Source organism: Columba livia, chromosome 7, assembly GCF_036013475.1.
Source record: "Columba livia isolate bColLiv1 breed racing homer chromosome 7, bColLiv1.pat.W.v2, whole genome shotgun sequence".
Lineage (NCBI taxonomy): Eukaryota > Metazoa > Chordata > Aves > Columbiformes > Columbidae > Columba > Columba livia.
Genome location: NC_088608.1, coordinates 906,751 through 1,050,929, shown reverse-complemented (window position 1 = coordinate 1,050,929; position 144,179 = coordinate 906,751). Strand labels below are relative to the sequence as shown.

The 144,179-nt window shown below is 44.9% G+C and overlaps 2 long non-coding RNA genes across 2 annotated transcripts; both read right to left on the bottom strand.

Annotated features, from left to right (window-relative positions):
• Positions 1-28,128: 28,128 nt before the first annotated feature.
• On the bottom strand, positions 28,129-102,339 carry LOC110364404 (uncharacterized). The gene is made up of 5 exons (XR_010473935.1): positions 102,227-102,339; positions 46,345-46,432; positions 38,213-42,582; positions 37,587-37,701; positions 28,129-37,386 (listed from the first exon to the last, which is right to left on the bottom strand). It is a non-coding gene; the product is annotated as an uncharacterized LOC110364404 (long non-coding RNA).
• Positions 102,340-136,910: 34,571 nt separating this feature from the next.
• Positions 136,911-141,321, bottom strand: LOC135579995 (uncharacterized). Its single transcript, XR_010473934.1, has 3 exons — positions 141,255-141,321; positions 137,910-138,065; positions 136,911-137,500 (listed from the first exon to the last, which is right to left on the bottom strand). It is a non-coding gene; the product is annotated as an uncharacterized LOC135579995 (long non-coding RNA).
• Between the last annotated feature and the right edge of the window lie 2,858 nt (positions 141,322-144,179).

Genomic DNA, 144,179 nt, shown 5'->3' with positions numbered 1-144,179 from the left:
CTGGCCGAGGGTCCGCGGCAGGAGCAGGAGGGGCAGCTGGTCCCTGCTGCTCCCTCCCGGGCTCGCAGAGCCAGCCCTGGGGATCAGGACAGGTTTCGCTGCGGCGGGAGCGATGCGGGGAGCAACGGCGCACGGCTGCTCACATTCCTCATCCCCGCGTCAGATCGCATCACTCTCACCACAGCCTATTTCTACCCAGTGCAAGGGGACTTAATTGACCACAATGTCACCTTACAGATATTTATGAAGTACAGCCACCAGGTATAACCACGCATTTGTAAGGGTCTGAATCTGACAAAAGTATAAAAGGAAAAAAAACTTCTATTTCTTTTTTTCAGCGTTCATGTCTTTCAGATCCTATTTTGGTTTTAATTCCTCAGGTTCATCATTTTATTTTTTGGCTTTATTTAGAATATAGAACATTTTAAAATGCCAACTTGCAATTCCATGCATTTACTTCATTGATTCATTAAACTGTGCCTGGCAGAAGTAAGAGGCGTCAAGGCTGGTTCTGCATTAACAGTGTTATGCTACCGGTACATGCCGTTGCCACTTTTTGCCTTAATCACAAGAAAAAATCCTGGTTGCTCGAGCTATTAACGGCATTTCCGTGGCTGATGCTGTGGAGGAGGAGGCTGGATGTCTGCAAACGGCCGCGGCGCGGGGTGCCTGTCGGACACCAACCCAAACCCGCTGCTCGGCTCCTCATTCCGCCTAAAACACAGAATCCTTAATTGGCGTGTGCTTCTCCAACACGTTTGTAACGAAAACGCGGCGCATAACTCTCGGTTTGTTGGCTGGCAGAGCCCAATTTACAAAAGTGGGAGTGCAAGATAAGAAAAAGAGTACATCTGCAAAGCAGGCTGTGCAATGAATCACGCGGTGCCAGAGTTGAGCAGAATATAATTGAGTCCAACATCTCTGAGCACTTTCACCATAATTAATGATAATCTGTAACAGAGGAATCTGAGATTCCAGTTCAGAGAACTGTTTAATTAGGCCAAGTAATGAAAGCAGAAGCAGTACAAGAATATGGCCTGCCTCATGATTAATGATTCATGCTACTGAACACAAAAGTGCCGCACCGTTAACTCTAACGGATGCTGCATCTCTCTGGCATTTACAAAATAGTGAAATGCATGCATTTTTGTATTTTAAAGATGTAACTGGCAGTATCCTTTTCTGAGCTATTTACATGATAAATATGGTTGCAAAGGTAACCATCTTCCTCTGGGCTTCTTTGCTCTGGGGTACCTCAAGATAAATACGGTATCTGCCTGAACATCAGTATTAAGGTAAGATCTCCTCCACTGCTCAATAATTAACATCTTCACTTTTAAAGTTAGTCAAACACTGATGTTTTTCTTTTGTACTTCGATGCCATAGACAAGCTCTGGTGAAATGACGTGCTCCTGCTGCAGCTACAGGGGTACATTGAGCTCTCTGGGAGGAAAAAATAGTTCAGTTCATAAAGTACAGAATGTAAAAGAAAGAAAAAAGAGATGGTGAGATGCTAAGTTTTTTGCAGGCTTCCACTTTTGCTGGGTCAGAGTGCAGAATGTAGAGCAATTTGACACGGAATTGCCCTAGAAGTGTAAGGGACATGACAAAAGAAGTGATAAGACTGCCTGGGGCTTTAACTTACAAGCCAGCAAATTATATGGGTTTTATGTGACTATTTACTCCACCATTCAATGAAACAAGGAGTACTACTTATCATGGGCACTGCAGAAGCCCCTGGTACATATGCAAGGTCTGAGATAAGAACACTTTTCCAAAGAAGCATGTTCACTAATGTCTCCATTCTCCACCAGATTAGGTCTCCTTGGGTGCCGGCTTCAGAACCCGCCACGGTTCAGCACCCACCGAGACTAATACCCGCGCAGGAGACATTATCTGCTCTCCGGCATAATGGACCAACATTTCCACCCTTCCCCTGGCGGGGAGGACCCCCTGCCCCGCAGCCTCTCCTTCCCCTCTCCTCGTGGGAACGCGAGCCCGTCGGCGTGCCGGAGCTCAGCATCCTTCCCCCGACAGCCTTGCACACCCGCGTGTCCCCTCCCTGTCCCTCTGCTCAGCATCCTTCCCCCGACAGCCTTGCACACCCGCGTGTCCCCAACCTGTCACTCTGCTCAGCATCCTTCCCACGACAACCTTGCATACCCGCGTGTCCCCAACCTGTCCCTCTGCCTGCTTGGGGACACCAGCAGTGAGAAACCAGCAAGTTTTCATAAGCACACTTCCATGAAGAAGCTTAAAAAAAACCCCAAACATTAAAACAATAGAAGGATGGATGTGCTTAAATTATAATGTCAAATAATGAGCAGGCCAACTTGTGAATCTTTAAGGGATGCTTTAAAGAGCTCATAAACTTTTGGGTGAGACTACAGAGGCTCTGAACCTGTCAAACAGAGCTCAGTTATTTTAAAAGGACAAACTGGTGACTGTGGAGCAGAGGGTTTCACATCTTTGGAAGGGAAAGGATGGGAACCCCCAGTGGGAGGCAAGTGAGGAGGAGGAGGGGGTGAGGAAGGCCAGCAGCATGGCTCTCGGCATGCTGGATCCCACTTAACTAATCCCCTCCTTCTTTGAAGATGTTAGTGCCACGGTAGATAAGGGAAATTCAGTAGAGGGAGTATACTTAAATTTTAAAAAGACATTCAACAGGGTTTCACTGTGCAGATTAATGCCCAAGATAAAGGTGCACAACTGCGTTAGGAACAGAAGAATTCACAGCCCACCAGGTCCCGCTCAGTGGGCTGGGGTGTATTTACAGTCACACTGTTCACAGTTTAAGAGGTGGATCCAGACTTGCTTAGACCTTGACCAGAGACAGAACACAGTAACGGTGGCCTAAGGACTTTTTAAGGAGTGCATCTCATTGCTAGTTAGATACTTCAGACGACAGATAATTCGCCCCATCTGTTTGTAAGAGGCACCAGCAGCTTACGCTCCCCTATTGTTAATTAAAACTGTGATCACAGCATCACGGTAAAATCTCAGAAATTAAGCAGTATCATCCCAAAATCTTCAAAGCCACTATGATCTACTTCATCCTATAATTTCTCCTGCATTTCATTAGTGAGTGATTTTAGTATTGAAATTTCAGAGGATTTTTCCCCCCACCAAAGGATCTAGCTGACCATGCTCATTGTTGTCAGCGGCAATCTCTCCACTATCTGCAAATCTGTAATGAGCGTTTTTGCAAATGAATCTCAGCTGCTCAAGAGTTTAGAAAGGAAATGCAGAAATGACAGAGCTGAAGAAATATCCTTAAACTAAAGTTAGCATCCTTAATTTTTTCCCATCGTCAACCCAAGAAAAATTAGCATGGTGACGTCTGGCCTCGCTGAGAAAATAAGCAGAAAAGGAAGTGTTGAAGTCAGCCAGTGCTTTCCACTTTCTGATGCCAAACACTGACTTATTTTTGGTTTCTTAAAAAGTATTAAACGGAGTCGAAGGCTTACGCCGCTGGGAGATGAACACAGCGAGCCCGGCTTGGCCTTGTGTGAGAATCACTCTGCAAACACAGCCGCGCTGTTTTCCTTGGAATTTATCCCCGTAGAAGTTACTCAGGGAGGAAAAAGCTCCAACTGACCAAAACCTCAGTGCTGGAATCGTTTTCCCAAAGCCCTGTTACGCGGAGGAGGGAGGGGACAAGACTCCTGTCTCTCTAAATACCAGCAAGGACCGCTCCAGAAATGAGGATTAGAGCGAGGAGGCCAGGCAGAGGCTGAGGAGCATCTCTGTGCATAAAACTGCAGAGAAAAAGCGATTGCAGCCGCTGTACAGCACGTGGAGCCTGGTCAAGCCAGAGGAGAAGGGTTGGGAGAAACCGCAGCCACTACAAACTAAACTCATCCCTTGGACTGCCTAATACCATCATTGGAACAGCTGGATTTATTGACTTTGCAAAATCAATAGCTATTTTTATTAATCATCTTTAGATAGCATGATGCTCCTACTATATCTCTTTCAGTGACTAATACAATGAATTTCCTCTTTTGATGTTCCCTGACATTTGAGCAAATTAAATGGAGCATTAAATATGATCCTCTTTGGGACAAAAGTGGGCAGAATCATTTGTGACTACTTTATTAACTGCTATGAGAATGCTGGCAGCACCTTCAAAAATGTTGTTCGGCATGCAGTATTTATTATTATTTAAATTTTCCAGAGCAGTGCTATATTATCATGGATCAAATGGTTTTAGTTTTGCGAAATGGAAATATTTCCATATTTCCTTTTATTTTGAACGCGATACCAGCTGAGGAACCAGAGACCATCTTTGCCATGTGTATTACAGGAAATATCTATAAATTATGTTTCGCTCTTAAAATGGATGATATCCCTTAAAAAGTTCACGTGTAATTTCGCTATGAAACAGTTAAACTGATCTTTTTAAAAATATAATTGCACAATTAGGGTTTTTTTAATTCTGAAAAACTGACACCAATTTATGTGCTTTGTCAAAAAAGGGAGAAATGGTTGATTAAATCCTAAGGCTTGGAAAACTGCATTAGGGCAACTGGCTGGAGTGGAGCTCCCTGAGCCAGATCCTGGTGTTGCACTTCCAATGTACAGTCACAATGAGCCTCGATATGTTTTATATCAGCTATTCCTGGTATTCACATTTGAATTTCCAAATCACAGTAAAAAAAAAAGAGAACCATTAACAAAATACACCACTTAGACATTGACTTTATCACCATCTTACGGGGAGGTATCTCAGAAGGAAGGAGGCAAGAAGGAAATTACGGAGCCCCCGCTGCGGGTCAGAGCAGCAGAAGATTCGGCCACTTCTGTCGATCAACTGTTTATCAATTTTTGCACAAAACACCCATTCAGCACCTCGATGTGCCTAGATTATGTCTTGACAGGAGATTAATGTTACGCAGCTTTCTTCTCCTTCCACCAAAATTGAAAGTAAAATTCCCATCATCTCCCCCAGAAGCACAAGCCCTTTATGGCAGGTAACTGCTTCTGCCGGGCAAACATTGAAGTTTCAGATTAAGAAGATAAGAACCAATTGACATAAAATAAGAACTGTCCTGAATTTTATTCCCAGGCTCAGAATGAACCCAGACGTGAACTTCGATTGAATCTGGAGTATAAAAAGAAATTACAGCTGACCTCCCCCCAGACAAACTGCCTCTGTCGTGGAAGCAATACAGGTGTGTTAGCACAGCGCTCAGCTTGAGCTAATTAGCCCTGCGAAGAAACTAATTAACCCAAGATGAGCATTGTCTTAATACAACTATGCTATTTTCAATGTCCGAGAGGTACAAAATTACAGCGGGCAGCCACGTAGGGTGATTTCTGCCTCTGAAAGGCTGAGGTGGGACAGGAGCGGGCATCTCGCGGGGTGGCACAGGTCACTGGTGGCACAAGGTCACTGGTGGCACTGCCTCGGCCCCCGCCACCCCAGGGCTGGGAACTGCCAGCAAAAAGGCTACAGCATGTGTATTTATTGGGTTGTGGGGGTCCACAAACCCCCAAATTTTCTGTATATTCCCTATCAGCTTGCATGGTGGCTTCCTCCGTCTCACTGATGTTCTCAGCAGCCTGGTCTCCTCCCAAGAGCCGCGCATTCTCTGCATCCAACCTTCTCCATCTGACCGTCTCCTCCATCCACCCTTGTTCTCCATCCACCCTTCCCCCTGCACCTCAGGTGTCCCCCGCTCAAGGGCAGCCCCCCAGCCCCTGGCTTCGAGGGCCACCCAGCTGCGCTTCTGGGCAGCGATGTCCCAGCAGCCCCACATTTCTTCGCATGCATCCTTCCCACAACCCTGGGTCTTCTTCCAATACGCAGCCTCTTTTACCCCAAACTGCGATTATTTTTTCTGCCTCCTTTCTTTACGTGGAAACCTCCTCTCCATCCACTTAAGTCAGCACCTGAACTTTTAAATCTCACCTTCCCAGTGGCCTCCCCTCAACCTGGAAATGATTTCTCCTGATTGTCACAGAAGTGACAGCAACAGCCCTAACACATAACTAGCTGGTCTCAGGCAGCTGTGACATGTACTATTAGCAAGATTTACTGTTTCATTTTATTTACCTGTTAAAACAAACAAACTAACAAACCCCACCCTCACGCATTTTGCTGCTAAATAAATTGGTCTACAAAAATGCAAAATGGCAGCAGTGGTGCCACCCCCCTCCCAAGAGCATCGCTCTGAAAAGCAGCCCCACAAAGCCACAGACAGGAGCTGCCACCTGCGGGAGCTCGCAGACAGGGCGCGGATCAAAACACCCTGCCCTGACCAGGTAAAAAAAGAGTCTCTTTTACACCAAGTCAGTAGCCTTCCTGCAACGCCCAGAACTTCGATTGCCCCATCCGAGGCGGCTTCAGCCAGGCCAGCGAGGCCGGGGGGGGACGAGCAGCCACACAGGGGGACGCATGTACCTCGGATGCAAATCCACAAGGGTTCACACCACACCAGAAACCAGGTTTCCTATATATTCCCACCCGATGAAATATTATTTCAAGAAACAGCAATAATAAGTTATTTGCCAAGTTTTATTACTTATTGAGAAAAATAGCGAAATGAAAACTGTCCCGAGTTAGTGTGCGTTAGGTAGGCAGGTCCCATCCATTTTTAATAAGAGCAAAGTTACTGTTCTGAGTCTTTGCTTTACTGTTTTGCTTCCTCCATAATGTCATTTAAAGTAAAATATTCAGATTCCAATATTAAGATAATAAAATAACGTATTAGAATCTCTGCTCTCGCCTGTTGCCGGGCAGGGAGCCACGCTCTCCTGCCGGCCCAGCTCTGAGGGGTGTTAAACCGGCAGCAGAGGGACCTCACTTTCCAGCAGACAACAAAAGGGATATAGTACCCAAAATAACCTTGGTCTGAGCCGAGCGGTGCCAGGGATGCTCTGAACCAGCCCTTGCCCTGGGTGAGGGGAAACAACAGCCATGGCAGCACTTCAGAAAGGCCAAAAGCGCTTGGGCATGCCCAAGTATTTCTCATTTCTTTCTAATTTCTAGTATTTCAGCATTAAAAAAAAAAGTAATGAGCAAGAACCTGTTTCTGCCTCTTAGAAGAGGATGGGGCGAAGGACTTGAGGATCTTCACAATATCACAAGAGTCACTGAAATTAGCTTTCTGCAATAAGCCAAGTCATGTCACCGGGCTCCTTTTAGACGGTCTAAAGATTAAAGGCTCTATTCCTGGAGGGTTCCTGTGGCATTTACTCAGGGATTTTTATCAAGCTTTATGTGATGGGCTACCTAACACACCTCTTCCAACCTTAACAGCTAACAGGAATTTGGTATCTCTCAACATGGATTTCTTGCTGTACTGTAGAATATTTGGCAAACATCTTGAGACTGTAACCAGTCAAAGGCAGGAGATGAAATGAAAGAAGGGCAGAAAAGTGGCCAAAGATCCAGAGCAAACATTTAGATTCGAAAGCAAAGTATATATGTATAGAAAGCAAGTATGTATGTCAAATCCACAGGCTTAACTATGGCGGTATACATAATTTCCCATGCCAGAACAACAGCCAAGGTGGTGGTTTGACCGTGGTCCATGGGATGGCCCAGGCAGCCAGACCCCAGCACTGACACCAACACCACAGACACAACCTGCAGCCCTGGGATTCACACAAAATGTGGGATATGGTGCAGCCAGGTTAAACACAGGACTGCATTCAGAGATCTCCAATGCTACAAAATTTTGTATAAAATTAACAGGAAATAGAGAGGTTAGTTTACTAGAAAGTACAGTATTTCCTATAGGGTTCTAGTAGCCATATGGGATTGTACAGAGGATGATCTTTTGGCAATTCTCTGTTGAACACACCAAAATTCTGTTATTCTCTACAAAATGCTAAGGACATGCAGCACTAGTCCTGGCTCCCACAAGGTTCATCTTCGCAAACAACCAAGAGCTGTTCCACAAGCAGAGAGCAAATACTGTGTTTTCCCAGGACCAGTCCAGCCCCTGCCTGCAAGGGATTCTCATGGGCTTCTCTCCATGGACACCAGTGCTGAGCCCCTGCATCTCTGGGGAGATCAGTCCCGCCTGCTGAAGGCTGTAAGATGAACCTCCATGTGCAACCATGATGCTGGGCACTGGTGCACAAGCAAAAGCAGCCAAACGATGCTGAATAAACGATGGACAGCATCAGCATCACCAGCAGGAGAAGACATCTTCTGGCAGCGCTGCTTCTGTGCAAGAAGTTGTCTGGCTCCTCTGCACTGCTGGGGATGCTGTTTGCAGCAAATACCATGTTTTTATTGGGCTTCTCACCATGGTAGTGAAACACGAGTAAGCCTGTAAACTGGTCTGATTTACAATCCCCTTCCAAACAGGACAGCAAGCCACCAGAGCAAACAGGTAGCCCTTCTAAAGGGTCTGGAAAGGACTGCTTTGCAAAATCATCACAACAGGGTTAAGATGTTTGCTGTTAGGAGCAAAATGCTAACGAACGTGCCGCACAACTACTTAAACACTATTGGACAATGTACCATGCACGTGCTTTTCTCCGGCAGTCTGCAGTTATCTGTCTTCTGCTCTGCTGTGGGAATTCCTTATACAAGTTTTCTCCACTGCTCTGAAAAGATCTAAAGTCTTTACCCCACTGCCTGCCTGTTTTCAGTCTTTGTTCCCTGAGGCATCAGCTGGAGCTCCTACAGGTGAGCAGATTTGTACAACTCAGGGCGTAAGAGCATCCAGCAAAACAGGAGAGAAAGGGCAGGGGAAGGAAGGGCTCTCCCAGCAACATTTGCCACCGGGTACGCTGGCTCTCTGGATGCAATGGAAACACACAGGGCTAAAGAACTGGGAGGAGTGGCTGACACGCCAGAAGGCTGTGCTGCCATCCAGAGACCTGGACAGGCTGGAGAGTTGGGCGGGGAATAACCTGATGAAATTTAACAAGGCAAAGTGTAGAGTCCTGAATCTGGGCAGGAACAACCCCAGGTTCCAGTATAGGTTGGGAAATTACATATTAGAGAGCAGTGTAGGGGAAAGGGACCTGGGGGTCCTGGTGGACAACAGGATGACCATGAGCCAGCACTGGGCCCTTGTGGCCAGGAAGGCCAGTAGCATCCTGGGGTGTATTACGAGGGGAGTGGTTAGTAGATCGAGAGAGGTTCTCCTTCCCCTCTACTCCACCCTGGTGAGACCCCATCCGGAATATTGTGTCCAGTTGTGGCCCCTCAGTTCCAGCAGGACAGGGAACTGCTGGAGAGAGTCCAGCGTAGGGCAACAAAGATGCTGAAGGGAGTGGAGCACCTCCCTTAAGAAGAAAGGCTGAGGGAGCTGGGTCTCTTTAGTTTGGGGAAGAGGAGACCGAGGGGTGACCTTATTAATGTTTATAAATATATGAAGGGTGAGTGCCACAAGGACGGAGCCAGGCTCTTCTCGGTGGCAAACAATGATAAGACAAGGGGTAATGGAATCAAGCTGGAACACAAGAGGTTCCACTTAAATTTGAGAAAAAACTTCTTCTCAGTGAGGGTGGCAGAGCCTGGCCCAGGCTGCCCAGGGGGTTGTGGAGTCTCCTTCTGTGCAGACATTCCAACCCGCCTGGACACCTTCCTGTGTAACCTCATCTGGGTGTTCCTGCTCCATGGGGGGATTGCACTGCATGAGCTTTTGAGGTCCCTTCCAATCCCAAACATACTGTGATACTGTGAACACCCTGCGGATACCCCCCAGCCCTGCAGAGCCCCCTCCGTCACCCACAAGCCCAAGCCGCGGGCTGGCCACCCTTTAATTCTTCACCCTGCATTTCTGAAACTCCCATTATAAAACGGTACAATTATCGCAGGTCATGAACATCAAATGCCACTGGCACTTCCAGCTGTGCCTCTGCAATAGCCTCCCGACAGAAGTACTGCAACACGGTAATAATAATATCCCAGCTGTAGCCACAATCACTGAAATCACTGACAGTGTCAATAATGTATAAAACCCCATGGAAACTCGACCACACTTGCCAAAAGGCATTCATCAATTACACCACATTTTATCTACCATTCAGAACAGACTGGTTTTATTGTTACACTTTTAAAGAAATGGGTAGGGTAAATAGGCCCCGGCTGAATTGCTCTATCTCCAGTAAAAGGTATTAGATGAAGTTTTACCTTAATATGTCAAACATGCTCAGGAACCACAGCAGAGGGCACATCAGCCAGGAGCTGCACTGGTGTGATTGAACCTGGCCAGCTCAAGGGATAAAGGGCTGGAGCAGCTTCTGCTGGTGGAGGAGACCTGGGAAGGGAAACACCAACACATCAGCCACCAGCCAATGACCCAAAAGGGTGGGGAGGGGCCAGGGGGGAGAAAATAAGGGATAATCAGAAGGAATGCAAGGGCAGGCGGTCCCAGTTAGGGTGGAGAGCCAGAGAAACGCTTCTCCAACTTGTGATGGAGAAATGCTGGGGAACCCAGCAGTGTAGGGAAAAGGGACCTGGGGGTCCTGGGCACAGCAGGGTGACCATGAGCCAGCACTGGGCCCTTGTGGCCAGGAAGCCAATGGTACCTGGGGTGGGTTAGAAGGGGGTGGTCAGTAGGTCAGAGAGGTTCTCCTGCCCCTCTGCTCTGCCCTGGGGAGACCACACCTGGAATATTGTGTCCAGCTGTGGCCCCTCAGTTCCAGCAGGACAGGGAACTGCTGCAGAGAGTCCAGCGCAGCCACCAAGATGCTGGAGGGAGTGGAGCATCTCCCGTGTGAGGAAAGGCTGAGGGAGCTGGGGCTCTGGAGCTGGACAAGAGGAGACTGAGGGGTGACTCATTCATGGGGATCAATATGGAAAGGGGGAGTGTCAGGAGGATGGAGCCAGGCTCGGTGACAACCAATGATAGGACAAGGGGCGATGAGTACAAACTGGAACACAGGAGGTTCCACTTAAATTTGAGAAGCAACTTGTTTGGGGTGAGGGTGGCAGAGCCTGGCCCAGGCTGCCCAGGGGGGTTGTGGAGTCTCCTTCTGTGCAGACATTCCAACCCGCCTGGACACCTTCCTGTGTAACCTCATCTGGGTGTTCCTGCTCCATGGGGGGATTGCACTGGATGAGCTTTCCAGGGCCCTTCCAGTCCCTGACACTCTGGGGTTGTGTGACCCTCCCAGCTGCAGTGGGACAAGCAGCAACATGATGGGTGCAAAGGGTTACGGGAGAGGGGCTGGCAGGGAAAAAGTGGCAGGGAGAGGGGAGACAGGCGTGATAAAGCATGGGAGAGAGCAGCGGAAGAGCTCGCCCAGATCAAAGAGAACCACCAGCCCCTGGGGATGCGTGTGGGGTTTTATTTAAGTCCATGCTAAAAAGGAAAAAATCAATTAAATTAACAAAATGGTTTGCATTAGAATTCATCAACAATGCCCTTCAAAGAATTAAAAAAAAAAAGCTTTAACCAGTGTGATATTTTTATAAATATCATAAATATCACCACCGTTATCTGGCACGTCCTCACGACTCGGTGAACGTGGTGAGGAACTATTTCACCGGTTCGGCTCCGGCCCCGCGTGGCGAGGGCTGAGCAGGAGCTCGCTCTCAACGCTGCCTCCAGTTCACCCCCAGACCCATGGAAAATGAAAGGGGATATTCCATGGGCTCCTCCCCTCCATACTCACACACTTAAGGAAGCTGGTCTAAATTTTTATTTATTTATTTACTTTTTTAACCTCCACAGAGGAAATTTAAGCCCTACCCAGCATTCTCTAAAACTCGGATTCGTTAGTGCAACGCGGGTTTTCACTGCAAAAGATCTTAGTGCTTTTTCTCTCAGAAATTGTCAGCTTCAATATAGACTTAAATTGAGGGACAGTTTCCCAAAATTTGTGTCCTTGCAACAATCTGGATTATGACTGGAGACACACAGAGACAGAAACAACCAAAAAAAACAGTGATAGCTGTTTCCAGGCTCTTTTTATTAATGCAAGTGCTAAACGAGACTATACATTACTGACAATTTACATTAGCCTTCTTAAACAGTGTGGGCAGGTGTACGGGGGAACAGTGAATTAAAAGCAGAAGAGGCTGTGGTTTAACATGCAGTACCATTTACGTCCACGTATGCCTAAAATAAAGGACTTGAAGCTAAAAATATCTACAAAAAGAGTGTTTCCTCACATTTCAGGTTGGTGTTTCATGGCGGAAATGTGAAAAAAAATAGGTATTTTTTATTGAATTGAAAGAAACTTGCCTATTTAAAAATCTATGTGAATAAGGAATGACACAATCTGTCCAGAACTGCCATTATCTCTACCATTTGTAATCACCTTTCAGGACACAAGCACTGCACAGCCCACATGGCATTCATGGGCTTATCTTAATGTTAATAAATGATTTTAAGGGCCTCTTCCAACCAAAATGACCCTCTGCTCTGCAGCCAGGAGAAGGCTGACCCAAGCGGGCGAGGAACAGCCGGTACGTACCCGCTCCTCTCATGTTGATCTTTTACTCATGAGCCCCATACGAGGAGCAGGAGCATTGAGGCAAAAAGGCTGAGAAATGATGGCCAATCATTTTCTGTGGCCAGGTGCCATAATAGCTGCAAAGACCGGTTGATGCTGAAACCCGCACAGAAGGAAACCCTCTTTGGGAATTAACGGGGATGCTGGAAAGCGGCAACTTCCTTCAAACACCTTAAATAAATCCTCCTTTATTCTTTCCTGACCTGGATCTGGCTGCCAGCACACATGAAAGAAATTGCGAAAGCTTCTCAGTCACCGCTACTCGGGTTCCTTTTGCACTACAGCATTTGTCATTGCCAAAACAGCAGAGTTTAATTAAGTGTTGTGAGCAGCCTAGTGAGAAACACACTTTAAATTAAACCTCTGTACATGCGGCTATTGGTTCTTTACCTCCTGAACAATCAGCGGGGTGTTCGGCATAAATTCCTCCTCTCGAGGGAAAGGCAGCTGAATGCACCTCTAGCAATTCATAAATGATCCTGCTTCCCCACAACCATATCTTATTAAAGCACATTTAATTATTTCTTAGTTTTAAACACCAGTAGATGAAGGCGATAATTAATGTGCCTACCACTAAACATTTTATTTACTCTTGATATATTAATGGTATTATGAAGAAAATATGCTACAGTTTCAGGTTTAACAAAATTACATGGCAAATTATCTTTTGATGCATCAAGCAATCGTTAATATAATGGAATAAATTATTTTAACACCTCAGTAGTAACGAATGGGTACAAGTGCGTAAGCTTTTTAATTTTTCAGAATGGTTTTACAATTACAGATTACGGAGGATACTTAAATCAACGACACAGGAGTTCAGAATAAGACGGAACCCCCCCAACCTTACAAGGTATTGGCTTGTGGGTTTTCCTACAGGAGAGAAATCTTTCAGTATAGCTGGTGTTTCCAGCAGAAAGTGCCCTACTGCATAATGATCACACTAAAAATAATAATTGCTAGTAGCAGGTAAGAAATATTTCAGTGACATTTAGGCATTTTTCCTGCCAACCGCAAACATGCATTTTTCTCATGGAAATTCAGACTGTGATTGATACATATATGTACAAATATATGTACACTTGCATACACATAAATGTCATCTTCTGGATGTATAAATGCAGCGTGCGGGTAAAACATTTGACCCGGTGGGTACCACAGAGGGATGTACGGCAGATGTAGATGGGGGATCCCTTTGGGTGCTCCCTCCCCTGCCCCACCGGCCATGGATTTTCGCTGCCTTTGTGCTCCAGCCCGCCCTTCAGAGAAAGAAAAAGCAACGCCTTTTCTTTAGCCTACACAGTACTTTCAGAGATATTTTCATCAATCCCTACAACGCTTTCTTCTGGAATTGACGTACGTTTTAAGGCTGAAATTAGTTTTCCTTAACAAAAATATTTTGGAAGTTATTCCAGCAAACAAATCTATTTCGTAGAAATATTGAAATAGGGAAACTAAAATAAACCTGTCGTCATTTCTGAGCGCAGTTAACCTTGTGCCTGGGGAAGAGGTTCAAACCTGAACACCCACGTGTGCCGGACTCAGGGGCAGAAAGAGGCACCGAGAAGCTATTTACAGCGCTCGCACCACAGTTGTCCTCCAAAAGATGGGACAATTAAGTTAAATTGCCATGTCAGAGCTTTGACTCCTGAATTCTCATTTCCCGGTGATGTCCAGAGCTTGAGGTTGGATGGCAGGAGCTCCGGCTTCTCCTCTGCTTAGGAAACCACTGGGAACAAAGCTAGAAGTATTTCTGTTCACATTTATTTTCTGGATGTTCTGAGTACAGGACTCGAGCTGCCTGGAGACGATGGTAACACTTCACCATTAACAGGCTCCACTCATTTTAAAGCCCGCTGGTACCTGGGGATGGGAAATGCTCAACTTATTTGGGTGCAAAGGTCCCAGACATTATGGTACAGAAGAAACAAGAGCTCTATAGGTGCTCTGACCCCGGCTCCAGCACTGGTTTGGTGAAGTCCTTCTTGCTGTGTTTTCTGCCAGTTTTAGGTACCACGACATCCTGACAACCACCCCCCCTCAACTCAGACCGTGTCTTCCTTGGTGCTACAGGGAAATTGGAGGTAGAATAATTATAAACCAATATAATTAGCCTTTTACGGGGTTTAGTTTGTCTAACAGGTAACGGCCACTGCAAGGAAAACACAGAGACTAAAATTGCTCTTACCAAGGAGCAAGGGGCAGCGCGTGGCGCAATGGGAGGACGTGGAGGCAGCGCCGCGCGGGCAGGATCCACCCTCGCACCCCCTACGTTAATTAATGTATCACTATATAACTAAATATATACGGTCTGCAGAATGAGCCAAGCCACCATTCAAGCAAAACACTATTTTTAAAAGCACTGAAGCATTTTCTAACTTATCCCCAGGGATTTACACTTTAAAAAAACCCACAAAAAACCCCAAACACCATAAATTTGCAGAGGCTTCCTTCAAAGGCCAAGAGCAGATCAGGACTCCGCAAATGGGAGGGGACAGACCCACCTCTGCCTCCTGCAGCCGCAAAGGCATCGCCATTTATAGGGTTTAACAGCATTCGCCTGGCTTTAAGGGGAAAGTAGTTAAAATAATTGGAGAAAATAAAAGTGATAATTTGTTTTTTTGAGCACATTCATGAAGAGGAGGCGATTTACATGGCTGTTCAACTGTTGACCACTTTGTTTAGGCACTTATATCTATATTTCCTCTTATTGTGGCTCTCTCAAGTGTTTGATAGACTAAGATGGAGGCATTAATTGAATTCAAGTGTAGAAATCTGAAGTATTTTTATTATTATTTTTAGTTCCCTCACCTTTTATTTCCATTAGCAAAGAAACGTAATCACTGTGGGGATTTATGGCTAAAGGACGCAGAGCTGGTTACAGTTATTAAAATTAAACTACTTTACCTGAAAAAAAATAAAACCCCCCAAACATTTAAGCTGAAAACAACATAATGGAACAAGCCCTCAATAGTCTCCCACCCTGTGCAGCTCCCCTGGGAACCGGGGGGATGAAGATGCATCTCTGGGGTCCAGCCCAGACAAACCCGCAGTCCCATCAAGTTTGGCCCTAGTAAAGCAAATACTTCATGAAACGCAATATTTGGTGTGCCCTTAATCGTGCTATTAAAATAGACAAGGCGGGCGGAGAACCTATGTATATACATATGTATAGACACACTCTATACGTTTCTGCACATTTCTCCTCATTGGGTTATTTCTCCCTCGCTCACGGCATTGCCTCCAAAATCAGCTGCCTGCACATTTTTATTAAGTTGGTGTTGGAAGAAAAGCAAAAAACCACCCCAAATCCCCAAACTAAAACACCCCTTCTATATTAAGAAAACCAAGCAAATAGTTTAAGCACTTTATCAAAACCGATGTTTTCTGGACGATTTTAATGAGTTTCTGCCAGGTTTCGGAACGGGAGTTGAAATTTCAGTGCCGTCAGTAAAACGCAGTGATGGAAACTGTGAAGAATTGCTGCATCTCATGCCGCACACATTGCATCATTAGAGCCTGGAGTTTGAATACGAGCCATTAGAAAGGATTTCATATTAAAATGCATAAACATATGTTGTGCGTATATATACATGAAATCCTCTAGCATAATTTTAAGAATTCGGATACCATAAGATCACTAAGAAAAAGTATGAAGGGCGCACACTTTTCAGTCTAATCCTGCGTTGCATCCTATTGGTATTGATTTCAGTTAAAGTATTCAAGGATCAGACAGGTGCCTCCTGAGGGCAGTTCTGAGAATCTAAACCAGAAAGCCCCAGTTGGGCTGTTTAAGGAACAGGTATCTATGGCATGTAAGGGGAAAGCTCCCGCACCTGGGCGGATATAAATATTCCTTAGCTGTAAAATGCTACATTCTGCTGCTATCTTTCTATTCTTTAGCACTAATAATTCCTCTCAGCCTTTCTTTTTCTGTAAGAAATTAATTAGATTTAGAATTTAATATAGAAGTTGTTTGTTTGTTTGTTTCTAATGAGAATTTTTTGACCTCCTGGGATGAGCTTTGAACCCTTTCCTGGGCCAAATAAGTGGATGATATAAGACTAATTCAAGCGTAATGCTGTTACCAAAAAAACCAGTGGATAAGCAGCTGAATTGCTAGGTATTTTCAGATATATTTCCCGAAAGGTGGTTGCTTTGAAGAGGGTTTCTCAAAAGGAGAAGATAAAAATGGTTTGGGGAAGGAGCCAGGGCAGAGGTGGAGGGAGAACAGCATGAAAAGTGGCCAAATTATGGCTGGCCACATCCCAACAACAAAGATCTAGAAGATACTTGTGGTTATAGTACAGCCCTAAGGAACTTCCACACAAAAAGAATCTTCTGAAAAATGGCCACAAAACACTTTTGCAACCCACGCTGTGATTAATGGGCAACGTAAGGACAGAGGAAAAACTGGCGCATGTTTCTGTGCATCCTCCCGCAATGACGACATCGGAACCTGAGCTCACACGGGCGATAAAACAACATCATTCATCTCCACCAAATGGCAACTACGGCCACGCAGGAACAATTTCACTCATCGGAAGGAGACAAATTTTGTCGGACAGAAATGAAAATACCCCCAAGCCCGCGGTGGCTCTGGCTGGGGAGAGGAACAGTAGAGAGCTTTGGGGACTAAATACGAAGGAATTTGGAGTAAAAGCAACAAATCCACCATTTGTAACTCCTGCCCCGTGTCGCCTCCTCTTGCCCGCTGCGTGGTGATGCTGCTGACTGCACACCCAAAGGTCCAAACCCATTTTCTGCGCTCTACAGTTCTCTGGACATTTTGAGGGACATTTCCAACCCTTCCCGCTTCCCCTGTAGAGACTGGTGGTTTCAAACACAACAATATTCCCAATTATTTGCTGCACGCTCAGGCCGGTGTCAGCAGGAGCTGGTTCAGCCCAGACTGAGCAGAACTGTCCTGCTCCGTGTAGCTCGTGCTCCAGCAGCTGCTCTGACCCATGGCAGCAACTAACAGGGTTTAAAATATATAAGTAAACGACCGCCACATAAGCACAGCACACGTTACATTTAGGGGCACACAATACATATTTTTGTCAAATTCTTACTTCTTTGATTTGATTTTTTTTTTTTCCAGATTTCTGCTTGTCTCGGACTTTTAAATATAAATGCAAATATTTCAAAACCAGCAATAAAATCGTCCTGTTGTGGCAGAGAAGTGTTACTGTTGTCATAAATAAAGCACCGGTATTTGACTGCTGTGCAAAAAGAAAACCCCAAAATGAAGCCAAGCGGCCTGCAGGGGTTTCTGTGTTGCAGGGGCAGCTCTTACTGAAATAAGCCTAGAACAGCCCCAGTCTGCCATGACACAAGCGCCGTCACCGTGACGTTGTTCTTCAAACTGTACCTCAGTGGGGAGGCTGCAACCTGTGCCACCAACAATCAGACTTTCCAGCTTGAGCTTTTCAAAGCGGCGCCACATTTCCGGCAAACTCCGTGCTACAGTCACTTGGGCAAATTAAAGTAGTTCTAAAATGATTATCTACATGATACTAAACCATCTGGAAATGAGTTATCAATTCTCGAATTGGGGCAGGCCCTGTTATAAAGAGAAGCCTCTGAAACTGGTGTCTCATGGGCAGATGTCACCACCGAGGATCCCAGCTACGGTTTCAGCATGGGCAAGGGAATGACTGCAAAAGTGTCTTATCTCCAAACACAAACATATGCACAAAATTCAAGTAACCTAAAAAAACCATCGATTTCCTGGTACAAAAGTGCCTCAAGGCCATGGATGTATTTTTTACGCACGTTTATCTTTCCAGTGCCTGAGCCCCTTCCGAGCAGCAAGCAGCTGTGTAGCTTTTACACAGCAGATCTGTATACACATATATATAATTTTAATTTGCCAGCAGCATTAATTACCGCTCCTCCAGTCCAGTCCATATTGCCAGCTTGATTATTCTGGCTTACTTCAACTCCCTGAAATGAAATATGCCATGGCACTTAAAAAGTCGCGAACACTCATCCTTTTTAGTGGTGTTAGGCTCACGCATCGCAAATGGAAACTGACACAAGGACTTTGCTCGCTGTGAAATGAGAAGACAAGGCCACCACGACGGGAGGAGATGGCCAAAGCCTTTATCGCAGCTGACAAACCTCTACTTGATCTAAAATGGAGTTTCAGCCCCAGCTTGCATCCAGATCCGCGTTTAGCTTGACAGCCCAGTCTTTGGGAGGCGCGGGGTTAAATAAAAAAGCACAGCCGTTTACATGAACCTTAAACAAACTTACAGCAGCATTTTTCTTCTCGCCGACTGACATTTTTCTTTATGTTTCGTCAGTCATATCTGAGCGATCAGACAGCCACTACACGTGGTACACCCACCAGGATTATTATCTAGACCAAAGGCCCAGAGCTCATTGTAGCAGGCATGTAATTCTTTACAATGTATGCCACGTTAACTGTGTTGGGTTATCTATTCAACAGCTGACTGAGCTGGGCTCTCAAGCTCTTCTCAACAACCATGTAAGAAGCGATGACAATTGTACTACTTCATAACGGCTGCATGCAACTCTGACACACACTTCACAGCAACCAGTCATCTATATAAACCAATTTCAAGAGCAAAATTGCATGGTGCCTCCACTCTGTTATAAACACAATGATATCCACTCAAAGCTGATAAATGCACTGCATTTCTCCAGAGCTTTAGAGAACAAGTTCCCTGCTCCCGCGAGCTCTCGGTGGCAGATTCGGGCTCTCCGTGTGCCGGCCGGGCACTGGGGGGACCACGGCACCAAGGCGATGCTGCTCCCCAGCACGACGCTGCTCCCCGCTTCAAAGGCGCTGGATCGGAGGAGCGGCAAGAGAAAACAAGGCTATACGTAATTCAGGTTTTAAATACTTATCGACTCCTTAGCAATTTCCAAATTAATTACTGTTTCTTTTCATAGGATTACACGCAACGTAATGCTCATTATGGAATAAAATATCTATAGCAACCACAAAGCGCTTGAAAAAAATACTTCAACACCAAGCACTCTAACAAAAGGGTAGATTAAAGACTGTCAAACAAATTAAAAACACTTGTACCAGCTATTATAGCTGTGTACCACGGAGCTCCTGAAGCAGCCCACCTCATTGACAAACGGAATGGCAACACCTGAGGCTCTTGCTTTGAAAACACTGAAACTGTCCCCCAATTTGAGGTGGCAGATGTTATTTCTCAACCATAGGCACCAACATAGCCTCTTAGCATTTGTCTCATGCACTGTGTACGAATTATACACCACAACATCACATTGCAAAGAAAAGATGAAATATAGCTATAGAGATCTTTATTTAATGAACCCTGTAATTGAATACCGAAACAAATAGACATCCTGATAAAACACAAAAATGATTTTTTCTTTTTAATTCAGATAAAGGGTATGATCAATCCCTGTTTGTTTGTATTGTTTAATTACACTACCTGAGAGTTAAAAAAGCAATAGAACAATCCCTAGGTAATACTGTCTCACTGCATACTGTATAATAATTTAAATATGTTAACATTTATACATTGCTGTCACACTGCCATTTTTTTCAGTCTTGGCCACTAAAAACACACCCCAGCTCGGGCCATCCAAAACACCTGTGCTGACTCAACGTGACGCCTGTGGTGACTCACGGCTGCGGTTGTCCCTCGGTGCTGTGACGCTCTGGGACAACACCCCGTGTGTCACGCTGGTGGCAGGGGCGATTTGGGCCCAGAGGACCTCCTGAGGTTAAGCAAAGGGGTGTAGAGTCCTGCATGGGGGTGCAGAGAGGAGCGAGGTGGGAGGGGACACGCCAAGAGGACATGGACGGGCTGGAGTCAAGGGGAGTCCACGGGGTGGAGACCGTGGAGAGCATCCCTGGGGACACATAGAATTCTAATGGACCAGACCCTGGGCAACCAGCCCCAAGGTCCCCACGTTGGCTGAACTGCAAGAAGGGGGTTGGCCAGAGCCCCTCCAGGTTCCTGCCAACCCCAGCACCCCAACAGAATCATAGAATGTCCTGAGTTGGAACGGAACCACGAGGATCGTTGTGTCCAACTCCTGTCCCTGCACAGGACACCCCACAGGTCACCCCGTGTGTCTGAGGACGCTGTCCCGTCTCTTGTTGAACACTGTCAGGTTGGGGCCGTGACACCTCCCTGGGAGCTTGTTCAGTGTCCAGCACCTCTGGGTGAAGAACCTTTTCCTCATGTCCCACTGACCCCCTCTGGCACATCTTCTGCCGTTCCCTGGGCTCTGTCGTTGCTCACCAGAGAGATCAGCACCCACCACCCCGAGCCCCAGTCCCTCACAGCCTGCTCTCCCCACCGTGTCCCAAGAGCTAAGCTGGATATATAAAGCACAGGACACATTTTGGCCCTGTTTTGAGTCCCTGAGGGAGGAGGACAAGGACACACTGGACTGTGCACATGGGCTGAAGGTCACAGAAGCGCACCCCGCTCTCCTTGCTTCCTCTGCTCCTCACCCCATGGAAACCTTCACAAGCATTTGTCAGCTTTGCTTTGCTTTTGACACAAAGCATCACACAGCTTTAAAACCAAAGTTTTGCACAAGAGGCGCACTTTCCACCCCTGATAGTTCACAACCTTAACTCATTCTTCCACTTCAGGATTTATTTTTAAAGAAACAATCAATGATGATCCATGTGGAAAAGCTTCCTAATCCCAAGCCGTCTGCGCAGCTGTGACCAAACACAGAGGACAGAACGAGGCACTGGCTCAGAATTAACTTTGCTTCATAGATTGGTCTGCAATCCTCATTTTACTCTAATTTAACCTTTCCTAGTTAATTTATATCGGTTCAGCCTGCCAGCCTGTACCTGCCAAAGTGATCATCTTCCATCAAGTGTCTGGGCGTGGAAAGGGTTGCTCTCTGTCGTCTCCGTAACCAGTATACCTAATTAAAGTCCTTAAAAACCTTTAATATGACAAGATGAGACAGGAATGGGAAAGAAAAATAAGAGAGGAACTTTCAATTACTTTAATCACGCCGGCTTTCAAATTCGTATCAAAACCCAGCGTGGGCTGAAACTTGGTGCAGTTGTCCCTTTCCCGCGTGGCTCCCGCCCCGGCACAGGCTCGACGCCCCGTCCTGCCGCCGCGGGTAACGAGCGCGGCTCTTCCGACGGGAAGGGAAAGTAAATATAGAAAGTGCTTGTAATAAATGATTAAATTGTCCTCCAGGCACATTTTGCATATGAATATAAAAGTTGTGATTAATAGGTTATCTAACACATTAACAAAGGCCTTAGCAAACACTGTCCAGCGTTATAGTATTTGCCAGCCCTTTCCATTTTAAATAGAGCTGCAGCAAACTGTTTGCTGGAGTCCCAAATTCTGGCCAACAAGGCCATCAAAGCTGGGGAGATTGCCGCTTTTTCACCCAGTAGGCTTTTTCTTCTTTGTGAGCCTAAATGCCCCCACTAGGCTCACGATTAAGAGCAATTTAAAAAAAGAAAATATGCGGAAAACAATGTCGTGTGCCAATGAGAAATGGAAATTGCTCCGCGCGGGGGAAACAAAGGTGCTGAAACAAAGGGGACATCTGGAGCGCGGCACCGCGCTCAGCTCGCGCGGCCGAAGGAAGGGGAGCTGCTCCAAAGGGAGCCCTGTGCCTTTTAATCGCACCATTTCCGAATGCATTTTATCCCCAAACACCCAGCGGCACAGCTGCCCCCTCCCCATCGCTCGCAGGATGGGGGTCCCACCACCAGGCACCCCAGTTTGGGACCGGGGGGATCATTCCTCCAGCAGTGACCCCATTGAGGCTGCACAGCTCGGGGTATTCACCATCTCATTCATGCTTTGAGTAGCAGACGAGAGAAAGGAAAGGTTAGTAGAGACTTTCCCCAACCATCCGCTGAAGCGCTACCGAGAAAATGAAGAGAAAATAGGCTTTTGGCCACCAAAAAAATCCTACTGCAACAACAAACAATTCACATACATCCTATTTTTTCCTGATCGCAGATTTTTAATCCTCTCTTAAGCACTTTTAAAGTGCCCAATTTTGGTCTCATTTGAATTTAAATCAGCTTGCACGGAGAACTTGGAGAACTTTTTTTTTTAAGCAAGCTCGTTTGGCAGGCACATTTTCCCAAGATCACCCAGCTTTAATTTTAAATTTCAAAAGCCTTGCGTTTAATCCCTTGAGCTGGCCTGGTACCTTGCACCATCTGTTCTGGGGTTTTGTTATAACAGAGAGCACCTGCAGAGTTTTGCAACATTTCAAGCTGTCTGTGGACAAAAATCAAAATAATTATAATTTTCATAAACTAAGGACTGCGATTCAGGCGCTGCAGCCTCACCTAACACCGATTTTTCACAAGTATCGGCAACAGGAGCATTTCTCATGCAGGAGGGTGTTTTGTTCTTTCTGCCACCAGACGGCTGGGCAGCCACAAGGACCATGGGCAGCAGGTCACCAGCTCTGTCCCCAGGATGCTCTGCCAGCCCTTGGGCCAGGAGAAGCTCTACTCGATGCTACCACAGGTGGGACAGTCACAGAAGAACATGAAAATGGCCTTTTCCAGCAGCCAAACCTCTCAGAGATGTGGTGGCAAGCGGGTATGGCCATACCTGCCCACGCCTGCCCACATTCAAAAGGTGCCCCCATCACATTCTTGGGTGGGTATAAAAGATTTTCTGCCATATTAGAATCTGTTAGGAAGATGGTGTTTGTTTAGCCTTCATTACCCACAGCTCTTTATTACTGATAAATCCTTCCTTAGGGCAAGCCAGCTAATTATAGAGTACGTATATCTCGCCATAAGCCAGGTGAACGTCTACCCCAAACTGTACGCAACCCAATGAATGGTGGGTCTGCAGCATCACCACAGGCAGGCGCTGAACAGCATCTCATAAAAGTGGCCGAGCAGCCACAATTAACGCTGGACGTGCCCCTCAAGACCTCTGGTGCACGTCCAGAATTGAGGGGAGCTGTGAGCTCCTCCGCCGGGCTCCCAAAAGGGAAAATCTCAGTTGAAACTGGGGGTTGTCAGGATTTGGGCCCTGCTAAGCAGTGGATGAAAAAAAGAGTGGAAAGCGGTTTTAATAACTTCGCAAATGCTGTCATCGCAGGGCTGACTCAGAAGAGCGGGTGCCTGTGCGTGGCACTGAGCGATGGTGAGTCAAAGGGGCTCCAGCAGAGACGCTTTAAGAGAAACCAAACGTCTGCCACGTATTCTAGCTGACTGCTTAACATTTTTGCTGGTTTCCCAGCTTTACCAGGCAAAACCATCCCTTATCTCTTTCCCCAACCACTAAACTTTGACCAACCTTTCCTTCCCATCTGTAACAGCCGGGCAGTGCAAGGGTCACTCAGACATCGGCTTTTGTTCTGGTTCACCCACCTGGCTCAGAAAATGTCATTCAAATAACAATTCCTCCACTTGCACTGATGTCTGAAACCTCTTCCCCTATTGCAAGTGCATTTGTTCAGGATAGAATCACAGAATCATGGCATAATTTTGGTTGGAAAAGACACTCAGGATCATCGAGTCCAGCTGTCACCCACCCCTGTCCCTGCCCCATGTCCTGAGAACCTCATGTCTGTCTGTCCAGCCCTCCAGGGATGGTGACTCCAGCACTGCCCTGGGCAGCCTGTTCCAATGCCCCACAGCCCTTTGGGGAAGAAACCGTTCCTCATATCCAATGTAAAGGATGGCCCAGGTGGGACCTGGAGGAACAGCTGGTTCTTATGGAACAGCAGCACCTCTTGCCCTGACCCGTCTGGTTTGCAGCAGCGCTCGGCAGAGCCCCTGCCCTTCCCAGCGGCTTGGGCACACATCGTCACCTTCCTACCAGCCACGAAATTAAAATAAAATAGCAAACAATCGCAAAGCTTAAAATAGCACAAAATAAAAAAAGAATAATAAAAATAAAATTAAACCTCTTGCTGCTCCAGCAAGCTGAGCTTTATTCTCCAACGAGCTGCTGAAGCAGGAGTGATGCACTCCAGGCAGTGTTTAGCTCCCCAGCAAGGATCTGCTCTGTCTCCATGGAGGAGTCAGAGCTCCGCTGCAGGAAACTCCCCCCGTTAGCCAACCCTCATTTCACAAACCCTGTATTAGGAAGCACAAGTCCCATAGCTGTGCCTGCACCAGAAATAGTTTGAAAAGGCAGATTATGTGGGGATGTGAATGAAATCAATGAAATCAAACAGATAGTTGGAAAGACCGGTATTTTCCCAGGACCTGGAGTGTTCCCACTTAGGTCCACGGTTACCTGAGCTGGAGCTGCTCACAGGTGCTCTTAAAGCTATTTTGAATTTTCCAGGAAACAAGCTCGATTCCTAAAAGTGACCTTGTAAATAGTTCTCAATGGATACACCTAAACAAAAAAATGTATTAGTAACATTTAGCTACTAAATCCTGCTGAAAAATGAAATCAAACAATGTCCAAATATCTTACCCAAAAACCCAGAGATGTTTTGCAGTTTTCTGCTGCAGAGTCAAGGCTTCACCTTTCGTTTTTATCCCCCCAGAAAATAAACTACTATTTTCTTTATTACACTTTTATTCCTTAATTCCTTCAGCTCTGAATAGAAGGAAGAGATTCCAAAACTCTGAAGATTAGAATCTGTGAGTGGTTTATTTCTAGTTAACTCTCTAAGCTTATGGTGCACAAAACTGGATTATTTTTTTAAATCAATTGCCAAATATTGAAAAATGAAGATCAAAGAATCTCATTTTTAAGTTTTCTTGGAAGAGACTAAATGTTGTATTATCCCTCTTGCGATTTTGTCATTTTTATAGTCACATTGGGGAATGTTAGGAAATATAACCAAATAGGATTATGATATCAAATGTTGGGGATGCTTTATGCATTTTATCTCTCTTGCAATGGGCCAGTAACGACGAGGGGCTAATGGGGACTGCAGACCCCAAATTCATAACGCTTCCTTCAAAGGGAAATTCTTTTGCTCCGTGGATCGTATTTGTGTGGGAAAACCCAATTACTCTTGGATTCTTGTACCTTACTATTTTCTTTTATGATGCTTTTTGCTATAAGTGCTTATTCTGATTCGATAACCCAGTTACAAATAAACTGTGACCCTCCGCTCTTATCTCCAAATTCGCAGCTTTCCAATTTGTCACAGTTAGTCGAGAACTTGACTTCTTATTAATTACTGCAGGGGGGTCCTGGAGGGAGTTGCTACAGCATCATCTTCACTCCGGTGAGGGACCACTGAGGATCTCTGAAATCTAAATCTGGGGCAAAAAGAAGGTGAAAACGGGCATCTCAATCAGATATTCAGTGATGAAGTTGTCCTGACTTTCCAAACGCCTAAAGACCACGTTAACATATGAAACTTTGCTATACTGGAACAGCAGAGAGCTAAAAACTCCCGCTCCTGTTCCGCAGCATCGGCCTCCCTCACAGCTCACACAGAAAGTACCAAATACACTGGTCTGGAAACATTATCATTATTATTTTCCATGAAATACACAATTACTTACAACCGTTTAACAAAACAAAAATAATTGAGGCAAAGTAAAAATTGCTTAAAGCCTCCTAATCACAAAGGCTCGGCAAAGAAATAGATATGATTATTCCCACCATCCATTAATTATTAGCAGCATTTCTACAGTTAAGTGGGAGATGATAAATACTCGACTGCCGTCTAATATGACTTGCAAAGCTCCAATTTCTAAGTTAAATAAAATCTGATTTGCAAAGTACACTGTTAAATATTTTATCCATTAGCCACTGCTAAAATAATTCAACTATTCAATTTGAGCACCCTTTATTTGGATTATCTCAACATCAATTAATGACCAGTTCTCAACACGAACTTCCAACACGCATTTGTGATGTCTGAAACACATTCTCCCTGCACTCTGAATGACAGATGAACTCAAACCCAAGCTAGGTGGAGGTAGCTGCTTATTTTGGTGATGTCTTAATATTTTAATTAACGTAATCAACAAGGATATGTTGATTTGGTAAACTGTTTTTTAATGTATTATCATACCTGAACCCTGTGGCTTTTAAAAAGTCTTTACTAGTGTGTGCAGAAAGACTTCACCTTGACAGAAAAAAAATAATAATAAAAAGAAATAAAAGAAAACAGAAAGAGAAACGAATGTTTCAATCAGTTCTAATGCTACCGAAATCCACGGTACTTAATTTATCGAAGCTCCTGTTAGTGAATGAACAAAGGTAAAAATAACAGGCTAGTTATAAACTAGTTCTATGATGATGACATTGTGAATTATTTAAAAAGGGCATATTCAGTGTGACCATAGAGCCATCAATCATAATAGACATTGATGAGAAAAAGAGGTTTCAGTCACTTCCTATCTGCCAGGAGAACAATTCTATCTCGCAGGTAGCTGTGAAGTGCCGCTGACCCGATGTCACTCGCATTGTTGCTCTACCCTTTGAACGGGGAGAGCAGATTCTCTCAATATTAGAATCGAATGAGTAAATAAATTCTCAGTTCACCGCCGCACTCCTTCAGAGTGCACACTTCAATTTGTCTAACAATGGGGAGGACAGAGAAGCAGAAATCTCTTAAAGCAGGGATGAATTTTTTATGGCTGCTCAAATCCAGCTGCAAAGAATGGGGCTTTAAATGGGAGCAGCGCTGCTTTTAGCAGGAGCCCCCAGAGACAAAGTCCTGGGAAGGGTTTTGTGCTGAATTCAGCCCTTCCCCAGCCAGCGCCCTTTGCTCCCCCGGCCTCCCGACGCCGCTTCCACCGAACCGCTCCATCCTGGTGCCCACCTTGATCTCTCCGATAGGAAACGCAACACCCCCTCACCTCCCAGCACCTCCAGACTCTTCAGTTTTGCAAACAGCCCGCCAGAAACCCGTCTTAATCAACCTGAATACTCGGGTGGCTTTAAAAGGCGGCAAATATTGCAGCTGAAAAGATGACTGTTGGGTGAGAAGGGAGAGAAAAAAGCACTCCAACTTTTAATTTGTGCTGGATTAATCTAGGAGAGACTCTTTCACCTGATGCCCCACATAATTATATCCTAAACTTTCACTCAGATCACATGTTTCATCATTGTTGGTTACTCTAATTAGCCCACAGATTCCTGCAGCTGCAAAGATGACACAGAAGAAGGAATAAATTGCTCATAGCTCCAGCTTTACACAACAAACACTCTCCCCAGCGTCACAGGGATGCTGCCCCCAGCCTAGTGATGCCTTGCCAAATTCTGCCAGCCTCCACCACCGAGCACCAGGATACACGGACGAAGGATGCGGGGATAGAGGGGATGTGGAGATGTGGGATGAAGGGACATGGGGATGAATGGATGAAGTGATGATATGGAGGTGAGGGGATGCAGGGATGAGAGGATGTGAGGACGAAGGGACGAGAGGGATCAAAGGATGTGAGGACAAAGTGTTGCAGGGATGAGGGGATACAGGGATGCAAGGTTGTGGGGATACAGGGATGCGAAGATACAGGGAGGCAGGGATATGGGGGTGCAGGGATAGGGGGGTGCAGGGATGCTTCCCCGCCTGCCTCAGCCCCAAGCCCACGGTGTCTGCACACGGTCCCCAGTGCTTCTCCTACTCTTCATCTTCATCCCCCCGCCCCCAGCACCAGCAGCACATCCCGGGAGTCTATTCATCTCTGTGTAACCTCACACCGCTCCAAAACTGTACATTGCCACTTAATTGTTACTAACAGGTAAATCAAAGCTAAAAGAGAAGTAATTAATTTTCCGGCTCGGTTTTATTTTACTGTTACTGTTTTGAGAAAATATAACTAAACCCCATTAGTGTTAAGGTAAGACCATGAAACAACATAATATAATGCAAGACAGACATTTAATAGCGTAGAGGAATGTTAAATTACTAATTAACTCCAAGTTACTGTATAAAAAAGCATAGTAATTTACAGGATTATTGCAATATGCAGCTTAGATTGCCACAAGGGTCAGCTAGGGAGCATTTCCTTCTATTTCTTTCAGTGTGGTGGTTATTGTAAAAATTCTTCTCACATTAAAATGTACTGTCCTTACCCACAGTTCATTGCTGCTAATTAGCAGCAGTTGAGATTTCCCTAGCAGTCATTTTTCCTGCGTTAAGCTGCCAAATGTTCCCAACTGCTCACGATGCTCCGTGCGCCGCGGGTCCGGCCGCCCACCCCGCTCCGGCCCCGCGGCCCCGGCGCGGCCCCAGCACCTGGGCCACCAGGACACCAGCAAAGCGTTTGTCCCGCTCTTTGTTGCGGCGAGGCAGGTCCTTCTGCTGCCTTGGGCTGAGCGACGCGACTCAGAAACGGCTGGCTTCTGCCTCTTATTTTTTTTCCTGAACATACAATATACTGCTCAAACGCTTGAAACTGGAAGCTCTCCAATATGGTTGTTTTTTTTTTTTTTTTCAAAAGCAAGTATTTCCACATTCCATTTAAACAAGAAAGCAAGAAAAGGCATCTTTTAGTTTTTACCTAAATATATAAGAAGAATGCCATAACTTTGATTAATAATTGATTAAATAAACCATCCCCACATCAAAGGCAGGAAGAAGAGCTGTTCCACAGAAAGGCTAGACTATCAAATAGCACTTTGTTGTCTTAAACGCTGCTCAGATCTGCGGCATTACATAGCTCGTTGCACATTAATGTTTGAGGTTATAAATGGCAGTGTTTTCCAAAGCATTTTTTATTATTATTATTCTAAAGAGCAAAAGAATTTAGCACTTCTTTTTTTCCTAATTAAACACTAGCAGTTTGAAAACACAGAAATTTGGACGATAATCGTACAGCCTCATGTCTTCCTCTCTCTTTTGTTGGCTTTATGACTAATTTATGTTTAACCTTCTTGAGAATCCATGGTGGCAATACACTTTCTAAAAAAATTCAAAGCAACTTTCGCTGGCGTCCAATATCAGGGCAAAAGGTCTCGGGAGCTGTGAAACGGTTCGGAATTGAAAGAGGCGGCACGATCTTCACCTCCTCTTCACGGGAGTAAGAGCAATCAGGAAACAACCACTAATTGCTTCATCAAAATTAAGCTTCTCCATCTTCATACCAATTATTTCGCCATTGCTGCTTAGAGCTTCGTGTGCCTACCATCCACATGAAAGGGAAAAAAAAATCCATCGGGCCTCTGAATTGCAATGCGCTTCCCAGAGCCGCGGAATCAAAGCGGGATTCGGATCGCAGCATCCATCTCTCCTGTCTGCTGGTACTCCTTTTTCACATTTCCAAAGGTGTTGAAAACACAAAGCACCTGAATATTGTGCTTCATTTAGACATGAGAAAGGATTGTAAAATTCACTTACGACAAGAGTGGAAAATTCATTGTGCTGACAAGAATAAATCCGTTCAGTCGATGATCAAAACAGTAGCCCAAGGGTAACAAAGAACAAGTGTCAACCACATTTGCTCTGAAGTTCCACAAAAATCCCTCCTGGGAATTCCAATCATGATGCTCTATATCTATATTTACATAAGATTTTTTTTAAAAGGAGGGAATATAAAGGGCAAAGAAACTGCATTATGAGGATCTTCATTGGATCAAGAACTTTTTAAGCTATTTAATTTTTCCTTCAAAATATGATGGCCACAGTATTTCAAAATGAAGCGCGTTACCCAGTGCTCAAAGACACCTTTTTTCTCCGTGATGTCAGGGATCTGCATCTAACACCTATTAGTATATATATATATATATGTATTTATGTGTTATATATCCGTGCTTCTCAAACACCAGGCAGATGCTGAAGCACATTTTGATCTGACAAAACCAGAGGCTGGAGCCAGGGGACTATGGGCCGGGGATGGCAGTTAAGCCCGGGTTTCTGCTCCCTTGGTTTTTGGTGTTTTGGGGGATTTTTCCTTCTCTTTATTGTGCTCTCAGCATTTCTTTCAATGCTCTGACCGTCCACTGATTACTACAGCATCATTTTTCTGGCTAGTATCCTGGAAAACAGGGAGTCTGACAAGTGATGGGAGCACAACACAAAAATACTCAGATACAGTTTAATATAAGCATTATATTTGTGCGTCAATAGGGAAGTTTAAATGCATATAGGCAGAGGAGGCAACTCTTCTCTGTGAGACCCCAAAAATTCCTGGATGCAGTTGATAATCTTTGATTATTATTCCAAAAATGAGATTTTTTCCTCCTATCTAGCCAGCAGACAGAGCCAATGACAAGCCTATTTCCATACTGGCAAGGTCTCATATTACTCTGAATTATTAAATCCAGCCCACAGTTACAGATACTGTATGTGCTCATAGAAAGTACACATACCCTCATGCACAAACTTTACATGGAGATTGAAAAGCAAGGGAGAAGAATAAATAGACGAGGGGGGAAAAATAAAATATTTAGTACCTGCTTTTCATTTATAGATAGTACAATATAGATAGCACAATAGGTCACAGTTCTCCACTTTTTCCGCACTTAAAAATAAAAACATTTTAAAAAGACACCAACGCAGTGGTTCCCGGAATTTTGCAAGGCTTCACATACTTGTCCACTTTTATGAACTCGGATCATCCCAAAGCATCCTATAGGTGCTGCCACCACGGCGCTATGAGCCAGAAAATGTAGAAAATAACCAATTATATGGGCTTTTTCTTAAACTTTTATTTTTAAAAAATAGTTTGTTAATATTTTTAGCCCCATGCCCATTCCACTGTCTGAAACCCCGCATTTCCACAGATCTTCAACCACGCAGCCGGGGTCCATCCACCACGCCTCCGGCAGGGGGTGCAGGTCCCACTGGCAGCTGCGGGGGGACAGCGGCGGCCCCAGCCCGGACCCCTCCCTGTCACCGCATCCCCGCGGCCGCGCTCCCGCCGAGCATCCTCAGGCCTGGTCCCCGCTGCCGCCACCGAGCCGGGTACCGGCCGTAATTGAAGTGGCAGCGACGTCAGCGCCCATCTATAGCATCCGCGCTCGCCGCGGCGCGATAACTCCCCAAACCATCACGCTGATGCCGCGCAGCGTTACCAGTCAATTAGATCTGGCGATTCCAGCCCAAGCCGCCCGTAAACAAGGTCGGGAAAACACCTCGGACTAGAACACTTATCTGCTTCTACACATTTTGAGTCATTTTCCAGCACCCATATGGGAAAGCGATAAAGTATGAAGATGATGTTCCGGGGTGAATCTGCACGAGCGGCGTGGTTATTCGTAACGCTCGTCATTAACGTTCGCATCGGGAATGACGAGCCGTCCCCGAGGGCAGCGACCCCGCCTGCCCCGGCACAAAGCGGGAGTCCTGCCCCGGCCCCGGCCCCGGCAGGAGCCGCTGGAAGATCATCCGGTTAACCCAGGCTGATTAACCAGCACCTGCCAGAATTAGACACGCGGCACTGAAGAAATTACCTGAAGAAAGGAAAAGTCAACAAAGGGAGTTAAAGCAGCACTGCCGATGAAACTGGTAGCAATATAGGAACGCATATTTACAGCAATGCAAAAATGAGGTTGTAAAATTCTTTTTCTACTAAAATGCTGGATCTAGACAATACCAAGAACTTCAAAGCGTCAATTTCCATATTTCATTCACTGAGTTTGACTTAGTTTATTTACTTGCTCTGAAATGAATTTACACACCAGCCACAATAGGACCAAAACATTTCCTCCCAATAATGGCAATTCAGATCAGCAAAATTCTTTGAATTGCAAAACCTCCACGTGAGAGTGAAGCCTGTGCATTATTGGAAGGGCCTATCTAACCCAATGCGCAAGTTATGTTGATTTTTAAAAATGTTCAAATAATGGATCCCACCGCCGTAACTCACAGTGCGCTCTTACTGAAAGGACAACTTTTAAAGAGTGCATGTCCTGAATGGGGATTCTTTATGCAAAACTACCCCATGAGTGTGTTCCTGGGGCTTCTCATTGCATGAACGTGAAGATCTACGCTTTCAGGAAATACACTTCCACAATTACATGGTTCAGAATTACACGATTAAATAAAAAAAACGTGGTAATTGCATTTTAAACAAACAACCTGTCATGTCTTTGGAAACTTGAAAAAATGAATTGCTTGTGTGATTGAACATACTGAGATAATACTAACACTAAAAAACTGATTTCTGATACTTCGTGCCTTAACTACAACTTGAAACGTGCAGGAATCACAAGCTGATAAGTTTGAGGATACCGATCTCCAACCAGCAGCTGGTACATTCCGGTTGCTGACGGATTTTAATTTCACTGTTGAATCAGAGAATGCAACGTCTGCACTAGTCTTACTGCTAATTAGCACACTAGTTGATCTGCGCTAGCTAAACCAGGACAACATATTTTTTGGGTTGCCTGGGTTGTTTGTATTTCAGAAATTATCATCACGGAATTTTTATAATTATTTTGCCCAGATCCTTTGCTTATTGAGAACATAATTCCTTCTGCCAACCTTGTAGAGAGCAAAGTTAACTTCATTGCAGCATTATAACCACGAGCAATAACGGGTTCTTTCTCCTGCCCAGGCTCGAGGTCTGTTGGTCCGGTCTGTCCACGCCGCTCTTGCACGAGGCCACGGAAAATTCTCACCGATGGTTTCAGCAATTTCCACTTCGAGCTTCAATGAGTTTCTGCTTTGATGCTCTGGGATGCCACCATAGTTACTACAATCACCCACCACTTCTTACAGAACCTGCTACTTGGTTAAAAACTTCAGTATCCTGACGCAGGTCAAATTTCTTCTTGATTCTAAATTTCTTCTACACATGGTTAACACCCTCCTCCTTCCTTCCTTCCTCCCTCCCTTACAAAGGATTTAAATAACAGGTTTTTCTCTTGTTGTGCCTCAAGATGAGGTCTTTTTGGTCACTGCTATCTTCATAAATGTATTTGTTTATTAATGAATTGCCAGCTCATTCTCTGTACTGGTGGTAAACTTGAATATTCAGCATTACTTTCCTTCCAGCTCAGCTTCACTGTTCTTGTCAGCTTGCATGGGAGATGCTCAAATAAAATGTGGTTTAGATTTCTACCAACTATTGTAGCTACTTTGTTCACGAAGGTGGCCTTGGGGCATGTCGCAGATGTAGCACAGCCCTTTTCATCAGATCGCTCTTTTTTTTGCGTTGTGTAAAATGGAAATTCCGGTATTTTTAGCAAACATTGTTGCTCTTTAACAACTGAGGAGAAGGAGTCTTCGTCAAGGCATGAGGAGGATCGTTATTACCTTCCTGAGTAATGATATCAATATGTCTGAATATCTCTATCTAATGGCGCTCCAAAACTATGTTGACATTTTTGCTGACATATTAGAGTTTTAGCAGTGCTATATATAAATTATCTAACCGCAGCCAAATATTAGGCCTTCCAAAGCCATTCTGGATCACAGAGTGATATAGGTGCGTATCCCTCATTATTGTTAATGAGGCCTCCTCTGTAACACTGCGAATATGGATGTTTAAAATCTCATTAAAATTTTAAACTATCATACCTCACCTTTTGAGGATTACACTGTTTCTTTGAAGAACAACACATGGCACATACATGGTATAACTTTGTGAAGTGGTTTTTAGCCAAGCTTTCACCTGAAATCCTGACAGGTGCAAATCATGCAATATTTCTCCTGCCCCATCGTGTGCCTTGTCACCAGCACCACCAGAACCAGAACCATCACGTTCAGCTCTTGACACTTCATTTTCTGCTCCAACTCTCTTGCAACAACACACAGAACCACAGAACACCAGGGTGGCAGGGACCAAGGGATCATCTGCTCCAACCTGTCTTGGCACAAGCCCAGTCTAGACAAGGACCCCCCAGTCCTGCTGGTTCTACACCCACCAGCCGGTGCCAGAAGCCGTAACGAATCCTTCCCCAAAACATTTGAAAAATGTAAAGTCTTGGATTTATTCTTCCAAACAGGAGAGCAGGGAAGGAGCTGGATTTTACAGCTCAGTTTATCTGCGGTCGGGTGTTCTACAGCTCTGCTCCAGAAAACCTCTCCTGAATTCCCAGTAAAGCTGCACAGCCCAGGTAGATTTCCTGCCTCTCCACCCCCAACAGACATTGATTGCATTTTCTGCACTGGGGTTTAAACGGATAAATCTTGCAACATCCTTCTGCATAGTTTCACAAATAGAAGGGAAAAAAAGGAAGGAAAAAGCCCAGCAAAGCCCCAGAGGCCACCCCCCATCGTGTCCCCGCGTGCCTCAGCTGCACATCATACATGCGGAACATTGAACCATCCTCTTAAATATTATGACATGGAGAAAATCACATTGTGCTTTAACCTATCAACAAAGGAGCAAAGCAATTACAGAGCTAAACACAGTCGAGGAAGACCCAATAAAGAGAAATCCAAGAAAATTTGGTGAAAATTCTTAAGGGGCCTTACAATGTTTAATCATGCTTCAGGCCTAAATTAATATTCTGCTTCTAATTCAAAAGACTGAACCACAAAGGTACATCTTTTGGGTATTTTTAATAACCATAGTACAACACTGTGTGAATTAGCAGCTGGTCTGACTGGTATTTTACTTTTTCTTTGCTTACTCAAGTAAAGCAGTTAATATTAGTATAATCATCAAACTAACATTACTCAGACAGAAGGACAGATTTTTTTTTTCTGCATTGTAATGCAGAATATATATAAAAAAAATTTAAACCAAGGTTTAGAAATCCCTTTGTGTATCAGTCTAAATAATTTTTCTCAGGCAACTTCAATAAAACAAAAAAATCTTTGTTATATTCATCTATTTTATAAAAGAAACAATAGATTAAGGAGTACATAAGCACCTGGAAGACGGTAGCCTGGCACCCAGAGGGGAAAAAAAAGAGCCCATCCCGGTACTGCCCACTGCTTGCCAAGTGACATGAGACATTTTAATGGAAATAAATCCATACTGATCAAAATGAGTAGAAAAATACACTCCAGCAAGCTGAATGTGCCGGTCAGCAAATTAGCTTCTGATTTTGAAAACGGAGATAAACTTCTGGGCACCGGGCTTCCTACTGCCGGCCCACGTATTGGTTAACGTGGCACTGGATGAGACGGTTGCTTTCACGTCTGGTTTGTGGAATAACTCATCTAACTAGTATTTATTTACCCAAGTTGTAGATGGACTTTGAGTAATCACATACAGTTGACAAAGAAGAAGATAATTTTCCTTTAAATAAATAAAAAGCAGAGATTGGAAAGCTCGAAAATGTTCCACAAAAGTCCATTGCAACTCACTAATTTGTTGCTGCTGTTTTGCTGTTGAAGGATACCCCCAGACACCACATGGACACTACAGAGGTGGCCTCACCTGGACCTTACACCATGGACGGGCTTCTAGCCTGGACACCAGCAAAGAGACCCGCAATTCCATACAATTCCTTCTATAAACTGCAGCCAAAGGAGTCTGAAGGCATGTTGACCATATGCAACATGATTTAACCCCTGTTTCTGCCCATCTTGTGTTGCAGTTGTTGTACAAAGAGGAAAATAACAAACCTATGTAGATAGCAATGAAGGCAGGCAGGAAAGGATGAGAAGGAAGGTTTTTATCTGAGTGCATATGAATCCCCTCCTGGTAGCATTTTCATTTAATACTTGTGTGTATCTGTACCTCTGCAGCCTTGTGTTAATTACGCCACTCTATGTTAGGAAGCGGTACAAGATATTTATTCCAGATAAAGGTGGCTTTAAACTACAAGAGGGGAGATTCAGGCTGGACATGAGGAGGAATTTGTTGCCCTGAGGGTGGTGAGAGCCTGGCCCAGGCTGGCCAGAGAGGTGGTGGATGAACCATCCCTGGAGACATCCCAGGCCAGGCTGGACGGGGCTCTGAGCACCCTGAGCTGCTGAAGATGTCCCTGTCATGGCAGGGGGGCACTGGGGGAGCTGGGAATGTCCCTTCAACCCAAACTACTCTATGAAAAAGCTGCATGTTCTAACGCTGTTGCTTTTTCTGAGACCTCTGCAACGTGATGCAGGTAACATTTTTAATATCTTCATGGATTAGCACCCCGTAAAGCACAGCTTATGACAGTGTTTACACACGGTCTTAGCTGGAGTCCCACGCTCCACGCTGCAGCGAGTCCCTCTGCGTGTGGCCACCTGCTCCACCGACGGGGCAACACAGAGACACGGCCCCTGCCCGGCTGCAGTCCAGCGAGGAACCTCCTGCCATCACTATCAGCCATCCGCAGAGCGACTTCAAGGAAATGCTCTCTCCTTCTCAAGGGAAAAAAGTACATTTCCAGGCAGTCTCATATCCCACACGCTGCTCAGCGACGAGCACGCTGCCTGCCTCGCCAGCACGGGGACAGAACGGAAACCTACGCAATACATAAATCCCACCTCACAGTGAGTAAGCTTTCTTGTTGCCCTCTCACCAACATCTATGGGAAGAGCTGAATGCAAAGAAAGATAGGCTTGGCAGAGCAGAGACTGCCTTATACAAGCGGTGATGAAAAGAGACCCACATAGTGCTGAGAAAACTCAGAAAACATCTAATGTTACATGTAGCGCTGCAATGAGCCCTTTTGTGCACCAGCGTGCACAGAAACATCCAGCCACGTTAGCCATCGCGGGCTCACTCACCAATATTCCCAGTAAAAATTAAGCTAAATTTAAAAACCATATTGCTTTGCCACATTTGTTTTACATCTACATGAAAATATGGTACAAAAGGAAGAGCCAGAAAAATCAAACTTAGTTAAACTGTTAAACTTAGCTAAACTGTATCTGTGGGGGAATCAACGTATCTGTGGGGAAAGATTGTATGAAATACTTTGTAAACAGCTAAAATCTGAGAGAATCCCAAGGGGAGCTTAATTAAGAAGGGAAACATATTTGGTATCAAAGCACCAGCTCAGAAGCAGGTGGTAAAGAACATATAAGTACCCTGCTTAAGGACACGGGGTGCTCACGGCGTGTTGGGAGAGCAGGTCCCTGTTTGGTGTCACCGCTGGCGCAGGAGGTCAGACGCTGCGGTGAGGGACGCGAGGAGGGGGCTCCGTGTCCTGGTCACCGCCGGTGAGATCGATGAGCGCTCTGATCCGGAATGGCAAATCCCGTCCTTCCCTGTAATATTGGAAGACAACGTAATTTAAGGTGTCCCTTCCATTATTCACACGCAAAAATCGCTACAGGGTGAGAAGACAGCGCATACGGCGTGAGGCAGAAACACAGGGGCACCAGCGAAATAAAAAGCAGTTTGTCTGGGTCTGAGAAAGCAGCTGCTGGGAGGATAACGGGTATGAAACGATGTCGTATTTACTGACCTGTTCAGGGAGCGAAGCGTGTGGGTATCCGAGCTGCGCAGGATGTGGTGGCCCCTGCTCCAGGATGGGGTCCTCCCCAGGATGTAATTCACTGCCATTCATGCTCACATCAGCTCTAAAAAAAACAAATAATCAAACTGTTCAATAAAGAGTGGAAAAAAATGGAGGAGGAAAAGAGAACACGCAGGTGAGGTTACCTATGGAAACTAAATCCAGTTCTCCCAAATCCCAAGCCAACAGCATGCAAAGTCAAAGCCTAATGTCACTGAACATCTCTTTTGGCGTGAAGCGCCCAAGCTCAGCCCGTCCCACACTCACACTGTTCCATGACACTTCACCTATTATTCTTCCACATCGTTCTGGACAAAAGACATTGGTCACTGTGTGTCCAACTTTCCCTGCCTACCATTTTATGGGAAAAGGAACCATTTCACTGAAAATCGTGACATGTTTGACTGGCTTCTCAAATATTTCCCATTTCTTATGCAAGAAAAAGGCTCAACACGAGCCTCCCCAGGTCTCCCCCACCTGCACACACAGGATCTATCACAATGGGGTCGCAGCCCCTGGTATCACCGCTGTCCAGACAAATACATTGTGATGACTACAAAGACGCAGAGACTTACTTAGTGCTACGAGATATCCAGAGAAAATGAAAGGAAAACACTTTGCTGGTCCCAGCCGAGGGAGGACGGCCAGCCCGTCAGCCCAAGCGCGCTCATCTCTCTCCACTGCAAATATTGGAAGGGATTTGGAACAGAGATAGTTATTAAATAGTGCTTTTTAAAAAGCCCACTGCACTTAGACCACAGGTCTCCCCCCTCATCCTGAAGATTTTTGTCACAGCAGAGGAAACCCGGAGCCATTTAACTCTCTCTTGAATTTATCTTCAAAAACTTCAAAGTAATGCTTATCACCTACTCGTAGATTTGAAGCATTTTTAGTAGAGTTTTAATGCCTTTAATTCTTTATCTACAAATTGCTCCTTTGCTAGACGCAGAAAGGAGAAGAAACCGTCGCATCTGGCACCGCTGGACCACAGGCCAGCCCACAGGTCACCTCCCCGTGGGTGTCACCGAGGGGGGAGAACACGCGGGACTTTGGGCCGAGCACTGCTTGGTACAAACACCCATTTAAAACAAGAACTTCATCTGCGGAAAGATTAACGGTAGCTGGCACAGGAGCAGGTGAAAGTGCAGCACTAGGTCGGGTCCTAGAGCCGGCTGGCTGGATGGGCAGGAGAGACGTGGCGTGGGCTGCGTGGAGACGGAGCTCATACAACGTGCTTCTTAGTGGAGCTTTAAAGATGCTTCTTGAGACTTGAAGACTTATTTTTCTTACGGACATAGTTGGCCATCATGGAACAGTTTCACCACATCACGTGCTTAATCTGTATTGTCTATATTTATTAAAGTTTATTTAATCTATGAAGCTGCCGATCTGCAAAAATTAGCTGGATATATAACAAAAATTCTCATTGATAATATTTGAAGAACTCTCTAGTTGTGCAAAACCGCTTTCTCTGGCGTTCTGCGATTTCCACCTCCAGTCCCAACACCGCAAATTAATTTGAATATGTAAGAAAAACAGCTACTCGTATTTGATGTAACATCCCAAATATTTGAGGTTTAAAAGCCACACACTCCCAACACTGCCAACACCTTGAACATTGTGCTGGTATAAATACTTTGAACTATTTAAAGGGATTTTTAACACATACACATACGATGTTGTTATACTTAGTTTCCTATCTTCAAGCGTAATTTTATTTGTTTTGCTGTTATACAAAACAGAAATGCGTGTAAAATAAAATCCCCTCCATTTTATAGCACATCTTCAGACTGACGAGCCCAGCTTGTGCGTACATGTCCCGCTCTGCCAGCCCAGCCCAATGAAAACGCCATGCTACATCTATCATCCCGCTGGATTCACGCACAGTTTGCGATACATACATCTACTGATACCTAGCATTTCACTTTGTGCTCATTAAAAGATTAAAAATGATTCATAAGATTTACCATAAAAGAATGTAAGTTGCAGTGGATGACAGTGAGGGTTTTTTCCTAGAACTTCATTCAAAATCCAGCAAAATAAAATCTTCAAGCAATATTTCCAAGCATATTTTGGGTCTACTTTTTACAGTTGGTGAAATAAAAATAAAAGGAGACTTTGTAATATTGATAATGCGGCTGTTTTCAAGGTGAACTCATTACTGTCTTTCATTAGGTCCATGAAGAGTTACTGCCTGAATGCAGCGAATGGGCTGTAAATCATTGACACTGCGCTTAATAACGGGTAAAAGTGTTTAGAAAAATATCCTCGAATGCCTTCCCGCTCCCGTTTCTGCAAACCCCGAAATGGAAAACTGAAAAACCTTATTCTTTTCTTGCATTCTGTTTCTCAGGTGGTTTGGAATCGCCCCCTTTTGTTCCCAGTGCCGGTGGTGCTGGAGCATCGCAGCACAGCCCACCCCACACACTTCTCACCTACGCAAAGAACAGAGACATCATTTAAAGAACTCCAGCACGAGACAGTTCTCACAGCAACTTCAGCCCACTTTGCCTACGTTACATCAGAGCAACGGGTTGGAAAGAACGTTTTAAGTAAAGAACTAGAAATATTTCTCCTTTTTTCTTTTTTACCAAATTTCTACCCAATTTTCCTTCTTTTTCTTCACCAAAGCAGAGGCAGCCGCGCCGTGATGCCGTGATGCCGTGATGCTGTGACGGATGCTGCGGCAGCCCAGCCTCTGCCGGGTCTGACTTCACCAAGTGCTCACCCGCATTCTTCATTCGATACAGCATTTGTCAAATGTTCAGACCTCGCATATAATGCAGAATGCCGTTAAGTAGAATATCTAAAGTACTTAAACTAATTATGCCTATTTTGTAAGATTAATTATAATTAATAATTTAACATATTTTATCATTTAAGTCAGTATCCGTTCTGATCTTTAACTTTAGAGAGCACACTGTATACGTACCACATAATTAGGGCTTATGTATCACATAATTAGGGCTAAATACTAGGAAATCAGGCTAATTAGACCAAATCAAACTGAATTATTTAAGCTCTTCTTTTTTTTTATTTTAGATGTAGAATATTTAGTAATTAAACACTGATTTCATTTTCTTGTACTCGCACATCTCACTTGTCTCTCCGCCGTCTGTTATAATGCAGCATTATCCAAGTGTTTGTCCCGGGGATGGTTCAGCGCGAAGCAGCACCACAGCCTCAAAGAGTTAAGCACAGTTGAGCTGCGCCTAGAGATTAAAACCGGTTTTTTGCAATGGTTCAAAGCTTCTCCAGTGGAAAGTGTTTAAGACAGTAGCTATTGGCCTTAAACCTTGTTTGCCTTGCCTTAAATCTTGACACCGTATTACATAGGCATACAGCATCATATAATAAAGTCTTTCAAATAAAGCATGTTACACCAAAAAGAAATCAGAGGATGCCACCAAACAACAACGGGATGGAGCCCAAATCCTGAGTGTGAGAAGGCACCTGCCCTAAGCCAGGCTCAGCAAATGCGCAGCGCGTTTCAGATATATGTTTACAGCTATAAAAACTTCTGCTTTTCTGTGGAGATTAATTAATTTCATTAAAATTCATCAAAAAAAACACAAAGCTTAATTATGGCTTGTCATCCTGCTCTGCAGGATGATGTCAATCACCTGTTTCTCGTACCATGGGCCGGTGTTGCACGCAGCCCAGAAGCCCATGTGTGGGCATCAGAATGTCCAGCTATGTTTTGGCATCGCTCTCAAAAGATCGGCTTCTAAATGATCTTTTCCGGCAGGGCTTGAATGATAGGTGGGATTGGCTAACAGCTTGGGGAAAGACAGAAAACGTGTTGGTTTCTGCTAGTGCATTTATCAATTTTAACCAACTACGGGATTGATTTCAAAAGAAAATGCATCGATAGGCTGGAAAACCAGAAAAATCTTAATGTGGCTGTGGGGTAAATGAGGAATTTACTGCAAGGTAAGCAGGGTTTGGGGCTGGCAGAGGTAATCACGCACCCCAAATCGCGCCAGCGCCAGCAGGGATCTGCTGCAGCCCCCTCACCTGCCCCAGGTTTGTCCCCACCATCCCCGGCAGGTTCTGCGGGTACCTGCGCTCCAAATAGAAATACGGAAAGATTAACACGAGCAACTGAAAGTATTTCTTTTATATCAAGGTCAATGTTAAGGGAATCCATAGGAGATCAAAGGGCTGTGAAATGGAAAACAAGCGGCGGGTCCCCACGTGGGGACATCGGCTGCGCCTGATCCCGCGCTCAGCCGAGTCAACACACCGATCCCCGCCACTTCGGGGGCTTCGACGGAGCCCGCTGCTTCCTCCTGGTTTGTTTTGAGAAAAGAAATCAGCGTTCCTCTTGTTTAAAATGCTTAAGATGAGGTTTGTGCGCTTTGACTTTTTCAAGTGCTGGCTCTCCAATCGAAGGAACTTGGTTTCTGGTGCTTTTTAAAAATCTCACGGAGTGATGCGCGTATGGAAGTGAGGAACGTGCACATGCAGCAGAACCGAAGAAGACAGGACAGGGGGAAATTGTCACCAGGGACATGTCAGATGGGGACATTCTTGTGGGAAAGTAGCAAATGAAAATTAAGCTTTAAAGAAAGACCCAGGACACATGGTCCAGCCCATCGTTGTGTGGGCACAGTATCCCCAGCAGCATCCCCAGCAGCATCCCCAGCAGCATCCCCGGAGCAGATGCCACCCACTTTGTCCATCTGTCCGTCCTGCCCACAGCTAATCATCGGCATTCCCAGATCACCTGTTTTTATGGGCATCACATACGGGGCTGCCGCGGGGCTGCTGGGACACTCTGAGCTTTGTTCTCCTGGTGTCATTTGGGGTGCTGGCGAAGGAGGTTTTTCCTCTGACCTCGTTTGCACAACTGGAATTCCGCATTCACAGCGACTCTGCGTTTCGCTCGTCTCAGCACAAAGGCGCCCGCTCGGCTCCGTTTTCTCCGGGCTGCAACCTCGTCCTGCGGAGGGAAAATAAATGGAGCTCCCAGTACAAGTAAACAATTAATAAACATTGATTTTATGGATTTACGTTTCTCTCATAGGCCTGTAAACAATATCTGCACCGTACAATTCATGAAATTATGCTATTTTGATTTCTTTTAAATAGCGTTTTCTAAATCATTACTTTAGTTGTAATTTATTACACATTTCAAATTGGCCTGGAGACATCTCTCTCAGGATCAGCTATGCAAAAGGGGTTTTTTAAAGTCAATTTTCATTTACTCATGCAAAAGGAAGAGAGCTTTTCTAATCGCTTTCTTAATACTCACTTTGATCTGACACAGATCTGGGCAGAAGTGCATAATTTCATCTTAAAACAGGAATTATTTTGTAAATCTCAAACACAAAAACAGGCAACGATCACTGAAATTGCAACATATGAGTCGCATTTTTGGCTGCAAAATTAACTTGATAAATCAGTATCACATGGGGATGCTTTACATGGAAATACACTGTGTCCATACACTAGTAGGCAAAAATTTAAACTCACCTGGTTAAAAAATATCCCACAATTAATTAACACTGAAGGACTGTGAAATGCCAACACAACTTCTAGTTTTTAATTAAACAGGCCCATATCCACGGTTCAGAAAAAATAATAAATGTTTTCATATTTAACACATTTTGCAGTGATTCCCACACCGATAGCAGCTCCGCAACGTCGTGTGCAGCATCGCCACAAAGAGCCATTTAACACCCATTAATAAAGGAATTTTCAGAGGAACTCAAGCTCAAATTATATCAATCTTCCACTGTTCCAAAATAAACGCATCAGGTGGCATTTAAATGCAGGTGGCTAACCATTTTATCAGTGCACATATTTAAGCTATTAGAAATATAATTAGAAAAATTAAATTAAACACACTTAATGCGGATTCTAATTCTAGCAACACCGTCCTTATCATTATGCCATTTTTATAGCAAATTATAGAGTATGTCTAAATTGTCCGGGTTTGTTTCTGACTGATAGCTGAACTCAGATAATTAAGTTGTTAACCGTGTACTTGAGCGGTCAACACGGTTATATATCTTTGTCTTATCGCTCCCCCCGCCCGCGGTCCCGGGGGACGCGGCTGAATGGCACTTGACACCACCCACCTCCACGGCGCTGATTGCACAGCGCCCGGCCACAGGTACACTCCATTATCCGCTTTGCTGAGGTTCGAGCACCTCCCGAGCCTTGAAAACTGGTTATTCCACGCGTTTTGCAGCCAAGGAAAACTGCGGCAAAACGGGCTGGGAACTTCCAGTGCTGTTTCATCACCCTGGGCCCTTCAGGGGGGTGGGCTGGGAAGGGATTTATTTCATTAAGGAGCAAAAGAATCAATCTCCTCTAGCACATATAATTGCTCGAGAGCTTGCCCATGGTCAAAGCACGTGCCTTGAAACCCCGCACAAGCGGTTCAGCCGCCCAGGGAAGTCTTATTCCAGCATTTTGTGCCAGTGGGTGCTGGGTGATGTGCGGGGACACCCCTGTGTCCCCAGGACACGGCCCCGCATCCCCAGGCTCTCCGGAAGGGTTTACCCCCTGAATAATTAACACCACTTCAGGGACATAAAAATACAGCTCATTTACCAGAGGGTTCAATCAATGAACAGCGAAATATACACACAGGTGTGTATATATATTTATATAAAAGAAAAATGTGGATTGCAATTCTTCTAGGAAAACAATCAATATCCAGATGCAGCACACACTGAGGATTGGAGTCATAATATCAGAAATTATTTGTAATATATTTGAAATTTAAAAAATCGGGCTAGCTTGAAGGGTTTGGCTAGATCTATATGTGTGTCATTTTATGCGTATAAGCTTCCCCTTGAAGTTAAGGGAAATCACGTGGGTCTTATGGTCTCTAGAACTCATGGTGCCCTGTTTTCATCAAAATAACACAGAAAATGAATTCAGTAACTTCCTGAATTTTATACGTCTTATTCCAAACTGACTTTTTGACAGTTCCCGTCATGCCATTTGAAACACCTGGTTTCACCACGTTGTTTGATGCTCTTTCAACATTTAAAAAGCAATGTAAACACATGGAAACATTATAGAGAGACTTAACCAAGCAGCTTGCTTTATCTGTGGCCGTTAGAGTGATCGTTATGAATGTGAGAGCTGGCTTAATGACACCAAACAGACTGTTTTATAAGACACTTGCAGTCATTTCTCTTTCCGCTGAAGCCGCCTCTGCACCGAGCACCAGCTCGGCTGCCTCGAAATGGCCACGGACCTAATGCAGTTCCACCCCGGCGCTCCCAGATGATTACAAACTAAACACCCTTCCTTTAGAAGAAGAATACATGGGGTTTTTTTCCCCATTTGCACATGAAAGAGTAACACACAGGGTTATTTTTGCAGTATGTCATCAATAAAGATTTTGACATTGTAACTTGGTTAAAATAAAACATTATTTTGTTGGAAATTTAGTCTTTTTCCTTTTCCTCCTCCCACTGTAGATCATTTCATGGAGGGAAAAAAAAAATCCACCCTCTTCTCCATAATTATTAACGAATTCAAGAGGATCTGATGTCTCTCTTTTAAAGTTCTGAGAGCAGGAAATATTTCAAAAGGCGCCTCCTGAAAGGCAAAGGAAGCTCCTCGGCATGGGGGGGGCACCGCGGGCTCCCCAGAGACCCTGCTGGGAGAGCAAACCCACACACAGCCCATAGCGCACAGCCCATAGCGCACAGCCCACAGCCCATAGCGGACTGCGCACAGCCCACAGCGCACAGCCCACAGCGCACAGCGCACAACCCATAGACCATAGCGCACAGCCCACAGCGCACAGCCCACAACCCATAGACCATAGCGCACAGCCCATAGACCACAGCCCACAGCGCACAGCCCATAGACCATAGCGCACAGCCCACAGTGCACAGTGCACAGCCCAGGTGGCAGGATTACAGACAATCCTCTTCACAATGCGTTTTACCGCTTCGCGTTCTCTGTGACCAGACTGATTGGAACTACTCTTTCTAATAAATTCGTAATTACCAGCATATAAATTTAACATCTAGCTGTGCTATAATGACAAAAAATTCTTTACTTCTTTTCCTTACTTAATATGGACATTTTTTTTTCTCTGGCATTATTTTTTTCTGGGTTTTGTTGTTTTTCATTGTTTAATGTTGTTTATTTTCCAAAATATGTTTAGCTTTCACATACTTGCAGATTTTCATTCTTGTTATTTTATAGTAATTTTATCAGATTAAGGAAAATAATTCAAATATTGTAGTTTTTTCATTTTTCATTTTTTTTTTTTAAATACCTTTCCCTCGAGCATTTAGACCCATATTCCTTCTCTTTTGCTCCCTGTAGGGCAGAGCAGCGTTGGATGCACCACGGTCTGTCATGAGGCCGTGTGTCCCGGCCGAGCTCCAGCGTGAGAAGAACTGCATTTTAACCCAGAGCGAATGTCGCTTGGGTAAAAATTCTGTATCTTCCCTAATGATTAATTTTTGGGGACACAAATTCTGTTTGCCCACCACAGGAACATCCTGACTGCGCTCAGATATTGCAGCCGCTGGTGTGGTACAAACAGATACAAGAGGAGGCTCGCTTGGGAACTGGGAAGAGAACTTCTGTAGACATTACGTGTTTATAGGCTTAAATTCAAGATAACAAAGCTTGAGTTTATGAATCTTGTAATAAGCAACAGGTGGAAGAATACAGAGCAAGGTAACTGTATGTCTTGTATTGCTGTTGCTATGCAGCGTACCTTGTTTTCCTCATTTCGATTCTGTGTCGTGCGTGGATCCTGTTGTTGCACAGGCTTCGGGGTCCGTTTGTCATTTACGTGATAACTCCTTTCCAAAAATAAACAAATTGACTAGACACACAAATATTATTCTTGACGCTTATTTACAAAGAAATAGTACAAACCTACATGTAGATTTGGCAACAAATTATTTGCTTTGGGTAAAGAACTTTTTAGCGACTATTTCAGCGTTAAAGAAGTCAGCAGTAGCAGCTGGACAACCAGGTCCAAATCAAACTCAGACACCCAAATTGGAAGATCGGAGGGACATAGAATCATAGAATTTTGGTTGGAAGAGACTCTTGAGATCATTGAGTCCAACCATAACTCTGGCACTAACCCGTGTCCCCAAGAGCCTCATCTGTACATCTGTCCAACCCTCCAGGGCTGGTGACTCCAGCACTGCCCCGGGCAGCCTGTTCCAATGCCCCACAGCCCTTTGGGGAAGAAATTGTTCCTAATATCTAATCTGAATGGCTGAACATTATGATACTCTTTTGGAAGGTATAAATGAAGGGATTAGTTCTACCGAATCTCAATTTCCTATTGTAGCTAGAGTAACAGCTCATAGCTATATTCATGCAAAAGTTCAACAGAATTCAATAGATAAAGCAGAAAGATGTTTGTGGTGGCATGTTAATGGTTTAACCTGGGGAGAATCTGTGGTATCAAACCCTGCGTTTGGGTGTCCAAACGCTGCCCGGGAGCTCCCGTACCCGTTTCGGATCGCGATGCTCTGTGTGCAGACCAAACAGCTGGGCACCTCTGTCTGCACCTGCCTGGAAGACACATCCCTCAGAGGCTTCGGGCTGGTCTACAAATCTGTGAAGACGTGCTCGGCTGGGGGCTGGAAGGCCGTCCTGCCCCGCGGGAGGGCATGGAAGGGAAGAGGAGCAGCAGCTGGGATGCAGCACATGATGCATCATCACTCTCGTGCCTGTGGGCAGGGACCTGCAACCCACCAGAACAGCCCTTGCCCGGGAGCAGCAGAGGACCCTGGCCCGTACCTCCAGAGAGACAGAGAGGAAAAAAATAGCAGCTTTCCCTCCTCTATTCTATTCTATTCTATTCTATTCTATTCTATTCTATTCTATTCTATTCTATTCTTCTTCCAGGCATTACACGTAAGCGGACAAGAAAGCACTCGGGACAGCATTTACATCTCGATACTTGGTGAGCCACCATGAACTGCACAGGTGTTTTTTCTTTTTAATTATTAGCACCAGTAACAGTATTACAGGTTTATCACTTTTTAAGCCTCTAGGAAATTCTGGGGAAAAAAAAATAAAAAATCACTTAAAGTTAGAACTAAAAATAAAACATTAGATTAAGCACTTAGGACACGAAAAGTTATTCTTTTTCTCTAGAAGCTGAAGTTTGAAGTGATATAAACCAACAAAACGTCTATTGTTGACACTGAGAACTTATTTAGGAAGATAAAAGGAAAAGCGTATGTGTGAGCAAAGAGAGAACAAAAGACTGAGGAGCGGAGTGACATCAGAACAGAGGAAAGAAGAGGGGACTGGAGGATGAGAGTGGAAATGGAAAGGAAATGTAAAAGAAGATCTGGGCATCAAATTAACCCTGCAGAAAAGGGGCTGGGGAAACAGAGAAAAATAAAGCTCTAGAGTTCCCAGGTAAATTTTCCTCTATTCTGGTTTAAGTTTTCAGGCCCTTATTCACCTGCACGTAGTGGTGTTATTCCAGAGGACCCAGTGCAATGGATGGAGAACCACTGCGGGTGAGCTGCCCCCTTCAGCTGCCCCAGCCGTTGCACAACCATCTCAAACACTGCAAACACGTGGGCATCACCGACACCTAAACGTCTTTAACACACAGCCGGCACTAATGCTCGATCCCCTTTGAGCAGAGAAGCCATTCTGATGGCCGGATTAAGCCATCCTGATTCACCAAACACAAACCAAACTGACGCGTCTGCATTCCAAAAATCATGACCCACATGCTTCGCACCCTGAAAATGAATCATTCCCCCGTGTTCAGCAGGCTGTCTCACCTGGAAGATGCCCTGGCCAACTTCGGAGACTTCCTTCCGCAAATTAAGTTATTCACCACTATGTAAAAATTAAAATAGAGTCCATAACAACCACTACCTGAAAACCGCTCCAAAACAACAGTGTGAGAACCTTCTGCTCCCTCCACCTGAAATGTGAGCATTGCTGTTGACCATACACCATGCAATTGTACTCAAAGTTGTATAAACTCCTCTGTATTCAAAGATGAATTAATTTTTATACACAGAGAAAAAAAATAGGGTAATATGGGGAGGCAGAGTAATCACACCACCTGGTAGCATTATTTTCTCAGCAATCCCAGTTTACATTGTCCTTATTGCTGCCATAAAATACTGATGGTTATCAGTGAGCATTGTCCGGAGGAGAAATCTGTTTAACAACCTAAGAGGGCAGATAACAAACATACGTCAATATTTGCTTTCCATTCCCCAACTAGAGCACATTTTACATCCCACTGGACAAAAAATAAAGTTGTTTCGTCTGGCTAAAGTTTCAAAGCAATGAGACAACGAGCGGCACACGGGGGTTCCTGTGAACTCGTCCTTTTCTTTTAGGAAAACAATTGCTGTGTTGTGAAACCCAGAAGAACAGCCTTTCTCTCTCCTATGGTCTGTGTAAAGTTACTTGAGTTTTTATGGTTTTTAAGATGTGGTACTGAAAGCAGGTGAGCATGCTAACAATGCTACCCTGACATATTCTAAATATTCATTGAAAAGAAATAAAAACTAAAAGCAAACCACAACGAACACAAAGACCGGTCAATTGATAATTTTGCAAAGATCACCTAAATGAAAGAAAGCAACAGAAGCAGAAACTAAGGACGCCCTGGACTCGCAGCGCCAGTTCATTCCAGAAGGCATTTGCGGTTGCTAACAAACAGGACTGGCGGACAGAACCCTGTGGTCCCCGCGCTGTCACCACAGAGGGCAGCAGCAGCCAGCGCAGGAGCGCCCCGCGCTCCCGGAACAGCCGGCACCATCCCGGGGGTCACTGCTCGCCTCAGCCTCCCTTGGGTGCCAACAGGAAAGCTTTGGGAAGTTGTAGGGAAGCCGGGACTGCTTAACAAGTTACGCCTATTTTCTGCCCATTTATCAAATATTAAAAGCAAGCATAAACCGTGAGTCACAATACAGGAGTCGGACCATACAGTAGCGATTTAAATAGATTTTGTATTTTCTTTCCTGCTTTACGCTCCAGATCGGCTGCTTTGTTTTCTGTTACGTCGCCTGGTAGATGAAGAAGCGAAAAGCCAAAGAGCTGGGAAGCACGTCCTCCACAGCCTGGGGACCCCCGCAAGTACAACACAAAGACACCTACTGCGAAGAAATAAAAGTTCAAATTGGAAAAAAGTTGCTCAGTTGAATCTATTTAGAAGTCTTTACGTATAATTTCGGTTTGGTGTTAAAAAGGCGGTGGGGGTGGGGGCGAGGCGCAGTTATTAGCAGTGGTCACACTGTCCCCAGCTCCGGCGGCAGATGCAAAGGAGGGCAGCAAAGGTCTGGTGATCAAACGGGAGGGAAATGACTGACAACACGGAGCCAGTTCAAAGGAACTAATGGAATAATTAGTTCCAAAAAGACTAAAAAGACTGAAGAATTCATGATGTCATAAAAAGCAGAGCTACTTAAATTGGATTAGAAAATAAAAATGACACGAACATTGTAAATATTCACAGATCACATCATTGACGTGTAATGTGCCGTTAAATGATGTCAAATTAAAGGGGAAATTACATGTGTAAGAAGTAGGAAGAATAAAGGGAAGACATTTTAAAGATGCACAGTCCTTCAAGTGAAAATCCCTATCGTATATCAGGGCTGATCACTGCCTGGATGAGGAAACTATGAGAGAAGAATAAAATAAAATATGGGAAAGAAAACACAGGGTAAAAACATCTCAATTTAAAGGCTCTGGTGAAAGGCTGTTAACTTCAGAGCCAGAACAGCTTGTCCGCAGCGTGGCTTTGTAAGGCTGCTCCCGGCCAAGGGGGTGCCCAGAACCAGGCGCTTTCCTTGCTTAAACCCTATCAAAACTAGTCCTATCTTAATACAAAACCCCCAGCAGCCAAGTGTACTTTCACATGGGAGGTTACCCTGAGTAGGGAAAAGGATTTTGCTCAAACAGAACTTCTGGGTTTTCTAAATTGCATTGCAATTAGCACGATGCTACGTGAGCGCAAGCGAGCGGATATGAGGATGGCATTTCTGCATCCACGGCCTTCCAGAGCAGAAAAAGCTGTTCTGGGCACCCTGAATCACACACACCCCCTGTGCAGCACCCTGAGCCGCAGATACCATCTCAGCCACGGCAGACAGCAGCGCTGGGGCAATTAATTTACAGATACTGTGCTCTTTCAAGTGAGCTTGAAAAGAAGGTCCTCCCAGCTTCTCCCCATGTGCTATCTGAATCCTCTGCTCCAAAGATGGCATTTAAAACTCCTGAAAATACCCGCATAATAAAGGGTAAAAGATACTCCAGCACACACACACACATATATATATATATATGTACATATCTTTTTCTCCCCTCGTGGTCTTTTCCATCTCCGAACTCCACGAGGTGTTAAAAACACATTGCATGCAACCAAGAGACTCGAGCTTATCGGCATTATCTCCCCCGCCCCGCCTGCTGATAAGATGGGCTGATGCGCTCGCTGCTGTGATAACAGGCGCTGGCTCTGCTCTCAGCAGCGCTGCCGAGCCGGTTACACCCTCCTTCATCACCCGCACCCTTTTCAGAGGAAATTATCGTCCCCCTGTAATTTAGACCAAGCCAAAGCTGAGCCAGCGTGCGTTTGCCCCCCTGTTGAAGCTGACCGCATTATCCTGGATGGACGCGGATCTTCTCCTCTGTGCCGAGCCCAGTCCAGCACATCCCGGCGCTGGTGCAGGGTGACAGTGCTCAGCACATCTCAGGATCACCTACAATGTAATTAGCTGCATTTGCACCAAGTTAAGACCTGTGCTGCCATAAAAATGCCATGCAAGCTTTAGTGATCAAGAGGTCGCTTTTGTCTCCTAGCCAAAAGATGTGTATTTACATTGTGGTGACTCATACAAACATACACATTCATGTGAAATTTTTTAGAAGTACGTGTCAGAAAAAGGACAATTTTTCCTCACATTTTCACGCAGAGTTGCAATAGTACCGCTTTCATTCTCTGCAGAATTCGGTGGTCTCTCTGTGCAGAGCAGGGCACTCGGCAGGCTCCTTCACCTGACGGAGCCACCGGGGCTACAAGGATGCTGAAAGTTTTGAGATTCAACACCTGAATTTACAGAGTAACTAAAATACTTGCACTACTTTTCAGCACATGATTCGGTGCCTTTTAATCACTCCTCAGTGCCTGTTTTTGTGCTGTTAATGCCGGCTGTCTCACAGGTGTGAGGATCTATGAGGAAGCACAGCCACCCACGCAGCTGGAGGGACGGCAGGACGCACTCTGCGGTACCTGGCTGTGGTCTTCTTTAGTCTGGAGGGTCAAGATTAAAATGTGTTCAAACAAACAAGGCAAAGACAAAAAGGGCACTTTTATATTTCACTATTACAGCTATATATAAAAAAAAAAAAAAAAAAAAAAGAAATAAAAATGTTCTGGACATCACTGTGTGTGCTTGAATGCACTTAACCGCACGGGTCCTACTGTGGCCATGAGGTGCCGTTCTGTTTGGGCTGTTGGGTGCCGTTCTGCTCATGTAGGAAGCAGCAGGCAGGGAAGCCCATTGCAGGCTGGAAGGCAAACCTGTGACACCTCGGGACCCCCAACCCCACCTGTGTAACCCTGGGTGCTGCCAGCTCTGCCTGCGGCAGAGGCATGAACAATAGTCTGGTCATTACTAATGTTTACAAATATCTAAAGGGGGAGTGTCAGGAGGATGGAGCCAGGCTCTTCTCGGTGACAGCCAGTGACAGGACAAGGGGCAATGGGCGCAAACTGGAACACAGGAGGTTCCACGTAAATATGAAAAGGAACTTGTTGGGGGTGAGGGTGGCAGAGCCTGGCCCAGGCTGCCCAGGGGGTTGTGGAGTCTCCTTCTGTGCAGACATTCCAACCCGCCTGGACACCTTCCTGTGTAACCTCATCTGGGTGTTCCTGCTCCATGGGGGGATTGACCTGGATGAGCTTTCCAGGTCCTTTCCAGTCCCTGACGTGCTGTGATTCTGTGATTTGTATAACCCCAGCCTAGAGCTGCGAGTGATTTCCAAAGTGGAGTTGCCTGAGCCTTAGGAGCAAACAAAAATACTCTGAGGTCTTTATTTGTGCAATGGCATTTCCAGTCTGACTGGAGAGGTCTGTTAATTGCGCTCGCATTGTCTCTATAACAATTAAAAAAGCCAGACATGATAGTTGTCCTTTTGCTCGAGGGACTGTATTATTCAGATTCCACTTCTCTTTTTCACTGACTTTTAGCATGTCATAACTACCTACATTAAACGAGTTTCCCAAAACAAAGGTATTTCTCAGGGAGAACTTTGCACCCATTACCTGAAGTCTCTTAAAAATAAGAAACTTCGAAATAGAAGGTCTGTCAGGGCTCAGTATTCAATGAGTCCCCAGCAAAAACAGAGCAGAGCTAAATAACTTGGGAAATTTTATACTTATAATGGCATTGCAGAGTCAATCAATTTAAACGTAATAAAGACGACGACAGACAATGAATAGAAAGTTCAAGGACTTTTCACCCAGGGCTGTGCTATGGCTGGGACTCAGCCTGCTGGAGTCTATAGAAGTCTATATGCTCCAGAAGTCAGCTCCAGGGACCAGAATCACCCACGGAAACAAAGGACACCTTCCATTTCAGGGAACAGTGCTCCAAAACATGGGCATAAGCCTCAGAAAAGCAAACTCAATTGGAACATTTTTTTAAGGCAAGGGCATATTTTCATCATATATACTGTACCTCATCATATATACTGTACCTCATCACGTCTTGGCTTCATTAGTTAACTGTATCACAGAACAACATCACAGGCTGGACAGAATAACTGCATTGACTTTGCTTTGTGCTTTCACTACTATTGGAAGGTTAATACGCCATATTAGCTGTGCACGTAATTCCTAGATTTATTCTTTTTATACATGTTTATTTCCCTAACTATTGCTTATTCTTCATCACAATACAGGAAAATTACTAGAATATAAGACAAAGTTTAACAACAGAGTTGATTTGCAACCTGTAGCAAATGAATCCATTAACCGTTTTAAAAGTAGGTGGCAATTTACACGCCCACAGCATTTATCCCGAAGACTTCAGTGGGACATCGCAGAGCACAGACTTTCTATGGAAATGATGTTGTTTGCTGCCTTTGCTCGGCATGTGGAGCGAACCGCAGATTGCAATTGGGATTCAGCGCAAGATGAAGCTTGGAAGCGTGAGGTGGAAAAACTGCATCTCATTCCTTTTTGCCAGGTGGTAAGAAGCTGGCTTAGGATTTCACAAAGTCTCAGACTTCGTCCCCATTTCAGCCTTTGGAAGAGAAATCTGAACTTTGGTCCAGCTCCAGGAGCTCCTAGGAATAGAAAGGCAGGTTTTGGGGATGCAGAAGGGAGGAGCATGGCCAAAGAGCTTCACGTGAATGCACTGTGTGACAGCACAGCAACGAAATCTCAAAGAGCAATATTTGGGTTACGAAAAGCAGGGCACAATCAACTTGTGCGTGTGAAAGGGAAGTCTGTAGGAAAACTAGGAAGAGAAATATCATATTTGAAAGAAAACAGAAAAACCAAAAAGGGTCTGAAGGGACGGTACTGTACACATGTGAGGGTTAGAGGCTGATGAGGAAAGAGCATCACTGGACCTTCTCTTATTGTCCATCACAGGCACCTTGAGAGCTCAGAAGGGCCAGAATATACCAGAACAGTCGGTCAGTGGACGGGGCTAAAGGAAAGGCCAACTGCAATTAACGGTTTGTCTTCACTTATACAGGGGAAGCGTGAAAATTAAATGCAAGAATGTGAACTTGGGAAGCTTCCTTGTGGGATGGTGATCTTGTCTGTCGGGATCTAATCTCTCCAGCAATGAGCTCCTGGGAAGAAAGAGCCCCCCAGCTTCATTGGGAAGAGCAGCGACCTCTTCGGGTCTCCCAGACTGCCAGACGCAGGCGTTAGTGAGGCCACGGCTCTGGAGACAGTCACACCAGATCAAATACTCCTCACAGACACCAAATAAATCTCGCAGCCTCTGCAGCCCAAGCGATCGGGGGCAATTTCTAGTTTTGACAATTATACAATTATCACATAAACTGCCAACATATTTGCAAATGCACAATGACATCATTAATATTCTCAACAAGGAAAGCACACTAATGTCATGGACTGGAGCATTAATATCACTGTGCAAAATGATTCACCATACAATTTAATTAAAGTATGCAAAGTATTTTTGTTCCTGTAAAGCGCAACAGAGACCAGAGGCATCACTCACTGGTACAGTTCAGAGCTTCAAGCACAGAGCCGCTCCTGCTGCGGGAGAGACCCTGAATCCAAACACACGGCTCTCCTGGTTTTCCTGACATCTGCCTTATTCCCAGAGGTGGATCCCATATCAGTGCAAACCGTCGGTGTGCTGATGTGTTTTTAAACTAAAAACAACACTCGGATCTAGGAATCCCCTATTTTCAGGCACTTTCTGGGTTCTGCACGTAGTATTGTTGATGTGACACATCAGAACCAAAACACTGATTTGCAGGGGCTGGGCAGGGAGGGACAAGAGCAGGAAGGAGCCTTGGTTCATCTCATTTTATTGAAGGTAAAAAGAGACTCCCTCATCCATCATTTAACATTTTCACCAAGGCTTGGTTTCAGAGCACAGCTGGAGCACAACCCAACGGGCAGGAGTCTCTGCAAAGCTCCCTGGCTGGGAGGCCAGGCAGGACCTGCTCTCCTACCAGGCTCCAGCGTGTGGCACATCCCCAGGTGCCACCAAAACCGCCCATGGCAGAGCCTGAGGTGGCCAAGCGTGGACCGACATCTCTCGGGGGCTGGGGGCACCCTTCTTGTTCGCACTCTCAGGTGTCACAGAGGGGATCGAGACCGAACTGCTGCCACCGCGCTGCTCATCGGTGCGCCGTGCTCCTTGTAACAGGAAAGATTTAGATTACACACACTTGAGACCGGCACCTTGCTTGCTTCCGCAGTGCAAACACAGTAGCACTGTTTAACACATACTCTGATAAAATATTGCTAACTGGAGTCATAAATTTAAGCCAGATACCGTACTAGAATTAAACCATTACCTGGTAAATCAGCTGCTAAGCAGCCCATATTGCTTTTAATGCTAGCTTCTTAATGCTAGATTTAAACAGTAATACATATTTGACAAAAGCTTATTCAAAATACTGGAGTGCCTGGAAGCGTCAGGAGCTGGCTCTAACCTGCTGCTCTTGGAAGTTTGTTCTCCAACTGAGCTCCAGACAAAGGCGGCGAGGGAGCCAGGTGTTGACACTCCGCGCCACGTGCCGCATATTAAATCATTCATCAAATGCTGTGTCACAACCCGCGCAAAGTCTCTTCAAAAGGGATCCTTCCTCCCTACATTTGACTTGAGCTGCAAAGAATGTCTGGATAAATCTAGACTTCCTCGAACAACCTCCCTTTTCTGAAACCGCGACCCTTGCAACGCAAAGATTCCACCCAAAAAGTTAGCAGAAAAAGCACCAGGCAACAACCTTCAGTAAATAGTATGCAAGTAAATTGGGCCATCCTAAGGGAGCTCTGCTCTAAGGACTCCCTGAATTTTATGGATAAAATTTACCCAGAACATTTTGGAAACCTAAATAATAGATGAGTAAATAATTTTACTGGCTGATATGGAAAGGCAATGTGTTATTGTAATCTGCCTGGTATGCTCCTTGTAAAGTACTGTAAATTATGATTTTAAATTATGATGTTAGATTAGGTTTTCTACAGCTTAATATATTGTAATATAATATAATTGCTAAATGCAAATGAGATACTGTACAGCTTTTCCATAGAGTTGTTCATGAAAGCCAAGCATTTTACATATTACAGTGAAGTGCATGTTATTAAGAAACAAATTATAATGAAGCTTAATTTAGTTGGGAGACAAGATAGCGTAGCCTTATCAGGGTTGACAATGCAGTAAGGTATCTTATAGAGCTATTAGACCAACTTGTGTGCAGCTCAAGTATCTCCAGCACAAACGTACATGGGCGATGGCTGCGTACCTTTTAAGACTCACACGTGATCTCATTACCTTAAAGTCAAGTAATACTATAAAATCATCAATTCGGCTTCAAAGACCCTCTGTGATCGTGGCTGACAAACGCTCTTGTTCAAAATAACAAGCACGCGGTGATTGGCACCCAAACGCCGAGCCCCCAGAGCGCAGTTTGGACAGAAGGACGGACGTCTCAGCCGCTTCCAGCGCGGCGCGGGATCAAGTGCGGAGCGGGAGTCGGCACGAGAGTTAAAAACAACTAAATGGGTCGCCTCACGATGTCACTTGCTAAAGTGCTCGCGATGGTTGTCACTGAGAAAACTGCCTTTTGTACCCTGTAACCCACCCCAGCGGGCGCAGAGCTCCTGCTGCTCCCTCTTCATCTTCATCGGCAAGTCGCCAAAGTCGATAGCCACCGCTAGACGTGCCAGGAGAATGCGCTCCCTAAATCATGCCTTGCCTTGCGAATCGTCTCTCGGACCGTAAACTTCAAAAGCAAAACTGAAATGCATTTATTTCAGCATTTTCTGAGCGGCGTTCCCTCCATGTGGAGCAGGCGGCGACACCCCCGCTTCCCCCAAAAACACCAATGGGTTTGTGCCAGAGCAGGAAAACCTGCTCCAAAGCAATTCATTATTAATGCCAGAATATTCTTGCTAAACAGTTCTGATTATTTCACAAGAAAGAGGTCAAGGTATTGGAGAAAGGGATTTAATCAAATAAACTCTCAATCTCTCTCCAAATAGCATTTTCATCCGGCTGCATGTAAATTCATCAGCTGACTGGCCTCCAAATGCACAGGCAAGGTTAATCTGCTATGACTGTTAAAACTTCGGTGATACGCCTATTGAATAAAGATGGAAAATAAGATGAACCTCGTGAGTTACCCCAAACTGGTTTCTGTTTCTTTTTTCCCTGAAGTTTTGCCCCGAATCTCGACACCTCCACTGCCGGGAGGGACCTGGACATCCCCCATCTGGGCTGCACTTGCAGGGCCCCACCAAAAACTCCTTGTTTTGCATTTGCTGCCCAACGGCCCAGATTTTGATGACTATCAACAGCTTGTTCTAAGCCCCCTGTGGGGCAAAGGGGGAATCCTGGGCTATTAGAAACATCTCCCACACCACCGAAGCATTCGTGCTGGAAAACAAAGCAGAGTGGCCATTAACAGAGAGGAAACGGAATTGCTCTTTTATTCCAAATTCAATATAGCACTGCTTTGCTTAAATAAGGAGCCAAGGAATTTATCACAGTCACATCCCAAGGTGAATTTAGTGGCAAAAACTAATAATCCCTCTTGGACACCCAGGAGTTATTGGGCAAACCCTGCCTTCGAGCACTGTAAATCAACATTTATTTTTTTAAAACATGTTTAAACATAGGATTACAATATAGCCAGTCATAAATGAAGAACGGCAGTTTTGGGGTTTGTTTTATTTTTAAATAAAAAATAAAAATCCCAAATGCCTACTGACGTGGAGCAATGAGAGAAAGAAGAGAAACTGAAACCCAGCAGGCAGGCAGGATGATTTTTATTCATCTTTTTTGCTTCCTTTGCCCTGAGTCTGGCTACAGAACCTGTGTTTAGCACAACGTACTGTAAATATCTCGGTGAAGTCAGGGGAGATTGATGAGCGCGGGGAAGCGCCTGATGAGAGCCGGGTTTATGCAGACGAGCCCTCGGAGCAGCGCGCACAGACCCGTGCGCAGCCTTAACAGCTCCAAGGAAGCGTACGGTACGCCTTTAACATATATATATTGCTTTTTAAATAGCCATTCTCATTTATTAACGCCAGACGCGCAGCACGCAGCTAAATACCCTGCACCCAAGCAGCTTTGTTGCCTCCTTCCTCCAGAAGATGACATTTCCCCTGTTTAAAACCGGAGAGGATTCTTAAGGCACACGGTCTATATCCCTCGTTTAGGAGCCAGGCAGCAGTTAAAACTCTGCCTCATGCAGACAAAAAAGTGTTTTGATGCCGCTATTCGCTGCCCCCTGTGCTCCAAGCACCTTTCTCGGATCTCAGACACCGTTTTACATGAGGATGCTTTCTAAAAAGCAAAATGTAACTGTCTAATTAAGAGCGGAATGATTGGCTAGTTCATGGACTCTGTGACAGTTATGACAAATACACATATTGGCATAGCCCTAACCTCGCTTCACAGTTTGCAACACAAAGATGGTATTTTCAGCAACGTGCAGAACGCTCTGATACAAAGCTTCACCTTGTCTAGTGCTATTCCATTTAATTTTTTATTAACTGCCTGAACATATGCCATTCTAGAAGAGGGTAATAGTTACAAAATGTCAGCAGAAACATTTAAACTGCTAAAATGTAAATGATTTTATAAATTTGTAATGAAAGGTAATTGTCATGTGGGAAAAGTAACAGAAAAACAGATATGTGTAAATGTAATACCGGTAAAAAATACATCTTATTGGTCGAAGGTAGCAAAATTACAGTGTATTTTAATGACCACTGTGAGTAGTATTTAAATAAAATTAGATTCATAAGCAGAAAATGTGAATTCTATAATATTTTATTTTCTAACATTAGTAAAGTTCATAATAATGAAAAGACCTCATGGAACTTTAATGCGCCCAAATTCATTAAACAGTAGGACATTAAGATTCCTCACCTCATTTTAAAAAAAAAACCCACCCCAAATAAATCAAGTCAGATAACACAAATACACAAAGCACCCGGCAGCCTGGGCGCAGCCCGGCTGTAACGGAGCAACATTAGCAGGCGGTTAGTTAGTTGCTTTACTTTCCGCTAAAATGAAGCGGGATTTGGCGCCGAGTCCCCGGAGCCGTGCGGAGCCGGGTCAGCGCGCGCCCAGGGACTCGTGCGGCGGCCACCCCACCAGAGCAGCACAACCGCCTCCCAGCCAGGTTTGCGGGCAACCATCTCTAAATGCTTGAGCTGTTCCGCCCGGCCATGACAAGATTTGCAATTCCCCACGTTTCTTTACACGCCATCGCCCCAGCTCGCCGTCACGGGCGGCCGGCGTGGTCGCGGCTCACCCCGGGGTAGGCCCTGTCGCTGCCGATCCCGTTGCGCCCCGCGCCGCCCGCCGGTGCACAAACGCCGCTCCGCCACGCAATAAAATTAGCAGAAGCTTGTCAGGGGCTATTTTCTAGTTTTACGCTGACAGACACTGGACAAACATGTCTGCTCCTCAGAGATCCGCCAAGGTTTCGGCTCTCCTGAAATGTATAGCGGCCACGCGTCTGCGAGCGCCTGGATGGTGCGAACCCGTGAAGGATGGCATGGCTTTCCCCCTAGGCTTTTATTGCTTTGCTTTACTTTTTCCTCCCCCCTAGACTATGTAAAAAACCCACTCAACTACCAGCCATTTGTATTTTTATTGTGTTTTCCTACAACCGCCCCCTGCTCAAGATTGGACACACAGAATGAGTTCTTGAGCCAGAAATTAATAGAACATAAATCCATCATATTCCGAAAGCCGAAGTTGGGGGGGAGGAACGGCCGTTTGCAGCATGCACTAAGTATACAAATTACCTTCCAGAGCTGTTACCTCCAGTTCACACAAGAGCTCACCTGCGAAACCGCTGGCTTCGCAACTACAATCTGCTTTAATTTCTCTAAACGCTTTTGCAAATAAACTAAAGAAAACGATCGTTTGTTTCAAAATCTAAAGCCAAGGGAGGCTAACACGGTAAATAGAAGAAATCTACCATCTGTAATGGGAACATTTTTAAATAAAACCACCTAATATGTTTTGTAATCTACACCAATGTAATTTTATTAGATATTCAGTGCAGTTCTTACATCAAACAGCCTCAGAAGCCCCAGAATCATTTTATATTCACTGGAAGACAGAAAGAAATCCAAAACCTAGTTAAATAAATTGTTCATTTATTCCTTTCCTTTTATGCACCAAGATCTACATGTGGTCATTAATTATAAAGAGACTATTATAGCACCATATTTTCATTCAATACGATGTCCTGGTATATATCAAAGAAGTCCCATAATTAAAACAGAAGGGCCACAATGACAATTAAAATTACAATCTATATGGGGAAAGAAAGTACAGTTCTGCAATTTTTCACCCTGTCACTGTCAGCACCGGGGGATATTCCAGTCACGTCTCTTGTAAAGCAGCCTAAATTCTTCTTCACCAATGCAACCTCAAAAGCATTATCAGCACCTAAGCAAAAGCCTATGCAAGTATAATTTAATACCAAGCCACAGTTTGCAAGTAATAGCGTATAAAGTGATATTTAAGTGGTGTTTTAAGCACACTTCTGATGGCTACAGCCGCTTTTTACTGGTAAATGCGTTTTCCTTTGAGTAGTGATTATGAGTCCTGGGTGAAGAGGTCCTGTGCGCGGGGCTGCCTGCAAGCCTTACTTCCAGCTGCCAATCTTTACTTCACAGTGAAGAAAAAGCCACACAGCACCTTGTTCTTACTCTTGTACGCTGTCATCCCCGGAGCCTGATAACTGCAAAATCATTTCCACAGAACACTTTTCTGCTTCTGCCTCTTAAACCCCGAGACCCCGGCGCGTTGCGGGCGCCCGCACCCCAGCAGCCGCCCCCCAAGGCCCCCGGCCTCTTCCCCCCGACCACTTTCAACACTTATCCCGGTAAATATCTGCATTAATGGAGTACGGGGCTCTTGTGCGGCAATGTGTATTTGCTACAATTTATTGTCTATAAAAGTCGCGAGCGGTGAATTATTACTGTTAAAACTGTGTTTTTCTTTATAATAACTTTAAACCGAGCGCTCATATATGAAGCATGCAATGGAGATGGAGAAGGTTTTGTATAATAAAACAGTGACATGGTCATTTTTCCCAGTTTTGCATTACACAGACACACTCATGCATGGTGCTTTTTAAATTCTTATTATATGTGAGGTCAGGGGGTCGAATGTCAGAAAGTACTGTTAATTTCACGGGGTTAGGGGAAAGTAAATTCAGAGGGAATACAGATCACTTAGCACAGAAAAGCAGCTCCTCTGAAGTTTGGTTTTACATTTGTTAACCATATCCTTCAGCTGACGAACCATTGAGACCAGGGTGACATTCTGGTCCCCGCTATAATGGCTCGACACGCTGCGGGGAGAGCGGGACGTGGGGCCAGCACCGCTCCCCGCGCCGCCCAGCACCCCGGCTGCGCGCAACTGGAACCCAGCAAAGCGTGTTGCCATTTGGGGCTGTGCTGCTTAAAATTACACAGAAAGCAGGCAAGATGTCTTAAAGTTCAATCTGACAAGAGATGTGAAATGTATTTCTGCCTCCCTTCGCTGGGAAGGTGGCACCGTGCAGCGGGGGGAGCGCTACCCAGAGTCCTTCCGAAGCGCTTCCCAATGCAACATCGAAGTCTAAAGATGCTACAAGCACTTGGAACAGTGGGGTAGGGTTTGTTTTGCCATGAAGTGCACTGATGGGCTCCACGTTTGATTTTTTTTGGGGGGGTTTGGTTTGGTTTGAATTTGCCAATGGCAAAATAAAATTGTGGAAAACAGAAGAAATTTTAGACAACACCTTTTGGTTTCACATATAACGCAGGAGAAGCCATAAAATATGGTCACAGAGCTGTTCTTTTGCCGAGACAAATCCAAAAAGCTGCTTTTTTCTCCATAAAAAAAAAAAAAAAAACAACATTTGCTTGATAAAAGCCACTTTACTCACATGCAATCAAAAGTAAGACACACTTTAAAAATGCGAGGGTGTCTTACACCGAAGGTGTTAAAGATCTTTTTGCCATTGCCTCTATCCAAAGTTCAACTTAAAAGAAGAGCACCCTAAGGTCCACACTAGACATCCACATGGGAGAGCTACAACAGAAAAACAAACAAAGAACAACACACAAAACAAAAACCCCAGCTTAATTTAATCAAATAACTGCAAAGAGCCATTTTAAGTGGTCCGTGGGCTCAGGCTGGAGCTGGGCTGCGTTTGGGTTTGTGTGCCCGTGTCTTTTGCAAGATTCCTCTGAGTCAAAACTCCAACCAGGCTCAGCTGCCCCCTCGTAATTACATTTTAATGGCTCGGGCTGGGTGTTTGTGTTTTGGCAGCATATTTAATAGTGTTAGCATTTAAACGGTCACAAGCGGGCGGGAAGGGCAGAGCTCGCTGCCGCTCGGGTGAAGTTCATCTCCCGGTGCTCTGCTCAGCAGAGGAGCCGCCGGCAGCGGGACCGAGCCCAGCCCGGCGCCTTCACCCCCAAAATCCGCTCCAGAAATGTGGGGTCTGTGGAACAGAACAGCAATATTCTGGATCCCTGGGCTCGGTGGGGTTCCCAGGTGCCCGGCTCTGGGGCGGCACAGGCTGTGTGCCCAGCGTCTGTCCACCTGGGTACCGGGAGATGCCAATGACACACGACCACCCTTATCCCTCTCTTCCAAACAAACATTCCCTAACACCGCTCAGGAAGCGGTGAAGTGGCAAACGCAACATATATATATATATTTTATTAAAGATGCATTATTAACTTTGCAGTGGTATATTTCACTAGCTGCCTTTTATAATTAAAAACTTTTTTTCCTGCAATCCCCTTTCCTGCAAGTAGCCTGTTGCCTGAAGATTTAATCCTTCATTACTAGTTAAAACAAAATCACCAATTAGGCACATGAACACGTCTGTATTAATCTCATTAAGGTGATGGCACCAAATAAATTGGAACTATTTTTGTGCTTTTACTGTGTTCCTATGGCTTTATCAGGCCCTGTGGTCATATACAAAGACCTTGCAGCTTAGTCATTTAGAGTCATTCGGTTGTGGACTAAATGTGGCATTACCATCTATGGCTGAAAATTGCTTTCAGCTTTTAAACTGCACTGACTAGTCTGTAGTTAATCTTAGATCATTCACTCGCAAAATTAAATGAGCCAGAACGATGGTCTTTTTTTTTCTTTTTTTTTTTTTTTTTTTTTTTTGTAAAATAATACATCACCAAACACTTATTTGCCCTGCCCAAAAGAGAGATCAAATTCATTTCAAATCCCATAAACCAGAGTTGTGAATTTTTAATTTTATTTAGTAGCACAGAAAGAGAGGGTAAGCTATCCTTCCACAGAACATCATTGCTATAAATTTACATATAGAACATAGTTTGATGCCTAACCAACCTTTAATCTACCTTTGATGTATACTCCTACTTCAGTATGGATCATGTGATACACCTTATTAATGCAAATGTAAGAAGGACTGTTTTGGATCTCTGATGTAATTAGCCATAAACCACGTCTCATAGGAAAAAGAAAAGTCCTTCCTTTGTCAGCGCAGTCGCACACGTGCACACAGCCTTGCACGTGGGGCTGGAGGTGGAGGTGCTCCAAGAGGGCTCCAGCCACCGGCGCTTGGCCCCAGCCTTTCAGTTCTGTTGTACATTAACTATGTGTTTGGCTCTTATGAGGATTGCACCAAAGTAAAGGCAAAGCAAAGACTGCTTAGTTCTTCGCTTTCAAAACATCACAAGTACCAGAACAATTAAGGCCTGACCCTGCAGCCATCAAAATCCACGGAAATTTTACATTTTAACTTCACGTTCAGGCCACCTTCTTCAAGCCCCCCACAGGACCTGCTTTGCCCCATGCGCCACCACTGCTGCTCTGTCCGCTTGACCCTTTTATTGTGATTGCAAACTGTGTCTGGCTGCAATGGCAAGCCTGGCACGAGCGGCCGGGTGGGCTGTAAAGGGGTTGGGTCCTCCCGTGGTGCTCAGCCGAGCTCCCAGTGACACGGGGGAGATCTGGGTCACCTTCCTCCATCAGTGGGACAACCCACGGCTGACAGGGGCAGCCCAGGGCTCCGGCAGAGAAATGCAATGAATAAAATAACCAACCAACCGGCCAAATCAGGAACGGCCGTGACCGAAAGCCAGGGATGATGTTGACATCATCGAGACAGATTTAAAAACAAAACAAAACAAAAAACAGTAGTCTATCAGGCTTTAATTTTTTAACAGATAACACAGTAGCTTATTCCTGTCTAATGACAGCACGAGAGATTTGGATCCTATTCTGCGGCACATAAACTACCCACAATTACAGGGAACAATAAGACCACGGGGGTGCCCATGGCACCGCATCCCCACCAGATTGACAGGTTCTGTGATTTCGCTGGATCACAGCTTTGAGTTAACCACGGCGGTCTGGTTTGTGCCATGGCCACACGCGTCAGGGCTGACGAGAGGAGGGGGGAAGAAGATTAAAAAAGAAAATCACATATTTGTTGCCGTTTGCATTCGGTTTGCCACGTTCTCCGAGAACTTTTGAAGACGAGCTGTGCCGGGTGCTCTGCGCTGCAGCCACCGCTGCAACCAGCCGGCTCCCACGAGCCCATGGACGCGGGTCCGTCCTCCCGCCTGGCAGCTGGACAGCACGTCCGTCCGTCCATCAGCGTGTCGCTCGGATGGCAGCAGATACTTATTTTAAAACAAACATTAAGATTCTATTCCCTTTTTTCTCTTTTTACATAACCAGTTGACTGCAATCACATTGCTCTTTCAGTAAGGGGATTCAGAAACAAAAAAAATTATCTGCATAAAATAATATTCTAATACAAAACTGCTACTCTATTCTCATAAAAATATATTTATCTGGTAGATTTTACTCTTCAGAAGAAAATCTGCATATTTTGTTTATTCTTCAAAATATTTTTTTTAATAGCCTGAACCAAATAATTTCTCATTTCTACAGGCTTCACTTCACTTTTCTCACAGTGAATAAATTGCAACTTATTTCCATGAAATTCACAGATGACACAGATCTTTATTTTGCATAAAGGCATAGAGAAGTGTCTAATATCTTCAATATTCATCCGCTAAGTGGACATTTGCATCGGGTTAGAGGGAGAAGGAGCCCCGGCCCTCCCGCGGTGACAGCTGTAGGGAGGGATGACATCTGACAGCTGTGACAGTGCTGACGGGAGCCCGGGATGGCTCCCGCATCCCCGATCCAATTACGGCGCACATCCCTCTGACAGGGCCGGCAGCCGCTCCCGCGCCGGGGAGGACAGTATCGATCTCTTGTCAGCGCCGCCGCCATCCCGCCGGCCTGAACTTTGCCGGGCCCGGCACCTCGGAAACGGGGGCGGCCGGGCTGGGGGAGGCAGGTGGGGAGAGGGGCAAAGGCTGATGCTAAACGCTGCTGCTAAACGCTGCCGGCACGGCGGCTGACAGCCCAGGCCTGCCCGGCGCTGGCGGACAGACGGCGCTTTGCGGCCGGCCGGCGATCCCGTGCCATGAAAAGGCCACTGCAATTAGCACCGGTAGGTCGGCTGGGCCGGTGACAGCCGCCCAGACGAGGCGATGGCAGCTGCCAATAACGCCAGCTCCCCGAAAACGGAGAATTAGCCCTGGTAGCCTCCAGCTCCTCCAGCCATCGCCTCAGCGCAGCATTGTCACACCAAACACAAGTGACATGGCTGGGGACCACCTCTCCTCATCATCCTCCTCCTCATCATCATCATCCACCAGCCAACACCTCAATGGAGCATTATCACAGCCAACACAAGCTACACGGCCAGGGGCCACCTCCTCATCATCATCCTCCTGCTCCTCCAGCTGTCTTCTTGAGGCAGCACCATCACACCCAACACAAGCTACATGACCAGGGGCCACCACCTCATCTTCTCCATCATCATCTTCCTGTTCCTGCTCTGCCAGCCATCACCTCAACATAGCACCATCACAGCCAACACCAGCCACCTGTCCAGGGGCCACCTCCTCCTAATCTCCTCTCCATCCTCCTCAGCCTCCTTCCATCATGCAGTCCAGCACAAAAGACAAGCACCAGATAACAGATCATTGAGCCCAAACACTTATTTAAACATTAAAAAAAAGTGATTAGAAATGCAAAGAGAAGAAACTAGTCACCAACACCCATAGCACATCAGGCAAAAGGGCAGTACATCTTTCATTTGGCCATTAGTATATAAACCATATTTTAATTAAAAACTAAGACATCTTTGTTTCCATCATGTGGTTTTTAAGTCTCTAGATGATCTAAAGCAAAATTGTTTTTAAGAGCCTTCTTAAGCCATTGCTTTCTCCATACAATAGTCCAATATTGACTAATCCAGCACCCTCATATATTCCAGACTCAAAAGAGACCGAGATTTTAACCTGTGTACAAGGAACAGGCTGAGAGCAGCAAAACGAAGGGACCCAGGAGCACATGGATGCGTCAAGGCATTTTGATGAAAATAGAGGCAATAGCAGAAAAGCTCCCTGCAAGTAACCGAGAGCCTGATGAGCCGTGGTCCTGGGCTGCCAGGGAACGCGCCCAGTCTCACGTGGTAATTCAAATATCATTACGATACAGGCCAGATTTTTAGATACGGCTTTTCAGCAACAACCACACATTGCCAGCTAGAAGTCATTATAAACAAAGTTATTGATCACCTCACCAGTGCTGGATCTGAACCTGCAGACGAACTGCGACTTGATACTATGCTATAATTTTATTGATCACAGCAATCCAGCTGCCAGTGCTTTCCAGAAAGAAAAAAAAAACAACAATAATGATAATAAAAACACAAAACAAAAAAAAAACCACAACAACAACAACAAAAGAGAGAGCTTTGAATACATTTTCCCTTTGCCCACACAGGAAACAAAACTCAGTTTTTAAGCCTGTAGGACAGCTGGTGGTTCTGCGTTTTTTTTTTTTCAGGGTTTGCTGTTTGGTTTCTTTTGTTTTGTTTTGATTGGTGTGTTGTGGTGGGTTGGTTGTTTGGTTTGCGTTGGTTTGTTGTGGTGGGTTTTTGTTTGTTTTGGTTGGTTCATTGTGGTGGGGCTTTTGGTTTGGTTTGCATTGGTTCGTTGTGGTGGGGCTTTGGTTTGGTTTGCGTTGGTTTGTTGTGGTGGGGCTTTGTTTTGGGTTTGTTTGGTTCTGTTTTGCTGTTTTTCCTGGGTTTCTGTTGTCTGTTTGGTTTTGGTTCTGTTTCTTCTTGTGGGGCTGGTTTGGTTTGTTGTTGCGATAGGGTTTTTTTTGTTTGTTCTGGTTTTTTGTCTTGTTGTTTCTTCCTTTCTCATCCGAAATCCTTTAGGGGTAAAGCCGCCCATCTCCTCAGCTCACAACGAAGCCTCCAGGCCTGCCAGCTTTGCGACAAGACCACAACCATTTCCCACCACTCTGTGCCCAAATTACCCAGCGGGTTGTGGTCACCAAGGTACCATCTGACAAAAAATCCTCAGTTCTTCTTTATGAAGTTTAGAGCTCTCTGGAAACAAAGCTGTGACATTTATACACTCTGGTTACTGCTTCAAATCAAAATGTTGGCCGACTATTCAAATAAGAACGGTGCTTCACAAGGGTTTTTGGTTCCACGCCCCCATCAAGTTGTCTCATAGAATCACAGAATAGTTATTCAGCTGCTAAAATTGTCCATTCTTTCAATTCAACCTACTGCTGTCTCATGGTTTGAAGTGAAACTGGACTGAAAATGCCCAGGAAGACAAGCACCAAGCCTGAGCCCATCCTTCCCCTGTCCCAGCAGCCTCACCTCCGCCTGTCCCACCATCACTTCACCAGAAACTCAGCAGCATAAACCACCAAGCGCCCCAGAAATGCATTAAACAACGTGCTTCTGAAAACAAAATTTTCCTCCTCAAGATCAGTTGCTCCTGAGACTAATGCTTGCTCACAAGATACACACCAATCCGAGCAACACGCCACGCAAAGGCAAACGGAGAAGAAACAAATCTCTGCAAGGTGTTAATCAGAAAGCACGGCAAAACGCACACGCTAGAATTTCAAAAGCAAATTCCTTTGAATCTGTTTGAAGATGCTATTCACGCCTCCCAAGCAAAGCAGCCAGTGCTTTTTGCCGTTGTTTGGTTTCTGGTGTTGTGGATTTTTTTCCTGCTGACACAGTTTTACCCTGAAACACAAATATTCAAGGTAGAAATTGTTGCTTTAACAGCCTCCTGGACTGAGTGGGATTTGAATCCTGCTTGTCACCAGGAACAGGCTGCTCAGAGCTAGAGCTGGTGGAATATATAATGTATACATTGGAAGAAATATATAATGGGGAAAAAAAAAAATCTCTAGAATTTTCTTTTGTGTTTGTTGGTTGGTTTTGTTTGTTTTTTTTAATGAAAATGAGTTAAGTTTGTTCAACACTCGTCCCTCTGTACATGCCTGGTAGGTCACACATGGGAAGCCAATAGTGTGGCCACCACATCAACAGGTTTGGGTCTATATGTTCTAGATGTATGTATCCATATCTTATTGCCAGCATATTACCAGTGCCTACTTCTTGTCCTTATAGTAAGAGCTGAATAATTTCATTTAAAGTCATTTAGCAGAACTACAATGCTTACAGGTGGCTTTACTAAGGAATATTTAAAAAAACCCACCATCTCAAGGAACATGAAAACGTGGTAGAGGCTTTAGTGTACCTCATTAATTTGTCCTGGATTGCAGACACTCTTTGATTGTGATACTCTTTAATGGCAATTCTTAATTGTTGACATTAAAAAATATGCTGAGCTGAGCAAAGAGAGGAATTCTGGCTACACTGCAGACGTTACTTCCCGTCCTCAAAAATTAAGCGTAACGGCCACAGTGGCTTAATAACCTCTCTCAAGAACCATAGTTCAATCCCGAGTGCCATCAGAAAGGTTAGGCATTTAAATCTTGGCAAATAGGCAGTTTGTGAATTTCAGTGCACATGGGCAACTCAGTCAAGTCTGGAGACTACGGGAACTCTAGATGAGGAGGAGGACTCCTCTGCCAAGGGAAGCTGGTGCGGGTATCGCGTCGGAGGGGCCCTTCCCCGGGCTGGGCTGTGACAGCAGCAGCGTGGAAAAGCTGACACAACCACGGGAAGAACGCACTCACGTTATTCTGCTTACAAGAAGCCACATAAAACTGCTGAGATAAAGATGTCTTGAGAAAGAAAGGGGAAACCTGGAGAGTGAAAGGAGAGCAAAGGACCAGAAGATGGGAAAGCGGATATTCCTTCTTCCTGGTTCAGCCTCACCTCTCTTGGCTTTATAACACATTCTAACAATATTTTATTATATTTATTATCTATAACTAGTGTAGGTATTGTAATAGCAGACACATTAGTTAAGACAGAGAACCCTCGGGGTTTTCCCTTGCTTTCCAGCCTCCTCCGATGCAGGAGCCGTGCCCAGCAGTGACCAGAAGGACGTGCAGACACGGGCACGGCACCAATGCACAAAGCATCTGCGGGTAAACGGGACACTGAAGAGTCCATACTGACACAGGGATTTACATAGCACTTCAGGTAACTTATATTATGGTATATTATATCATATGCATCATACATTTGCATTTTTCTTGTTCCTATCTAACACATTCAGAGTCTCCTTCTATTTGTATCGTAACAGAAAACAAGCTCCATTTACAGTCCTTCACATGGCTGACTTGCATATTGTTATATATTGCATATATACATTATTCTACCTTTTTCTCTCTTTCCCTCTTTTATGGACGAGAGCCTTAACTCCCGGTACCTGCTACTGCCGCACTGTTCTGGTACCACTTGCTAAGTTAAAGTTTCAGTCCAGACATTACCCTTGCCTTGAAAAATTGGAAGTTATAAACCATTTCAGATCATGCTATATAAATATCTCAGGCCTGAATTAATCTGCAAAGTTTGTTAGAAGTGAAGGTCAGGACTTGAATTCACAGCAATTAGAATCATTGATATTTTCATGGTATCAGCCTCCTTTTCCTGATTATCAACTTCCATGGTGCTGACACCTAAAAAGTTTGCCCCTCTGACCCTGCTGGAGTTGTGATGTAGATACTGTAATGCTGAGAATGTGTTTCTGCATTAGTTTTAGTAAGTCAAAGGAAATTTGTTTTAGAAAACATCATGAAGAGAAAATAGGTATGCAGAAATACATAAATTTACATATCTTAATTAAATATTATACCCAAGTAAAATACTGATCTGGATTCTGCCTTCTCCAACCTTTGCCTCAACACTTAATGCAATTTATTAATCATGTTCTGACCTACAAGATAACTAACTAGGAGATCAACTTCCAGCACAAACTGCTGGGAATAAGCTTGCCCGTATTGAGCTGTCCATCGAGGGCAGGGACAGCGGGCGGGTCTGGTAGTGGGACACCCGGAAAGAAACGCTATTTCCCATAACGCCTTCAAAAAGAGTCGTGATGGTCACTGGAGTCAGGTCCGAGAGATCCTTGATTAAAGATATCCATTGACACTTCTGTTAGCACAACTAAACAAAACCACAACAAAAAACCACTATATACTTCGTCAATACTGACTAATATGCAATCCCTCTACAAATCCATAAGCCCCTCAGCATGAGAACTAAAGGAAAGCCAGTGAGAGGGAGGAGCTGTTAGAGCATCACTTTGGTGACTCTTCAATAGTCTCTCCCAAGCAAGAGATGGGAGGCCGTGCAGCCATTAGAACAGAAGATGTGTCTCGGAGGTTTATAATCCCCACAGAAACACGGGAGTCTGGATCTCCATTCACCTTGGGCTCAGCTGAAATGCCAAAGTTGCCTATGACACATCCATTGACCCTTTCTGGTTACGGACATGCTTTAGTCTTTAATCTTATATCACTTTTAGCCACCACATAACGGTTGTGTGTGCATATGCTACGAAGCACATTCATTTCTTTATCTTTCAATAACTTCTGCAGACATCGCCTAATTTCAGTCAAACTCAGCAGAAGAGTAGACAACAGAAAGTGTTCCAGTTCTTCCATATTATATGCACCTAGTTGTCTAGATCAGGTTTGTTTTCTTTCCCCACCCCAAAAAAGGCTTACAAGTTGACCTAACAGCCATCGGAAAATCAACATGGGAAACAGTTCGGGAAACCTGAGACCTGCTGCTCATAAACAACTTGTATTTTTACAGCTTCCTATTCAAAACACAGCTCCCATAAATGTAAGTTGTGGTAAAGAAAGCTCAACACTTCTCCAGATCAGGTTGAAGTCACACATCTATAAAAGTGGTCACTAGTTAGAGGCTTAGTTACTGTGACCTGGGGTATTAGATAACACCTATAAGCACATAATTACCATAATTATCCACCATTAATAACATTGCACTTGTGGAACAGTGTGTCTAGTTCTGAAACACAGTGCTCAAGAAAGATTAATTCAAAATGGAACAACAATAAGGATATCAGGAAAGGAAATTTGTGAAAAGAGGAGTAAAAGAGCTTGGCCAGTTCAATGAACACAATGAAGAATATCAACTCAACTTTAAAAATATTGCTGTGAGAACAGATGGTGTAACAAGTTAGTGTAACCTACCTATTAAAATACTTGCATCCAAAGATGAATGATGGTTTCCTCCAGTGTTAGGGAATAGAGTGACTTAGCATACTGAATTATTTCATATACTACTTATAGCACATTTAGAAACTCCCTACATAGAACTCGCTTTACGTAAGTAAGTTTTCTTAGGCCACAAACTTTAACTTTCAAACTTTCTGCCTAGGAGGGCCCCGGAGTCTGTTAATCCAGTCAGAATGAAGTTCTGAAACAGCATTTCAGAAGGCAAAAATGGATAAATTTTAATACAATTATATGATGTAGCTTCTTGAAAAATGCTCCCTCTGAGTAACCTCACACCGCAGATACAACCCAGATGTAGGGAGAGCATCAGATTGACCAAAACCAGCTCCAGCTCCCCGATCTCTCTCCTCCGAAACCCCTTCCACGTTTGTAGCGAGAAAGGCAAGAGGCAACAGTCTTCTCCATTATGCAATCTCCAGTCATTCCCTAAGCAGCTCAACCTCCCGAATTAAATAAAGCAAGGGTCCTATGACTTCGCAACCGTAATAATAATCTTTGCCATAGTTTTCCGAGTAAAACGCTCTAGCATATGCATAGTCAAACACACTTCATTGAATCTAATACCATGCAATCCTTTCCCCTTGAGAGGAAACTGCAGGCATGCAATTTCTGTACACAGTAGTTTTCTTATGGTCTAAAAATTACCAGAATTTAAAGCACACAGGAGGGAAAAAAAATAACAAAACAGAAAGAGAGCGAGACTATTAGTGGGGATTTTCCATACACTGGCTGCATAGTAAAAAGACAGAATGGTATAACCTTATTTTTTCTTGCTAACACACCTCAACTCTGACCTTCCTGAAAACCAGGACCTCCTGGGTAATATGGTAATTTAATGTGAGTGCTTATATGCTGATTTCTATGGAGTGGGTTGGCTTGGTGAAATACGACGTGGTTTACTTTTAAATAGAGCTCAACTGAGACCTAGAAGGGAGCTGGAAACAGGCCTCCAATGGAGAGAGATAAATGCCTAATTTACTGTCCCACTTAATCCAGCACTTTTTCCTTAAGTCATTATCTCCTATTCCTCATTATTGTGGCAGCACAGTCATGAAAGACACGTGCAGTGAGACCATGATTTGAGTACTTCTGTTTACAATAGCCACAATTTATCATTGAAAAAAACACTAGAGCTGAGCTGCTATGTGAAATATTAAAGATAAATAGGATAAGGGCTGGTAATCTATGTTCCAGCTCAGATATACCTCACCTGGAGAATACCACACACAAATGTAACTGGAAAATCTGTTTCACAGAGCAGCATTTGTCCAGTAATACGGATTATGGAGAAGACAAGCGGTGCAAATTGTGCATCGGGCAGCAGGTACCACACATTCCAGCACCCTTTGTACTGGCTGCATTTTTTACATACTTGCAAGAGGTAGTATGGCACACGTAAGGTCTCAAATACTCTGAGCAAGCAAATCCTCACTCGGGTCTTCTCTGGATGACAGCATTAAAAACCTGCGGCTGTATTCTAAATGCTGCAGCCATTTAGACTTCGACACACGTCTCGATCTTTTCATTGCACCTCGGCACTAAACGAGAACACCGGCCAGAAAAGGATATCGCGTGTCCTAACATTTCAGGTGTTCATATAAATTAAGATATTCACAAATTAAAAGAAAAATAGTGTCTAAGCTTGGCTCGCTTCAGGGCAACAGTAACTGACCCGTCGTGTGCCCGTTAAATTTGTCATTCAGTGAGGACAATCTGTGCCTTTTAGCGCAACAAACCTGTGCCGCCCCGGCCTCGCTACAGCACACCCGCTCGTCCCCCACATGGAAGAATCCTCTTCCCACCAACACGCAAGTGAATTTATGTCAGAGGAATTTCTTGGCTGTATACATTTTAAAAGAAATCCCATTCACTCACCAAACGCCTTTGCAAAATGACAAAGTGTTGAAACACTGGAAAATATCTCGGGGGTGCCCTCACCCAGGGCAAACCTCTCCCCGGCCACCTTCCCCGGCCACGCAGACACAGCAGCCTGCCTCCCGCGCCATGACGGCACAAGCTGAAAATGCAAATTAGGCAGTTAATTTCTTGCAATTTTCACATTAATTATTACTCTTTATCAGTTTAAATATTAGTGTCATATGCACGGTTATGGGGCTACTTGTCTGCATATTTAGAACAGATGTTTCGAGAAATGTGGAGTGTAAATATTTATGGCTTAAAAGAAGAGACTTTGTAATTTAAAGAGCTCCACTAACAGTTCTCACACTGCCTTATTCCATACTTTGAAGAACTGCTTCTCTGCCGATTTGTTTTAGAGGCAGTCAGATGCTTTATATCTACATACAAACTGTCACTTGCAAATTCTGCTTCTCCAGCTCAAAATATCAAATATTCAACACAGGCAGACCTAGAACAGAAAACATGGTTTTCCAAAGAGAGTTTTGCTCTTTGCTTCGTTCAGGTCTCTCATCCCCTCTCCTTTCCTCCTGTTATTCCATGATAGAGACGCTCAGCACCTTTCAGTATCAGGGCTAAGATACTTGAGCTGGGACAATCCCCGCGCAGGTCCCCAGTGGGAGTGCTGTCACTTGGCAGCCTCGGCCGGTGTTTCTCAGATCACCCAATTTAACACAGCATATCCGGCTTGTCCCTCCTGGAATCGCACAGAAGTCACAGCCGGTTGCAGGACGCGTTTGTGCTCATCAGCTCCTCCACAAAACCACGTCCTGACCCGCACGGCAAGATCTCCTGTGCTGCTCAAGTCCTGGCACCACAGCCCTTCCCACCGCACCAGCCCAGCGCCCCCCGTGCGAAACATCATTACGCTCAACCTGTTTATCAAAAATTCATCGCGTGTAAATGTGATAGATAGTTCTCAATCTAGTAATGAAAGAGCTAAAGTAAATTAACATCAGGCTAAGATTTAGTGTAAATTAGCTAATCATTCAGAGCGGATATGGAATGCAGAACACGTGTTTTTCTTTGACACAGATTAGACCCGGGGCAAATACCCGACTACCAGCAGTGCCGCGCGTGCAGGGAGGGTGTGCCAGCACAGGCACCCATGAGCCGTGCAGCCGTTGCCCGTAAGATGATGAAGGAGGGATTATCAGATAACTGGAGAACTGTTTTGGTTGGAAAAGACCTTTAAGATCATCAAGGCCAACCATCAACCTCACACTGCCAAGGCAACCACTAAGCCACATCTCTAAGAACCTCGTTTGTGCATCTTTTGAACACCTCCAGCACTGGTAGCAGTGACAAATGTTGCTGCTCTGTTAGAAGGGACATGAAGACAAAGCAGAGGAGAACAAAAGGGACCACCCCAGCCTGCCTCCTCTCAGCTCTGGCAAACCATTCCCACTCACAGCCTCCAAAACCTCTCACCCTCTACTCCTCTCATGCAAGATGTTGTAAGGTTCTTCTCAAATTTATTGCTGTTTTGCTCAAGTGCAGCAGGTCAGCTGCTTTCAGTGCTGGTTTTGCTCATTTGTTTGCTGGGGGGGCACACACAGGACCAGCCGCTCTGTCAACCAGCTCAAGAAACCAACTCTCCAGGATGTTTGGAGTTTCCAACTTCAAATGCCTTTTCCTGCAACTCTTCAAACAATAGACAAAACTCTGCATGGTGGAAGTAAATAAATCAAATCTAAGGGGTTTCTGCACTGAGTGATATCCAGAAATAAAGCTCAGCTGTGCAGAAGTTAAAGATGTTCTCAGCACAGGCAAACAGCTGTTTGTTCTGAAGGGCAGACAGCTCCGCATTGCTGGGACATGAGGGAGGAAGAGGAGCACCCTGGACTAGAGGCTGGGAGGGGCAGGGCTGCTGAGTGGGGATGCTCCGTCAATGATGGGACAGCTGGCGTCATCTCTTCTGTGGCTTATCAGCTTCTATTGAAGATTATTCTAATGCAAGATGATTTGTTTGGTGGTTTGGGAACAAATTCCAAAATAAAAAAAAAAATAAAAAAAAGATAAATTTGTTGCTCCTATGGCTTCACTTCTAAATATATTTGTCTTATTGAAAACAGGATATTAGAAATAATTTAAGATATTAGGAAAATCTTCCCCAAAGGGCTGTGGGTCATTGAACAGGCTGCCCAGGGCAGTGCTGGAGTCACCATCCCTGGAGGGCTGGACAGACGGACATGAGGTTCTCAGGACACGGGGCAGGGACAGGGCTGGGTTATGGTTGGACTCCATGATCTTGAGGGGCTTTTCCAACCAAAATGATTTGATGATAAAAGTATCCTAAGCCCCACTGTGTTAAAGAGTTCATCACCATTTATTTTTGCCTGGGGTCTGGTTTCTGGTGCTTTTCCTACCTCCTTAAACAAACCTCAGCACAAACGTACAGGAGAACCTGGGCCATGAAGCCGTTTGAGCACAGACGGGTGATGAGGCAGAAAAAAAATGTTTCAAAGTTTCACTTGATATCATTTTCATTAAAATCATCCAAAAGCATTTCTATAGAGAATGAAAAAGAAGCTTTAAAGCAGGTTACACAACTGAAAAAAATGAACCAAAATGTTTTGGTTTAGGTCCAGCAAATATTTTGGTTCAAGGAAACATTGAAGTGATAGACAGGGGAAAACACACCCAATCATTTCATTTCAGTTCCTGCTCTGTCTGTTCCCTCTGGTTTTCAGGTTGCCACCAATTCAGGAAAAACAACATTCGCCCATTGTCCCTGCGCCTTTGGATTTTTTATTTTTCTGAATATCAAATTTCTCACAAAGCCAATGAAATTATTAAACCTTTTAAAATTAAGCATTTTGGCAGAACAGGATGTGACGGGACGAAGAAATTCCACCCGACCCTCCCTGCCCTTTCTGTCACCTTTCCCATTGGAAACCCCAGACGCTTTAATTAAAAATGGATGAGTTCATCCCCAACACATGACAGCAGGAAAATACAGTCACCCCCAGGTGTTTTGAGAGAGGGCAAGCTGTGCAGCCCAGGAGGACGGTTTTGGGAGCAGCTCCCAGCGTGCCCATGCAAGCAGAACACGGGCTGCTGGCACAGTGCACAGAGCAAGAGCTACAAACCAGCTTAGATTTCTTAGTACTGGCTTTTGAACGTACAAGCACCTGCAGCTCAGTAGCCTGCAGTCTGCAGCCTCACTGAATGGGTACCAGCAACAACAGATAACAGCTGCAGTCTGTAACATTTTCATTAATTACAGCATATTTCAAGACCTTCTAGTCATCTACCAAGCCTATTAAGAGCATGGCTTTGTCAGCTCTTGCTTAAACCTACTTCAGTCTCCAACAGACATTTGATGTAGAAATACATTTAAAGTCCTTCACAATCTCACGGGTTGAGCAAAGTTTCCCGTATGGCAGGTTTAGGCAAGCCTAACTTCCAAAACCAGAACATTGCACTAACCTTCCCATTTCTTTCCCCCGCATGAGCTGGGATTCCTGCTGCTCCTCGGACACTCAATGGATGAGCAGCAGCAGGACCACAGCAGCTCCAGCATTTCCATTGATGTCCATATGCAACAAGTCCAGCCCACCAGAATTAGGGTTCACTTGAACCATTTGTAATGCCAGAGCCCAACAAGTTTCAGAGCACAACAAGTATCTTTATTGGATGGAATTGTTACCACTTATTTAGGTTTCTTATGGTTTTTGCACTCATGTTTGTAAGAACTATGCAAGTGCTCAGCTGCTACGTCAATTGACATATTGTAAAATGATTAAATGAATAAATATTCGGCTATATGTATAAATGACCTATCCTAGGGGACAAGAGCCATTATTCACTGAGCATTAATGCATTGCAAGGAAAGCAATGGAATTAATCAGAGGTCCGGAATAGCTGACATCTGAGGAAAGATTAAAAGAATTGGGGCTGTTTATCCTAAAAAAAGAACATTTAGCAGAGGACATGATAACAATTTCCAAGTATGTTGACAGCTGTAGCAAAGATGGAAGGAAAATCAGTTTTTCATGTTTAAGGTGGACTGGGCAAAAAAATGAGGGATTTGAATTCCCACAAGGGAGACCCGGGTCTTGTGGCAGGGGAAAAGCAACAAACCGAACAGCATGGGAAAGGAAAGCACTGGAATGGGTTTCTTGGGGAATTTCTACGGCGGGAGCACACGGCTCGTCAGCAGAGACGGTAAGAGGCGCCGCGCCGGGAACGGCCCCGCTGCTTCGCCAGCCGCCGTCTCCTGTGCGCAGCACAAACGCTCACTCCGCTGGGGAGGACTGGAATCTCTTGCTAATTGAATGTCAAAGCAATTAAAGGGGGTATAGGCTTCTCTCAACATTATCTTGACTTGGTAAAATAAAGTTGTTTTGACAATGCGCACTGACGATTCTCGATTTTCAACTGCAGCTGTTTTTCTTGAGGCAAGACATGGAAAATATTGAGACTTTAGAGGGAATTTTCAAAATACATGAAGAAACGTTATTTTCAGAATACAGCTATTAGACAAACTAATCAGTGATTTTTGAGGTATTTCCATGATCAGAGCTACTCGTAACCTAAAGCTTCTTTCCCTGCCACCCTGCACAGGAGCGCTCCTGGACTGCTATGTGCAGAGAATCCTTAACGCACTTCAACAGCTTTGCCTTCCAGACATGCTCAAGTTCATGGTCCAGCCTGCATGATGATATCCACGGTACTTAACACTAACATTTCAATATCTATTCACTGGATAGTATTCTCACATGCACTATTTTAACCACACATGCTATATGCACCAACACAAAATTCCAATACATATCATCTTGTCATTGCTACTTGCACCTTCTATCCACACCTAATTCAATACTATGCTTAATCCATGGCAGCCTGGCTCATGCTTTGAGAGCGAGCTCACTGAAGTTGGAGATGAGCAGGGAAACAGCCCAACAAGGAGTAAAATAGGAGGATCTTGCGCTCAAATCATTCATCCTCATGGAGGAAATCAGGGAAGGTGACGCAGAGCCCACTTCAGCCCAGCTTAACTGCCACTGAAGGCAGCTGCCCAGAACAGACACACAAGCCTTGAACAACGCACACGAGCAGCCGTCCTGCCTCAGACCAAAGACCTCCCTCCCACCTCCGTCCCAGCCCTCGCTGTCACCCTGCCAGCCTGGAGGACCAGAAACTTGGTGGTTTCCCATATGGGAGGTGCCAAGCAGCTCTGACCCGCTCTGGTGTCCCTCCTCAGCTCTGCTGGCCATTAGGAGGTGTGAGAACCACAGCAGCACACAGCAGTTGGGACCAGACGGTGCTCTGCCCACGCAGCGGGACAACTGTGTCCATGTTCTGTCCATGGCATTCCTGCCCATGTTCTCCAGCCCTCTCCCAACAGTCCTGAGCCCCATTTGCTCTCAGCTGCTGTCCTCAGGCACTGTCTGCTGCAGTGACCCAGAGTTACGTTAAACACTTCTCTGAACGAGCGCGCTAAATATCTATCGTCCTGTCCCCTCATTTTTAGATCTAAATTTCTCTTGGACCCCCAAAGAACCACCCACAGGTCCACCTGCATCCCTGCTGCAGATGCCCGGGTGGAAATGACCCCTTGGCGCAGTGTGGTCCATCAGCACAGCCCCAGGTGCTCATCACCCCCGGGGCCACGGATCATTTCAGCATCTCCAGCTGTAAGAAATGCTCCTGAACACACTGGCACTAGAAGCTTGGATGTGCCCTTCACACTTCTATTGAAACTTTGAAATTTGAATTTTGCAGTTTCTCTGATACAGATGCAAAGTGTTTGCCAAGTTACCTACAATGAATAATTGGCCAGTTCAGTCAAGTAGGGGCACTTATGAATTCTGCTATCAATCTTTGACCTTTGCAAATTGTATTTCCAGAGCTCTGGTTGCACACCTTTCCGCAGCATGGCCTATGTGAGATAAAAAATAAATGCCTTTATTTATTGTCATGTTTTTTCCTGTCATTTGCATAAGTAGTCTATTAAACACAGCTCACTCTTTCCTAATGCCTGAATTACTGAGCTCGCCGGCACAAGTCTCAACATCACCAAGAAAACACGTCCATTATTACATTCCTGCCATGCTCTCCCTCATGCTCCATCACAACTTTGAAACCTGAGGAACAAATGCACATTGGCAAAACGTTGTACAATAGTGTGATAATGACATTGTGTATTGCTGAAGACGATTGTTCATTTGTTTTAATTAGAAGCCGCAGATAAACACTGGGAGGATATGGAAATGGGAGGCTGGGGAGAGGAGAATGGGGAACCATGCAGAGGGACATCCTCAGTTCTGCCGCCACCGGGGATGTCAGGGACCGGGAATGTCACCAGTGACACCAACACATCCCCAGCAGCTGACAGAGAAAAGAACAACCACATTTGCACCAAACTACTTACTAAAAAAAGTATTAAATGTTGATTTTAAGTGTTTTACCAAACATGGTCACTTGCAGGCTTTCTACATCTGTGCCTCGGACCAAGCATTGCTTCCTGCAACACACTTTAAAACCAAAGGAACAGAAACCTAAACAAGCACAGAAAAACCTACAGCCCAAGTGTAAGCTTCAGCATCTTACCAAAAACCACAAAAAAAATAGGCAAGGGGAAGGCCTATCAATTACTGTCTGTGATATGAACAAAGATAATACCAACAATTACAGAAACACAACACATTTCTTAAGAAATCGCTGATGCACAAACTGAATTATCTCAGGACATTGCTGCTTCACAAAAATCACACTCACTCCTTAAAAACGTAGGTGCAGGGATGGCAAATATGGGCAGAATGAGGGGAAGAGCAGCCTCCCGAGCCACAGCAGCTAATGCCACTGGGGTTTGGCTCTTCTCGCCCACAGGAGCAGTTCCTGGCAGCGGTTTTGTGCCTCGGGCGGGCGCAGTGCGGAGCCCGGCACCGCGGGCACCGGGCACAGCCTCTGGGATGTGCCACTTTGCCCAGTGCCGTGGGCACCCGGCGCAGCCTCGGGGTTGTGCCGCTTTGCCCAGTGCCATGGGCACCCGGCGCAGCCTCTGGGATGTGCCGCTTTGCCCAGTGCCGTGGGCACCCGGCGCAGCCTCTGGGATGTGCCGCTTTGCCCAGCGCCGCGGGCACCCGGCGCAGCCTCTGGGATGTGCCGCTTTGCCCAGTGCCGCGGGCACCCGGCGCAGCCTCGGGGATGTGCCGCTTTGCCCAGTGCCGTGGGCACCCGGCACAGCCTCTGGGTTGTGCCGCTTTGCCCAGCGCCGCGGGCACCCGGCGCAGCCTCGGGGTTGTGCCGCTTTGCCACGGCCGGAACAAGCCCCACGCCCCCAGCAGTCACACCAGCACACCGATGAGTTTCGCCAGAGATGGATACTCAGGATGGCTATTGACAAAATGTAAAGCTATCCAGTCAAAGGCAATTTACATTTAAAAACCTCCAACATTAAAAATAGCACCCAAGAAGCTTTTTTTTCCTGACTCCGATTTCCCACAAATCGTTATTTTTAATTCAGTGCCCTCCAAAACTGCAATACTGTGGGCACCCCAAACCAAGTTTATCCCCAGCTCCGTCAAATGCCATAAGGAGCCAATTATGTGCAATACTCCACTTTAAAAAGCGAGTCCTTGCAAACCTCGGGATGCTTTACACCCTCCCCTCGCAGGGGCCGTGTGCCCGGCTGCAGAAAACCCAAGTTCACGCGTCTTTTTTGGCCTGTCCCCGCAGAGCGAGGTCCCGCGGCCACGCTGGCGCCTCCCGCGCTCGCATCCTGCTCGGCTGCACTTTGACAAATCCAGAGCGGCCCCGTGGATATTAAAGGTATCGGTCCGGACTTAGGCCAGAGCAAACGAGCGCACGGCCTGACCTTTTCTCGCCTTCCTGCCAGACCTCATGGTGTTTTGTTTTAATAGAAAAGATAAAATATTCGTAAGACAAAGGAAATCCCTCAAATACCATGTAGATTCCCCCTCTAATTTTCCCAGTTCTGAAACCCCTTCAAAAAAAAAGATAAAAAGAAAAAAAGGCAAAGAGAAATTGGCTCTGCCCAGCCCTCCCAGAACTCCCCCCGCCTCAGCCAGCCCCTTCCACAGCACCACGACTCAGCTTCGCGTTTGCTTTGGGGTTCACAGTCACGAAATCTGAAGGACCTCATTCAGCTGACAACGGGCAGCGCATGGATTCTTTGCCATTATAGTTTCTCGGGCAATCCAGTAAAACACAGCGTCTTCACATATTTCCCCCATCCTTAAGTTTGCATTTAGCTCTTTCCCCAAAGCTCTGAAGTTTCCCTGTTTGGCATTTGCTTATTTGTTGTGTTAGAGGTCCATTAAGTGGATTAATATACTTTTCAATTCAGTGTATCTTTTAAAGTTACTAACAAGCACAGCTCTATTGAAACGAGCGAACGCTAATGATAGAAAACACTTTTATTCTCTGCCTCAGACAAAGTACTTTTGCTGGAATCAAAAAGTCCCACTTTCATTTGTGCCATTTTTTTAAACCTAGTAATCACAGCCAGGCAGCATTACTGACTTTTGAGTCATCAGCAGCACAAATAAAGCTTTCATAAATTGCAATAATTTCTCATCAAGGCTTCCCCACAGAGAAAAAGAAAAAAAACCCCACAATGTCATGCATCAAAAGTCAAAGGCTGGTCCAGAATATTTTGGGGAATAAAAGAAACTGCAGAAAGCAGAAGCAGAACCTCTGACTGAAGGAGAGTGAGATGGAGGCGCAGTGCCGGCCCAGCTCCGTGCGCCTGGGGCAGCCTGCTGAGCACAATAACCCCCCCACCAGCATCCCAACCTGCAGCTTCCTCACCCAGCGCACAGCGCGAGCAGCCGCTCCGAGCAGGGACCCCACACTGGCTCTTCTTCTGACCTGGAGGGACAACTCCCCGCTTTCTGCAATGGCCAAGAAGAAATGGAAGCCCTGTCTCCTTTATACCATAATGCAGATAATTAAGTTTTAACTGACTGAATGGCTAAGGTTGGAAGGGGCCTCGCAACAGAGATGCACCAGTCCCTTCATCACAGGATGGTTTGGGTTTAAGGGACCTTCCCAGCTCCCCAGTGCCACCCCTGCCATGGGCAGGGACATCTTCACCAGCTCAGGGTGCTCAGAGCCCCGTCCAGCCCGGCCTGGGATGTCTCCAGGGATGTCTCATGTCATCTCCATAGGGACTGTCTCCAGTATGTTCGTGTCTCTCTTGCACTGGAGAGCCCAGCACCGGGCCCAGCCCCACCAATGCCGAGAAGAACAGAAGCATCGCCTCCCTCAACCTGCTGGCCATGTTCCTCCTGGTGCGGCCCAGGACACCGTCACCCTCCCGGCAGCACGGGCACGGTGCTGGCTCACGGACACCGCGGTGGCCACCAGGACCCAACGCCGCTTGTCTCCTGCAGCAGCTTTTCTCCTGGCAGCACCTCCAGCTCCTCTCTGCTGCTTATCAACGATCCCTGGGGCTCTGCAGCCATTAGCTCCATCACTGCACAGGACAGTCTCTTCTTCCACATCCAGCAAGGAAAAATTCACAAACCTAAATTAAACCGCCACCCATTACTCTCCCGTAACCCTGACAAAAAAAGGATGGCTCTCCTGCACAGGCAGGCTGCATGGCCCTCAGTTTAATTAAAAGCCTACAGGAATCATTGATCCACAGTCACACCCTTTGGTATTTTTGCTGATGCCGCAACAACACAACAAATCTGGATTTTATTTCCAAGCACAGTTTAGCATTCAGCGCAGAACGATTCTCTCCCATACCGCAGACCTTCCTCCCTGCCCAGCCGCGCTTCCCAGCCCGCTGGCACAGCGGCAGCGCTGGCTCAGCAGGGCCAGTCTAACACCCCCCAAACCACCTACCGCACTCCGAGTAACCTCTGCTTCCAGCCCATTCCTTAGCTATAAGGCCCCGTGTAGAACTAATGTCCTAAAACTGCAGCTTTCCAAATCCCAGCACCCATCTCACTGGGCAGCACTGAAGCATCTCAGGTGTTTGTGTGTTTTGAAATAAATAACATAGGAGCAAATCCTGCCCCTGGAATGCGCTTACTCAGTCTTTCACAGACAACTCACTGTGTATTTTTTTTATGCTACCACCTTATTTTCTTTCCTCCTCTTAAAACGCAGTGTGTCTGTTAAGGATTATAGGGCAGAGAATGGTTTTTATTAAATATTAAATTTTCTATGGTATATGTAATTTGGAGTTTGTCAGACCCAAGTCAAGTTACAAGCTCAAAATTTGTAGACTAGAATAGACTATATATTTTATTGGATCTCCACTGGGCAGCATCCATCATGTGCTTCCTTTTACCCTTGTCAGTAAGTAACAATTAAGGTGAATTTATGACAACAATCCTTATAAGAGATATATACAAAAGTTTATGAACACTTACTTTACACCACCAACCCACTGCCCTGAGCTTCACGCTACCACAGGGCTTCCCAAGGGCTGCTGGAAGCCAGAGGGGACAACGTGTCCTTTGTGAGTGATAACAAAGTTTAGTCCTTGGCTTTGCTCCAGCCAGGACTAACCCCTGAGACACGGGTGCTGTTGGGGTGGCAGTGGGGCAAAGCCAGGCTCTGCGGACCCCAGGCTCTGCGGATCCAGACTATGCTTATTCCACCAAAGAAATGTTGATCCTGAAAGAGACCTCTGACCATGCCTGAGATTCCCCGGTTCCCATTCTGCACTCCCCTTTAACACGTCCTCACCCTCCAGCAGCGATTCGCAAGCATGAACGGGGAGGAAAAGAAAAGAAAAGGTTTTAATCCCTTAGAAACTAACCCTCTTACTTAATGCCTGTCTAGCTTATCCACAAAATGTCAATTCTTTTAGGAATTATTGTTGCAAAAGAGAAAAATCAAGATCATTTACATCCATTTTATGCCCCAGCCAGCCTGGAACCCAAAGCAGCCGAGTTACTTCTTTATTTACTGCCACTCTGAGCTGCAAACACGAAAAGGTCTTTCTCTTCCTCATGAACCTGAGCAACCAGAGGGAGCAATCCAAAATCCACGAGAGGGAAAGAATTCCTCAATGTGACTCGAAGTGTGTGTCCTCCGAGGATCTCGGGTGCCTCATCTCGCCAGCCGAACAGGTAATTAGCAATTGCAGCGCTCAGATGCTGGTGATGTCTCGGGGAGGTGCCGCACGCAGCGGCACCAACCGCGCTCACATTTGTCACCGGAATGGACCCTGCGGCACCAGAGCACAAATCGTGGGTGCAGTCAATGACAAGCACCAGTTCCACAGACAACACAACTCCTCAGTGCTAAAAACAGGACAGATTTGGTTAATATTACCAATTTCTGCCTGTATTCTGTAGAAGTCAAGACAGGCGAGTTAAAGCTACACACTACAAAATCAGCAGTAAGACTGGAATTATGCATTCAAAGCTTATTTGCCAAACAAACCCAAATCAAACAGCCTCATCGCCTATTTTTTATTTTTTATCTTAGAAGTAGTCCTTTTCATCCGAAACACACAGTGCCAGCGAGGCAGCGCAACAGCGCCGTGGCAGCGGGAGGTGCTGAGCAGGTAATCAGCCACTGAAGGGACGTGCAATAAGCAAAGCTGCTGATTTTCAATATCCCATCACCGTTAAATAAAAAAAAAAAAAAAAAGGAGAAAATTTTCAGAAGTGGCTAAAAATAAATTCACTTAGATTTACTTCACATTTAACAATGAAAAATGGTGATAACAAGAGTCTTCACTGGGCAACACAGCAGCTCAGGCCCACGCAGCCACTCGCTCACTCCCCACAGTGGGATGGGGGATAGAATTGGAAACGTAAAACTGAGAAACTCGTGGGTTGAGATACAGACAGTTCAACGGGTAAAGAAAAAGCTGCACATGCAAGAGAAGCAAAACGAGGAATGAATTCCCTGTTTCCCACGGCAGGCGGGTGTCACCACCCCAGGAAAGCCGGGCTCCATCATGGAACGGTGACTTGGGAAAACAAACACCATCGCTCTGAATGTCCCCAGTTCCTCCTTCTGCCCCCAAAACATATGCTGAACATGACATTACATGGTCTGGAACATCCCCTTATGGGTTGGGGTCAGCTGTCCCGCTCTGTCCCCTCCCAGCTCCTCGTGCATCCTCCACCTTCTGCTGAAGAGTCCTCGACTTGGTAAAACATCACTCAGCAACAACCAAACAACATATTATCAACATGCTGCTCACCCTAAATCCAAAACGCAGCACCATGCCAGCTAGCAGGGCGAAAATTAACTCCATTCCAGATGAAACCAGGGCAGAAATAAGCTACTGTTATGTCTAAACTTAATAGTCTATTTACTTGTTTTGTTTTTTAATTTATAAAGTTTAAAACAATAAAATAAATACATTAGCACCAGGAGCTCAGAAGTTTCCTAATGTAAGCGCGGCAGGTCGGTTCCAGCGCGAGGGCCCCGGGCACAGCGCTGAGCTCAGCTGAGCGGGTCCGCAGACCAGGCAGGAAACGAACAAAGACAATGACAAGGAAAAACGTTCCGAAACATTCTTAATTATGGGGCAGTTGTGTTCACCCCAATTCTTTCAACACTTTTGAGTAATTACCAAAAAAATTAGAATTTTAACACTACAAGATACAGATTCACTAGTGATTCACCATTGAGAAACAGAGAGTAATTATCTATTTTGAATGCACTTTTGGGAACGCCTACTGTACCGTCCAGCGCCTCTTTCTGCAGGGCTCTGTGTGAGCACACACGTATTTAGACACGTACACAACTAAGGGAAAAAAATAACACAAGCAATAAAACGTGCACCTATCTATTCAGAAATCCTCAGTACTATTTCAAGTCCGAAGCTGCACTAAATTGACCGGTGGGGACTGACGCCCAGCGGCTGCTCCCAGACAAACCGAGGTGGGTTTCCTCACCAAACAGACGAAATGAACTTAGGGAAAAGCATTATTGCTTCTCATTTAATTTCCCATACCTAGTCCTTTCTCTCTGTGCTCTGGCTGCTGGCGGTACCACAGGCAGTGACATATAGACAGGGAAGGGACATGACATACATAAAGCAAACAGAAGCCGAACAAAACACAAGACGACGGCATTTACAACCCAGCTGACAAAGCCAGTCACTTCACTTTAAATAATGTGGCAGGCAGCAAAAATATAGTAATTACAAGAATTTCATTTTCATTAACTAATAAACCAAGGAAAACAATTTAAGTATCTGAATGTCATTTTTCAAATGAAAATAAACTGTAAACATTTGAATAACATCACAGCAGGGATAATATACCTAAGGAAACCTATTGAAATATGCTAGTGAATTCATCCTCTTTTATCACATTAAAACCGCAATTGACTGTAAACCTCCTACCACTCTCCACTGAGACTTTAATTGTAAAGATTCCTGTAACATATCATATTAGAATTTAGTTAAAATTGTAGAACACATTATTTCCAATCAGACAGCCAACCATCACTCACAAAGATTTTTAAAAAGGTGATTAATAATTCATCTCAGATAAGGAAAAGATCTATATTTATACCATCTTCTCAGCCACCATAAACTACCTGACAATTGTTCAGTAATGATGCCCAGTAAATTCTTTAAAATGGTAATTTGTCATTCTGTCACTTCATTTGTGACCTAAAATTCCTCACTTGAGGCATCATCAAATAAATTAATCACTTTCCAGGATCCATTTCTCTGTTCTGCACGTTATTATGCCCAGGCTCTCTTGTGTTTCTCTTCATTTACATATATTTAATGGCTCAGCAGTGGTTCACTATGGCACATAACGCACACATCTCATTACAGGTGAAATATTCTAACTGCCACTATCACTGGGAAAGAAAATAACTCTCCCAATTTAATTTTCCTGATGTAACAAAACCATGATTCTTCACTATGAAATGTTGATGCCATCCATCAGTCACAATCAATAAAATCATCATAGAAGTACGCCTTCCTTAGCATCATTCCTTCATACTGGTATTATTTGAGGGAGGTAATTAAACTCATAATATGTAATGAATGTAAATGAAGAAAAAACCCTCGTGTTCTCCCTCTAACTATGCTTATTTTACTGCTTTGATTTAAAGTATTTTTACATCTTCCAATCTATGAAATACACAAAGCCCTGAAGGAAAGGCATCAGAAGTACAGTAAGCATCAATCAATACATATAATGACTAATTAAAAAGGAACATATTTTAACATTAAAAAACCACCAAATGCTGTTATTTATAGATTTTTCACTTAAAATGATGCATTCCCTCTGGACTAATATATTTGCTGTCTTTCTGAAATATAGATCGCCATACGCTACTTTTAGATACTGTTGCTTGCACGCGTCAAAAGAACAAAGTGATTTTATGGGAATCTGGTCCACCACAACCATTTAAAAGCCACCTATATGTATATAAGCAGTCTGCTCTCATACTAGAGAGAAAACATGAATCATCTCAGTCTCTCATATATGTGCCTGTGCTCGTATAAGTCAAGAAAGAAAACGGTCTGTTAAAAATGGTAACTTCTAAAGAAGTCCACCAAAAATAAAAGGGGGTTAGAGCAAGATGTTTTTCCATGAAGAGGAAAAATCCCATCATCTGCCCCCCTCCCATCAGAGATGAGGGATGACGCTTTGCACGGTGGCGGCTGCTTAAACGGGCTTGGGCGGGAGCTGGTGACACGGGCGTCCTGGGAAACGATGCTAATGGTAAGGCTGCAACAGAAATTGGAAAAAGAATGCACAACAGAAAAAAACCCATATTATTAATAACTATTAATTTGCATCTCTGCATGAAAGCAGCAGAAGGCACAGGCGTGGGGCTGGTTGGTTCGCTTTTCTTTTTTTGTTTTGTTTTTGTTTCTGCAAGGCAGTTTTCCATCGGGAAGGTGCGTCCAGCGTGGTGGGCTGCCCATGCCTGCCCTGGCTGGAGCGGCTGAAAGGGGCAGCAAGGTGTCCCTTGAAGGGACAGCAAGTCACGAATTACCTACAGTCTTTAAAAGATTCAGGACTCCAAAATCACCAATTGACGCATATTTCCATTTGTGTTTTCTTTAGTTTTCCTCTGCGGAGTTTTGCAGTTGGAGGTGCCGGTGCTGCCATTGCTCCATGTCCCAGTTCAGCTGCACCCCAGCCCAAGACAATTAGTGCAATTAGTGCCTGGGACACCCTTCCCTGGGCACGGGGTTGGGGCGAGGGCATTGTCTCCTGTGGCTGATGCTGCTCCTGCCCAGCTGGGCAGTGGCTCTGTGCACTCAGCCACGGCTGTAGATCCCTGAGCCCCACACCAGCCCTGTGTCCCAGCAGGGAGACCAAGAGCCACTGCTGCCAGAGGAACAGGGGTCATGGGGGGACCCAAAAAACCCACAAAACATTAAACCACATTTAACATGCAGCTACGTTTACCAAGCGACCAAAAGTAAATTTACCCCAACAAAAACAATAAAAGTCTATTTCTTGGCACTTCTTTGCTAACAGAGATAAGTAGAGAGAGTTGCTCTCATTAACCCCTCGATGCTGGGACTTGCTGACTTCTAGACATAAGGAAGAAATTGTTGCCCTGAGGGTGGTGAGAGCCTGGCCCAGGTACCCAGAGAGGTGGTGGATGAACCATCCCTGGAGACATCCCAGGCCAGGCTGGACGGGGCTCTGAGCAACCTGAGCTGGTGAAGATGTCCCTGCTCATGGCAGGGGGGCACTGGGGGAGCTGGGAAGGTCCCTTCAACACAAACCATCCTGTGATCCTCCTGTGCCAGCAAGCAAAAACACACAACAAGGGTATAACCAAGAAAGGGAAATTTCTCCCAGGTAATCGCATTCTGCCACCATACGACCTCACAGCGATCGAATTGTGCAGACTCTTACATTGCTCACACATGTACGTGGACACAAACCCACACATTTTCTGTCCCATCTCCGTGCTGTTCTGCTGGGTGCTGTTGAGCTGCCATGTTCCCTCCGGAGGTGGTTGTAGTTGTGTTCAAGGTGAAACAAACTCTTGTTGCAGGTTCCTTCTACAGAGGTTACACAACTGCATTTATAGAGCACGTTCAAACTCAATAAGTAGCACAATTTAACACAAGACCCAAGCTTATGGCACAAATTGCACCCAACAAAACCTGACTATGCCATGGTCATGTTCCCTTGACCTAGGGACCTCATACAGACTAACTCACAGACAACAATCTACCCGTGCCCACACAGAGCTCAGATTCTATGAGACTGGATTGAAAACCCCAAAATAGATAAGAACCTGTGGTACTTCTGCACTCCAGAGAAGCAAAGGATGAGAGAACTCAGAGCAGGAGCTCCCAGCAGCACACACCAATGTTTCATGTTGCATTTCAACTGGGATATCTGTCTGCTTCATTTAGAAAGGAGATTCCAGCAGTGTATGAACTCCAAGTTGAGTGCTCAAAATGCAAGGGTTCACTACTTGATGCCACAGGTGAAGGTTTGGCTTAAATCCTCACCTCCATTTTCTGTCTGCAGACTCAATTCATTTACTCCAGAAAAACATTCCAAGGAATTACTAAAATAAGGGTCTGTTTATCAAGTTTGCCACAGAGAAGCTCAGTACTATTCGGGAACCACTATTTATTCAACTACTCGAAAACATCATTTCAGATCATATTTCACATTCACTGCCTGCTTATTGGCACAACGCTTAATTCTGAGTTAGTTGCAACTTAATAGCTATGACTAGTTGAGTAGCATTAACACATCCCTGGTAATGTCCTCCGTTACCTGTATCAGGCATTTCTCAACACTGAGGCCACCAAACTACCCACAGGAGCCTTTGGGTTCACATTTTGTCTTTCACTGTTTAATTTCATGCAACAGTCAGATATTTATGATTTCCATGATATCTACAAATGTTAGCCCTGAGGAAGTGAACGGCAGAACTCCAACGGGCTTCCCGAGGACCAAGACTTCGCTCTTACAGTCATTTCCAATGACAGAAGAAATACTACATCAAAGGATTCCTGTTTTTCTCCTTTTTCTCCAATAAACGTTATCACTGTCGCTTGTATGTGAGGCCCATGAGATGTAACAGAACTAGCAAGGCTCCCTTCAGACATTATAATACTTGCGCATAATACGTCTTGTGAGAGGACTATGATTCATTTTTACTACTCATTAGGTGGCTTTGCTGGTACGCTATGAATATTGTAGTTTATGCATGAAAAGTCTGCTACCTGCAATATTTGTAATTCTTAAATTCTTTAATAACTACTTAGGTACCTAACAGATGCAAGAGTGCACATCAGGGTGAATATATTACAAAACAGGACCATTACTACATTCAGTCTGGCAACTCTGGTCTCATACATATGATGTAAATGAGTTTGTTACCAATTAGGAAAGCCATGTTTTACTATGGTTCCTTATTTCTCAACAGCCCCCTGGAATTACACCAGTTTTCTATTTAAAAGTTTACTTCTGATAACTGTGTTTATTTTTTATCAGTATCTGCCTGATGAGAACATCAAAAATTGCTGAACACAAAACCAACCGGATACGAGAAAGCCCGATACTGCCTGTTAGTGCTGCTGAGGACATGAAGCTGAACAGAGTCCCATTCACCCTAGTGTGCTTATCACAACATTTGCATAGCAAGGACACATACAAGGTTAAAAACAATTAAAAAATAAAATAAATTGGTCTTAAGACAAGTTCGCCTTGGCTTCAAGCCTTTGTGTCTTGGGCTTTAATGACAACTGGCTATTCACAAAACACTCCAAGGTAATAAAGAATTTGTAATTTTCTACAGTTTGAATTGCAGGTTGTAGGGCTTGAAGATGAAATTTGCTCTTTAGTGCAAGGGTTTCACTGCTGCGGTTACAGGAATTTCACCATCAAAATAACTTCAGCTTCATCTTGAATGGTTGTTCAGGAGCCCTTTGCAACTCTGCAGTCTAGATTGTGACCTTTTATAGGCAAAGACTGAAAGGTGCCTCTTTTAAACACAGAAGGATTGCAAAGTTGCCATGGAAGGCTTGACCATGGTCCACATCTCAGACACCTTCAATGTTGTTAACAGTGGGAAAAGCATCCTCGTTACCAGCTGCTGCCCCACCACCCTCAAGATGTTTCAAACTCCTGGATGGTGAACCTGGAGGCAAAGAACAAGCAACACTCTTCAAACGCACCTCCAACACTTTCATTTGACCTGCCAGCAATCCCAACACCTTATCTCAGCCAGCAAGGTCACACGCGAGCCTGAGCCCTGCCCCAGCACCACTCAGACCAGCTGGGTACACCCGGCGGGTGCAAGGGCACGTGGGCAGCACAGTGACACCTCCCAGCAGCTCCATGCAGGTGGAGACGCAGGAGCTGGGCCAGAGCTGCTCAGCCCCACACGTGGCACAGCGGGCAGAGGTGACCCTGGTGAACAGCGAACACGGGCTCCATGACCACCGGTACCGCGGTTCAGCCGCAGATAAGGAGGTCACCAGGTACGATACGAAAGAAGGAGCTCCCAGCGCTGCAGCTATCGCCTCACATGCCCCTTTCCACGTCCATTTCTCAGGCATACCCTGCATTGCCAGATGTTTACTCACCAGGCTGGCAAACTTTTTGAGCTTCTTCCCCTTTTTAGAATGAAGTCTTGGGAAGGCAAAGCAAAAAAACTCACCCACCAACACAGACTAGGTGAAAATAAACCCTAATGTAAATTTACCATACTTAAAAACCTCTAAGAGTCCCCATGTTTTTAAAAGGACTAGCTCCAACATTCAGATCTGGACTTCAGTACTTAGAAAACAAACCCACCAACCACTGAAAGAGCTTAAAGGTGAATTAAGACCCTGCGGGTAACGAGCCCTGGACTTCTCTAAGTTCCCAGGGCCCACTGCCCACCCTGGGCACCGGTGTAAGGTCATTTTCCCTGCAGAAAGCGCTGCGCGTGGGTCGCTGGTGGGCAGAGCCGCTGCGCCGGAGCGCAATCCATACATCTGCAAGTACATTAGGAGCTGACACCCTCGGAAACGCTGGCAGCATCAACATCTAATCGATATGCATGTTCACCAGCAAAGCTGACTAGTACATCTGTTCTGTGAAAAAACATACATTCTGCCTCTAGTACAATCACTGTAATTAAAAATTAACATGCATTAATTGTTGGAGCTGATGTAAACAGCTGATGTTCCACTTAGCCCTGTCTTCTGTACATATCATTAGGCAAAGCCAAATATTGTTAAGTAAACAGGCAACACTTACAAAAAGAAATAGAAAACTAATTCCAACTAAATAAATTGACAACACAGTGCAAGTCATATTAAAACAGTTGAGATAATTATTAGGCTACTGGACTAACAGAGAGAAAAATCACGGAAGACATACTTAATTGTTTGAATCTCATTTCAGTAAATGTATTTAGGCACAGTGTGAAATAGAATTTCACTTGGATGGGTGTGCAGCACTCTCCCGGAAGCAGGACGTGCAATACGCTGTTGAAATAAAAATATAAGTTGGAGTTTGATACGCAGGTAAAACAAATAACTTCTCAAATGCAGCAATCTCAACCAACTGCTTCAGTGCCCGACAGTCTCAGGAGAAATTCAGGTTGGTTATGCAATGCTAAAGGTTTTTTCTTCCTCATATACATCTGGAAAATTCCCGTTAATACCAGAGGGAGCTACACGCAGACACCAAGAGAAGAACATCCTCCTGAGGAGTTATATCCTACTTTTCATCGTTGTTATTTAAATGTCATCGCAAAATAATTTCTCCAATTTGTATACAAAAAAAGAGGCAAATAAACCCGCAGCAAATGTGCTGGGCTGTGCAGCCACAGCGGCGCTGGCGCAGATCAGAGCGGTGCAGCCGCAGATTGCCTGGGGGTGTCAGCTGCTGGCACCCCCGGGCTGCAGCGCCGGGTGCCCCCACTGTCAATCTCCAGACTTCGCCCTCAGACTAATGCAAAACCCAAGTTTAAAGGACACCGTGAGAGAAGGGAACTGTGCAAACACAGCGGCCAGACGGGAGCACCCACACCGCATCACCCGCTGGGCTGTAGAGCTGTCTGTGCTACGGGAGGGCTGAAAAGCCCCTGCAAAGGGGGCTCGTGCGCCCACGGGAGCCCAGGCAGCCGTGTCCTCTGCAGAGGGACGATAATCCCCGGGGACAGGCACAAAGGGCACGGGAACGCAGGAACCACCACGCGTCCTTGCAGTGCCACGCTGAACTCAGGGGCTTGAGAGCAGGTACTAATTACTTAGTGGCTCTTGTCATTTAAATGAGTCAGAAGACAGTGAAATTTAGGCTTGGTAGGAAAGACAAATTTTGTTTTTGTTTGTTTACAAAAAAGAATCAACTTTGAGTGGAAATACTCTGAAGGGTGGCTTGGCTTGTTTTATGTAACAGACAAGATAAATGTTCTTTGTTGACTATGACCGAGGAATCCTGCTAATCCACTCCAATGCCACGTCCAGACAATTCCTATCACAGGGTTTTCTGTGCCACGTCTGCGGAGCCAGCGCTGGGCTGGGACCCACAGCAGCCCCACGGCACCTCGTCCCACGGCCACTCCGCGGGGCTGAGGCCACGCTGCTTTGGTCGCTGTCAGAACACCAACATCCTCTCTCCTTTTTTTCCTTTTTCTGGAAGTTATTTGAAACACAAATGTGAAGGGAAACAAGACAGTAACTGTACCTTTATCTGCCTTCTGTGCAAGTTCAGTAGTTAACTACATGGAGAGCACAACTTACAGACAATTTCTCTGCAATTGATTGTGAAATTCTTGAAAGTCATCGAGGCAGAAAAATGTGCTGTCCCTCCCATTATCGATAGATAATCACAAACGGGGTAAATTAAAGTTGGAACAGACTTTGCATAAGCATTCTCATGAAAATGTAGACAAACACAGTATTTTGATATGTCAATGCTGTATTTTAGTTTCGGTTTTTGTTTGTTTGGTATTTCTTTTTGTTTGGTTTGGTTTTTGGTTTGGTTTTGCTGTGTTAGACTTTGACTTAAAGCTGATTAAACATTTCTGGTTTTGAGGACCTTCCCACCACAGATATTCATTTTTAAGCAAATACCTCAGATTTGCCGTTTTTTGAAGGCCTGCCACACCTCGCAGACAAAGTTCCCACCCGACTCCCTGCCCTGAAACCCCTTAAAGGTTCACAGCTCTGCTCAGCTGTTTCATAACAATATCAGGCTCATGATGAACCAAATGAGTTCTGATTTGTGCTATTTAATGTCCTAATGGCTTGACTAGTTAGGTAGATAATTACACAGTATGATTTATCCAACCCATTTATAAATATTTATAATAATGGGTAGATTAACCTTTGGGATTTCTATCTCGCAGTCCCTTCGGTGGAAGAGGGATCGCTCCACCGCGGCGGTGAGAGCCGGCGCAGGCAGAGGGATGGAGACGCAAGCGCGGGCCATGGGGACGCAAGCGCGGGCCATGGGGACGCAGCAACCAGCACCCAAGGCCAAGGAGTCCTGGCCAGCACCCACTGACACCACCACACCTCCACCTCCCCCCCAGCCAACTCTGGGGCAGAGAAGTGCATCTCCAGCTTTAGGTCCTGATTTTATTTAATCGGGGAAAGAAAAACCACAAGAGATGAGGAATCTCAGGCTTCCACTGCTGAACAATACCAAAACCTCCCATACCATGAAGAAAACAAGAGCATTCTCAGACCTCCAACAACAGTCATTGTTGAGCAGAGCCTCGTCTAGTTCTGAGGTCCTCAGTTTAAGAAGGACAAGGAATTACTGGAGAGAGTCCAGCAGAGAGACACAAAGGTGCTGAGGGGTCTGGAGCATCTTTGTGATGAGGAGACAGAGAGAAGCTGAGAGGGATCTGATCAATGTTGATAAATATCTCCAGGGTGGGTGTCAGAGAATGGACCAGACTCTGTTCAGTGGTGTCCAACGCCAGGGTAAGGGGCAACGGGCACAGACTGAAACACAGGAGGTTCTGTCTGAATATGAGGAGAATCTTCTTTGCTGGGAGGTGCCAGAGCCTGGCCCAGGCTGCCCAGAGCAGGTGTGGAGTCTCCTTCTCCAAGACATTCAAACCCGCCTGGACCCACCTGTGTGATCTGCTCTGGTGATCCTGCGTGAGCAGGGCCGGGCTGGGGGATCCACAGAGGTCCCTTCAAGCCCAGCCAGGCTGGGATTCTTTGAATTCCAGATGGAAGTTTGGGTCGGTCGAAAGAATTCACCTGGGTGAGTTTGTTCGGCCCGCCCGGAGCACTGTCCACGGGGTGGGAAGAGGCGCGTGGTCGCTGGGGAGCAGCCGTGGCCCCGCGCGTGATGGTGACTCACGGAGCCCCCGCGGCCCAGAGGGGCACAAGGGGCCATTGTCGGGTGCCACAGCCGCTTGGGCAGGGCCCTGCGACGGGGACGCCAACGCTCTGCTCGGCGGTGACAAAGGGTCAGTGTTCGCTGCCGAAGGGACTCGACCTGCAAAACGCCGAACCCGGCGGCAAAGAGCAGACGGCAGCGCCTGATGCCAACGTGCTGCAGCGGCCCTTCGGGGAAACAGGGCTGTTGTCAGAAATTCTGCTCCAAATCGGGTTTTTAGATTTTAAAAAGCACCCTAATATGGAAAGATTCAGATCTAGCACTTTATCTGGGAGAAGTGTTTCTCAGGACTGGCAAAAAAATATGCTAATTACACATTTGATACAAAGACTACAATTTGGTCTTCCATGGTAATTACCTTTTCAGATTTTTTGACTTTGTTGGAGTAGATCCAAGCCTATGCCTATCACATTTCTGAATTTTGATACAGTATAAGCTTTCCAAATTACAGGTTTTGTATCCCAGCAGAGTAAGAAGAAAAAGACACTCTAGTCCTTGGCCAATGTTAAAGTCAACAGAAACGAGACACAAGTCTTTGTATACACTTTGTAAGATTCTTCATGACACCATTAAAGTGTTGTAAAATGAATTATTACTGTATCCTGTAATTTCTAATACTCTGTAACATCTCTTCGATTCGGAAGAGCATCACTATGTTTAGATTTCAGATTGTTAGGATTATGTTTAAATAAAACTACTCTGGCAACAAAATGAAAATAGATGAGAATAATTACAGAGAGAAATACTCAGATCTTTTAGTTCTAGAATTTCACTGAAAAGCAGAAGCACTGTTCCCTGAGCCCAAGGTATGGCACTTAGTTTGTGTACTGCATGCTCAAACAGATTTGTTGTGTGAGCCCAGAAAGAGTCAAGAAGAGGACAGGACCCAAACCAAATGTTTTAAGAGGGTGGGGTTTTTTGGTTTTGTTTTTTTTTCTTTTAGTGACTTACAATGAGTCAACACATTGTTTTGCTATATTTAGGAATCCCACCAGAGCTGCCTTGGGGGTCCCCCAGCCCCTGCTCCCGGCAGGGGGGCCCATGCGGAGATCCGGGGCTACAAATCGGGATTTCCATCATTTCTTCCCATCTCTGCCACCCACATCAAACACCTAAAACTTCCGAGTGCTTCGGTTTAATTATCCCCAGAGCCCACGATGCTCCATCCCACCTGATGGCACAGGTTGGAAATGTGTTCCAAAGACAAACCCCGGAGTTCACAAGCGATTAAATCCCCTCTAGAACCGTGACTCTGTCTGCCTATCGAGACAGTGAAATAAATAAAATCCCAAACTTGCCTTCTGAGCTTCCTATGTGCATATATGTATATGTACACATATATTTATGTTACGGCTCACCCTCCCCGGCTGAGCGGGGCTGAGACGCACAGCTTCTGCCCCCCAGCCCGTCTGCAAGGACGCCGAGCCCCATCCCCGCGCTGACAGCAGCCGCCGCGCCTGCACGCTTCGCAGGGTGGTGACAAGCACGAGACGGCTCGTAGACGTGGATTTGTCACAATATTATGGAGTGTGGCATCAGATCTGTACGGCTGTTTGGGAAGAACTTGTTTGCACAGCTGTGTGTTGTGAGCTGCCTCCTCCTCGCTGTGCCCGGGCTCTGCTCCACGCAGCGCCTCAGCCCCGGCTCCGACGTTCTGCCAGGCCCACGTGGCAGAACTCAGTTGTGATCCGAACGCAGCTCTCTGCGTGGAACCGGTCCAAACGCCGAGAGCAGCGCTAAGAAGGAACAGTAGACACAACCTGCCTCCACCACATTAGCAACCCCCTTCCCAGCACGCGTACAAGTTCACACCAGTCAGACTGAGCGGAGCAGCAACCGAGTGAAGGGACCTGCTTAGAAACGGACAGACATGTCGCAGCACAATCTGGCACCAGCCTCTGATGCAAAGTGAGCTTTCCCACTAGCGTGGAACTGTTGGGTTTTTTTCCCCCCCTCCTCCTGCTGCTCCTGTCTCTGCCCATTGGCAGTTTTGACATGCATCAGTATTTTGCAGTCTGCTCAGGGTGTTGGAATCTGGTCAGGGAGCACACAGGGATCCTGCACCAGTCCTGGGCACTTGTGCAGCAGGGAGTGCAGGAACCTCGAGGCTTGGCACCACTGCCGAGACACCGCTTGGACATCAAAACCAGGCTTGGCCCCAGGGAGAGGAGACGCAAACAGCCGCTGGGGACCTCCTCCAGCTGTGCGGCACATCTGCGGGGACAGAATCCCACTTTGCTGTGAATGGCAGTTTCCTTTGTGCCTGGGTTGCTCTAGGCAATGAGGCATCCAGCCGGCTGGGGAGCCCCGGGGACGCAGAGCCACGCACAGAGAGGACAGAGCGAACATGGAGCACATTAACATAAACCCTGCCAAAGCCTGGCTCGGCACAGCCATTAACCCACAGGACAGACAACATCAGCCACACCTCTGGTCATGTCCCACATCACACCCTGGCACCTTCTCCAAAGTACACGAGCATCCCGAATGGCAAACACAACCTATTACAAAGGAGTCAGATGTATTGCTTGCATATTGACAATATATTCCACCTGTAGCAAATAGACGGAAGAAAGATCCACAGAGTAGGGAAAAACCTCTTACTGGAGGAATCCAGCTCCAGAATTTCATCTTGGGCTTCCCTGGAAGAGCAGGCAGTCCTCCCAGATGGGCTGAAGGCTGCTGCCCCTGCCACCCCCTCATCATCCCTGGTGCCTCACAAGATATTGGCCTCATGGCAGTCACCAGCTTGAGGTGAGGACACAGCAGCACTCACTGTCACTGCCTCGGCCAGGGAGGACATCCCCAATGCCATCCAGCGAGACATGGACAGGCTGGGCTGGGCAGAGAAGAACCTGATGAATTCAACAAGGGCAAGTGCAGGGTCCTGCACCTGGGGAGGAACAATGCCCAGCACCAGCACAGGTTGGGGCTGAGCTGCTGGGAAACAGCTCTGCAGAGAAGGACCCAAGAGTCCTGGTGAATAACAGGGTGACCATGAGTCAACAATGTGCCCTTGTGGCCAAGAAACACAATGGCAGGATAAATATCTGTAGGGTGGACGTCAAGAGGATGGACCAGACTCTGTTCAGCGGTGCCCAGCACCAGGGTGAGAGGCAACAGGCAGAGACTGAAACACAGGAGGTTCCATCTGAATATGCGGTTGAACTACTTTGCCGTGAGGTGCCAGAGCCTGGCCCAGGCTGCCCAGAGCGGGTATGGAGTCTCCTTCTCTGAGACATTCAAACCCCCCGGACCCACCTGTGTGATCTGCTCTGTGACCCTGCGTGAGCAGCACTGGGCTGGGGATGTACTGAGGTCCCTTCAACCCCAGCCAGGCTGGGATGCTGTGGGTGGAGGACACGTCAGGGAGATGCAGGTGTGATGCCCCAGCATGGGGCTTTCTGCTCGGGGAGCTGCCATCTCCCTGGAAAGAGGAGCACAGGGCCTGAGACCTACAGCCTTTAGAAGTAAAGAAATCCTTAAAGAAATGTAACAGCCTCCAATATGACTATATTCTCTGATAAAGCATTACATGAAACACACCATTCCCAGTACAAATAACTGCCTTTGTTTTCATCATTTTGTCTGGCGCATCTCAGGAGGCTGTAGAGCAGTGTGGGTTTTTCTGATCTATAATCAGACAGTTCATAAAAATCCTAATGGAAATGAAGATTTTCCTATTTGGAGTGGTCAAATTTCCATTTTCAACCACATCACATTTTAAAACCCAGGTTGGCATTTTGGTTTGCTGAGAGTTTTAGGATAACAGCAAATTACACAGAAAATCTACCAATTCTTTGTCAAGTGAACTATGCAAAAAGGAACCATTAGTTCATAGTTCATCTGCGAGATGGGAAGACATCCTGAATAATAATTCTTAGAGACTACAAAGGGCATTTATTCGCAAATAACGCTCAGATCTACAGAATCAAGACTTCCCTTGCTGTCTATAAAACCACTGTGCTCAGATTTCGCTAAAGGTGTGTTTAAATAAATCTATTTTCCTCGCTAAAGTGACAGGGAAACCTAATCATCCTACATACTAATAAGACTGGCTTACACCACACACCATGCTGGAGGGAGCAGAGCAGGGGGGCTCAGCATCCCCTTGCGGCCCCAGAGCTGCCGCCATCCCCTCCAAGCAGCTTCTGCACAGCGTTCCTTTCACCTTCACCTACTGGCCTGTGCTTTGCTGGGGCTGTATCATTCCTTCTGCTGAGATTTAAAAACCAAAACAACCCGAACCTACAAACAAACCAACCCAACAAGCCACACTTATAGACAAAAGGAAGTGTCATTTTATCTTGTGCAAAAGTTAAGCTCTGTAGCATTGAGGAGAGTCCCAAACCAGAGCTTCAGGCCTTGTTATTTAGAAAACAAAACCTCTACCTACAGCAGACTATGAAGAAAAGGTATAAAAGACCGGTTAACTAAATTAATCTGCTTTTCTCCCCCCCAACAACAGTGCCCTGAGGCATAACCCACACAGAACACTGTCTGTGCCTCACGTTTTGAAGCGAGCACAGAACAGGAATCCCATGGAGAATCTGCTGCATTTGTTACAGCGCTGGGACACATTCATCTGTAAATATATTTATTGTGGCTTCTGGGATCTTGAATGATCTTAAATGTGATGTTCGCAATAAGCCTGGGCTAAGCGTAATTTTGCTAGCAATACTTTCCTATAAGTTTGCTGTAAAACACAAGAACACATTCATTATCTTCAGTGCATAGTTTATGGTCCTATGACATATTAGGGAGTGCTCTAGGAATTGCCTTGGTTTTCCTGTTTGTTTGCTTTTAATTCTGAGGACAACTCGTGATTCGCCGTGGTACATTCACTGCGGATCTCATCTGGCACAGCAGATTTCCACTGGGTGACGGTGACACCGCCAGCCCTGACCCGGGTGTCCTCAGACCACGGGGACACTGCAAATTGTACCCAACACAGGCCAGCAAAGAGATGGGTATCAGCAGAGCCTCGGCAAAACCCCGGCTTACCCACCGCGCCTCAGCTCTCAGAAACCAAAGTAACAGCAATGTAAAGCCAGCGTGTGAATTCACACACCAAAAATCGTTCACCTGTTTATTTTCTCGCCCCTTCCCCCTTAGACTGTGCAGCTCACAACGTTCCATCACGGCCTAACTCAGACACCAAGGCTTGCGCCGTCACCAGGTTTGTGAGATTCCAAACACTGATTCTAGAGACAAGATCTTTCTAGACTTTTAACTAAAAAATACAGAATCTAGTTACAAGGTCACTGCCTCCTGCAGTCTGGCCCACGCGGCCAAAGGCAAATACAGAGATGTTACTTTACTCCACCCTAATAAACAAGCATCTTCAGTCAAAAAGCATTCCCTGGACAGTCTGACTGTTCCCTTCAGCATCATCCAACAGACACCAAGTCCCAGCCGGCACCAGACTCGCTGACTCTGCCCTAAGAAACCACCCGCGAGGTCCCAAAGGTGAATGCAATAAACATAATTCTATGAGTCTAATTATAAAATGTGTCCAGAAATCGTTACATTAAAAGGAAGCATCAGTTCAGTTTGGGCCTAATATAAATTGAGGAAAACAGGTCAGGTTTTCTAAAGCCCATTTTGCCAAAGAGAAGCTCTAGCTCTAACAAAACAATTCCAGAGCTTCTCACCCCCGTTCCTGGTTTAGTGTTTCAGTAAACAACAATAACGATTTAAAAGATCAGGAGACAGAGACATGTTACAGCATTTCCCCGATACGGCTCAGCCCCTCCAAGCCCAAGCCCGGCTCAGCCCCTCCAAGACCAAGCCCGGCTCAGCCCCTCCAAGACCAAGCCCGGCTCAGCCCCGGGGGCCCTGGGCTGGTTTAGGAGAAACCGAAACTGAAACCAAACTGAAAAACAAAAGAATCACAAACAGAAACACAAGAGTAACGCTGATTTCAGTTTCCACCAGAGCCAAGTAAAACGCAAACTGCAAACCACCAACTACCAGCACCCGCTGGGACTCTCAAAAATACGTTGTAGTGCCAAAATTATAGTTTAAATATGTTTCTTGACCGTTGCTTCGTAATAAACTACAAATAATTCACAGGCATTCCATAGCAAAATAACAGCTTTTTCTTTCTTTTACTGCCACTCAACAAAAGCTTGCTTACCTGAACGCTCCTGTCCCCAGGACTCCGCTGGAGCACATTACTTCGCATTTCTAAGAGTTGCTTTGCCTCAGTTCCCCAGCTAATGAAGGAAATTGGCCTGGACCCTCCTCCCCATAGGGACCCTCCTCCCCATAGGGACCCTCCTCCTCTTCCTCCTCCTCCTCCCAGCCAGGTGGCCACACCAAGGCCAGGGGGAGGGTGATTACCTCCATCTCCATCACCACCTGTGAAGCACCTGCTCAGCCCTGGTGGGGTTTGGCTGGAGCACCAGCAGCTGCCCCCAGGAGCCGTGTGCCCGCAACCCAGCCTGCTAGGAGCCAGCCTCTGGAAACACAAGAGCACATAAAAGCCCTTAAAAGCCTCCCAAACTGTGACCCACGTCAGGAACCACAGAGAAATCGATCTGGCTTTGTGAATGAAAGCTTAATGCTCAGTTGTTGATCAGTGGATTTGGAGAGAAAAAATAAAATCCTGTCTTGCATCTCCTTGAGGTTTTTGAACCAATATAATTTTGCACACTTTAAGTAATTTCAATTACGATCTCCATTTTTGTTGTTTGCCAATCCCTACAAAATGTAAGCCTTGTAACAATTTTGTTATTTAAATCAAAAAGAAAGGATGCTACCTCATTAAACACACCCGTACAGCCCTGAAACAGGAACCTTTGCTGTCGCGTCCCCCAGCTCAGCCCCACGCTCAGATCCAGGTACCTGGATGAGGAATCGGCACCACCACCCGCTCTGGGTCCTGCTTCTTCTTTAGGGACTATACTGCTATAGTTCTGCGTGCTTCCCAGCAGAAATACCGTGTGATTGACTACGGAAGGGTGTGTTTTATGTATGACAGGACACAGCAGGGACCATGGCAAGGAAACTTTCATGAACCACCACCTTGGACCAGCCCAGCCCCAGCCCCCCGGGTGAAACCACCACTCCCCAGCCGCAGGCTTCTCCCTTGCTCCATGCACAAAAGCAATCTATAGTAATTCATTTTTCCAGCAGAGGTGGAAATACTCCTCGGAAGCTGAGCTGCTTCCAGGCAGTTTGCTGGTATTTTAGGCTCCTTTTCCAGCTGGAGCCCAGGACAGTTTATCTGTCCTGCCTGTGAGTTTTCCTTGGGAACCAGGCGCTGCATTTCCCTTCCCACCCAGCAATCGACTCAGTTACTTAACGCCTCGTTGTCAAAATCAAGTGTCTCGCTGTATTTTTGCGCACAGAGCCTTCTCATTTATCCCCTGTATTAAAGATTCAGCTGCCGTGCATTAAATGAACCCGTTTCACTGGCAGGTGCTTGCCGGTTTTTAGGCTTTAAATGGTACCGTTACTATCATTTATAAGGATAACATCACAATTAAGAAGGTATGAATAATTTAGAAATGAGCAAGTAGCATTTAGTTTCACACTCCGCCTGCTGAAGAGGCTTTAAAATGCAGGGTCTTTATTTTATTGCAAAACACCGGCTTGTCTTGGTAAAAGGGATGAGAAGTTACTAATTTCAGGCTTTAGTTCAAACCCTTTAATCTCACCAATAAGTGCCGTCGGCGGGCGCCTCGTTATCCGCGGGGTCTCCGCAGGGCTGTTCTCAGGCTGAGGCTCATCCCAGATCCGAACCTGAGCCTGGGTGAGCCCGCTGGGACAGAGCGGGTGTCACCCGAGAAAAACCCGACTTAACGGAGCTTTTCGGCTTAAATCCAGACTGGTACTGCCAGCAAATATTGTTGAACGCGCTCATTTCACCGCAATAAATAATGCTATATAATTAAAATTCCATTCCGTTGTTGAGAAGAGTGTGATAAACAGTTTGCGAATTGGTAATTCTATTTATTAAAAACAGGGGCATTAATTTTGACACGTTGAATTATAACGCAGACAAACAGATCTTGTGTTTTAATTAAATGCTTCTGTTTGATGAGGGGTTTTTATATTAAGATTTAATACCCGATTCTGCAATTGAGTGGTGGGTGGTGGGTTCCGATGGGGAGTTGTGAGTGTAACCACTCCCCATATTTTGGGGGCTCCCCAGACCAGTATCCCCCGAACACAAACCGCCTGGGACCCACCTCCTTCTCCATCTCTCTTCACCTGCTTCTCCTTTTCCTGGGCTTTACTGATGTTTTCAGGCTGCTCCTGCATTTCTTGTTTTCTAATGCTGAAGCAGAGCTGAATATTTTAAAAAAAAATAACAACCGTACTGCTTTGAGGTTTCTTTCACATTAAGCTACATTTAATATTCATTTCACATTTTTTTTCTATTAATTAAAAGTAAACCGTGTATTGTATGGTACATTATCCCTCTAACAGCCCCATGTGGAGATCATGAAGTGGAAGACTAATGGTGTAGACTTTAGCATTTAGTTTTAACCAGAATAATTTACATATCTGTGCGAAGAGTCCGAGGCATGTGTAAATAAGCAGAACTCTGAGATATCAAGACCCTTGCTTAGTTTACTATGGACTGGAGAGCCATGGGCTGTGTATTTATTCCATCAGTCAGCTAATTTAATGAGAGTTTCTACAGCATCTATTTCTGCAGAAGACACAAAACTTATTATTAAGGAGAGGCATGTGGCAGTAAGAAAAATGTGTTTGTTTGCTTTTTTATTCTATTACCCCCAAGTAGCAAAGGTGATTCTATTCACTGTTCATTAAAGTTTACCTTTATAATTTATCAAAGGAGACCAATATCAACAGCTTTATGCTGAGATTTCAAAATTCGAGACTGATTAGAATTTAATGCAAAAGGCCACAGATTTGGGGTGGGATTCCAAGAAAAATCGCTTCCCCGCTTGCGAGTGTGGATTTCGTGAAGGGGCATCTCTGTGAAAGGCACCGTGAACAGGCCTGGCATAGAAACGGCATTTGCTCCTCACAAATCTGCGGGAGGGGTTTTAGAGTAAGTTTCAAGGACAAGGAAGTTTTGAAGACCATGGGCCTTCCCACCGGGAAACGCCAGAAATGCAGCAAAGAGTAAACATGGAACGTTTGTGCCAGTTTTGATCGGATTAGTCAAACTCTAGGGCAAAACAAACAAACAAAACCCACCAACCAACCAAAACTACACCAACCAAACAAGAAACCACCAACCAAACAAGAAACAGCACCAACCAAACAAGAAACCACCAACCAAACAAGAAACAGCACCAACCAAACAAGAAACCACCAACCAAACAAGAAACAGCACCAACCAAACAAGAAACCACCAACCAAACAAAAATACACCGACCAAACAAGAAACCACCAACCAAACAAGAAACACCAATCAAACAAGAAACAGCACCAACCAAACAAAAATACACCACCAACCAAACAAGAAACAGCACCAACCAATCAAGAAACACCACCAACCAAACAAAAATACACCGACCAAACAAGAAACCACCAGCCAACCAAGAAACGCCACCAACCAACCAAGAAACACCACCAACCAAACAAAAATACACCAACCAAACAAGAAACACCACCAACCAAACAAGAAACACCACCAACCAAACAAAAATACACCACCAACCAAACAAGAAACACCACCAACCAAACAAGAAACCGCCAACCAAACAAAAATACACCAACCAAACAAGAAACAGCACCAACCAACCAGAACTCACAAAGAAACCAAAACAAAAGAAAAATGGAAAAAAACAAATGCACAGATTCAGCTAAATTTCAAGAACAGCTTCAACCATGGGGAAAAAACAAACAAACACAAAAAACAACAACAAAAACAAAAGCCACCACCAACAACAAAACAAACAAAAAACACATCCATATTCTATACAGATATTTCAAATCTAGACAGTACGGGTCTTTTTAATCTTGAAAGTGTTTTCCTTTCCAATTTGCTTACTTGACCTGTCTTCAAAATCTTCCGAAAATGGAACAAGCAGGACTTTCATCCAAATGATATGACTGAAATGACTTTTCTCTTTTCAGCTTGGTCAGTGAGTTGGGAAATCGGTCATGGGCATGGGGCTCCCGCTCCTTCCCCCGCCGAGGGTCGCGCCGGCATCCCGCCCTGTTCACCGAGCATCTTACTGCTAAAGCGGGCTGGCTTTGCACGGCAACACCTCCCACAGACCTCCAGCGCAGATTTGCCAGAAAGCGCGTTTTTCTGAAGGCTGGAGCACCATTTTTCACGTCCTTATTCTCATTTTGTTCCTGCGCAAAAGGAGAGAATGGTGGTTCCAAGTCTGCCTCTGCTGTGTGATTAGTCCCACGAATCTCATTAGAATAATAAAAATATGGCCTACTTATGGCTTCAATTAAATGTTTCCTAAGTGAGAAATAATTAAAGATTGCAGAATCTGGTCTATGGCTGCACTGAAAAAGCAAAGCCTGGTCCCGTTGTTGACACAAGGAGTCTGTTGATCAGCACAGGCCGGGGTCCAACCTGCCCTCCTGCATAGAACAGGATCCATCGGCTCTTTAATCTCTTATGTTCCTGAATTTAACCATAACACATGCTTTTTCATAGGTACTGTAATGAGAGACTTTAAAATGACTAAAGGAGTTTCTAAAATATACATACATGCAGAAAAATGTACGTGCATCAAAATGTTTACTACAGCTTTTGATAGTAACACTTGATCGCTTTGCAGCATTCTGCACAACAGCGAGTTCCTTGCAGACTGAGAGTTTATGATCCAAACAGGACGGACAAATAAAAAGCCTCACCCTTGACTAAATATATGTGTATATTTATTTATTCTAAGAAGAGAGGGTATTCAGAGGAAAAGGAAGTAAAGAAGTAATTGAAAAATGTTAGGTACTAAGTAGTTCTAACTCCTAGTAGTTTGGATCAAAAGAATAACGTAAGTATCCATTTGAGTAAGAATTGTGGTTGGTTTCTAGTGTTCTTTTCCGGGGTTTTGCATTCTGGAGATGGCAGGATGCTGGAGTACCAGTCCCTTTCTTTCTGGGTCTGTGCAAAAGCTTTGTGAACGAGCTTTTTCAGTTCCTGATTTTTAAGCAATTAGTTTGCAGATGTCACTAAATAAATGGCATTCATTCCTTAAGCAGGAACCATACCTGTTAACCATCTCGGCATATTCCAGCTTTAAAGCCGAGCTTGATGTGCACAGCATGCTCAAAAACTGTACTCACAGTTCAAATGAGCTGGATTACCGACCATGACCACTGAGACCCTCACATGACAAAGCCTTTGTGTAATTAATATGCAGGGTAAAATGCTCCCTGGACGGCTGCTAAAGCGATTTAAATCATGCACATAAAAAATGTAATCACAAATTTAGCATGGTGGACATTGTAGTCACACTGTGCTTGATTGCATAGAAGGTTCCAAGTGTGTTTTAAATGTCCTTTAAGATTGAGATTAGGACTTGTACTTACAAGATGCATATTAATCTAAAACTCAACATTTTTCAGTGTGGGATCACAGTAGGAGAACATTATGGGCAATAGAGGTTCATTCTAATCCCAGTAGGTAATTACACTTTGAAATAATATTCTTTAATTAAATCTTGTTTGCAGTTGATTGATTTAAACACTAAATCTAAAAACCTAAATTTGAGTTTTTATCAATTTTTGATGCTTATTGCACAGAACTTGGGCTTTAATTGATGTTTCTGAAGTTTTTAAAGCTCTTGTCCACCGTATCCTAGCTGAATTTATTGTAATTACCAACATCATTCTTCTGCACTGTAGACAACTTTCACTAGGAGCGTGATAATTTTAAGTTCTTTTAAGCCATAAAATGCACGCTACATATGTACTGTGTAAGAAGGCCATTGTTTTACTGGGATCATTTCATAAAGCATAGTGTTTATGCCACAGAAGCTGCTTTCAAAGCCTTGGAGAAGGTTCTCTGCTGTCTGAACACCCATGGATGGCTGACGATGGTGCAGAGACGATTTATCTATTCAGACTTTGCCCTAAGTGACCAGACACACGGAACAGGTACAGATACCCCGTGCAGGTGGGAGTTTATCTAACTGAGCATTTAGAATGCACAGTATACATGTTCCACTGGTTCTTTTTGTGCACACTGATGTCCGTCACAACAGATACGACGTACTGAAATGCATGGTGTGCTGTTGTGGGTGATAAAACTCACTAACATAGTGATTTTAACCAAGTGCAAGAGTACATGGCCAACCTTTCACTGTGCTGCTGCAGTCATAGGAAACATACCTAAAGGCTAATTTAAACGATACGCTACTTAACAAGCAATAGTAACTGCAAGGCCCCTCCACTGCCCAGGGTACGTTGGATGCTCCACCACCAGATTTGGGGCATCTCTGCCAGCACCATGCAGAAACGTAACCCCAGAACTACCTACTTTGAGATTTGGCCATTAAGGCTTTGATGGTGGTTAAGAAGTAATATGATTAAATAATTTAGTCAGAGAACAGCTTCCCCACAAGGAGACAGCAGCAGCGGTTGGACTTCACACCGCAGGAGCTAAACCCCACCTTGCTGGGGAGATGCGGTGGACAGAGCCTTCCCTTGGCCCCCCCAGCTCATGCCCAGCACCCGAACTGTGCTTGGGAGGTTTCACCCCCCTAAGAGCTCCCACAATGAGCTGGGACTTCATCTCCTTCCCACCATGGGTTTCACTGGATAAATGGGACCCCACACCAGCAGCAGCAGGATGGGTACCCCAGGATGGACGGGTACCCCAGGATGGATGGGTACCCCCGGATGGACGGGTACCCCCGGATGGACAGGCACCCCAGCACAGATGGACCCCCCAGCAGGGACAGCCAACAAATTCGAAGCGTAGAAAGAGAAGGTGCAGTGCTGGGGGACGTGGTACCATAACCAGGGGGATGTGCAGGACTGGGTTTGTGCACATACCATGGAAAACTACACACATGGAAGTTTAAATACAGCTCTCCAGGGCTGACCTTTTGCAGCGTGTGAAATTCCAGATCCAAAACTTCAGGAATAAGTCAGTTGTGCTGAGAAATGAACTTTAAGAATATAGTGTTTTACCATAGTCTTCCTTCCAGTCCCACCCGGCTGAGGAGAAATGGGCTTGAATTCAGATTTCATTCGGCTACATAATGATATCATGTACATGTCTTACAGTAAATTAAATTCATGATACTATATATTTAATAAGAGAAAATTCACATCTTACTGCAGCTGCATTTGTCATATCTGAGAAAAAACACAAACTACTGTATGGAATGTTTTATTAAGATGACTTCACTGTTGTGAGAAATGATTAACTCACTATAAGAGCAAAGTAAGACCACAGGACCTCATTCATTGTAACACTAATATTAATCACACAAATAATATAAGTGTCTTACAGTAATCCACATTCCCTTAAAATATATATTATACATCCTGAGGGCGAACAGTACCACCACGGACTTGGAATAAATCCCTCAAGCCATAGTGGCCAGAAGAAAACCATTTGTATTCTGACAGATTAATGTATATTTTGTTATGCGTAACAAATGAAAATATTTACAACACTATCAGAGAGAGCTAAAGAAAAACTAAGTCTTACTGATCAATACACTTCAAGCATGCATTTAAATTCTTTTCAAACCTTCCAATGTTCTCAAAAATTAGCATAAAATAAACAAGCGTTTTCTCTCAGTTTAGCTGTAGTTCCTCGTTATCCTTATATTTTATCACAACAAACAGCAACACGGGCACAGGGTTTGGGGCCGAATCCTGATGGATGCAGAAAATTCACCCGTCTGGAGCTGCTGGGTTGTGGGAGCTGCCCCTGGGACGGGCATCACGGGGCTGAGACCCATCACCCATCACCTCTGTCCCACCCGTGGTCACTGTGAGTCCAGCCCAGAGCCACTGGGTCGTGCCTAGCGAACCCTAAGCCGAGCCCAAAGCGCTAGGGGTTTGTAAGAGCTGCTAAAAGACTATTCTTTTGTAAGCGTTAGCGCTGACCTCGCAGGCTTCTCTGCTGAGCAGGTATCTGCTGGGCTGCGGTGACAGGACCCTGTTCCTCTGGCTTTCCACGCGTTGTTCGGTTAATATCTCTCCCATTGCCCTGCCATAAGCGCTGCTTTTACATGAGGAGAACTGCTCCTTGAATCGAAGGAGGAGAAAACATCACCACTTCTAACAGGACTAAAAATTGACTGTCCTTCTACTTAACCTATTCATCCCCATCTCCTCCTCCTATTATTTCCAAGCAATTTTGCAAGATGACTATTATGCAAATGCTACAATAAAAATCTTATTTTCTGCTTCCTTTTCAGAGCCCTGTTCTATTTACCTCCATTCGCTCTCCCTGATGGACTTCTCAGACAAAAAAAGGAGAGAATAAATGTGTTCATTATTGACCCGAGTCTGAGGAAACGCAGCATGAGGTCAACTACTGCAACGGAGGTTTACAAAATCCCTTCCCAGCCCATTCCCCACGGCGGTGCCGGTTTGACTTGGACTGCTCCAGCATTCAGGGCATGCTCAGCTCCTTAACAAGTTCTGCACTCTCCTTGGGACTCCCAGATGGCTGTTTCTCCCTGTCCTCTGCCACACGAGCTCTCCTAAGCCTTGCACTAATAAAACTGGTGCAAAACATGGGCTTTCTGCTCAGCCGCTACTGACCAAGCCCTGTTTACCATTCGAAAAGCATTGCCCCCAGAATGCTGCAAGATAATTGGAAGCATTTTTCATGAAACTTTTGAGAATACTTTCATTGATATCCAGCATGCAAATCTATACAGAAATATCTGCTGTTCAAGAATTTCTGAACATGTTGCAGATATTGCTTTGTCTACAGAAAATGGGAAAATATCAGCCCGAACAGTCATACTGCAAGTTCTACCTGTACTCCAGCCAAATGATAATTACAACTAATTACTATAGCCTAGGATGCATTAATTAATGTAAATGAATGCATTAGCTAGTTCTAAAATGAAGTTTGTTTAAACTTCAAGCAAGCATAAAGAGTATTTTTGCTGTAGCTGACGGTTTTGGGGCGTGCAGCACGGGCTCTGCAGCTGAGGCAGGACCAGAGCGCTCTGCAGCTGAGGCAGGACCAGGGCGCTCTGCAGCTGAGGCAGGACCAGGGCGCTCTGCAGCTGAGGCAGGACCAGGGCGCTCTCCGCCGCTCCCCGGCAGCACCAAGGGTTTGGTTTCTATTTCCCTGCTGCTCCTCTCACCTGCATTGGCTTTTGCGTGACAATAAACACCCAAGGAGCGGGCGCTGGAAGGGACCCCGGCAGGATTTGTGTTGCTCTGGCTGTAAACAGCGTGGGTAGCAGCAAGGATGGAGAAATCCATGTGAGCAATGGAGATCTGTAAACGCAAGGGACACAAAGGTCCAGCAAAAGGTTGAGGACAAAGGCTGTAAAGAATTTTTTGTCCTATAAACATTGCATAGCTACATTCCTTTAAAACGATGTTTCAGTTGTCCAAACCTGCGACTACTCTGAGCCCCTGTTCCCGACAGATCGAACACAGCAGCAGATCAGAACCTGGGCAGAACTATTAAAAACATGCACAGGATTTCTAATTTCAAAAGTGCCCCAGTGTTTCCCCTGCGAGCGGCCACAGTTTGGGGACATAGCGTGGTGGCAGCAAGCACCCCGTGCCAGCTGTGCGACCTGCAGCACGAGCCCCAGACCCACAGTTCATACAGGATAAACTGCTGCAGCTTCATAGCGCAGTTCTGCTCACTTTGGATATCCGGGACAAGGAAAAACCCAAACCAGCACGCTCACCAGTACAAAAATCCCCAGGCAAATGATCAGCGATGGCAGCTCCACCGCTGGCTCCCTTCTCATCATCAGCAGCTCGGGAAACCACGTTACCTACATGAACATAAAAAGCGTGAGTGTTATTCATGATGCTCCGTGGCCACGGAGAAGACACCTTGTACCTCCACGTACCAGGAAAGTAGCAGGAAAAGGAGGGTGAACAAAAGTCACTTTTCAGACACAGAATTTGCTTTTCCTGACTGTGGGCAGAACTGGAAGCCAGGACTGCCCTCCGTACAGCTCAGGAGCTAAACCACTTGGTGTTCTTTGCCAATAGTCCTGACCTGCTCTGCTCAGACAGGCTCTGCCTAACTTGTTGGCTCCCAGTTTATCCAAGGGGATGGTTTACAAACCAGCCCTACTTCACAGCCACAGCTTGCCCTGAGCATCTGCTCATGGGGCGTCTGTACGTTCAGCAAGGTGAAGTATCTTGCTTTGTCCTGTCTTGGGTGGTGGTTCTCCTTTAACATGTGTTTTTTAGCTAGGGCTTTTTTATTTGCAACCTGGGGCTGATGGTCTTCAGCTAAAGAATTTAAGATCACTGACAAGAAACCCACCCTTTTCCCTTTACATTTGCATTTCTCCAGCTTCTTCTCTCCCCCGTGGGAGAAGCTCATAGGTTTCCTCAATGCAGATGTTGAACACGTCTGAAGCAGCAAAAAATCCTGATTCCTGTTCTCCAGGCTTGTCAGCAGGGCCTGTTGCCATAGCACAAGGGGTGATGGTTTGAAACTAGAAGGGGGGGAAATTCAGGCTGGACATGGGGAAGAAATCATTGCCCCTGAGGGTGGTGAGAGCCTGGCCCAGGTTGCCCAGAGAGGTGGTGGCTGAACCATCCCTGGAGACATCCCAGGCCAGGCTGGACGGGGCTCTGAGCAACCTGAGCTGGTGAAGATGTCCCTGCCCATGGCAGGGGGGGCACTGGGGAGCTGGGAAGGTCCCTCCGACCCAAACCATTCTATGGTTCTATGATTCTGCGTTGCCTTGGTCAATTCTTTGGGCCTTCCTTCCCTGTGCCTCCGTTTGTACAAGGGGACTGGTGGCATCTCCTCGCGCCCTCTGGAGCCACCAGGTTGCAGCACGCAGAGGTGACGTGGGAGCAGATTTGATGACATCAAACCAGGTCTCCAAAGAGCCCCCTCGGGCAGGCATGGAAGGCTCACCACTGAGTTTGCAATTAGCCTGTGTTTTAGGGATACAAAATTACATATTCCTTTCCGACGCTTTCCCTGCGTTTACAGAGAAACCCATTATTAAGCTATTAATCACCTCTCTCAATTAATTGTTCTAAAATGACCCGGGCTTTAGTAGTTGTGTTGCAATTGAAAAGCTCACTTATTTTTGGAAAGGTAAAGTTCCAGGCAGTAGTAATTTGAGACAGCCAAGCTATTAGCCACTGTTTAGAATCTCAATTACTCTAAAGAAAGATAATTACAAATAAAACAAACTTGTGATCCCACATCAGTGAGAACGGTTCTTTCCTGCTTTATGGAATATACAAGCAGTTTTTCATCCACTGGATTTAATTTCCACATGAAAAATTGACCTTAACAGTATGAAGTATGGCTACAAGTAAAAACTGTGTTTTCATTGAAGAGAATAAATGCATTTCCTGAACGCTGGCTGTTCAAGCTAATTGATTTATCGGCTCTCTATATAGTGTACTATTGTCTTTGCACTCATGGGACAAGGAAGCTCTTGAGAACAGAACTAAATTCTGCCACAGCGCTGTGACAGCTGAAGAGGCCTTTTCTCCTTGCTTCTTTTTAAATATAATGGGCAAGTTTCTCCGAGCTAAAAGAAATCTTCCTGGAATGGGCAGAAACCAACCGGACTGTCAGCTTACCCAATATTTTTCTTTAAAATCATAACAGTATTGGGATGTTAACAGCGCAGGCAGCAGGTTATTTCTTTTATTCTGATTGCTTTCACTGTAAAATATTTATGTTCAAGCAAGTGTAAAATAATAGTCAAAAGAAGAGAAATAGGAAGTTCCTCCCCCCCTTTCATTTTTTATATTTTAAGGATAGTAGTGAAAAATTCAGCAAGAAATAAAGGCCACGCAGAAATATTTCTCCCTGATAATGAAAACAATTTTAAAATTCATGAAATAGCCAAATATTTGTTATTATCTCTTGCTTTTAGGTTTTATGTAAATTAGTGCCTATAAGATGAAAGAAAGTGCTTGGTAGCAGGTGGAAGCAAACTCACATAATCACACCAATAAAAAAGCCCTGAGGAAAAACAAAATCAAATGAAAAATCAATACAGGATGTTGTTCTCCAGATATACTATTAACATGTGGTATTCCGGAGCTGCACTATTGTCCCCAGTAACGGATGATCCTTTCACTTCGCGATGAGCTGAGGGACAAATTCTGCCCTCTCCTGTGGGTGAGAGCCCCGGCGGGGGAGCTGAGCCGGGCTGCGGTGCTGCTTTGCAGGGAAACGTGCCCACGTGAGCAGGAACCACAGCGGACATTTCCCGGGAAAGCTTCCCGCTCTCACTGCATTTCACAGAATCCACAAAAACACCCCAAAGTTTTCCCAGATCCCCCAACTACTGCCGAAGCGAAAGCCCAGGATGTAAACCTGGCCAGAAATGGGATTGGAGCCAGCGCTTGTGCAAGGATTCTCTGATTGCAGGAACCAGCAGTTTGGCTACAAATTACATTTTGCTCATATTCCTTATTTTTTCTCTTAGTTTGGTTCTTATTGCTAACAGAGAGCAGCGATTATATTCAGCAACATTTCCTGGATTAGCAAGGAAAATCTTTAAGGAGATCAATAAGCTCCTCTTTCCCGGGTGCACGCAGCCTGAACTTTCGCAGGTTGGAGCATCGCGGGTACCAGAACGAGGGGTCTGGGGACCACGAGACCCCCGGCATCCAGCACCCCGGCGAGGAACCTGCAAACTCTAAGTGCTGTGGAGGGAACAGATTGTCCTTCAGACAGATGGGTCCGTTCTGCTTGTTCAAAAGAACAAAAACACTCTGAAAAACAAACAAAATCCCAATCAAACAACCCAACCCCAAACTGCTCGGCTATTGGAGGGGAGGCTGAAGGTCATAACCAACGCTGTTTTAAGACAAAATATAGGTGTGAACACATCTATCACCTCTTCCTCTGACCAAATAATTACAACCCCCCCAATAAGTCCATTGCCAGGCTGTCCACAGAGCTGTCTGCTGCTCTCTTGGTGCTGACTGCCAAAGGCAAATATAACGTATCTGCACAACTGGCTTCCTCAGGCTGAAGAGGCAGAATAGCGACTGCCGCCCACAGCAGGTGGAAGAGAAGAGGTCCGAGAAGAAAACGAGTCAGAACAAGCAATATTTATAGGCAAGAAAGAAGAAACTTTAACAAAGGGGGTAGAAAATGACAACAGTGATTAAAACAGCAAAGATAGGCTGCTCCTTCAGGAATTAAATACCCAGACATTTAAAAAGCAGAATAGACGATTTCAGTTGGAAGGGACCTACAGTGATCATCTAGTCCAACTGCCAAGTACGCACGAGAAATGTAATATTCTGTTGGAGCGTGAGCAACTTGGACTAGCTTTGTTCTGACACTGCAAGCGTTGTGACAGCAACTTAGCTAAAAGCCACATTTCAGTTCACTCTGAGCTTTAATAGATAACCCTGTGAAACCAGCACCGCCAAAATCTGCTCAGTTTGTTCTCTTCAGCATCTGGAAGACCATTCACACCTGTATTTTCTTGTGCTGCTTTGTTACATTTCTAAAGAGAATATTGCCCATCCTCCAGGCTTCCTTCTGTCCCAAATTCTGTGCGTCACCTCTTGCTTATGATTTGAAGCCCATCGGGTGATATTTCTCTGAAGCTAAACACAGGTATGGCCAGCCTGGGGTCTGTAATGAGCGGCGTTGGTGCTTGGGCTCAAAGGACATTTTCCACGTCAGCCTCAGCACCCGCACCAACACCTCAACCCACCAAACGTCCTCAGCCACGGTGACAAATTGCCCGAGTTCTGCAGGGAGAGGCAGGCGAATTAGGAAATGAATAATTAAACTAAAAGAAATAGGTGAGGAGGAAAAAAGAAAGGCTGAATTAGAAGGAACGGGGAGCCAAGCTGTCGTGCGGGCAGAACCCTCCTGGCTGCAGGACATCAGTGCAAAACGCCATCACAAACCCAGCCCTCCCCGCTCGGCCGGCCGCCTGCCCTCCCAGCCCGCACACTGGGACCAGTAGCTCCATCCAAATGGCAGCACTATTTGCATTAACGTCTCCTATAGCAACGCGGCACATGGGTACGGAGGATTCCCAGTTCTTTTAACTACTAATTCTTTAAACCATCAACATTTAATCAAAACCAAGTTTTAAAATCCTGACTCTTATCACAGCCAGTACTTCTAATCCTTTTTTCCAGACTAGGTGTTTCCAAATCATGTTACATCTTTCATCTTCCCTGTGATTAATTTCAAGGTTTTTACTGAATCAAATGAGATATTTTTTAAATCGCTCTGGTTTAGTTTTTCAGGCTTTTAGTCAATTCCGCTAGTTCAGAGCAGCTATCAAAATTACACGAGCGTTTTGTGTTCAGTCACTTCAGTAACTCCTGGTTTTAGGAGAATACCATTATGGCAACCATCTTATTATTTTAATGCACGCAATAATTTAAATGATAACAACTGCAAAAGTCAGGCTATTTTGTTTTATGGATTATCAACAGCCTTATGACCTTGAAAATAGTCGAGTTGACTCACTGATTTTTACAATTTAACAAAATAGCACATATAGCATAATTTTATCAACTTGGTCTAATCTGGTGAAAGTGCAGCGCTCTAAAACTGGATAAATGTCCATTTCAAACCCGCTTCATGGCGGGAAGGAAGTTCATCCTAGGAAACAAAATTATTTGAGAATAGCTGTTGAACGGCTAACACGATATGTTAAAATCTTTGAAGCGCTTGTTTTGCCGCAATGGTAAATGAAGTTCTTTAATATACAAATGACAGAGAGCAGCGCTGACCCTCGTTTAATCCTCCCCTAAAAACGCGAAGCCCAAGGAAAGGTAAAGAGGAAGAGCAGTTAACCTCTGGCGACCAGAGGTGCACTCGATCTGTTATTTTGTATTCTATACTCTTCAAAGAGCAATATAAACAGAATTATTTATGCCCGGCAAAATGTTGCTTAATTACTTATGCACCACTGTTTGCTTGTATTTTAAGCTCTCTCTACCACCCACCGGCAGACGTTAAACAGCTGCTAAAAGCTGGCTTTAGTCTTGTCTGTTTGAAATTAGCATACTTGAGCTTTGAAAAAACTTTGTTGCCAATTTACATATGCATAGAGACTGATATTTAGACTCACCATATGATATGTCCCTCAAGAGCTTTTCTTATTGCCTCCATCCTCAGGTCTCAACCTAGAGACTGTAAATCTAGCAGGTGATTAATTCTATACCCTTGAGAAACTAGCAATTAGCACTTGCAACCAGTAAAAAATTGTCATTTCAAACCCCTGTTTACTATGCCCATGTATTTTCTATGAACTCACAGATAACTCTAAATGGATGTATATGGCAATAGACTTGCAGTCGCTTCTGTCTCTTTGTGTAAAAATATAATGTAGCTTCCAGCTAACCAACCTATTAGACATACCCAAATAGATTAAATAATTGGCATTCCTTTTTTTATATATAAAATGGGAAGATGTAGCAAGCATGAAAACACTATACATGATGTTTTATGTTCCCAGACCTTAATCAGCTCATTTCAACATGATGACTTTGTAGGGTTTACCTGTTTTGTGTCAATTCTTATCTCTGATAGCTGAAATTACCGTACTTCCAGATGTTCTTATGCATTATTGAGGTCTTCTGCAGTAGATGCTGCAAAAGGTAAGATAAGGTTTTATTTCTTTGTAGTAGTCACAACACTGAGATCAAAGGCAGCAAAGTGCAGTGCTTAGTATTGAAAACTATGATGAACTTCACATTTATTTTCAAGTAGAAAATCTGTCATAAAACTGCTCATCCGTCTTCAGTTAACTGTTTCAAGTGTAATCCACTGGAGCAGCGCAGGATGGTTGAAAGGTTCGGGGGTGCTTTTCCTAAACAGAATGCTTGAGTGCTCGCTGAACGGGCGCTGATCAGCGGGCGGCACGGCGGGGGCAGAGCGGCTGGAACCCCGCGAACACCGAGGGCTGGAAGTGCCAGAGCACCTCGTGCCACACACACGGGCCAGCACAGCAAAGAAAAAGAGGAGAAAATAAAGAAAAAAACGTGAAAAACTTGCTGCTTTGAGCACAAGTTGGTTCTACAGCGCCTGGCAGCAAAACGAAAACATGGGCTCCTCTAGATTCAATGTTCCCCCTTGAACATTCCCAGAGAACGGTACAAACCCGTCCTGGATTACACCCTTTGTCCTTTCTCCCAATTTTAGAGGGGCTTTTGAAAATTTGTGAAGCGTGTCAAGGCAAAGTCGGGCTGGAAATGTCGGAAGCCATATTTTTCTAATCGTCTTTGCGCAAAACCCGAGGAATTAGTCATGACTATAAAAGCAGTCCCTGATACAAGGGTGTTTTTTCCGAGTTGCACAGTCATTAAGGGGTCTGCTGCAAAAGCCCGCCAGACTTTCTTTCCACTAATTACATCATCAGATCATCATCCTGCTAAAATCAGTTGCAGAGTACTTGTACACAACTACATCCCTGCTTCTAATTACTATTTTAGTCTCTTTTTCTTGTGACATGTTGGTGATAGATCATTATTTTTTCAGCAATTTGTTCGCATTTATATGCAATATAATTGGATCTGATTAATTATTATGATTAATGGCTGCAGAATTTCCTTGCAAAGCTATTAATACTGGTAGTATCAAATGAAAGACATGGACAAATTAAAGCCAATGGAGTCCTGTTGCTTGTACTTACAATGCCTGGGCTAACGTAACCCTTTGCTGGTCTCGGCTCTGCAATAAATATGAAGCTTTAACTGGTATTTCCCTGCAGATCTGTGTTTTTTCCAGTGGTGTTAAAACATAACTAATGGGTAAGAGACACATTCAATTCTTAGGTGGACTATTGTACTTAAAATTATATATCTTTGGATATATTTTAGATGAGCTCAACTGCATCATTACAGCGACATTGATTTAAAATTAAGAAACTCTGACAAAAAGGAAAGGCTGAGAAATATTTCCAAATAATATCAAGTAGATGTATTTGTTTTTCAGGTTGGGCGTGCAACAAAACATGACAATAAAAGCTGTTCGTTTCCATTAAATGCCATATTACAAAATTTCCAAAGGACGCATTTATGTAGTGTGTGTTGCATTTTAAATGACACTCCGGCTTAGAAATGGGATATTACATGTAAAAAAGCAAACAATGACTGAGTAGCTTAGGGGATCGACTTTCCTGCTGCCTCTGGGACCTGACTTTAAATCTGGCTTTGAGCAAACTGAAGAAAAATCATTTCAGTCTAATGGCAGTAGCATATAAAAAAATCAGATAGCAGGAGTTCCACGCAGGCGGCAAAAAGCTTTGGAGAAAAGGGGGTGCGGAATCAGACGAGCCATGGCGGTTTTGCCTGGATTACTGTAAAGCTCCGAACGCGGAGACTTTGAATGCGATTTTAATCTGTAATAAGTGACAGCGGCCCTAATCAAACCTGAGTCAAAATAAGGGCACTGATATTTTGGGTGCAGAGCTACTGAGGAATTGTGAAAGAGTCTCTGCTAGCCCAACATCAGAATAAAGAAAAGACGCCTGTCTGCGGTAGGAACTGAATACCCATCGGGAGGGGCTGGGGGGTGTATTAGCTCTTCAGATGCCGAGGGAACAGCAAAGATTGCCCACGGTTCAGCTCTGGGAATTTTACTGTAAGTAAAATATGAGGAAAAGACAACACATGTTAGAAAATGAGAAACTGTGAGCCACCGAATATTTGGAAAGAATAATCTATTTGCTATCAAGCAGATGAAAAGGATGTCTCCTTAAAAAACAAGCAGACAAACCAACAAAAACCACACAACACAACACACAAAAAACCCAACAAAACTTGTAATAATTGTGACCAGATGCATAGAAACACCCATTTGTTAAAGAGCAAATCAGTCAAATTCCCAACTGCCACCTGTCAAGGAATTCCAGATGATTTCTGTGTGAGCTGAAAGTCACGTTGTACCGCTCCTTGCAAGATGCTATGTGGTTTCTGACATAAATGCATCCTGATTTTGTAATCTTGCAGCTTATACTCTGTGGGCTATTTCTGCTTGAGTTTTAGGGAAACCTACAATAAACATGCTATTGAAACGGTGCTGCGCGTGGAAGGGATCTACAGCAATTCCCACAGCGACTGCACTGCACTGCAAATGGGGAAAGGGACCCAAAGTGACAGGTACCCGCGTGCTGGGCTGTGCCCTGGCTGCTGTCAGCCAGCACACAGGCAGGACAGCTGCACGCCGCAGCTACAAGGGAAAAGTTCAACAAAATCGTAATGCAGCATTTCATAGCATCGTTAAATGAAATATCTCTGCAATTCCGTTAAGAAAATCACGCCCTCTGAGGAAATGTTCAACGTACAGTAACATTAAAGAATTTACAAGCAGAAACAATGCAAGGACAGTTAACTCACCAGATATTTTTCTCTAAAAGCACAATATTGTTGGGAAGTTAACAGCACTGGCAGCAGGTTACTTTCTTTTGCTCTGATTGATTTTAGTGTAAAACGCTGATGTTCAAGCACATGTAAAATACTAGTGAAAAGGAGCGAAATAGGGAATTTCCCCGCCGAGACTTGCTGGTGCCTGCGCAAACGAGAAGGTGCCAGCGGAGCGGGTTGGGGCAGCTCCCAGGACCCCTTTCCAGATGTGCCGTCACCTCTGGCTCTGCCCCACGGCCAGCACAGCCCCTGGGACCAGCTCAGCACCGCCGAGGTGCGGGACGGACACCCCAGGACACGGCAAAGGAAAAAGGGGATATTGCAGAGTGAACTTGTGGCAGTACCAAAGGGGCTCAGCATTGCATTCCTTGCAGAGTTACTGACCTTTTTGCCCCGCTGTGAATTTAGTAGTTTGTCACCTGATAGACTCGCAGCGAGGTGACAGTTCTGGACACGCAAAGTATGCGATTACTCTTTTTCCCAGTGTAAATCCATAGACTGGGAAAAACACAAATGCTGTGCGGCCGAAACTGGCCTAATAGCCATCAGGTTTCTCACGTGGCATGGCCCGGTGGTGCAATGCCAGAAATCACTCTTATTGACAACTCCCACCTTTTTATAGCAAACAACAAGGTGAAAGAAAGCCAAATATTCAATCAATTTTATTTTAGAAGCTTGTGTGCTATTTGCTGTGTCCCACGTCAATGGGCTGTTACTTCTGCAGCACAACTCTGTACCTGGGCAGCTGTATGAAGATTTTGAGGAATGTTCCTGCTTCTTTTAACATCAATGTCTCTTGTTTGTTGGGGGAAAACAATTTCCCAAATGACTGACTCAACAAGATATTCCAAATATACCCAGGCATCAGTCTTCACGTAGGAATATTTGTGAAACAGAAAAATCACCGCTTTCCATAAGTGTAGTCTCAAACTACCCAGAAAACAAATGTAGCTGCAATGAATTTCCAGCATTTTGTGAAGACATAACACCATGTCCTCTGCTCAAAGTCTCTCCAGGCTCAGACATTGTACTAAGAGTTATCATTGTTCTTCCATCACACGACCATCGTTACTCAATGTCTGCATGCAAAGCTATCAAAGGGGATGGAAATGCACCACGTACTGCACTGAACTCACAGCGAAGATGGTTCCTGCCCCCAAAGATCTCCCGATATAAAAGACAAACAGAGCAGCAGATGCAAAAGGCACAATGTACGTTCCCCCCACCCCTTCTCCCCGCACAGCACACGCCAGGCCAGCACAACGCTGGAACCTCACAGGAGAAACAGATCCGTTTGCCCAGATACAGCCCGAGAAAACCCTTCCCAGCCTCGGCCGGCCGAATGCCCTCATCAATAAAAGGTGATTGGAACAAATCTTGAATGCAGTGACTGATTATTGTCATATTCGTGGAAACACAAGTTCCCTCCATGAAAAGACAACAAGCAATGTTGAAAAGGGCGTCAGAGTGGTACCTGAGTCTCCTCTGTACCAAGTGACCACTAAATTCAATGCACCCCCGGATCAGGTAACTGAAGATTTCCTGACAACTGAGAAACATACAGAGCTTATAAAATACCAGCCCAGATGAGTAATTATGGATCTTCCAGCCTTCAAGTATGTTACAGAACCAAGAATAGATATAAATGGCAGGTGAACCTTATTACAATCCAGTACTGCTGATCAAAACCACTGACTTACACCTATTTATATTGCAAGCAAAACCCCTTGTTTACATTTTAATCTATTTTTAAATGTTTTTTTACCCGACCTTGTCCTCAGGAAACTAATGGACAATAATGCATTATTGCCCAATTAAAAATATGTCAGAACCTTTCATGAACTACTTGTCTTCATATTTTCAACCTGCCGCGTGCATCTTGCTGGGCAGCATTAGCCCATCATGTATGCAGAAGAGATTATCTGAATAAGCACACATCTCTAATCTGAAGATGAAAAACAATGTCCTGAGAGCCTTTAAAATGGTTTCATAGAAAATGAGGGTGAGATTATTTTGTTCTTCTCTTTTCATTTTTCTTGGGGGGCTTTAATCATTTTTTTTTTAATAAAGACAGTTGAGATAAGTGAAATATCAGTTCAGAAGTCACTGAGGAAACAACATTTAGACCACAGTAATAGAACAGGCAAATGTGAGCACCATAATCTTTTAGCATCTTTTGCATTGTATTAGCAAAACACAGTGTCATCAATCTCCCAGTGTTGTTTTTCACCTGACTACCACCTTTCGCCTCGCACACCCTGAGGAGCGTAATTACAGTCACATAACATATGTACATTGAGTTTGAAAAGAAGGGAATAAAAATGGTTTTCATACAGATGGCTTTGGTAAATAGGCAAAGCCATGTGGCTTTTCTTCCTGCAACTTCCTGAAAGTTTCACCCATTTTTCTGTTTTATTTCAAATTTAGCAGAGCGTTACAGTTTGGTGACATGAAGAGTCTACACATAGTACATAAGAGTCCTGAATAAGAACCTCCGTATATTTTGCATAGCTCTAGAATTAATAAAGTAACTTTAGACAGAGGAGCTACTATCTATATGTATTTTCTTGATAAAAGTGTCATTCAAAACACAATATGCCTGGAAGAAGGATGGATGGATGGATAGATAGATAGAGAGAGAGAGATATTCATGCTTTGAATCACCTATCAACCAAATTTTTAACTTGAGAAACAGATTAATACTTTTACTATTTTTTCAGCTATGAAAGATCAGAGTTGAGTGTATGGCAAGAAAACTCCACAGTAAATAATTATTCTGGAATGGTGAGGAAATCTGAGCTAGACATCCATTATTTCTACAAACCCAGCACAAACAGACTCCTTGGACCTTAATCTTATCCTAACTCAAGATAAGGGAAGCTCGCAGACCATCATTTTGGCTGTAATTATTATCTCCTGAAGAGCAGCGCGGCATTCTCTAGGGCATGTGCAACTGAGGAAGATTAGAGTTCAGTAAGAGGTTCCGTTTATTTCCACCTACCAATTTAAGTATGGATAACATATTACAGTTACGGAAGGCAAAAAGACAGCAATAATAACCAGGACACATTAGCAGAGTCACGTCCCTCGCCCGAACAGGTTGCATCTGTGCTGATTGCAGCTCAATCACTCATTAGAAACCGAGGCCATCAGCTCATTTTATTGGCGCTCTCGGGGCGGCTCTAAACCGCAGCAGAAAGGCTTGAGCTGTGAGATGCGCAAAACCTTCCCGTTCCAGCTTGCAAATAGAAGCAAGCCAGGCACACAGCGCTGCTGCGGATGCAAAACCAGTTAAAAAGGGTCTGAATCGGTATTAGTTTGGTGTATCAACGTCCTGCCCACAATGGCAAAGCCTGTGCTGGGCTGAGCATGTCCCGGTGCACAGCACCTGGAAACAGGAGCAGGATTGACGGGTGGGGATGCATCAGCATCCAGGTGCAGCGGCCAGGGGAGCTGCTACCCTGTGCCACTGCGAACCAAGGTGCTTCTGAGAATTGCAACAGCAGTGTTAGACATGCTGCTGCCTTTGTGCTTTCTTCTACCATGAGACCTGCTCAAGAAATCAGTATTTTTTATCTGTGGAATATACATAAGTTTTCTTAAGTCATGATCCACTTTTAAGTAATGTGTGGAGGGGTATTAGGCAATTAGAGAAGGCTGAGTAACTGAGCTTATTTATGTATTTTTAACAGCTGCCTTTTTATCTCTAGCTTGGATGAAGCAGTGACACCTCAAATTCAGACACCGGGTGAGTTTAGGTGAGTTTAAGTATTTAATTAAAGATAGCCGTATGAGCACTTGAAAACCTTACAAACGTAGTGTCCATGTTTTAAAAATTGCCCAATTCCAGTAGCCGTGAAGTCTGATCTGTAATCTGTTCTTGGTTATGCAAAGAAACCACTTATTGAAATTCAAGTACATGCTTAAGGCCAGTTAATGGCTATTTTTCCCTCATTAATACAACAAACATAGCTGATATGTAAGGTAGCTGTTCTCTTGCACTAATAAAACTGCAAGATGACAGAAATAACTTTTCATGCTCTCTCGAGTTCTTAATATATGTCAGAGGCAGGAAACTGAATATCAAGTAGATATAGGAAGGTGGTTTTATCAACGTATATGGTATTAGCAAGACCATTAATGGGACAATCTATCCGCTTCTAGTGTCCACATTTCAAAAAAAAATGTTGAAAAATTACAAAAGGTCCCAAGAAGCACTATGGGAACAACTAGAGTCTGCAGAACAGCTACACAGGGAGAGGCGGGTTCAATCTGATCAGTGTATTTGCAAGAAGGTTAAGAATTGACTTGATTACTCATCAGAGTTACAAATTCCTGAGAGCAAAGCATTCCTGAATTTACTAGGCAAATCTAAGAATATCCACTAACAGCTGGCAGTTCAAGGGAAATACATTTGGGCTAGAAGGAACTGCACCTTTTTCAGTACCGGTAATCAGTTACTAGGAAAACTTCCCATGCAGCCCAGCCGAGCCCGCAGCTCACGCGTCTCCACAGCAGGAGTGTCCCTGTTCCTAGGGGACATCCTGCAGATCAAGTGCACAAGTTTTGGGGCAGGAGGCTGGAAAGGGAGAGATGCCTCAGTCCAGGGAAAGGGGGAGACCAGGGCCTCTGTACAACTTCATGTTAAAACTGCGTGTGACAAACTGTCCTGTGTCTCAGGAACCTAGAAACACGACAGATCAGGGACTCAGCTGCTCGCGTTGTGTCCCCAAGAGATGTTGTCAGGGGGTCCTGCTGACCGTGCAGCATCTTACCTGCCTCGTGTGGGGGTGCAGAGGGGGAGCAGAACTCAGGCACCTTCCTAAAACTCCAGCGTCATTTGTGTTGTTCAGTCTCAAATTAATTTGAAACAATGGAAATATTATGTGTTCATGCGTCTGTTCTATAGCATTATAAAGCAGAACATCAGGAGAGTTTTAACCCCAAGCAGTAGTGGTCAGGACAAGCTCTGTTGCTCTCGCTGCAGCGCGGGGCTCTACACTTTCCGTATGGGAGCAGCAAGGTTTTCTTGCTAAAACTCTTTTGCAACCCATGAGGGAGAGCGAGTAATGAGGCGGATTTTAGCTGAGCTTTACGTTTCTGTTTGAGTTGGTTTTTATAATCCTGATGTTGCAAACGCAAGAGATCTCCATCGTCTGCAGCACACCCCAGAACTCCTGCCTGTGCTCTTCCTGTGCGTTTGTAATAAAATCAACGCACACTCACACAAGGCATCCCTGGCTATTTTGTAAAGCACCAAAACTATGACAGCGGTGAAAGACATGAAGTCAGAAATGTAATAATATTCCAAATAAAACCACTGTTCTTTCTCCACATGGATATTAAGCTGTTCTTTCAGAGGTAACCTGCTTTCCCAGCAGTTTCAGAGTGACCGTCTATAAAATGGTCAGGAGCACAGTAACTCCACGGTTCAGGATTCCAGCAGCCTCAAATGAGCTGGATTGTCAGCAAGACCCCCGCACGGTGGTGACACAGATACTGCAGATGTTCACAGACACATTGAAACCAGCTCTGAGGGGTTACCGAGTGAAGTTCAAGCACATTGCTTTCAAATTTCCTCGTAAATAAAAATACATGTGAAAGAGAAGAGCTCCCAGTACCTCAGTGTATCCCTCGAGCATGGTTCATAGCCCCCAACATACTGCTCTGGTTTTATAAATTAGAAATCTTGTCATCTTATCATAGAGATCAAGAAAATTGTGGCAAACTTTATCTGCTAAGTGAACCTTAATAACCTCAACTTTAACTTCAAGAAAATTACACTTGGAAACATTTCAGAGTCTCGCAGGTTGCAGGAGACATACAATCCTTTCTTTTCCCCCACCTCTCCGGGAGTTATTAACCCTCCCCACGGAGCCCCGGGGACCCGCAGCAGATGTCCCTTCCCACAGACCCCATGGGCAGCAGCGCCCAGGGCTCCTCGCTTCCCGCAGCATATTTGCAGTAAAAACTCGCATCGTAGAGCCAGATTAAAACCTTTAACAGCTAATTGAAACGAGGAAAAAATAACCCACAGCGTCTGAAATAAAAATGGTATATTGCTGTGATGGTTTCTCATGGAACAGCTCACGATTCTTTCAAGATCAAATGGATGGGGCTATTAATTACAGCACTGTGCTAAATACCCCAGTCCCTCCAACAGCAGGAACAGCAGTTATTTAATTTCCCAAGACATTTGCGGGTGCAGATTTGCAGTGGAGGCTGCGGCTGGATGCTGGGTGCAGTTTCCCAGCACTTAGAGCTCTGAAATGGGGATTTACTGGTGTTTAACAGCTCCAGCGCTGCCGACTCTCCCCCGCGAGCCTGGGAACGTCGCATGGCCGGGTGCTGCCAGCGAGACGTCAACAGAACAAATTACAACTATATATGGGGCTCATTTCTGCAAGAGACGTTCGAAGCAACCTATAATGCCTTGAAAAGTGAATGTAAAGAATAAAATATACTATTCAAACAGAAGCATGCAGAGAATTTCTATTATTAGTTAGCAAATTTGTGGGTGTGATCCCGTAATGTTTTTTGCCACTGCCCTGGCAATCCTGCGGCCCTATACCTGTGGAAATGGGGGAGAAAATAAGAGAAAAAGAAACAAATCCCCCCAGCCTTACAAGGGAATGGCGTTGAAAAGTAACTCCGGAAAACAGACCAAAACCTCTGACTGTGCAATTAAGTTTTGACCATTAGTTCAAAAAGCCCCTGACTACTTCAGATGATCAGAGCCCCTGGACCTCTAACATGCCCAAAGAACTTGTCTGAACGCCCCGGTCGGGCAGAGGTGTCAATGCCCAGAGGCTGTGACACAGATTTCTCTGTTTCTCAGGTTTTCTCAGATCCCAGGGACACAGCACCATGAACCCGCTTCCTTTCAGCGGTTTTATTCTACATTTGCTCTATCTTTTGCTATTGGGGAATTCCCATCGTTTTAATTATCATAATTACTTAGACTCGGAGCAGAAAGCAGGGGTTACAGATCTTACAGGAGCACCAGCACAGTTTCCGTGAGGCCCGGTGGCATGACTTCACCTCTAGGTTCAGAACAGACTTTTTCTCAGTCCAGACCGAATTAGAATTTCCCCCACAGATCCTCCTGGCCCATAACTATTTCATTTGCTGGCCTCAAGTCACACACAGTCTCTGTATGCACATTAGACGGATTTGGGGGTGTGAATAGAGTATTAAGCAGGTTGTCAAAATACGATTCTACCTGACCAAGTTCTCAAAGACACGTGGACAATCCTGCAAGGGATCTGTACTCTAGATGCACAGCCCACCCAGGGAAGGCTCCTGTTTCACTGCCCGGTTGCATCATTCGGCACACAACATGAGCGATCTGTGCGTTAATCCAGCGCATAGGATTATCAAACCACATTAAAGACAACACCTTCCCCAGAAACCTTCTCCTGAGCGTTTCACCCCATTTCAGCCCCATGGCCGTGGGGCTGGCACCAGGGGCTCCAAAGCTTCACCTGTGAAGGACAGAACCACCGCCAACCGAAAGCACCGATGATGTGCACAGACACAGGATCTGTAAATCTATTCAGTTGGTGTTCACCCTGAGAAAAGAAATCGAAGGACTGACTTGTGCAGCCGGACCAGACTATTAGCAGGAAACGTATCGTAAAGAAGTGATTCTGTTCAAACAAGGGGAGTTTCTAAACTGACAGACACATTACTAAAACAATACAGTGGTCACTTCAGGAAACTCATATTTTGTTGCGATAAGAAAAGGAAGAACAACCTTGACAAGTTTGTTTTTTGTCAATTTTCAGTACCATATAACGCGTGCGTTCGGCGGGTCGTTACTATGTCATCCCTGTTCCCTGTGCCAGGCATCCCTGGGTATTCGGTGTTTCAGTGGGACCGAGGGTGCTGTGCCACGTATCTTCTGCTTTGAAGTACCAAGGCAATACGTCTTTTTTCCTCAGAAAACAATTGACTATAAATTTACAGTACAAAGACCTTCTAGGTGTACAAATGCCTTGGAAGCAGCCGTGGATCCAGACAAAGCTGCCGGACGGGATGTGGGTTGAGAGGACCTGTTATTAAAAGAGGGATCAAAACAGGCTGCAATTATGCCCAGTTAATCCTCTTAAAACAGGGAGGTATTTCTTCACCACAGAAATTATTTGCACGGGGTGAAAATAACAACCATATAGAACAAATTAAAACTTTACCTTCAGATGCTACCTCAATTGTTATGCAGATTTCACCGCTTTCACCCGGCCAAAGAAGACCCTTAATACCAGCCCCTCTTCCAATAATCAAAACAGAAGTGTGACATCATCGCTAAATTAATTACAAGTTTATTTGATTTATTTTGCCGTACGCAGTTTCTTCATGCGACTCGGACCGGCCTCATATGCTCGAAGCAGATGCGGTCTGAAATCCCCTGATTAAAAGGGTGAGCAATGCATCAAGTGTACTTGTAATTTCTGTAGGTTATACCTGAGCGCGCGAGGAAAGACACGGAATGACCAATGCAGGGCACAAACTGCTTGTCCAGGCTGTTTTAAATACAACCATCACACGTTTAAATGTCATGCTGGGCTTTAGTTAACTAAGGTGGCAGGTTCTTAAAACGCAGAATTTATTATGTTGAAATTTTCCAAATGTAAGACTGAAAAGGGAAAAATATGTCAACTTTTATTTATTTCCTATATAAATATAGGCAATTTAGTCCTTCCCCCAAATACAGGCAGATTAGATGATTTAGACAGTAGTCAATTCATTTTGCATAGGAATGGCTCATTAAAAAAAAAAGAGCCCCCCATTTGTATGAGGCTCCGATTGGCCAGAGCACAAAATGAATTTACAGTGTCACTCAGAGATGTAGCAGGACTAATGAGGGAGGGATGCAGTGTGGCGGGTGGGTAAATCTCCGCTCTATTCATTCCCTCAGCTGGTACAGCTCACGAAATGGAGGTGTCCCTCATTATGTATGTGTCTCAGGAGCTTTCTTTAATATTTTAATAAATAACAACATCAGCCCAACAAGAAATTAATGAATAGTATCATTAATAATGAGCTAGAGTCTTGTAGTGATAGGACAGATATTAAATTGAACCACAGTGGTGCTATCTCTAGGGACTTGGGAATTTTCCAGCGGCAAACAAGGCCACTGAATGAAGCAGCATCGCTCTGTGCCAACAGCTTTTACAACAGGTTGGGAGTAATAAAAGAGGATTTTCTGCACGATAAAGTTAAGCCTTAGAAAATCTGCTGGTGTAGATCGGTGTGAAAAGTACTGCCAAACGTGATCCTTAATTAAACTTTAATTAAGATAAAGCTCTTTCCTTTAAAAGCCGGGGGGGGGGGCGGAGGGGGGGAGAGCGGCAGCAAAAAGAGTGTCAGCTATTTTCCTACCAGTTTTTGATCTGAAATAATTCTATATTAAATCACAGAAAACTGTGTTCAAATAACTTTAATCCACAAAACCCAGGAAATTCAGAGTCGTGGATGAAACGCTATCCTTAGCTCACCCATGTGCCTATATCTATATCTATATATATGAGCCTGCGATATAGAAGACTGGCGGCAGTTCGGAGTCTTGGGCGCAATAGAGCTGCCTGAGCAACGTCCCCATCTCTGCTGCGATGGGTCGCACGATATCCTAACATCCATTTGCCTAAAGGTTTAGGATGTCTGTGGTTTATAGTCAAAGCAGAAAACAGCACAGGCTGCATGTATGAGAAACGTTCTTACAGAACAAACCAGTTTATAATAACTTCAGAACCCAGAACAAACCCTCCTAGACACGTGCGCAGCCCATGTTCGCTGCATTGAGGCTGTTTGAGTGAATGGGGAATATTAATAATACCATCACATCAATTTGTAGGCAGTTTCCCAACACAGTAACCCCCCAGCCTTCCCAAAAAACTATTTCATATGAGTTCATGGCATGTTTTTCATTCAAAAGTTGACAGCCAACCTGTCAGCTGCACCAGGATGGGAAAGGAGCACAGGGAGGACTTTCCACCCCAAATTTGGACTGGAAACGCCGCTCTGCCGCCCGCCCGCAGCGGTGGATTTTGGTCCCAGATCCATAAGCGATCCCTGTTCTGCTTTGGGAGCTCACACCAGCTCCTTTCCAAGCAACTGAAAACATCACTGCAGCCGCTCATTTAGAATCCATTTCTTTGTAAAAGAACTAAGATGACCTCACCAAAACCCAGCAGCTCACCATGTTCTAGAAGTCATACTTAACCACATCTCCCATTTGTATTTTCAACTTTTTGAACTGGACCAACTCACTGGTCTTATCTCAACACTTCTACCTTTACGCATATCATTCCTGCTCTGAGTTCCACCCAGGAGACATTGACTTCGCTCCCTTGACTGCAGAAAGACAATTTGCCAGCTTGAGATATTCTAGATCAAAGTGAACCACCTAATTTCATTTAAAGACCACAAACACCCCTCTGGAGAGGGCTTCAGCGGTCTCTGTGGGGCTTCCAGCTGTGTCGGGGTGAGAACTGGGATGCACTGGGGGACCCTGCTCCGGGTACCAGCACCTCCCAGCAGCACGGCCAGGGCTCCGCGAGGGCAGTGCCTGAGGGCCACTGCAAACCTTCACACGGCAGCCAGCTCAAAGCACAGCAGAGAATGAGAGGCAGCGAGAGTCCTCAGCATCAGTCCTAAAACCGAGGAGCTGGGAGCCAGTATATCAATGATGCTGGGGAGAAGCGTTCTCTGACTCTTTTAACTGGCGCAGAAACTGGCAAAAGCTTATTTGGAGTCCCGAATTAAAGTAAAAACAAGCAAAACCAAACAAAAAATCCCAAACAAACAAAACAACAACAAAACCCAAAACAAAACAACCCCCAAACCAACAAAAAATACACACAAGAAACGTTTTTTTCTTTTTTGTCCTGGCATTCTGACTAAGAGCCGCTTCCTGTTATTTGCCGACTTCCTCAAGAATCTCTTTTTATCACCCAGGAACACTGCTGTGTGGACATGAGCCTCCTCACACTGCAGTTCAATTCAGTTCAACAGGAGCAGGATGGTGCTTTCATGTTTTAATGAGTGGGTTTGTGGTAAGTCCCAGGAGCAGAGGGGGACAAAGGCTGGGACCCCCCAGACACGGGGCTGTCACCTCACTGTCCCCCACTAAATTCTTACAGAATTTTGCTATACTTAAAAGAAAAATAATATTCAAGGCAGGATAATTGGCCATTGCAATGACTGATAATTTTGTGAAGGGTAGGAAATATTTCTAATGGAAGAGAAAAGGGGACAATGGGGAAGAAATTCGCATTTCATGCCTCCAGAGCAGGACAACTGTTTTATGGGATACTGACAAAAGAAATTGGTGCAGACACCAATTTTTGTGTGTTTCTTTCGTTCTTTGTATGCGGTTGATATTCCTCTCTATCTTCCCTCCCCCCTTGGCATGCTCTAACATTAGTTCACCTGGTGACACTGCAGTGTTCCAGAAAAGGCAGGTTCTAGGTGCTGCAGGAAATTCATGAATCATTGCCAACATCGTTTCTTAAACAACAGCTCCCTGTGGCAACAAATATGCATAAGGGACCAAGTTAAATTCAGAAAGCCTCAAAAAAGCAGCAGGGGTATTGAGCTGGAGGGCAGATCGCCCCATCCCATGTTCTCACCTGCTCCTGTGGTCTGGTTACAGCATCAGAGGTGGCATCAGGCTGCACAGATCGGACGTCAGGGGTGGATTCTGCCGTTTCTCTGCAGCCTGGAATCCCGTTTGGAAGGAGCTTGACCTGTGCTTGTCAGCATCGCTTAACATTCGATCAACACAACTTCAAACTGGAGAAAAATACCTGATTTTTGGGGGCTGCCCAACACAATTCTGATAACACTAAGGCTCCTCCTAAGCCACTATTCTACTTTCTACATCTTTACTTTCAGAATCCATATTAAACTTTTCTCCTAAAAGTCTTGAAATACGGTCTGCGGTTAGACATTCACACACACCTCCATGCTCCTTTGCCTCAAACCCACCTGAGACAGGTAAAATCATATCACTCGTGCAGAACTTACCCACGGGTACAACAAATAACTTGTACAAAGTAAAAAGGAGAAGCAGAGATAAGAGCAATTTTATTATATTATTGTTTTAAACACAGCTCCTTCTGAGAGTCTCTTTCATTTCAGTGTCTGTAAGGAAAGCGTCTTTAAGGCTCTGTACATTCAGGGGCACTTCACCTTCATAGGCTCTCGGTTTTGATAAAACTTTTTCTGTAAGCTTCAGAAAGCGAGTCAAGTGTGGATGGCACACTGCTAAGTCTTTTCTAATTCAAATTTTAAACCAGCGTGTTTGACTTAAAGCAGAGATTGGACAGGGATGCTGGAGAGAGCGAGATCTGATAAATTCAAAGAGAAAAGAAAAAACAAGCTTTAGGATGTCTATTATTCTCCCAGTTAAATGATATTCTGGTTATCTACTGACTCTTGATATATTTAGCAATAAATTAATAATTGGGGAAGAATGGAACAGCCAGCTGATCTTTCCATCTGTCAGCCAGGAGCTGAAACTCCGACACGCTGCTCCTCTCAACACCAGCAGCAGCTGAGTTATCTTCATTCTGATCTTGGAAAGAAGAGACCCAATATTATGGGTATTATGGGATAACACATACCACGTCCGACTTTGAGGCTCTGCCCCGTCATCCTTCCCCACCAGGCTGCGACCTGGGCCAGCTCAGCCCTGCCTGTGTCAGGGGCTGCATCCACCACACCAAGCCTGATCCAGGCTGATGAACAAGCACCCACACCCCCCCCACCCCGTCAGGACCCCCGAGCCCCAGCCACGACCCACATCCACATGAAGCCACCCTCAGGTGCTGTCCCATCTCCCCGGTGCTCCACCACTTGTGGGTGCCACCAAAGGCGCAGCCCCTGTCCCCTCCCGCTAAACCCTTCATCGTGGGAATTGGCCTCTCTGGGTAACTTGCTATTTTTTATTTACCGCGTGAAAGAGACCGTAAGAATAACTGCACATTTTGACATGCTCATGCCATAAATTATCCTGTGTCCATATTTTACCAGGATGCTGTTACCCGGGAAGATAATGGTTCATTTTTCGGCTGCTACAGCAGAGATCAGAAGGTTCCACCCTCAGCAGCTACATCTCGTAACTGCCTTTCGCTCTCTGAAAGCACAGGCAATTTTTCCATAATAAAAACTGGATTAGCATGTATCAAGAAGAGGTTCCACCAGCTGTCACTTTGAAATCGGGCTACTCTATCCGATGTTCAAGATGATAATGGATAAACCCATAAATGACAAGCAGTTTTCCTGTATTTATCTAGTAAGTGGCTAATACAGGCTAGCATCTTTGCTAATAAAACAATATAACAGAAGGAAGAAACAGGCTTAGGCTTTATTTGAATTAAATATGAACTGAGCAATGGTGGCACATGAAAATATAGCATAGCAAATGGTATTTCTTTTTCACCTGTTGCTGCTTTCTGAAATTATATTTAATTTTAATGCACTATTTCCACAAGTAGTCAAGAACGATTTGTAATAGGATCCCATTCAAAGTTTTCTGAAATCTGCTCATTTTCATTTCATTATAGCCAGGGTTTCTCTGCGTATGTACACATGCTAAACAGAAAAAGAGGCTTCTATAAACAAATAGGTTCTGCAAGTATGGTGAAAGAAGCAGCGTCGTGCTACATGAATCAGCAACGGTAGCAACAGCTCCAAAGAGGGAGCAAAAGAATTCTTATTCATCTTCAGAATATTGATGAACTCTTGGCTAACATTCGTATTATTAGGATGACACGATGTCAAAACTACAGTTGAAAATACATTAAGATTTAGACTTTCAGTGGAAAAAAATCGCCATTTATTCGCTAGTTTATACTAACATTAGCAGTAATGCAAAAGCTGGGGTTAGCTTGGCTATATTAGTAAAGTAGAAATAAAGATCATCAATGAAAGACTGATCACTGGCTACTAATTAAAAGACAAAAGAGCTGTCTTGATGAAATATTGCATTTTCATCTTGCTTTGAAACCAAATTTTACACTTTCACTCTCTAATTGCACAAAACAAGCACAGGTGAATAATAAAGGTGTTTAATTCCAGCTGCTGCATTACAAAGCAGTCAGGCAGGATCAGCGGAGCCCACCGAGCACCAGCGGCTCTTGGCAAAGCAGCTGCCACCAAAGGGGGATGACAGGGGGGCATCCTCAGCACCAGCTTCCAAACCAAGAACAGCCTTCCTCAGCTCCTCACCAATATCCAGCAGTGTTTCTTTTCTAAATTATGATTACCTAGAACCCTTTTCTAGTTTTATCTGCTCTTCCTCCCAGGCCACATCTCCTGACGCCTGCACAACACTGATAAAACAACGGCACATGAAACGAACTTCTTCCTTCCCACAGGAGAGGAACCTTTCCCGAGGTTTTTGTTTTCGACACGCGTGTGAAGTTTTCCAGAAACCACAGACGGGTTTTACAGAAGAATTGTGACGTTCTCCTTGCAGAACACGTGGCTGCGCAGAGCCCAGGAGCCCAGCTGCGGCAATACCGGGGTGTTTGCGCAGGACGGAGGGGAGGGACGCGCAAGGACAAAGACGAAGGAGCAGAACGGGACCCGAGCCAGGAAACACTGCATCTCCTGCACATCCCGTTCGGGGAGCTGTCGCCAATTCAAGCAGCAGCTCCTCAAGCAGGGCAGCTCCATGCACATCCAGGCAGCTGGAATTCCGCTTCCACGTGGGCTGGTGAATTAACGCAACGCAAACGCGGTGCTCTGCTGTACATACAGCGTCCTGCTCTGCCCACGATTGTCACTGCCAATCAGGTTAGAGTTTCATGCATGAGATTTAATTACCTCTATTATTACTATATTTTGTGTAGCTACAACATTTATCAGAGGCCATAAAATTACCTGAGCCCTTTCCTAAATCCCACCATAGCACCCGACTTGATAACTGTGTGACAGGCATGGAAAGTAGCTTTGCCTTTAGTGGTTTTTTGGGTTTTTTTTTAAATAAATTGACCACACTTAAAACTGAAGTGCTTCCTTGTCGCAAAGCAAAGTACAAACGAGGCTCTTTGTGGCTGCCTTGGCCATATCTTTCAAGACCAGGACAAGAAGAAGAGTACGTTAGTTTAGTGCTCAGAACCTGCGGGCCGCAGCTTAGGCACCTCATCCTGGTCCGGTGGCCCCTCCGCCGCACCCACCACTCAGAAACAGCGCCTGGAGCAGGATTTGGAGTGGCTTTGGGAAGAAGCGGGGTTTTCCACGCGCAGAGGAAAGCAGCCCGCTTTGCATTTCGGTTGGTTTCGTGAAAGGAGGAGGCGCGAAGGGGAGCCAGCGCTGGCTCGGCCCCAGCGGCTGCTGCCAGCGACCGGCAGCGCTCACCAGCCGCGGGGAAACTGCAGACAACTGCTCTTGTTGGGCACGGGAGAGGGGGAGACGAAGGGCAGAGGGTAAATTCCTCTTGCAACATGCAACATATTTTCGTGGGCTGAATCAATACCCTGGCAATCAGCAAGACTCCAGCTCGGGAGAGGGGCGTCTGAGTGCAGAATGAGCCAGCGTATGTAGGTGTGGAGGAGAAACGAGCTGGAAATGCAAGGGACAATTAGCTGATGAGTAATGAGAAAAGCAGCCCATGGCCTCACTTACAGCGGGTTCTGAGTTTGTGTTGTCCTGCTCTGCGAAAAGCAGCTTCTGAGTTTGTTTTGTGTTTGTTTGGCCAGGCCTGTGGGCAGGAGCAGGGTGTGATGGAGCAGGGCCAGGAGAAGGCCTTGCTTATTGCAGTTCTTGTGATAGCGTTTTGCTTATTGTTTAGGAGAAGTTTTGGGGTATTTTTTTTGTGGTGTTTAAAAAAAAAAAGAATAAAATCACAAATTAGTCAGAAAGGAGGAATTATTAGCAAGGAACTATAGGCACCACAATTATTGGCACTCCAAGATGTCGCTCATGCAAAGGCTGTAAAAACATCTCCCTCGAACTAACTGATAAACATCACCTATTTCATAAATACTGAATCACGTAAAGATTACGAGACTTCCACAACATCTGGCCATGGCGAAACTAACAGCATGCCACAGACATCAAGTGCCTTCTGTACACAAACGTGATAACATCTACTTCCTAAACAAATTAAATCTGATATTAAAAAAATACAAACCCACAACTTTTCCTGCCTTCACTTTAACTTTTCCCTACAAACGCACTTAAAGGAAAACACCACTTGGTATGTACTTAACACTGTAAATCATGAACCAAACCCACCTGCAGGTATTCACCTGCTGATGCACTTCAAGACCTCCCAGTGAACCGTTCTATTCTGTATAAAATTTGTGTCTTTGTGTTTCCTTAGAAAACCATAGGAAAGGAATTGAAAGGTGAAAGTGAAATAGGAATTATGAAATTAAAATTAAGTGAAACGCAAATGAAATTAAAATGAAAGTGAAATAGGAATTATGAAACAAAATAATTACAGGAAACTGTGTGTATCTGGTAATGTTAAAAATCAACTTACAGTTTTAATAGATTTGGGTATCTAATAACATGTGGCCTCCTGAACTGGCACAAGAACAAACTGTTGTTGTTGTTGATGATGTTCTGTTGTGTATTTAAAACAAGATCACAACCATCTCTTCTATACACAGTCAAATACAAAGACCAAAGCATTCCTTCTAAAAATCAATTTTGTCTGAGCTGTTTTGCTAGTAAATGTCATATTCCCGGGACAGAAGAAGTTGCATCAAGTGGCAGGTGATGTGCATTACCAGGGAATAACCCCCAGAGAACGCGTGTTTGCGGGCGGATGGAGAAGGCTTCGCCAGTCGAGCTGTGCCTTGAAACTTTTGCACGAGCAAACCCAGAGTGTTGCGGCGTCCCCGCCGCACCTCTGCTGTCAGAGCAGCCCGCGCACACCCGCGCAGCGACTGACAAAGTTCCACATCACAGACCAAGGTCTTTGTGCAGAGATTGAGGTCTAAAGAAAGAAAGGAAGCGGAATAGACATAAATGTAACATAAAATGGATTGACATCGGCTAAAGGGCAGATGGGGGAGGGAGGCATAGTCATAAATAAAAACTTTTCTTTAGGGGAGAAGTAACTAGAAAGATGTTATTGGATCGGCATGAAGAGTCTCGCGGTGTGTCACGTAAGCACAAAAATATATTAAAAGTAAATATAAATTGATAGCAAGTCTATTGAAATCTGGTTGTTAAATCACTGTGAGATGGATGGAAGGTCAGCTGGATCTTCTTTTCTGCACATTAACTAAACAGGAAATATTCATCAATACAGTGTGTCACACTAAAAAATGATGCAGCTGTTCATAGAAGGTTATTTGTTAGACGGGTTTGAACATTCACACACAACAAGAGCTGAAACATACCTGGTCCAGGAGAACTTTGCCTTGGAAGCCTCTGGTGGGCTGGTGCAATGTCCAATTAAAGGCTGGAGGTTCCTGGCCAACAGCAAACACCTGGTGCTGCTGACCTAGTTGGGGAAAGGCTGATGGGAGCCATGCTGCAAGATTTAGTTCTCCCATCTAAGGTGAAAAATAAAGAAATATTTAAAGCTTTGTGAGCTTAAAAAGTACAGGATAAAGTTTGTTCTAGTATGAAGATGAGCACATCTGGTAACCTGCTGGGAACACGAAAACTTATGTATGGAAGTAACACAAGTTTGAACTTCTCTGAAAGTGCTTTTTATTTGTTTTGTGTGATTTTCTGGGATATCATGCTGGAATTGCTACTAAATGTGTGGTTACAGATTAATTATCTCTATCCAGTGTATTAAATCTGATTAATATTTTTAAACTGTTGCACAAGAACACCATGATCTATGCAGCGGATTATGTGAACAGTTTGGTTTCAGCGGTTTCTTCCCCTAAAAGGTGCTTCTGCAGAATGCGCTGCACTACAAGTATCTGCTTTATTCTGCAACCTCAAAGAATTCTGAAGTGTCAAACATGCACAATTTTTTAAAAGTAAGCAATACTTTTAACCATGACCAGGCCATTAAATGTACTGTAGATAATTGTAATGAAGACACTAATCTCCCACCACCGCAAAAAGAACAACGAAGATTTCAGTCCCGGAACTGGAATTTCCTACCGTTGTGGATGTTTCCATTATACTCGCAATATCACAAATAAGCTACTTTGCAGATTCTGACTTTTAGAAAATTACTCCCTTGAAAAGTTATTTTTGTTTTTCTGTTCTTGTTCTAGCAACCAATGAACTGGCTCTGGAGGAGGGTTCATGTTTTATGCAGGTTGAACTAGTACAAATTATAAGCTTTTATTCATTTCCCAAACAGATACGTTACAGTGCACACACACACGTTCTTATATATACATATAAATTATTGTGTCTGCATATATAGAAATGTACATGTGTTGAGAGAGGTGATCTGTCTTCTTTGTTAATCTTTAAAATGGTTAGATAAATATATAATTAGATAAAACAGTACCATTACTTTTCTAACATACAGACATGAGAGTTGTATCAGTTACGCACAAATATATCATCTGTAAATGCTGGAGGAGAAATATTTCCATTTAATTGGGCAAATGTTTGACAAAGCCTCAAAAAAGGATTATTTACTTAAAATATTTTTTAAAAAAAACCTTATACTTATATAAAGTGTTAGCAAAAGTCTATTCAGTCTCAATATTTAGAAGGGTGCTACGAATGGATAAAAATAAGGAGAAAAAGAACCATCAGTGAAAAATATCTTCTCCTTTCATGAATCCCGGTGGTAATTGCACGAGGAGCTTTGCTATAGCAGAGAGGGAATGGGAATTACGTGTCATCAGAACTGTAGCTGTTCAGACCCAGACACCCCACTAATACCGTGTTTAACAGATCATATTAAAGCCTGGCAAGCCCACCAGGCTTCTAACGTTATCAGGTCAAGCATGCCCCCACTTCTGTCCATCAAACCTATCATAAAAATAAGACTTTGCGCTTCTGTGGAGACTTTCATCTGCAGATCTCCGGGTGCTTCATGGATCCTGAATAACGGAGCATTGAACCAGATGTGGGTAACCACCCACACACAGCAGCACTGCCGGTTCGGGATAGAAGCCAAGAGTTATGTCATCCTTGGATGAAAACAGGGAGGTTTGAACAGACCGGGAGCATCACCCCAGTTGTTCAGAAAGCCTGGGGAGATTGTGTTGGCCTTGGCCATATGTTCACCTCGGTATTTCCAACCACATTTGGTGTATATGGGGTAGTCTGGGGGGACTTAAGCACCGTTATCACAAATAATAAAACAAACCAACCAAAACACAAACAAATGACCCCAAACCCAACAAACAAAACCCCACAAAACCAAACCAAATGCAGTTGTCTCTGCAGGTGCCAGACACGAGCAGGGCAGAGGTGGAGGTGGCACAAAGGGGCGTCCCCAGGCTCCCCCCACCTCAGAACTGCCCATCGCTGAGTGCCCGGGAGAAGGGAAAGCCCAACACATGTTCCCTCATTTGTGGTGGTGGGTTTAATGTTTTGAAACTCGTATCTGGCAGTTTGGAGGTTCGGTGAAACAGCAGATCACCACACCCCCCCAGGCGGCGTGCAAAGTAGAAAACATAGTCCCTCTGCATCGTTTCTGGTTTTGCTTTAAAAAGAAAAAGGACGGGTGACATGTTAGTTGACAGGGCAGCTCCCAAAACACCTGATGATATAGAACCATGTTTCAGTGCCCCAACGTATACGATGGAGTGACTCAGACACAAAGCAGGCGCTGGGATTTGTGTGTACTTCTGCTTTCACAGCTGCGTTTGGAGGGGTGTGAATTACCATAACTACCGAAATCAAGAAAGCTTTCAGAACTAAGGGATTTAACGTGCTTTATTTATGCTCAATCAGTGTTCTCCAAATATCATTATTTCAAATTAGGGACCGTGTGTGAGCAGACGAGCTGGGCTGCCTGGCAGGCAGGCGAAGAGCGGTGCGAATTCTCAGGTTGGGCGCTGAGCATCCTTCCAGCCCTGCTCCAGCATCTGCCGTCAAGTGTCTCAGAGACCCTCTGGGCCCTCACATTCATTCCAAAAGATCCCTTTGATTTTTAATCTAACCGACGACGCATTTGATAGCAGCCCTGCTACCTGCCTGTTTCCTCAGGAGTCGCAAAAGTTAAACAAAGAGTAAGACTTCTCAGTTCATGGGTTTTTGAACAAGGCCCTTGCATATGTCAACAGGCCCACACTGACATCAACAAAAGCACAAGGCAGTCGCTGGTGTTTTGATATAGTAATGCTCTCCAAAGTATTTGCTTAATCTTTTACCGATGTTTAAAGGTACGTGGCTTACATTAAAAGCATAAAAGACTCAGAGCTGGGTGTTTTCGACCAGTTCCACAGTTGTCATCTTTATGTGTTTATATCAACACCAAGAGGAAGACCAGGGAAAATGTTGCTGCTGAATGGAACAGGGGATCTGGTGACAGAGGACACGGAAAAGGCTGAGGCAGCCAATGTGCTCTTCTTGTAGGACTCGGTGAGACTTGCATTGAGCAGCCCAAAGCCCCCAGGACTGGAGAGCAAGGTCAGCACAAGACTTGCCTTTGCTGGGGGAGCACCAGGCTGGGGGACATTTGCACAAACTGACCAGACATCAGTCCATGGACCCGGTGCTGAAGGAGCTGTCCAAAGTCATCACCAGAGCACTCCTGACAAGCTTTGAAAGATCTTGGTGGTCAGGGGATGCTTCTGAAACCAAATACCTACCTGAATACCACGTGTACTGGTGTTCACTTTAGATGATACATTCAAAGGTTTCCCCTGGATTAGAATGTCCCTACTCAATAATCAGAGCTATTGACCCACCTGGCGACAGCCTCTCCTGTAGGAGTGTCTGTCCAACTCTGGAGATAATATTTTAGACTAATAATATTTTAGACTAACCATCTAGATAGAATTCAAAGCAACCCAAAATGTACAAAAACACTAATTCTTTTCAGTTGTTTCCACTGTTATTTATGTCCTATATTTCTATATATGCCCTCTTTACTTTGTATATATCTAATAACACTTGAACTTAAATACAATATCCTTTATGGGTGTGTGCGTTCTCCTCTACGGCTGCATCCGCAGGTTGGTGACACTCATCAGACACCATCAGCATCTGCCCTGGTGCTCTGGTCACTGACAGCTGGATGTTGTCACTGTGGCAAAACGCCTCAGAAGAGATCTGTGAATGTATTTATCTCAGAACATGTTGATTTTAAACAATGAAGTTGTAACATAGCGAACTACATCTAAAATAGTATGTTTGCCTAATAAGAGGCATTTTTCTCTTGTAAAACCCCCTATTAAAGCCACTTTGCTTTGTTAACTTTCATAGCATGTATCCTCACCGCAGCCTTCAACACCTGAAAAATTAGTGGAAGAATGTGACTGATTATAGAGGCTGTTTTCCTTGTTCCACTGCTTGTTCTAAAAGGGATACTCAGCAGAACTTGCATTTTTTTTTTTCATTTTGTGCTGTCTGCATGAGTAATTACCTCCCTGATTTCTGAGATGCAATTGAGTAGCTTCCACATTAGAAAAATCCAAAGATTGATAGAGCCATCTCTCCTAAAGGATTAGTTTGCTGCTGTAATTCCACTGAGTAGGTCATTCAAATAGCAAAATGCTACAAAGTTTAATTCCTCCTGTTTGTAAAAGCCAGGTATTGATACCTATTTAAAGGCATGTGAAAAGGGCTGGTTAGCCTTCTGAGGGGAAAAGTGTTTTCACATGCCTGCTGCGGCTCCAGCAGGGCAGGGGGAGGAAGAAGATGCTCGCGTTCCTCGAACAGATCAACCCTGGGGCTGGTGATGCATGAGGCAAGAAAAGAGACCAAAGAAAAGACAACAACTGTGCAAAAATCTTGAGAAACAATTCACCTTTTGTAAATTGAAGAGCAAGTTTCTTCCACGACTTAAAGGGCAAGTTGTCTTGGTGGCTTCGGGATGCCAAGGGAGCCGAGGCACGTCCCTTGGTGCTATGAGCTTGGCACACCATGGAGGATACTTCCCAAGTTAACTTATTTAATACCTAACTTTTATATATCAAGTTCCTTAATTTATCTGAGATATTCTGGGAAAGGTTTTGCTAGCATTCAGTACTACAATGCCTTTTCATAAAAATCCATTTTCCAAATATTTGCATAATGATGGAAGAGCTTTTGACGGAGTGTTAAGGCAGGAATCCATCTAACATCACAGGTACAACCATAAGTGCTGTAGACTACAGCTATGATTCTGATAAATAATTGTGCCAACATCATTTTACCCGGGAAAATTACTGACTTCTTCTTTCTCTCTGCTAAATAAAAACAAACATAATAGGGGCGGGCAGGGAAATCAAAAGAACAATTTTCATTAAAATGCTAAAAAATGCTAATCTCTTAAATTCACAAAAATATGTTTTACGATAATCCTAGAGAAAAAACTAACACAAAATACAAATAAAAATATTTTATTTTTCAAGGAAATACATGTTTGACTTTCATTGAACTACTATAGCAGCCAAGCAGTACTGGGGCTCATACAAAGTCTATTCCTCTGTCATGATCCATATTCCTGTCTGGTATAAACTGAGCTCTACTGATGTCAAGAGAGGCTCAACCATTTATATCAGCTAAGGATCTGGCAGTTAATTTAAACGGCAAGAATAAATCTTAGGTCTGCTCTGAAGTCAGTTTAACTGGAATGCAAAAGATCCTTGCAAGTTAGGTGCACATTTAATTAATTGAAATCCAGCCTCCCTAGACAAACCACAGCTGCTCTCCTTAGTTAGCACAGCATCTCCCAACCAGCTGCGCTAATCTGTGCAGTAATACTACCCTGTAGCTAAACATCTGGAGAAACCGAGGAAGGAGAACAATAAATACTTCTAAAATTCTACTCGGCAGACACCTGAAAGTGACTTTATGGAAAAAAGGGCTTTTGTATGTGTGTGGGAAGAGAGGATTTAAACCTCAGACACCCTGAGAGAGAGGAATCCGCTGTAACCGGTGGAGACGTCGGTTGGGTCTACGCTGCTGCTGGACCTACACTTGTCAGGGCAGCCACTCACATTCTACATTTCCCATTTTTACTGTTTTTCACTTGGAAACTGCCAGTTATTAACACAATAATAGCAGAGAGTTAGATAAGCTCACATGGAGATAAATGATCACAAGTGCACAGACCGAGGAGTTATATTTTTAAATTCCTTCCGGGCACCTCTCTTTTGGAAAAGATACCTGAAGGTAGTGACACTTCTCATCATGATGTCTTCTGTACCAAAACAAACCAAACAAACAAACAAAAAGAGTTTAGTGCCTCTTTCTCTAAGCAAAACCAATTTGTGCCTAATTCACGTTAACATCAGTCACCTAATCAGGTAAGCCATAAGAACAGCAAGGGACTAAATTTCACCTGACCGCCTAGTATTTCAACTCACCCAAGGGCACAGAACTGTTCCCAGAGGCTGAGCTGACGTTTCACAGTGTCAGACGTGAAGATCAGGAAGCGGGTACTGGAGGAAGAGTCTTTCTGGCAAGCTGCTTGTTTCCTAGACAGATACACTGGTCTTGAAAGGGGCTTGGGTTTTGGTGTTGGCTGGCTTTGGGGGGAGTTTTGTTGTTGGTTTTGGTGTTGGTTTATTTTTTTTTTAATTCAGAGA